General features: G+C 45.1%; 7 protein-coding genes across 15 annotated transcripts in view; 5 read left to right on the top strand and 2 right to left on the bottom strand.

Annotated features, from left to right (window-relative positions):
- Positions 1-46,284, top strand: part of LOC108695582 (SWI/SNF-related matrix-associated actin-dependent regulator of chromatin subfamily D member 3) — a 46,764-nt gene extending 480 nt beyond the window's left edge. The window contains exons 1-14 of one of the 5 annotated variants that reach the window (XM_041568172.1): positions 14,679-14,855; positions 17,679-17,794; positions 24,267-24,457; positions 28,258-28,300; positions 32,119-32,241; positions 34,513-34,635; positions 36,575-36,670; positions 36,797-36,898; positions 37,518-37,679; positions 38,144-38,241; positions 38,731-38,866; positions 41,845-41,967; positions 43,949-44,050; positions 44,731-46,284. In XM_041568172.1, coding sequence (XP_041424106.1) covers positions 17,717-17,794; positions 24,267-24,457; positions 28,258-28,300; positions 32,119-32,241; positions 34,513-34,635; positions 36,575-36,670; positions 36,797-36,898; positions 37,518-37,679; positions 38,144-38,241; positions 38,731-38,866; positions 41,845-41,967; positions 43,949-44,050; positions 44,731-44,784 — 1,431 coding nt within the window. In that variant the 5' untranslated portion in view covers positions 14,679-14,855; positions 17,679-17,716 and the 3' untranslated portion in view covers positions 44,785-46,284. Of the gene's footprint in view, positions 1-14,678; positions 14,961-14,982; positions 15,083-17,678; positions 17,795-24,266; positions 24,458-28,257; positions 28,301-32,118; positions 32,242-34,512; positions 34,636-36,574; positions 36,671-36,796; positions 36,899-37,517; positions 37,680-38,143; positions 38,242-38,730; positions 38,867-41,844; positions 41,968-43,948; positions 44,051-44,730 lie in introns of those variants that run through there. The other 4 variants (XM_041568171.1, XM_041568173.1, XM_041568170.1 and 1 more) reach the window with 4 other exon arrangements.
- Positions 46,285-55,353: 9,069 nt separating this feature from the next.
- On the bottom strand, positions 55,354-69,303 carry chpf2.S (chondroitin polymerizing factor 2 S homeolog). Its single transcript, XM_018224067.2, has 5 exons — positions 69,205-69,303; positions 63,606-63,890; positions 62,401-62,965; positions 59,566-59,748; positions 55,354-57,247 (listed from the first exon to the last, which is right to left on the bottom strand). Exons 1-5 carry the CDS (start codon positions 69,297-69,299, stop codon positions 55,988-55,990), a joined length of 2,388 nt encoding a protein of 795 aa, XP_018079556.1. The 5' UTR covers positions 69,300-69,303; the 3' UTR covers positions 55,354-55,987.
- Positions 69,304-69,401: 98 nt separating this feature from the next.
- On the top strand, positions 69,402-78,510 carry abcf2.S (ATP binding cassette subfamily F member 2 S homeolog). 2 transcript variants are annotated; one of them, XM_018224093.2, is made up of 14 exons: positions 69,402-69,537; positions 73,280-73,431; positions 74,146-74,358; positions 74,453-74,635; positions 74,896-75,067; positions 75,176-75,271; positions 75,610-75,712; positions 75,854-75,949; positions 76,025-76,144; positions 76,531-76,620; positions 76,702-76,812; positions 77,298-77,489; positions 77,567-77,770; positions 77,986-78,510. In XM_018224093.2, the coding sequence occupies exons 2-14, from the start codon at positions 73,293-73,295 to the stop codon at positions 78,109-78,111; spliced, it is 1,845 nt and encodes a 614-aa protein (XP_018079582.2). In that variant the 5' UTR covers positions 69,402-69,537; positions 73,280-73,292; the 3' UTR covers positions 78,112-78,510. The 2 variants fall into 2 exon arrangements, with proteins under 2 accessions (XP_018079582.2, XP_041424085.1); XM_041568151.1 differs by having other exon boundaries at positions 69,461-69,578.
- Positions 78,511-83,370: 4,860 nt separating this feature from the next.
- On the bottom strand, positions 83,371-86,321 carry ap5z1.S (adaptor related protein complex 5 subunit zeta 1 S homeolog). The gene is given in 1 exon segment (NM_001092489.1): positions 83,371-86,321. A coding segment is annotated over 1 exon segment (2,379 nt). The 5' UTR covers positions 86,262-86,321; the 3' UTR covers positions 83,371-83,882.
- A 3,363-nt stretch (positions 86,322-89,684) lies between these two features.
- Positions 89,685-103,735, top strand: LOC121395198 (protein HEG homolog 1-like). The gene is made up of 12 exons (XM_041568200.1): positions 89,685-90,147; positions 92,254-92,393; positions 95,889-95,999; positions 96,135-96,253; positions 96,435-96,493; positions 96,979-97,121; positions 97,446-97,574; positions 97,870-97,912; positions 99,144-99,181; positions 101,134-101,218; positions 102,799-102,964; positions 103,071-103,735. Exons 2-12 carry the CDS (start codon positions 92,297-92,299, stop codon positions 103,182-103,184), a joined length of 1,104 nt encoding a protein of 367 aa, XP_041424134.1. The 5' UTR covers positions 89,685-90,147; positions 92,254-92,296; the 3' UTR covers positions 103,185-103,735.
- Positions 103,736-107,326: 3,591 nt separating this feature from the next.
- On the top strand, positions 107,327-116,188 carry LOC121395197 (zinc finger protein 239-like). 4 transcript variants are annotated; one of them, XM_041568194.1, is made up of 4 exons: positions 107,336-108,164; positions 113,355-113,433; positions 114,477-114,554; positions 114,749-116,188. In XM_041568194.1, the coding sequence occupies exons 3-4, from the start codon at positions 114,494-114,496 to the stop codon at positions 115,813-115,815; spliced, it is 1,128 nt and encodes a 375-aa protein (XP_041424128.1). In that variant the 5' UTR covers positions 107,336-108,164; positions 113,355-113,433; positions 114,477-114,493; the 3' UTR covers positions 115,816-116,188. The 4 variants fall into 4 exon arrangements, with proteins under 4 accessions (XP_041424126.1, XP_041424129.1, XP_041424128.1 ...); XM_041568193.1 differs by having other exon boundaries at positions 107,336-108,175; XM_041568192.1 differs by lacking the exon at positions 114,477-114,554 and having other exon boundaries at positions 107,327-108,164.
- Positions 116,189-122,747: 6,559 nt separating this feature from the next.
- Positions 122,748-142,857, top strand: LOC108695572 (acid-sensing ion channel 1C). Its single transcript, XM_041568273.1, has 8 exons — positions 122,748-125,676; positions 126,538-126,688; positions 132,293-132,420; positions 132,562-132,712; positions 134,223-134,276; positions 139,186-139,339; positions 141,447-141,538; positions 142,721-142,857. The coding sequence occupies exons 1-8, from the start codon at positions 125,143-125,145 to the stop codon at positions 142,855-142,857; spliced, it is 1,401 nt and encodes a 466-aa protein (XP_041424207.1). The 5' UTR covers positions 122,748-125,142.
- Positions 142,858-144,179: the final 1,322 nt, after the last annotated feature.

Here is a 144,179-nt window from a genome sequence, read left to right as displayed (position 1 = left end):
CCCTGAGACTGCCAGAGTTGCCATAAAATGACGGAGAAGACTGAGGAATGACTACCAACAACAGACGACAGCCCTGAGACTGCAGGGATTGCATAAAATGACTGAGACAGACTGACAGTCCAATCTCACTAACAGCGACGATCAGCCCTGAGACTAGGGATTGATTAAATATGACTGAGGAACAGACTCGCAGAATGACACTCACTAAAAGAGACAGCCCTGAGACTGCATGGATTGCATAAAATGACTGAGACAGACTGACAGTCACACTCACTAACAGAGACAGCCCTGAGACTGTAGGGATTGCATAAAATGACTGAGACAGACTGAGAATGACACTCACTAATAGAGACAGCCCTGAGACTGCAGGGATTGCATCAAATGACTGAGACAGACTGAGAATGACACTCACTAACAGAGACAGCCCTGAGACTGCAGGGATTGCATAAAATGACGGAGACAGACTGAGAATGACACTCACTAACAGAGAGCAAGCCCTGAGACCTGCCAGGGATTTGCATACAAATGACGGAGACTCAGACTGAGAAACCAGAGTCACCCACTCACCAACAGAGCGACCAGTTGCTGAGACTGGCCCAGGAGATTGTCAATACACAATGACTTGAGAACAACTGAGAATTGACACTCGACTAATCAGAGACAGAACCTGAGACTGCATGGAATTGCATAAAGCATTGACGAGATAGACTGAGAGTCACACTCACTAACAGAGACAGTTGTGAGACTGCAGGGATTGCGATACATACTGAGACAGTACCTCGAGCAATGACCCACTCACTAACAGACGACAGCCCTGAACTGTCAGGGATTGCATAAAATGGACTGAGACATGAGCTGAGAATGACACTCGCACTAACAGCGGAGACAAGCCCTGGAGATGTAAGGGATTGCATAAAATGACTGAGACAGACTGAGAATGACACTCACTAACAGAGACAGCCCTGAGACTGCAGGGAAACTCATAATTTTCAATTGTCTAATATGTTTTAATGTTAAAGATTTTTGATGATGTTGGTATTAAAGGCATATTATCCCCTGGTGTTAAAGGCATAGTGTCCCCTGGTGTTAAAGGCATAGTACTTAAAGGCATAGTACTTAAAGGCATAGTGTCCCCTGGTGTTAAAAGCATAGTATTCCCTGGTGTTAAATGCCTAGTAGCCCAGTGTGTTAAATACATAGTAGTTAAAGGCATTGTATCCCCTTGTGTTAAAAGCATAGTACTTAAAGTCATAGTGTCCCCATGTGTTAAAGGCATAGCAGCCATTTGTGTAAAAGGCATAGTAGTTAAATGCATAGTGTCCCCTGGCGTTAAAGATATAGTGTTAATATATAGGCATAGTAACCACTGTAATATATAAAGGCATAGTATCCCCTTGTGATGTGTGTAGATGGTGTGTGTAGATGTTGTGTGTAGCTGTTGTGTATAGATGTTATGTATAGACAGTGTGTATAGATGATGTGTGCAGATGTTGTGTATAGATCATGTGTATAGATGTTGTGTATAGATATTGTGTATAGATGTTATGTATAGACAGGTTGTATAATGAATGTGCCTCGCAAGATGTTGTAGTAAGATCATCTGTGTATAGCATGTTATAGAGTCTGTGTATAGATGTCTGTGTATAGATGTATGTAGTATGATCAGTGTGTATAGATCGCTTGCTGTATATATCAATGATTGTATAACATGTGTGTCATAGATGTGTGTATAGATGTTGTGTTAAGATGTTGTCGTAATAGAATGTTATGTACTAGATAGTCGTTTATAGGATGATGTGCTGCAGATGATGTCGATGTAAGCGATTGGTATAAGTATGTTGTGCCGTTCACTGTCACACTAGTCATATCAGCAGCCTATTTGCCACATGGCTGCACATTTGTTTTGCACACAATTGCCAATAAGTGTGTAGTGACAGTGTGTAGGTTGTGGGAGTTAATTATGGTTTATGTGACAGGGTAACAATGGAGTTTATAGGGAAGTCAGAATGTGCAGAACAATCCCTTTGTTTTATAATAATATTTCCTACAATGACAAGTTGTTTATATAAATGTCAGTAGAGATTGAATGACTGGGTGCATGTCACATGACTTATGGACCATCACATGATCAGTCCCTGCCAGAGTCACCCAATAATAGTTCCGAACTCATAACACCTTGATCAACATCACTGCCAACTATATTGTAATGTGTAAGTGTGTTTAATTCGTGAGACACAGGAAACATTGATTAGACCTCTCTGGTGGCTTCAGCTCATATCTCTCTGTGTAAGAACAAAGCCCATTGTTTTCTACAGGTCCTTCCTGCTATTACCAATGTAATGACTGGCCCTTGGCTACGGTGCAGCGTATAGAGACATGATAGTAACACTCTTGTATCAAACACACAGTTGTACCAACACAGGGTAACACCACACTCTTTATTAGCACCCCTTTCCTTTGCTCCCTTTTATTTGCTCCCTTTCCTCTGCTCCCCTTTCCTCTGCTCCCTTTTATTTGCTCCCTTTCCTCTGCTCCCCTTTTCTCTGCTCCCTTTCTTCTGCCCCTTTCCTCTGCTCGCCACTTTTCTCTTCGATTCCCATCTTCTCTTCTACCCCTGTCTCGCGTCTGCTCGCGCGCGAGACAGGAATTGGGGGGCGGTCGCGTCGGTACTCCCGGCGTTTCCTCTGCTCCCCTTCCTCTGCTCCCTTTACTCTTGCTCCCCTTTACTTCGGCTTTCCTGCGTGGCGCGGGCGTGTCGTGCTGCTGTCCCCTTTTCCCTCGTGCTGCCCTGGTCCTGCTGCGCCCTTTCCTCGTGCCCCTTTCCTCTGCTCCCCTTTCCTCTGCCTTCCCCTTTCCTCTGCTCCGCTTTCCTCTGGCCCCTTTCTCTGCCCCCTTTCTCTGCTTCCTTTTCCTAAATGCCCTTTCCTCTGCTCCCCTTCCTCTGCTCCCTTTCCGCTGCCCCTTCCTATCTGCTCCCCTTTCTCTGCTCCCGCTTTCTCTAATGTCGTTCTGTGCCCCTTTTCAATCTGCTCCCCTTTCCTCTGCCCATTCCTCTGCCCCCATTCCCTCTGCCCATTCCTCTGCCCATTTCCTCTGTCCCCTTTTCCTGTCTGCTCCTTTCCTTGCGCCCTTTCTCTCTGCTCCCCTTTCCTCTGCTTCCCTTTCCTCTGCTTCCTTTCCTCTGCCCCCTTTCCTCTGCTCCCCTTTCCTCTGCCCCCTTTCCTCTGCCCCCTTTCCTCTGCCCCCTTTCCTCTGCTTCCTTTCCTCTGCCCCATTCCTCTGCTCCCCTTTCCTCTGCTTCCCTTTCATCTGCTCCCTTTCCTCTGCTCCCCTTTCCTCTGCCCCTTTCTTTTGCTCCCCTTTTCTCTTCTCCTTTTCCTCTGCCCCTTTCCTCTGCCCCTTTCCTCTGCTCCCTTTCTACTACCCCTTTACTTTGCTCCCTTTCCTCTGCCCCTTTCCCATGCTTCCTTTCCTCTGCTCGCTTTCCTTTGCTCCCTTTCCTCTGCCCCTTTCCTCTGCTCCCTTTCCTCTGCTTCCTTTCCTCTGCTCCCCTTTCCTCTGCTCCCTCTAGTCTCCCCTGAAGCTCCGCTTCTCTCTCGCCTCCCCTCTTTTCCCTGCTTCCTCATCTCTGACCCCGCTTCTCCTCTGCTCACTTTCCTCTGCTCCCTTCTTCTGCTCCCTTCCTCTGCCACCCTTTCTTTTGCTTCTCTTTCCCTCTTGGCCCTTTCTTTCCTGCTCCCTTCCTCCTCGCCTTTATCCCATGTTTCCGTTTCGCTCTTCCCTATTGCCTCTACTTCCCGGCTATTCTCTGCTATCTCTTTCCTCTGCCCTCCCCTTTCATCAACAATCTGCATTCCTTTCCTCTGCTCCTTTCCTCTGCTTTCCTTCCTCTTGCACCCCTTTCCTCTGCCCCCCCTGCTCCCCTTTTGTCCTGCGCTTCCTTTGCCTCTTCTCCCTTTTCCTCTGCTACCCCTTTCCTCTGTTTCTTTCCATACAACCATTTGCCTCGCTCCGCTCTGTACCTTTCTCCCGCGCGCTTCCCTGACTCTCTATTCTGTCTCTCTCTCTCCTGCCCCTTTTTCTCTGCTCCCTTTCCTCTGCCCCATTCCTCTGCCCCATTCATCTGCCCCATTCCTCTGCCCATCTACTCATTGAGCCGCCCTATTTCCTCTGCTCCCCTTACCTCTCGCTCCTTTCCTCCTGCCCTCTTTCCTCTGCTCCCCTTCCTCTGCTTCCCTTCTCATCTGCCTTCCTTTCCCCCCCTTTCCTCTGCCCCTCTTTCCTCATCCGCCCTTCCCTCTGAGCTGCCTTTCCTCTGCCCCTTCTTCTTCGGCTCCCTTTCCTTCTGCCCCCATTCCTCTTGCCTCCCTTTCCTCTGCTTCCCTTTCATCTGCTCGCCTCTTCCTCCTGCTCCCCTTTTCCTCTGCCCCTTATCGTTTTGTCACATCCTCCTATTTTCTACTTCCTCCTTCCCTGCCCCTTCTCCTCGTGCGTCGCGCGTGCGTCTACCTACCCCTTTACATCTGCGTCCCTTCTCCTATCGTGCCCCTTATCCTCACTGCTCCTGTCCTTTCCTCTGCTCGGCCTTTCCTCGTCTTGCTCCTTCCTCTACCCCTTTCCTCTGCTCCCCTTATCTCTAGCCTCCTTTCTCCTGCTCCCCCTATTTTATCTGCCTCCCCTTTATCTGCGTCCCCTCCCCTCTGCTCCCCTTTCCTCTGCTCCCTTTCCTCTGCTCCCCTTTCCCCTGCTCCCTTTCCTCTGCCCCCTTTCCTCTGCTCACTTTCCTCTGCTCCCTTTCTTCTGCTCCCTTTCCTCTGCCCCTTTCTTTTGCTCTCTTTCCTCTGGCCCTTTCTTCTGCTCCCTTTCCTCTGCCCCTTTCCCATGTTTCCTTTCCTCTGCCCCCTTACCTCTGCTCCCCTTTCATCTGCTTCCTTTCCTCTGCTCCCCTTTCATCTGCTTCCTTTCCTCTGCTGCCTTTCCTCTGCTTCCTTTCCTCTGCCCCCTTTCCTCTGCTCCCCTTTCCTCTGCTTCCTTTCCTCTTCTCCCCTTTCCTCTGCTCCCCTTTCCTCTGTTTTACCCGTTCCCTACTGCCTTCCTTTATTCCTCTACCCTTCCTCTTCTCCCTTTCCTTTGTTCCTTGCGCTACTGCTCTCCCCTTCCTCCCTTTCCCTCTGTCCTCCCCTTATCCTAACTGCTCCCTTTCCTCTGTCGTTCCTTTCCTCTTCTCCCCTTGTGCCTCTGCTCCCCTTTCACCTACATAATTTCCTTTCACTCTGCTTCCTTTCCGGATGCTACCCTTTCCTCTGTGCGTGCCCCTTTGACCTCTCCCCCTTTCCTTTGCTTCCTTTCCTCTGCTCCCTTTCCTCTGCTCCCTTTCCTCTGCTTCCTTTCCTCTGCCCCCTTTCCTCTTCTCCCTTTTCTCTGCCCCTTTCCTCTGCTTTCTATCCTCTACTCACTAACCCAGGCTCCAATTTACCCATTGCTATGCCTCTGTAACCTATTCATTCATTTCACATTTTCATGTTGTCTCTTTATGCTGTGTCCTCATAGCCCCCCAAAATCATCTTAATTACCTCTCAGCCCTTACATTCAGCTGGGGCATTGTATGAGAGCAGGAAGCCCCCTGTACAGAACACAGGCCATATGAAGACCACTGCAGTAAGGACTAGGGTCCATTAACTGCCTGTAGCCCAGGATGGAAACCCGGAAATCACATTTTATTGATGAAAACATTTAATTTTAAGCAACTTCGCAAGTAGCAATGGATTTGAATGTTTTTTGACTGCCCCTTTGTGCCCTGCTGGTTCAGACTAGTGAAATAAAGTAGTTTGTTAGCTCTCCTCTAGCCATCATTTCCCACAATGCTGCTATGCAACACTTCCATCTCACTGGTCTAAACAAAGAGTCTTCAGTTAGTTCGGGTACTGCATGCACAATCCAGTTGACCGGGCCAGCAATGCTGCCTTTCACCAGTTCGCAATTGACATTTCATACTGCTTATAGCTATTGAGAGCATAGGCCAATTACAGGATCTACTAATCAATGGATTAGAGGTAGGATCTCCCTAGATGAGTTGTGACTTGCTCTTATTGGTCAGAGCATCATCTAGATCACATGGATATTGGGAGGATCGTCTACAGCCTTGGACTATGGCAGAGGAATCTCTAGATTGATATTAGGACGAGGCAGTCCTCCTAATCAATGGAATATGGGAGGATTCTCTAATGCTGGATATTGGGAGAGTCCTAATGATTGCTGATAGTGGGGAAGGGATCTCAGTGATGATTGGAGTATTGGGAGGTATCTCTCACAATGAATTGGATAATTGGGAGGCATGCTCTACATGCTTGCATATTGAGCCCATCTCGACGCGCGCATCTCTAATATTGGATCCTATTTGGGAGGATCTCCGGAATTGCGACTATTCTCTAACTCAATGGATATTGGGAGAATTCTCTAATGTATCGGATATGGGTATGAAGGATCTCTAATCTCCAATGTATATTGGGACGGATCTTCTAATTCAGCATGGAATATTGGAAGAGGATCTCTAAATGACTTGCACTGTATTCGGAGGATAACCTGCTAATGACTTGCGATATTGGAGGATCCTCTACATCAATGATATTGGTAAGGATCTGTAATGATTGGATATTGGGAGGATCTCTAATCAATGGATATTGGGAGGATCTCTAATCAATGGATTATTGGCGAAGACAGATCTCTAGATGAATTGGATGTTGCCGAGGGATCATGTAATCATGAGATATTGGCCGCAAGACTCTCTAACTAAATGATCGGGAGCATTCTGTAATAATTGGAATGGGAGGATTCTGTAATGATTGGATATTGGGCAGGATCTCTAGATGATGGATATCCGGCAGAGGGATGCTCATAATATGAATGAGGCTGTGTGGAGGATCTCTAATGATTGGATAATTGGAGCGATCTACTAATCAATGGATATTGGAGGATCTATGCCTTAAAATCTTCATATGGCTATTGGCGGAGGATCTCTAATAGAATGGATAATTGGGTAGGATCTCTAATGATTGATGATGTTGGAGAAATGATTCTACTGCATATTGGATATTGTGAGGATCGATCTAAGATTTAAGTCAGATATATGAAGGATCTCTAATCGACTTGGACACTATCTTGTGAGGCATCTCTAATCACCATGGATATCTGGAGCGATCCTTCTACAATGATTGGCGATTATATGGGCAGGATCTCTAGTGAGTTGGATTACTTGGAGGACATCTCTAAAATCGCCAGAGAACACCAGACCACGTGAACTTGGATATATTGGGAGGATCTCTAATGATTGGATGTTGGGAGGATCTCTAATGATTGGATATGTATGTATATTTTTATTTTTATAGCGCTCCTTGAGGGCAAAGCACTGTACAGCAAAACAATAAATTCATAGTAACAAACAAGGGTCATTGTGAATAAAAAGTAATAATAAGTGGATTATTAGACAATACAGTTTCACATAAATATAAAACAGTATAATGACACTACACGATTAGTGCTCAGGTCAAGCGAAACAAAGGCTAGAGACCCTAACACCATGAGAGCTCCGAGTGAACATACGACACAATCTCAAGGGTATTAAAGGTACTGTGGGTAGACACCACCTTTGAATCCACCCTACACCAGCGTGCCACCGCTTCACCTGGTATACATCCTCCGGTGCTCCCAGAGGAGTCTTTTGAGTTTTGTTTATAAAAAACACTGAAGAGGATTCTGCTCCTGAGAGCAAGCATTCTAAGGAATGACATTTACCACAAATAATAAGAGTCCAAAGCAGATAAGCGGTTTTGATGGCGTGAACTAGCAGTAGTCAGTGGGGGAACGCGGTCACTGGTATCGTCGGCGGCAGGAACATATAGAAGTAAACAAGAATAGAGATGTAGTGGGTATCTGCAGTGGAACATGAAGGCGATGATTGCAGCTAAGCAATCTCTAAATGAAGGATAATTAGGGGGTTCCATGGTCGTCGGAGTAACCACTATTCTGCCTTATAGCGAACAGTTAGCTTTGCCTTTACACCTGCCGTTGAACAATTCATCAGATCCTGTGTCTAGAACCAATGCGACCGAAGTCCATTATCTCTATAGTGGCCTAGCTGCGGTGGGCTCTCAGAACTGTCACCTGGGGGTTAGAGGACAAATGGCAAACCCGGAAGCTGCGGTAAGCCGACGTAAGTCAGAAGAAAATTATTGTTATTGGGGAAGTGTAAGTACATCCAGACCAACGTTCACCTATTTTATGTAGGGGCGTTTCTTTTGAAGAGTTTCGGTGCTATAATACAGAGGAACTATCTATGGTGTGCTATGCTAGTAAACTAGTTTAGGACTGCAGTCCTTGCGGGTGTAGACCTGAACTAACTGCTGATCTGTAGCTATGGGTTTACTGGCGCCTTCTCACCAGTACTTCTCACTGTAACTCCTCAGTTGCAGCTGTACGCGGTGTACTTACTGGTTACTTCTCACCACATACTGTGTGTACTGGTACTTCAGCTGACTTCTCACTGGTACTTCTTGTACTGTGACTTCGAACAGTTACTGTACTTCTCATTGTGTATTCTCCACATGACTTGTTCAACTATAATTCACTGTAGCTGTCTCACGTTACTTCTCACGTGTAACCTGCCCTGTACTTCGTTACTGTACTTATCTCACTGTACTTCTCAGTGTACTTCATACATCCGTAAACTTCTTACTGTATTTCTATACTGTACTTCTCACTGTACTTCTCACTGACTTCATTACATGTTACTCTCACTGTACTTCGCAGATGTAACTTCACACTCTTGGACTTCTTACTTGGTATTTCTAACTGTAACTTCTCATGTACTGTGCATACCTGTACTTCCTCACTGTACGTCTCAGTGTACTCCCACTGACTTCTTATCCCTGTATTTGCTAACTGTATTCTTTCTCATTGTCACTTTACTGTCACAGTACCTTCATACATAACGATCTCTCCACTTACTTCTACAGATGTACTGGCGCCACACCACGTACTCTCGCGTAGGTGTATTTCAACATGTACTTCTGCCACCGAATTTAGTCCACTTGCAATACTCGTAACTTCTCACTGTACTTCTCAGTCGTACTTCACCACGCAATGTACTTCTTACTGGATTTCTAACTTGCTACTTCTCACGGTCCGCTACTTTCCTTACCAGTACATTCACTGTACGTGCCTCCTACCCCTCTCGTACCTTCTTCACCAACCCCCGTCAGCTTACTTTTTACATGTACTTCGAGTGACGGTGTAACTTCTCACTTGTCACTTCTCACGTTATACTAAATCACGTACTTCTCACTTACTCACCTCGTGACTTCAAACGGTACTTACTCACGTGACATTCCTCAGTGTAACTTCGACCACGGCGGATGTCTTGCCTGTACTGTATTTCTAAACGGTTTACTTCTCACATGATACTACACTGCTACTTCATATGGCACTATTATTACCTTGTGTTACTTCACACCTCGTTTATCTCACTGGCGTACTCCACTGTGACTTTCTTCAGCTGTACTTTATACTGTTACTTGCTCACTAACCTTTGCCATACTCTTTCCACCATAACCTAGATTCAATCTCGGCCACTTTCTTCACTCGTCACAGCCCTCACGTATCATATATACTTCCATTACTGCACATCCATATATAATTAACTTCTTAACACTTGTCATTCTCACTGTACCCCACTGTACTTTCTCCCTTGTACTTCTCTATACTGTACTTCCTCACCTAGTACTTTGCCATACTCCATTTACTGCTTAAATTCTCAACTTTCTTCAGCTGGTACGTCTCACTGTACTGCACCACTGTAGATTCCTTATCCTGACCCTTCAGCTGTACGTTTCAACGCCGTATAGCTTCGCCAACCCTGTAACAATCTCAGCTTGTACTTTCTTTTTAACTGATTCTTCGAGCCTGCTACTTCCACTGACTCCTTACTGATTTCTCAACCACTGCTATCTTCCTGCACCCCCTTGGTACTCTCGTTCTCAGAATATTCTACGTGACTTGCACTGTACTTTTTACTGTTACTTCATTAGGTACTTCTCATTGTACTTCTCACGGTACTTCACCTGTACTTCTCGACTATTACGTCAACTGTACTTCTCACTTTGACTTCGCAAGTGTGACATTCACTGGTCACCTTCTCACGCATGTACTTCACACCTGTTACTCTTACATCTGTGTAGTTTACTCAGACGTACTCTCATCGTAGCGTTCACGTGTACTTCATTACGTGCAATCTATTATTGTACGTGTGCGACACTGGTATTCATACACTGTACTCACTCGTAGCTTCTCACTTACTTCTACTGTACTTCTCGAACCCCTATACCCGGCCTGTAGCTGCATCGGCCCACTGACTTGCCATCTGGGTAATTCTCACGCTTCTACACGTGTATCTTCTGTCACTGACGTTCAACACTGTAACATTCTGTTGACTGTATCTTGGCCACGTGGGTACTTCACGTATACTTCCCTCACGTACATCTCACGTGACTTTTTTACTGTTCTTCACTGTACTTCTCAGCTTACTTCTTACTGTACTTACTCCACTGTAACTTCCTTTACAAGCTAATTTTCTGCTACCCTTTCCTCTACTAGTACTCACTGTGTTTCATTTACGGTACATTCCACTTTACTTTCACTGTACTTCCCTCTAATTCTTCTACTGTACTTCACTGTACTTCGTCACTCGGACTTCGGCTTGCACTTGCGGCTACTGTACTTTGCTCACTGCTACTTTCGCCATACTTCTATTACTGTAATTCTCAGATGTACATTCACGCTTGATCTTCTCACGATATACTGTCACCTCTGTATTCTCTTACTGTACTCTCACGTGGTAAATTTGTTCCCTTACTACCGCGTAATTCTTTCTTTACTTCTTACTGTACTTCACTGTATTTCTTACTGTACATTTCAATGTACTTCCCTGTACTTCTCACTCTAATTCTCACTGTACTCACTGGACTTCATACTGTACTTCTCACTGTACTTCGCTATACTTCATACTATAATTCTCACTGTACTTCACTGTACTTCTCACTGTACTTCTTACTGTATTTCTCACTGTACTTCACTTTATTTCATTGTGCTTCTTATTGTACTTCACTGTACTCACTGTACTTTATTGTACTTCTCACTGTACTTCATTGTACTTCTCATTGTACTTCACTGTACTTCTCACTGTACTTCTTGCTGTACTTTTCACTGTACTTCACTATATTTCCTACTGTAATTCTTACTGTACTTCACTGTACATCTCACTGTCCTGCTCACTGTACTTCTTACTGTAATTCTTAGTGTATTTCTTATTGTACTTCACTGTACTTTAGTATATTTCTTACTGTTAATTTCACTGTACTTCTTACTGTACTTCTCACTGTACTTCTCATTGTACTTCATATTATACTTCACTGTACTTCTCACTGTTCTACTCACTACATTGTGCACTGTACCTACTGTACTTCTCACTGTACTTCTCACTGTACTTCATTGTACTTCTCACTGTACTTCTTGCTGTACTTCTCACTGTACTTCACTATATTTCTCACTGTAATTCTTACTGTACTTCACTGTATGTCTCACTGTCCTGCTCACTGTACTTCTTACTGTAATTCTTAGTGTACTTCTTACTGTACTTCACTGTACTTTAGTGTACTTCTTACTGTAAATCTCACTGTACTTCTTACTGTACTTCTCACTATACTTCACTGTACTTCTCACTGTACTTTTTACTGTACTTCTCACTGTATTTCTCACTGTTCTCACTTCATTGTGCACTGTACTTACTGTACTTCTCACTGTTCTTCTCACTACATTGTGCACTGTACTTACTATGCTTCTCATTGTACTTTGCTGTACGTCTCACTGTATTTCTTACTGTACTTCTCGCTGTACTTTTTACTTTACTTTTCAATGTACTTCTCACTGTACTTTTCACTGTACTTCTCATTGAACTTTTCACTGTTATTCTCACTGTAAGTGACAGACAGAGGCAAAAGTGACTGTGCTGTTAGACATACAAAAGGCAAAGTGACAGACAGAGCTGTGAGACAGGCAGAGCTTTGAGACAAACAGAGCTGTGAGACAGTCAGGGAAAGTGACAGTCAGAGGGAAAAATGGCAGAATTATGAGACAAAGGGGAAAGTGACAGCCAGAACTTTGAGAAAGCCAGAAATATGAGAAAGAGAGAGGGGCAAGTGACAGCCAGAGATGTAAAACAACCAGACGAGAAGGTGACAGATAATGCTGTGAGACAGACAGAACTGTGAGAAAGATGGGGAAAGTGACAAAGGGGAACGTCGGACAACTGTGAGACAGATGGAGGAAAGTGACAGAAAGAGCTGTGAGACAGATAGAGGTTATAGTGATAGGCAAAGCTGTGAGACAGACAGAGGGGAAAGTGACAGACAGAGCTGTGAGACAGACAGAAGGAAAGTGACAGACAGAGTTGGGAGACAGACAGAGGGGATAGTGACATATAGAGCTGTTAGACAGACAGAGGGTTAAATGACAGACATGCAGAGCTATGAGAAAGACAGAGGAGTTAGTGACAAACAGAGCTGTGAGACAGACAGACAGAGGGAAAAGTGACAGACAGAGCTGTGAGACAGACAGAGGGGAGAGTGATATACAGAGCTGTGAGACAGACAGAGGGAAAGTGACAGACAGAGTTTTGAGACAGGCAGGGGGAGAGTGAGAAAGTGACAGACAGAGGGAAAGTGACAGACAGCTGTGAGACAGATAGAGGAAAAGGGACAGACAGAGGACAGACAGAGCTGCGAGACAGACAGAGGGGAGAGTGATAGACAGTTGTGAGACAGACAGAGGGGAAAGTGACATACAGAGCTGTGAGACAGACTCAGGGGAGAGTGACATACAGAGCTGTGAGACAGACAGAGGGAGAGGGGAGAGTGACATACAGATCTGTGAGACAGACTCAGGGGAGAGTGACACACAGAGCTGTGAGACAGACAGAGGGGAGAATGACATACAGAGCTTTGAGACAGGCAGGGGGAGTGTGACATACAGAGCTGTGAAACAGACTCGGGAGAGTGACATACAAAGCTGTGAGACAGACAGAGGGGAGAGTGACATACAGAGCTTTGAGACAGGCAGGGGGAGAGTGACATATAGAGCTGTGAGACAGACAGAGGTGAGAGTGACATACAGAGCTGTGAGACAGACAGGGGGGGACTGACATACAGAACTGAGACAGACAGGGGGGGACTGACATACTGAGCTGTGAGACAGACTGAGGTGAGAGTGACATACAGAGCTGTGAGACAGACAGAGGGGAGAGTGACATACAGAGCTTTGAGACAGGCAGGGGGAGTGTGACATACAGAGCTGTGAAACAGACTCGGGAGAGTGACATACAAAGCTGTGAGACAGACAGAGGGGAGAGTGACATACAGAGCTTTGAGACAGGCAGGGGGAGAGTGACATATAGAGCTGTGAGACAGACAGAGGTGAGAGTGACATACAGAGCTGTGAGACAGACAGGGGGGGACTGACATACAGGACTGTGAGACAGACAGGGGGGGACTGACATACAGAACTGAGACAGACATGGGGGGACTGACATACTGAGCTGTGAGACAGACTGAGGTGAGAGTGACATACAGAGCTGTGAGACAGACAGGGGGGGACTGACATACAGAGCTGTGAGACAGACAGGGGGGGACTGACATACAGGACTGTGAGACAGACAGGGGGGGACTGACATACAGAACTGAGACAGACAGGGGGGGACTGACATACTGAGCTGTGAGACAGACTGAGGTGAGAGTGACATACAGAGCTGTGAGACAGACTGAGGGGAGAGTGACATACAGAGCTGTGAGACAGACAGAGGGGAGAGTGACATACAGAGCTTTGAGACAGGCAGGGGGAGAGTGACATATAGAGCTGTGAGACAGACAGAGGTGAGAGTGACATACAGAGCTGTGAGACAGACAGGGGGGACTGACATACAGGACTGTGAGACAGACAGGGGGGGACTGACATACAGAACTGAGACAGACAGGGGGGGACTGACATACAGAACTGAGACAGACAGGGGGGGAACTGGCTGTGAGACTGACATACTGAGCTGTGAGACAGACTGAGGTGAGAGTGACATACAGAGCTGTGAGACAGACTGAGGGGAGAGTGACATACAGAGCTGTGAGACAGACAGAGGGGAGAGTGACATACAGAGCTTTGAGACAGGCAGGGGGACAGTGACATATAGAGCTGTGAGACAGACTGAGGGGAGAGTGACATACAGAGCTGTGAGACAGACTGAGGGGAGAGTGACATACAGAGCTGTGAGACAGACAGGGGGGGACTGACATACAGGACTGTGAGACAGACAGGGGGGGACTGACATACAGAACTGAGACAGACGGGGGGGGGGACTGACATACTGAGCTGTGAGACAGACTGAGGGGAGAGTGACATACAGAGCTGTGAGACAGACAGAGATTGGGGAAAGAGAGCCATGTAGTGCCTGCGATGAGCCAGACCCAGAGAAGGAGACAGAGGGGTTTGGTTTCTAATAGAATGTGAGACAGACAGAGACAGCTGCAGGACAGCTGGACAAGCACACAGACATTCCCAGTTATAGACAGGCAGAGACAGCTGTGAGAGACAGAGAAAGAGAGACTGTGTTACAGTTCTGTGCTGGATCTATTCCTGGCTTATCAGTGGAAGGAATGCGGCTCATGTAGGGGGGAGAGTGGGCCCTCATCACAGCCCTGAGAGACCCCCAGCCTGACCGCCAGAGAGAGGCATCGACAGACCCTCCACTTTCACAGATCTGAGTGAGTCCTCCAGGGAAGAAAGCCAGGACTTACGGACAGAAAGAGACACTTACAGGGACCTGTGTGAGATCTACAAAGAAGGGAGACCCAGGACTTACAGACAGGGTGAGAGACTTCCAGGGACCTTTGTGAGACCTACAGAGGAGAGAGACGGAGACAATACAGACAGCCTGAACTTAGTGCGGGAGGGGGAAGTACAGTCTCTCAGTCCAGAGAGTTCTCTGATGGTACTTGCAGTCCTGTGTATAAGGAGGGGGGGTGCAGTCTCACAGTGACAGTCCTGTGTATAAGGAGGGGGGGTTCAGTCTCACAGTGACAGTCCTGTGTATAAGGAGGGGGGGTGCAGTCTCACAGTGACAGTCCTGTGTATAAGGAGGGGGGGGTGCAGTCTCACAGTGACAGTCCTGTGTATAAGGAGGGGGGGTTCAGTCTCACAGTGACAGTCCTGTGTATAAGGAGGGGGGGTGCAGTCTCACAGTGACAGTCCTGTGTATAAGGAGGGGGGGTTCAGTCTCACAGTGACAGTCCTGTGTATAAGGAGGGGGGGTTCAGTCTCACAGTGACAGTCCTGTGTATAAGGAGGGGGGGTTCAGTCTCACAGTGACAGTCCTGTGTATAAGGAGGGGGGGTGCAGTCTCACAGTGACAGTCCTGTGTATAAGGAGGGGGGGTGCAGTCTCACAGTGACAGTCCTGTGTATAAGGAGGGAGGGTGCAGTCTCGCCTGAATTTAGGGGGGGGCATAATATAAGGGATTGGAGAGCTCTCACTTTCCTTACTCACCTGTGTCAGGTACTGAGGAACTGGTACTGAAAGAGCCTCCAATTTGGGTCACATACACTGCACTACAGTCCTGCTATACACTGTATATATGTACCCTGTATATACTCCATACCCTACAGATACTATGTAACCTGTATATACTCCATACCCTACAGATACTGTGTACCCTGTATATACTCCATACCCTACATATACTATGTACCGTGCATATACTCCATTCCCTACATATACTATGTACCCTGTATATACTCCATTCCCTACATATACTATGTACCCTGTATATACTCCATGCCCTACATATACTATGTACCGTGCATATACTCCATACCGTACATATACTATGTACCCTGTATATACTCCATACCATACATATACTATGTACCCTGTATATACTCTATTCCCTACATATACTATGTACCCTGTATATACTCCATACCCTACATATACTATGTACCCTGTATATACTCCATTCCCTACATATACTATGTACCCTGTATATACTCCATACCGTACATATACTATGTACCCTGTATATACTCCATACCGTACATATACTATGTGCCGTGCATATACTCCATTCCCTACATATACTATGTACCCTGTATATACTCCATTCCCTACATATACTATGTACCCTGTATATACTCCATACCCTACATATACTATGTACCGTGCATATACTCCATACCGTACATATACTATGTACCCTGTATATACTCCATACCATACATATACTATGTACCCTGTATATACTCTATTCCCTACATATACTATGTACCCTGTATATACTCCATACCCTACATATACTATGTACCCTGTATATACTCCATACCCTACAGATAATATGTACCCTGTATATACTCCATACCCTACAGATACTATGTACCCTGTATATACTCCATACCGTACATATACTATGTACACTGTATATACTCCATACCCTACATATACTATGTACCCTGTATATACTCCATACCCTACATATACTATGTACCGTGCATATACTCCATTCCCTACATATACTATGTAACCTGTATATACTCCATACCCTACATATACTATGTACCCTGTATATACTCCATACCCTACATATACTATGTACCGTGCATATACTCCATACCCTACAGATAATATGTACCCTGTATATACTCCATACCCTACAGATACTATGTACCCTGTATATACTCTATTCCCTACATATACTATGTACCCTGTATATACTCCATACCCTACATATACTATGTACCCTGTATATACTCCATACCCTACATATACTATGTACCCTGTATATACTCCATACCCTACATATACTATGTACCCTGTATATACTCCATACCCTACATATACTATGTACCGTGCATATACTCCATACCCTACAGATAATATGTACCCTGTATATACTCCATACCCTACAGATACTATGTACCCTGTATATACTCCATGCCCTACATATACTATGTACCGTGCATATACTCCATACCCTACAGATACTATGTACCCTGTATATACTCCATACACGTGGTACTCTGGGGGCAGTATATAGTACAGGAATGGATTTACATGATACATGTGTTCTGGGGGCAGTATATAGTACAGGAATGGATGTATATGATGCATGTGGAGCTCTGGGGGCAGTATATAGTACAGGAATGGATGTACATGATACATATGGAGCTCTGGGGGCAGTATATAGTACAGGAATGGATGTATATGATACATATGGAGCTCTGGGGGCAGTATACAGTACAGGAATGGATATATATGATGCAGGTGGAGCTCTGGGGGCAGTATACAGGCCAGGATTGGATGTACATGATGCATATGGAGCATATGGAGCTCTGGGGGCAGTATACATACATATGGATGATTTACACTGCATGATGAATAGGTCCAGAGTAGTGTATTGGGGGAACTTACACACAGTCTCTAGGGTACAGGGGGGAATGTAGGCTGGGCATTCTGACAGTACCCCATGATGCTTGCTGGGCTGTAGGGACTGTTTGGTGACAGTTACCTGACATACTCACAGTCACTTCTTACAGGGCGGCACCTAGTACCTGAGTACTCAGAGGGGGGACACATGGCAACTGATGACTCGGCAGGAGGAGCTCGCAGGGCAACTAAGAGCAAATTGTTTGAGTTCCTGGTACATGGAGTGGTGAGTGAGGGGCAATTCAAAGTGGGAGGGGCACTTTTGGGAGGGCAAGAAGGGAAGTATAGTTTATACAAAAAATTATCCAGAGTATTCATATATCACATATAATTACCCATATTGCCCATTTCCCATATAGGCATCGGTTTTACCCCATCTATAACCTCTAGGTATCTGTACAGTCTCTCTGTGTAACCTACACCTACCATTTGTAACCAAAGTAACCCATTCTGACCATTTCTATAACCTAAAGATAAATGTACTTTTCTGTCTATAACCTATAGATACTCACTACCCTGTGTATTACCTATAGATACCCACATTGCCCTGTCTTTATCATATCTATCGATACTAACCTGTTCATAGCCAATACTTATCTATATTTTCCTTTACCTACAGATACACACTGCCCCATCTATAACCTATAGATACCAACAATGCCCATATATAACCTTTATATACCCACACTGCCTCGTGTATTACCTATAGATACCCACACTGCCCTGTGTATAACCTATAGATACCCACACTGCCCTTGTGTATAACCTATAGATACCCACACTGCCCTTGTGTATAACCTATTGGTAACCTCACTGCCCCGTGTATTACCTATAGATACCCACATTGCCCTGTGTATAACCTATAGATACCCACATTGCCCTGTGTATAACCTATAGATACCCACATTGCCCTGTGTATAACATATAAATATCCACACTGCCCTATGTATTACCTATAGATACCCACACTGCCCCGTGTATAACCTATAGATACCCACACTGCCCTTGTGTATAACCTATTGGTAACCTCACTGCCCCGTGTATTCCCTATAGATACCCACATTGCCCTCTGTATAACCTATAGATACCCACACTGCCCTGTGTATAACCTATAGATACCCACACTGCCCTATGTATTACCTATAGATACCCACACTTCCCCGTGTATAACCTATAGATACCCACACTGCCCTGTGTATAACCTATAGATACCCACACTGCCCTTGTGTATAACCTATTGGTAACCTCACTGCCCCGTGTATTACCTATAGATACCCACATTGCCCTCTGTATAACCTATAGATACCCACACTGCCTCGTGTATTACCTATAGATACCCACACTGCCCTGTGTATAACCTATAGATACCCACACTGCCCTATGTATTACCTATAGATACCCACACTGCCCCGTGTATAACCTATAGATACCCACACTGCCCTTGTGTATAACCTATTGGTAACCTCACTGCCCCGTGTATTACCTATAGATACCCACATTGCCCTCTGTATAACCTATCGATACCCACATTGCCCTGTGTATAACCTATAGATACCCACATTGCCCTGTGTATAACCTATAAATATCCACACTGCCCTGTGTATTCCCTATAGATACCCACATTGCCCTCTGTATAACCTATAGATACCCACACTGCCCTGTGTATAACCTATAGATACCCACACTGCCCTATGTATTACCTATAGGTACCCACACTGCCCCGTGTATAACCTATAGATACCCACACTTCCCTTGTGTATAACCTATTGGTAACCTCACTGCCCTGTGTATTACCTATAGATACCCAGATTGCCCTCTGTATAACCTATAGATACCCACATTGCCCTGTGTATTCCCTATAGATACCCACACTGCCCTGTGTATAACCTATAAATATCCACATTGCCCTGTGTATAACCTATAGATACCCACATTGCCCTGTGTATAACCTATAAATATCCACACTGCCCTGTGTATAACCTATAGATACCCACACTGCCCTGTGTGTACCTTATAGATACCCACACTGCCCCGTGTATAACCTATAGATACCCACACTGCCCTTGTGTATAACCTATTGATAACTTCGCTGCCCCCTGTATTACCTATAGATACCCACACTGCCTCTTGTTTAACCTATAGATACCCACACTGTCCTGTATATTACCTATAGATACCCACACTGCCCTGTGTATTATCTATAGAAACCAACACTGCCATGTGTACTACCTATAGATACCCACACTGTCCTGTATATTACCTAAAGATACCCACACTGCCCTGTGTACTACCTATAGAAACCAACACTGGCCTGTGTATTATCTATAGAAACCAACACTGCCCTGTGTACTACCTATAGATACCCACACTGCCCTGTGTATTATCTATAGATACCCACACTGCCCTACGTATTACCTATAGAAACCCACACTGCCCTGTGTATTATCTATAGATACCCACACTGCCCTACGTATTACCTATAGAAACCCACACTGCCCTGTGTATTATCTATAGATAGCCACACTGCCCAATGTGTAACCTATAGATAGATAGTACATTGGTTTGAAAAAAGACACTCGTCCATCAAGTTCAACCTTTTAACTTTTTTTAACCTGCCTAACTGTCAGTAGATCCAGAGTAAGGCAAAAAAAACCATCCAAAGCCTCTCAATTTGTATGTATAAGTTTATTTGTAAAGTGCTGTACAGAGCATTAAAGTACAATATATATATAAAGGTATACATGGGGAGACAAATCACATTATAAATATATACAGAATCATAGGACAAAGAGCTTAAGTGCTATGTGGTGAGAGACATAGTGGGAAGGAGGTCCCTGCCCCGTAGAGCTTACAGTCTAAGTGGATGGGAGGATAACATACAGGTACAAATTAGAGATGAAAAAGTGCACAAGGTAAGGCACAGTCAGTAGGGACAGGACTAGGCTAATGTTAGTTTTTTCTTGAAGAGATTAAGAGAGGATTCCTTATGGAGGAATTCAGGGATGGAATTCCAGAGAGAAGGAACAGCAGGATAGAAGGGTTTGAGATGAGAGGTGGCAGTGAATGTGGATGGTGTGAAGAGAAGGGACTCTGAGAAGAGCGGAGAACATGACCAGGAACGTATAGTGAGACAAGAGAAGAAATGTAGTGAGGAGCAGAGGAGTGAATGGCTTTGAATGTTAGTAGAAGGGGTTTATATACTATCCTTTGCTTAACAGGCAGCCATGCTAAGGATTTCAGAGGGGGAAGATGCAATGGGACCAGTCCCTGGATCAACTTGTACTATGAGCTCTCTCCCATATCCCTGTATTCCCTCACTTGCTAAACACCATCCAACCCCTTCTTATACCTATCTAATGTATCAGCCTGTACCCCTGATTCACTTCCCAGCTCTCCCTGTAACACCCCTTTCCCTCCTCTAATCTCATTGGCTCCCTCCTGTCTGCTGGGAGGAGCTACTGGTGAATAAAGCATCCGACCCTTCCTTGTACCTATCTAATGTATCAGCCTGTACCCCTGATTCACTTCCCAGCTCTCCCTGTAACACCCCTTTCCCTCCTCTAATCTCATTGGCTCCCTCCTGTCTGCTGGGAGGAGCTACTGGTGAATAAAGCATCCGACCCTTCCTTGTACCTATCTAATGTATCAGCCTGTACCACTGATTCACTTCCCAGCTCTCCCTGTAACACCCCTTTCCCTCCTCTAATCTCATTGGCTCCCTCCTGTCTGCTGGGAGGAGCTACTGGTGAATAAATCATCCGACCCTTCCTTGTACCTATCTAATGTATCAGCCTGTACCCCTGATTCACTTCCCAGCTCTCCCTGTAACACCCCTTTCCCTCCTCTAATCTCATTGGCTCCCTCCTGTCTACTGGGAGGAGCTACTGGTGAATAAAGCATCCGACCCTTCCTTGTACCTATCTAATGTATCAGCCTGTACCCCTGATTCACTTCCCAGCTCTCCCTGTAACACCCCTTTCCCTCCTCTAATCTCATTGGATCCCTCCTGTCTGCTGGGAGGAGCTACTGGTGAATAAAGCATCCGACCCTTCCTTGTACCTATCTAATGTATCAGCCTGTACCACTGATTCGGGGAGACAATTCCACATCTTCACAGCTCTCACTGTAACAAACCCCTTCCCAATATTTAGCTGGAACCTCTTTTCTTCTAATAGGAATGGGTGACCTTGTGTCAGCTGGAAGGAGCTACTGGTAAATAAATCATTAGAGAGATTATTATATGATCCCCTTATATATTTATACATAGTTATCATATCTCCCCTTAAGCGCCTCTTCTCCAGAGTGAACATCCCCAATTTGGCCAGTCTTTCCTCATAGCTAACATTTGCTCTTTACCAGCTTAGTTGCCCTTCTCTGTCCCCTCTCTAATACAATAATGTCCTGTTTGAGTGATGGAGACCAAAACTGTAGGGCATATTCTAGATGGGGCCTTACCAGTGCTCTATACAGTGGGACCCCCTCCTCCCGTGACTCTCTGCCCCATTTAATACAAGTCAAGACCTTATTTGCCCTTGATGCTGCTGACTGGCATTGCTTGCTACAGACAAGTTTATTATCTACAAGGACTCCAAGCTCCGTCTCCATTATGGATTTGCCTAGTGCAGTCCCATTAAGGGTATAAGTGGATATTGTTACATCCCAGGTGCAGGACTTTACATTTATCAACATTGAATCTCATTTGCCACTTAGCTGCCCAGATTGCCAGTTAGTCAAGATCCTGTTGCAAGTGCCACATCCTGGATGGAATTAATTGGGCTGATAGTTTTCTCTCATCTGCAAACACTGATACATTACTTACAATACCCTCCCCTAAGTCATTAATGAACAAGTTAAATAAAAGTGGCCCCAATACTGAGCCCTGGGGGACCCCACTAAGAACCTTACTCCAAGTAGAGAATGTCCCATTAACAACCACCCTCTGTACCCGATCCTGTAGCCAGTTTCCTATCCATGTGCAAACGACTTCATTAAGCCCAACAGACCTTAGTTTAGAAAGCAGTTGTTTGTGGGGCACAGTATCAAACGCTTTGGCAAAATCCAAATAGATCTACTGCCCCCCCACTGTCCAGCATCTTACTTACCTCATCATAAAAAGCAATCAAATTCGTCTGACATGACCTATCCTTCATAAAGCCATGCTGATTGCTGCTCATAATGACATTCATTAGGACAAAATTTTGATGTCAGTCTTACTGGCCTATAATTGCCAGGTTGAGATAATCCCCTTTAAATATTGGAATAACATCAGCTTTTCTCCAACCCATAGGCACCATACCAGATGAAAGTGAATCTGAGAAAATCAGAAACAGGGGCTGGTCTAAAACTGAACTAAGCTCTTTTAGATACCCACACTGCCCTGTCTATAATCTATAGATACCCATAGAGCCACCTCCCCCTTTTTTTGTGAACAATTAGCTCTTTTGCTAAGGAGTTTAATGCCACTGGCTCAGTTAATAGTCTGATCACAGCTGATAGGGGAGGGCTGGGAGTCTGTGGGTGGGGCAAGAATATTCTAATGGCAGTTTGCTTTGCAGCATTTGTGTATCTCCAGTGATGGCTATGTGCGTGGGACTAGAACACTTTCATTGCAATCTGGGGGTGGCAGAGAGTAGCAATTAAGGGGGAGGAGCAGAAAGTATCTAACTCAGGCAGTGGGTGGGACTAAAACACTTTGATGGAACTTACAGGGGGAGGAGCAGAGATTCTGTAACTCAGGCAGTGGGTGGGACTAAAAGACTCTGATGGACACTTACCTGGGAAGGGGCAGAAAGTCTGTAACTCAGGCAGTGGGTGGGACTAAAACACTCTGATGGAACTTACAAGGGGAGGAGCATAGAGTCTGTAACTCAGGCAGTGGGTGGGACTAAAACACTTTGATGGAACTTACAGGGGGAGGAGCAGAGATTCTGTAACTCAGGCAGTGGGTGGGACTAAAACACTTTGATGGAACTTACAGGGGGAGGAGCAGAGATTCTGTAACTCAGGCAGTGGGTGGGACTAAAACACTCTGATGGACACTTACCTGGGAAGGGGCAGAAAGTCTGTAACTCAGGCAGTGGGTGGGACTAAAACACTCTGATGGAACTTACAGGGGGAGGAGCAGAAAGTCTGTAACTCAGGCAGTGGGTGGGACTAAAACACTCTGATGGACACTTACCTAGGGAGGGGCAAGGAGTCTGTAACTTAGGCAGTGGGTGAGACTAAAACAGTCTGATGGACACTTACCTAGGGAGGGGCAAGGAGTCTGTAACTCAGGCAGTGGGTGGAATTAGAACACCAGCATCTCACAGGTAAGGGCCAAAAGTTCCAATCAAGCAAACTGTGATTGCAGCTAATGGGAGGAGGAGCTTTGGTCTGGTGGCAGCCAATGTGTATGTACATGTGTATAATATAACGTGGCACTAACGTGACTGTCATACAGGCATACAATACATGAGTAACTACTTTAGGTCTCCTCTCTCTTGCTCATAACCCCAAAGGAGCTCTCCTCTCAGCTTTACTTGTGTAGCCACTGGGGGCAGTGTTGTTCTCAGATCCTGCACCAAGTTGGGGAGCAGTGCTTCAGGGGTGTCTCTTGTCATGTCTCCAGGCTTTTGCTGTACATGGAAGTGGTGGGGTCATGATCAGCTCTTGTGCCATTACTTTACTCATTTAATTGGACCTCTCTTTCTTGGCAGCGTCCTGGGATGCCATCTGGGGCACGGATGCCTCATCAAGGAGCTCCTATGGGCCCTCCAGGGCCACCATTTGGTGGAAGCCCCTCAGTTCGGCCTGGAATACCACCAGCAGTGATGGAGCCAACAAGGAAGCGTTCAGCTCCACCTCAGGTCCAGCAGCAATCCAATCCCACGCAGGGGCGGAGCCGTAGGTAAATTACAGTGCTGCTGACCAATGGAGTCATTTTCATTGGTCCCACTGTATGATCAAGTTGGAACCTAACTCTAAACTTATGTGATGGGTCTAAACTGTGACACTGCCATTAGGTATCTTTCTTTGACTACAAGTAAAAATAAGTCCTGACATAGAGCCTCTTTGTGAGTATCAGTCTGTGAATAAAGCTTTAGTTTGTGAGTCGGAGTTACTCCTCTGTGTAAGAATAAGCCACTATATAAAACCTTCTGTGAGTATCAGTCTGTGAGTAAAGCTTTAGTTTGTGAGTCGGAGTTACTCCTCTGTGTAAGAATGAGCCACTATATAAAACCTTCTGTGAGTATCAGTCTGTGAGTAAAGCTTTAGTTTGTGAGTCAGAGTTACTCCTCTGTGTAAGAATAAGCCGCTATATAAAACCTTCTGTGAGTATCAGTCTGTGAGTAAAGCTGTAGTTTGTGAGTCGGAGTTACTCCTCTGTGTAAGAATGAGCCACTATATAAAACCTTCTGTGAGTATCAGTCTGTGAGTAAAGCTTTAGTTTGTGAGTCAGAGTTACTCCTCTGTGTAAGAATAAGCCGCTATATAAAACCTTCTGTGAGTACCAGTCTGTGAGTAAAGCTTTAGTTTGTGAGTCTAAATTATTCCTCTTTGTAAGAATGAGCCGCTATATCAGTCAGTGAGTAAAGCTTTAGATTGTGAGTCTGAGTTACTCCTCTGTGTAAGATTGAGCCTCTATATAAAACCTTCTGTGAGTATCAGTCTGTAAGTAAATCTTTAGTTTGTGAGTCTGAGTTACTCCTCTGTGTAAGAATTAGCCCCTATATAAAAACTCCTGTGAGTATCAGTCTGTAAGTAAATCTTTAGTTTGTGAGTCTGAGTTACTCCTCTGTGTAAGAATGAGCCCCTATATAAAAACTCCTGTGAGTATCAGTCTGTAAGTAAATCTTTAGTTTGTGAGTCTGAGTTACTCCTCTGTGTAAGAATGAGCCCTTATATAAAAACTCCTGTGAGTATCAGTCTGTAAGTAAATCTTTAGTTTGTGAGTCTGAGTTACTCCTCTGTGTAAGAATGAGCCCCTATATAAAAACTCCTGTGAGTATCAGTCTGTAAGTAAATCTTTAGTTTGTGAGTCTGAGTTACTCCTCTGTGTAAGAATAAGCCGCTATATAAAACCTTCTGTGAGTATCAGTCTGTGAGTAAAGCTTTAGTTTGTGAGTCTGAGTTACTCCTCTGTGTAAGAATGAGCCGCTATATAAAACCTCCTGTGAGTTTCAGGCTTTGAGCAAAGCTTTTGTCAGACTTTTTGAGTGTGACTTTGAGCAACTCCTCTGTGTGAGTCTACGAGTATGTCCTCTTTGTACCTGTGTGTCTTGCAAATATGAACCCATGAATAAATCTGCACACAAGTCCACAAGTAACACCATTGTGTGACTGTGAACCCATGAGTGTTTGTAGGAGTGTATATCAGTGAGTAAAGCTGTTGTGTGATCCTGAGTCCATGAATAAATCTGCCTTGTGAGTCTGAGCCTAGGAGTAAAGCCTTTGTGTATGTAAACACACAAGTCTTTGGGTGAGTTTAAATCCATTAGTCATTGTAGAGGTCCAGGATTAAAGCCTTTTGTGAGGATGAGTCCTTAAATGTTTGTACAAAGTAAACCAGTAAAGTCTTTGGGGTATATTTATCAAAGAGTGAAGTTAGAGATCACCACAGTCCACTAGAGGGAAATTCCACCACTCTCCATTCATTTCTATGGGATTTTTAAATGATTATTTATCAAAGGGTGAACTTTCATTGTTTGATAAATACGCCTTTAAAAATCCCATAGAAATGAATGGAGAGTGGTGGAATTTCCCTCTAGTGGACTGTGGTGATCTCTAACTTCACTCTTTGATAAATATACCCTCATGAGTAAAGTCTTTGGGTGAGTATGAAGGCATTAACCTTTGTATGAGTAAAGCCATTTTGTAAATGTGAGTTCCTGAGTAAATTATTTTCCCTAGTCTGGGTTTATAAGTAAATCCAATGTATGATTTTGGGTCCATGAGTAAATCATCCTTATATGTGTAAATTAGTGAGTAAAGCCTTTGGTCAGGGTGTACTCATGAGTACCTTTTGTTTGTGTGAGCCCATGAGTAAGGCCCTCGAGTATCAGTTTAAGCCTAAGCCTATAGGTACAATACAGTATATCACCTTGGTGAATTGGCACCCACGATTAAATCATCTATGTGAGAGTGAGTCCATGAGTTAATACTCATTCTGAGTGTGTGTTTTCATGAGTAGATGTGCATGTGTGACTCCACAAGTGACTCCATGAGTAACGTTCCTTTGAGAGTTTAAATCCATAAGTAAAGTTATTGGCTGAGTCCATGAGTAAATCCCATGTGTGAGTGTTTGTCTACAAGTAAAGCCCTTGTGGGAGTCCACAAGCAAATCCATATGTTAGTGTGAGTCCTGGAGTAAATCCCTTGAGTGAGTGTAAGTCCACATGCAAAACCATACGAGAGTGTGAGTCCTGGAGTAAATATCTCGAGTGAGTGTGAGTCCTGGAGTAAATCCCTTGAGTAAGTGTGAGTCCACATGCAAATCCATACTGCGAGTGTGAGTCCTGGAGTAAATCCCTTGTGTGAGTCCACAAGCAAATCCATACATGAGTGTGAGTCCTGGAGTAAATCCCTTGTGTGAGTCCACAAGCAAATCCATACATGAGTGTGAGTCCTGGAGTAAATCCCTTGAGTGAGTGTTTGTCTACATGTAAATCCCTTGTGTGAGTCCACAAGCAAATCCATACATGAGTGTGAGTCCTGGAGTAAATCCCTTGAGTGAGTGTTTGTCTACATGTAAATCCCTTGTGTGAGTCCACAAGCAAATCCATACTGCGAGTGTGAGTCCTGGAGTAAATCCCTTGTGTGAGTGTGAGTCGATTTGCAAATCCATACTGCGAGTTTGAGTCAGGAGTAAATCTCTTGTGTGAGTGTGAGTCCACATGCAAATCCATACTGCGAGTGTGAGTCCTGGAGTAAATCCCTTGTGTGAGTGTGAGTCGATTTGCAAATCCATGCTGCGAGTTTAGGTCAGGAGTAAATCCCTTGTGTGAGTGTGAGTCCACATGCAAATCCATACTGCGAGTGTGAGTCCTGGAGTAAATCCCTTGTGTGAGTGTGAGTCGATTTGCAAATCCATGCTGCGAGTTTAGGTCAGGAGTAAATCCCTTGTGTGAGTGTGAGTCCACATGCAAATCCATACTGCGAGTGTGAGTCCAGGAGTAAATCCCTTGTGTGAGTCCACATGCAAATCCATACTGCTAGTCTGAGTCCAGAAATAAATCCCTTGTGTGAGTGTTTGTCTATAAGTAAATCCCTTGCGTGAGTCCACAAGCAAATCCATACTGCGAGTGTGAGTCCAGGAGTAAATCCCTTGTGTGAGTCCACAAGCAAATCCATACATGAGTGTGAGTCCTGGAGTAAATCCCTTCTTTGAGTCTACAAGTAAATCCCTTGTGTGAGTCCATGAGTAAACCCCTTCTGTGAGTGTTAGTCCAGGAGTAAATCCCTTGTGTGAGTGTGAGTCATGGAGTAAATCCCATCTGTGAGTGTTAGTCCACATGTGAACAGGGGTCAATCCTAAATATTTGCTGTGATTCTATTGGAGCCCTTGATAAAGGATTGTGTGAGTATATGGGGCTGTTGGTAGATCCTCTGTGTGAGTGTATTGTGTGGGAATATTTAGTGGAGGTATGTAGGTTTGTTATGGGTAATATGTAAACTTACTAACAAAATGTGTCTTATTTCATTATCCAGTGCCAAGAGAAGGAAGATGGCAGATAAGATCCTTCCTCAGAGGGTAGGTATCAGCTCATGACAGGGGTCGGTGACCTCTTCCTGTTCTGCATATTACACTGAGCGTAACAGTCCAACAGTCCTTATGGTGAATATTGGCCAGGACATGTACAGTATCTGACATCACTACTGCCTCACTTCACTCATCTTCTGCTTCCACTTTTGGTCTTCATAGGCCAAGTCCATGGGAGGTTGTTCTTCTTCTCCCACCCAACTTCCACTACCCAAATTCTACCAGATTTATCCCTTAACCAAGTTCCAAGTCATTTCTCCCATTTCTCATCTTGAGTTCTTCCATACGGCAATATCCTGGGTTCTACCATTACCTTCAGCCATTGTTCTTAAGGGGAGTTGCTTGTAGAACTGCTCTCATTGTATAATTCTCCAGTAATTCTATTACATAATGTTTTGGGAATACTGTTACCCACTGCTCTCATTGTATAATTCTCCAGTAATTCTATTACATAATGTTTTGGGAATACTGTTACCCACTGCTCTCATTGTATTATTCTCCAGTAATTCTATTACATAATGTTTTGGGAATACTGTTACGCACTGCTCTCATTGTATAATGCTCCAGTAATTCTATTACATAATGTTTTGGGAATACTGTTACGCACTGCTCTCATTGTATAATTCTCCAGTAATTCTATTACATAATGTTTTGGGAATACTGTTACGCACTGCTCTCATTGTATAATGCTCCAGTAATTCTATTACATAATGTTTTGGGAATACTGTTACCCGTTGCTCTCATTGTATAATTCTCCAGTAATTCTATTAATAATGTTTTGGGAATACTGTTACCCACTGCTCTCATTGTATAATGCTCCAGTAATTATATTACATAATGTTTTGGGAATACTGTTACCCACTGCTCTCATTGTATAATTCTCCAGTAATTCTATTAATAATTTTTTGGGAATACTGTTACCCACTGCTCTCATTGTATAATTCTCCAGTAATTCTATTACATAATGTTTTGGGAATACTGTTACCCACTGCTCTCATTGTATAATGCTCCAGTAATTCTATTAATAATGTTTTGGGATACTGTTACCCCACTGCTCCCTCATTGTACTAATGCTCCAAGTAATTCCTATTACATAATGTTTTGCGGAATACTGTTACCCACTGCTCTCATTGTATAATGCTCCATGGTAAATTCTATTAATAAATGTTTTGGGAATACTGTTACCCCACTGCTCTCATTGTATAATCCGCTCCAGCAATTCCTATAACATAATGTTTTTGGGAATACTTGGTACCCACTGCTTCTCATTGTATAGTATGCTACCCAGTATATCTATTTAACATAATGTTTTGGGAATACTGTTACCCACCTGCTCTCAATTGTATAAGTGCCGCAGCAATTCTAATTAAATAATCGATTTTGGGAATACTGGTTACCCACGTGCTCTCATTGTACTAGATGCCTCCAGTAACCTTTATAATAATGGGAATACTTTTCCCACTGCTCTCATTGTATATGCTTCCAGTAATTCTATTAATTAATGTTTTGGGAATACTGTTACCCCACTGCCTCTCATTGTATAATGGCCTCCAGTAATTCTAGTTACATAATGTTTTTGGGAATACTGTTAACCCACTGGCCTCTCATTGTTATAATGCTCCAGCTAAATTCCTATTAATAATGTTTTGGGAATACTGTTACCCACTGCTCTCATTGTATAATGCTCCAGTAATTCTATTACATAATTTTTGGGAATACTGTTTACCCACTGCTCTCATTGTATTCATTTCTCCAGTAATTCTTATTTACATAATGTTTTGGGAAATACTGTTACGGCAGCTGGCTCTTCATTGTATAATGCTCCAGTAAATTCTATTCACATAATGGTGTTTGGGTAATACTGGTTACCCGTTGCTCTCATTGTATAATTTCTCCCAGTAATTCTTATTAATATGTTTTGGGGGAATACTGTTACCCACTGCTCTAATTGTATAATGCTCCAGTAGTTATATTACATATGTTTGGGAATTACTGTTACCACTGCTCTCAATTGTATAATCTCCAGTATTTTCTATTAATTAATTTTCTTGGGAAACTGTTACCCAACTGCTCTCATTGTATAATTCTCCAGTAAGTTCTATTACAAACTTGTTTCTGGGAAATACTGTTACCCACTGCTCTCATTGTTATAATGCTCCAGTTAATTTGTCTATTAATATGTTTTTGGGAATACTGTTACCCCCACTGACTTCTCATTGTAAATGCTCCAGTAATTCTATTACATAACTGTTTTGGGAATACTGTACCCACTGCTCTCATTGGAGTCAGCTTCATTGTATAATGCTCCAGCAATTCTATACATAATGTTTTGGGAATACTGTTACCCACTGCTCTCATTTGTATAATGCTCCAGTAATTCTATTAATAATGTTTTGGGAATACTGTTACCCACTGCTCTCATTGTATTAATTGCTCCAGCAATTCTATTACATAATGTTTTGGGAATACTGTTACCCACTGCTCTCATTGTATAATGCTCCAGTAATTCTATTAATAATGTTTTGGGAATACTGTTACCCACTGCTCTCATTGTATAATGCTCCAGTAATTCTATTACATAATGTTTTGGGAATACTGTTACCCACTGCTCTCATTGTATAATGCTCCAGTAATTTCTATTACATATGTTTTTGGAAATACTGTTACCACTGCTCTCATTGTATAATGCTCCAGTATATTCTATTAATAATGTTTTGGGAATACTGTTACCCATGCTCTCATTGGTAATGCTCCAGTAATTCTATTACATAATGTTTTGGGAATACTGTTACCCACTGCTCTCATTGTATAATGCTCCAGTAATTCTATTACATAATGTTTTGGGAATACTGTTACGCACTGCTCTCATTGTATAATTCTCCAGTAATTCTATTAATAATGTTTTGGGAATACTGTTACCCACTGCTCTCATTGTATAATGCTCCAGTAATTCTATTACATAATGTTTTGGGAATACTGTTACGCACTGCTCTCATTGTATAATGCTCCAGTAATTCTATTAATAATGTTTTGGGAATACTGTTACCCACTGCTCTCATTGTATAATGCTCCAGTAATTCTATTAATAATGTTTTGGGAATACTGTTACCCACTGCTCTCATTGTATAATGCTCCAGCAATTCTATTACATAATGTTTTGGGAATACTGTTACCCACTGCTCTCATTGTATAATGCTCCAGCAATTCTATTACATAATGTTTTGGGAATACTGTTACCCACTGCTCTCATTGTATTATGCTCCAGTAATTCTATTACATAATGTCAGTACAAATTTCCATAGCAATACAAATGTTCTGAAATGAGAGTGGAATCTACATTAGGAGTTGACTGTGAGAACTCCTTTAGACTCATAGAGTTGTGCATAGTCTCCTTTGGTTTTGATGAAGTTTATCCCGGGGGACTTTGGGTCCAATACCTTGTACTTTGGTTATGAATTTAATGTGTCATTTCTTCCACTTCATTTCCTCTGCATTATGTAACCTTTCTTTGAATGTTTAAATCTTCCCATTTCTACTAAGAGATGATTTTATATCCATATTTACACTGTGGTGAGAAATGTGTTCAAACCCATGAATCTGATTGGCCAAAAGTGATGTCTGCTCCTCTAAATGTAGATCTGTGCAGCAGGATTGGTGGAATTCCTCTATGACAATAAGAGAGGCTCGTGCATCTGTAGGGTCCACAGCCCTGACACTCTACACATGGAGAGTCTTGACCCTACATTAGCAAGAGCCCCTCTTATTGTCCTAGAGGAATTCTCATATTTATGTCCCTGTTGGTCCCATAGATCCGGGAACTTGTTCCTGAGTCCCAGGCCTACATGGATCTTCTGGCCTTTGAAAGAAAACTGGACCAAACCATCATGAGGAAGCGCATTGACATCCAAGAGGCATTAAAGAGGCCCATGAAGGTGAGTGGTTTGGGGAAGGTGAGATACAAAGTCCTTGCCATTTGGGCTCTATGAGAGAGACTGAAGAACATTTCTAACATTGAGTTTTCCTTGCTCGGCCTTCATTAAATGCAAATTCATGGAAGAACTGATTCCAAACACTTAAAGGAAACGTAAAGGTAAAATCACTAAGTGGTGGCAATTTGTCATGCAGCGATCAAAATCACATTAGCCCCAGGCCAGTGTATCTGCTCAAATAATTCACTTACCTGGGGCGCAGAGCATCCATCTTGCTTTATTTCCCAGGTAGTCCTTGCATGGACTTGGGTGGGTGTCCTATAGCATTCGCTGGATCTCCTAGAGACAACAGTTCCTATTGGACTTGCTCAACTGCTCTAACCTGTTTCTACCCCAAGAGTGACTGTCTATATCATCTTACATCCCCCAATAAATAGTGACTGTCTATATCATCTTACATCCCCCCAATAAATAGTGACTGTCTATATCATCTTACATCCCCCAATAAATAGTGACTGTCTATATCATCTTACATCCCCCAATAAATAGTGACTGTCTATATCATCTTATATCCCCCCAATAAATAGTGACTGTCTATATCATCTTACATCCCCCCAATAAATAGTGACTGTCTATATCATCTTACATCCCCCCAATAAATAGTGACTTGTCCTAGGCAAGTTTCATCTTACATCCCCCCAATAAATAGTGACTGTCTATATCATCTTAACATTCCCCCAATAAATAGTGAGTGTCTATATCATCTTACATCCCCCAATAAATAGTGAGTGTCTATATCATCTTACATCCCCCCAATAAATAGTGACTGTCTATATCATCTTACATCTCCCCAATAAATAGTGACTGTCTATATCATCTTACATTCCCCCAATAAATAGTGACTGTCTATATCATCTTACATCCCCCCAATAAATATGACACATCCCCCCAATAATAGTGTGTCTATATCATCTTACATCCCCCAATAAATAGTGACTGTCTATATCTATAACATCCCCCAATAAATAGTGAGTGGTCCTATTCATCCTTACAATCCCCCCAATAAATAGTTGAACCCCTGTCTATATCATCTTACATCCCCCCAATAAATAGTGACTGTCTATATCATCTTACATCCCCCCCAATAAATAGTGACTGTCCTATATCATCTTACATCCCCCAATAAATAGTGACTGTCTATATCATCTTACATCCCCCCAATAAATAGTGACTGTCTATATCATCTTACTATCCCCCAATAAATAGTGACTGTCTATATCATCTTACATCCCCCCAATAAATAGTGAGTGTCTATATCATCTTACATCCCCCCAATAAATAGTGACTGTCTATATCATCTTACATCCCCCCAATAAATAGTGACTGTCTATATCATCTTACATCTCCCCCAATAATAGTGACTGTCCTATATCATCTTACATCCCCCCAATAAATAGTGACTGTCTATATCATCTTACATCCCCCCCCAATAAATAGTGACTGTCTATATATCTTACATCCCCCCAATAAAATAGTGAGTGTCTATATCATCTTATATCCCCGCCAATAAATAGTGACTGTCTATATCACTTACATCCCCCCCAATAAATAGTGACTGTCTATATCATCTTACATCCCCCAATAAATAGTGACTGTCTATATCATCTTACATCCCCCAATAAATAGTGACTGTCTATATCATCTTACATCCCCCCCAATAAATAGTGACTGTCTATATCATCTTACATCCCCCCAATAAATAGTGACTGTCTATATCATCTTACATCCCCCCCAATAAATAGTGACTGTCTATATCATCTTACATCCCCCCAATAAATAGTGACTGTCTATATCATCTTACATCCCCCCAATAAATAGTGACTGTCTATATCATCTTACATCCCCCCAATAAATAGTGACTGTCTATATCATCTTACATCTCCCCAATAAATAGTGACTGTCTATATCCTCTTACATCCCCCAATAAATAGTGACTGTCTATATCATCTTACATCCCCCCAATAAATAGTGACTGTCTATATCATCTTACATCCCCCCAATAAATAGTGAGTGTCTATATCATCTTACATCCCCCCCAATAAATAGTGACTGTCTATATCATCTTACATCCCCCCAATAAATAGTGACTGTCTATATCATCTTACAACAGCCCCTCTGCCATTTGCCTGTGGGGGGGGGCAGCCATTACTGTTAGGAAGCAGTGCATCATGGGGGACAGGGACCAACTGCACATCTGTTGTTCTTCTCTTGCAGCAAAAGAGGAAGCTCCGCCTTTACATCTCCAATACATTTAATCCAGCTAAAGCAGATGCTGATGACTCTGATGGGAGCATTGCCTCCTGGGAACTGCGTGTGGAAGGAAAGTTACTGGATGATGTAAGTGAGGGGCCGCAAGGAGACATTGGCCCCTATTTATTGGGCCCCTGACTCATGTCCTTTATTCTTTTCTATGTGCAACTTGTGTTTCCACCGCTGCTGCAGAGATGTGTGGCAGCTCCCACTAGAGTAAGTCAGGCAGCAACTCAGAGTGGTCTCTCCAACCAGTTATAGATCAGCTTCTCAACATGTTTATATGGTCACGGCTTTGCTCTTCCCATAGTAACCGTTTCCCATATTCTGCTCTTCCCATAGTAACCGTTTCCCATATTCTGCTCTTCCCATAGTAACTGTTTCCCATACTCTGCTGTTTCCATAGTAACCATTTCCCATATTCTGCTCTTCCCATAGTAACGGTTTCCCATATTCTGCTCTTCCCATAGTAAAGGTTTCCCATATTCTGCTCTTCCCATAGTAACTGTTTCCCATACTCTGCTGTTCCCATAGTAACCGTTTCCCATATTCTGCTCTTCCCATAGTAACTGTTTCCCATATTCTGCTCTTCCCATAGTAACGGTTTCCCATATTCTGCTCTTCCCATAGTAACCATTTCCCATATTCTGCTCTTCCCATAGTTACCATTTCCCATATTCTGCTCTTCCCATAGTAACTGTTTCCCATATTCTGTTGTTCCCATAGTAACCGTTTCCCATATTCTGCTCTTCCCATAGTAACCGTTTCCCATATTCTGCTCTTCCCATAGTAACTGTTTCCCATATTCTGTTGGTCCCATAGTAACCGTTTCCCATATTCTGCTCTTCCCATAGTAACCGTTTCCCATATTCTGCTCTTCCCATAGTAACTGTTTCCCATATTCTGCTCTTCCCATAGTAACTGTTTCCCATATTCTGCTCTTCCCATAGTAACCGTTTCCCATATTCTGCTCTTCCCATAGTAACCGTTTCCCATATTCTGCTCTTCCCATAGTAACTGTTTCCCATATTCTGCTCTTCCCATAGTAACTGTTTCCCATATTCTGCTCTTCCCATAGTAACTGTTTCCCATACTCTGCTCTTCCGATAGTAACTGTTTCCCATATTCTGCTCTTCTCTTAGTAACTGTTTCCCATATTCTGCTCTTCCCATAGTAACTGTTTCCCATACTCTGCTCTTCCGATAGTAACTGTTTCCCATATTCTGCTCTTCTCTTAGTAACCATTTCCCATATTCTGCTCTTCCCATAGTTACCATTTCCCATATTCTGCTCTTCCCATAGTAACTATTCCCATATTCTGCTCTTCCCATAGTAACTGTTTCCCATATTCTGTTGTTCCCATAGTAACCGTTTCCCATATTCTGCTCTTCCCATAGTAACCGTTTCCCATATTCTGCTCTTCCCATAGTAACTGTTTCCCATATTCTGTTGTTCCCATAGTAACCGTTTCCCATATTCTGCTCTTCCCATAGTAACTGTTTCCCATATTCTGCTCTTCCCATAGTAACTGTTTCCCATATTCTGCTCTTCTCTTAGTAACTGTTTCCCATATTCTGCTCTTCCCATAGTAACTGTTTCCCATACTCTGCTCTTCCGATAGTAACTGTTTCCCATATTCTGCTCTTCCCATAGTAACCGTTTCCCATATTCTGCTCTTCCCATAGTAACCGTTTCCCATACTCTGCTGTTCCCATAGTAACTGTTTCCTATTCCGGTTCCTCAATGTTCCTCTTTGTGTAACAGACCCTTTATGAAGTCGCCCCTTTATCCAGTCAAACTGCCATATTGCCTATTCCGTGTGTTTGTTGGTTCTTGAGGACCAGAGTCATAGGAGGGGCCCTTAGCAGCGCAGGAACACTTTGGCCCCCAATTGCAGTGGAAGAAACATAAAAGTTTCATTTCTTGGTGGAACACTGGGAGCTCTGGCTGAAAACACCAGTTGGGGGCTTTATACTGTACCCCCTTTCTCACTAGTTACTCACCCACTGTCTCCTTTTTCTCTCAGCCCAGTAAGATGAAGAGAAAATTCTCCTCCTTCTTCAAGAGTTTGGTCATCGAGTTGGATAAAGACTTGTATGGACCGGACAATCACTTGGTGGAGGTCTGTGGGGCAGAATGTGGGTGGGGGGCACAATGGCAAAGGGCAGGTTTGTGTATGTGAGGAGGGCAGATTAGAGTGTGAGCGATGGGGCAAAACATGTTATTGAGTTTTCTATCTTGTATTTAGTGGCACAGGACCCCGAGTACCCAGGAGACCGATGGGTTTCAGGTGAAAAGACCAGGAGATGTGAGTGTGCGATGCACCCTGCTACTAATGCTGGACTACCAGGTACTTACTACAATGTTACTCCTATTTACCCCTAATACTCTGTGCCCCCTGCTTCTAAAGCTGGACTACCAGGTACTTACTACAATATTACCCCTATTTACCCCTAATACTCTGTGCCCCCTGCTACTAATGCTGGACTACCAGGTACTTACTACAGTGTTACCCCTATTTACCCCTAATACTCTGTGCCCCCTGCTACTAATGTTAGACTACCAGGTACTTCCTACAATATTACCCCTATTTACCCCAATACTCTGTGCCCCCTGCTACTAATGTTGGACTACCAGGTACTTACTACAATGTTACCCCTATTTACCCCTAATACCCTGTACCTTCTGCTACTAATGCTGGACTACCAGGTACTTACTACAGTGTTACCCCTGCTATTAATGCTGGACTACCAGGTACTTCCTACAATGTTACCGCTATTTACCCCAATACCCTGTGCCCCCTGCTACTAATGCTGGACTATGATGCTGAATATCACTGCACTAACACTGATACAGTCAGTTAATCAGACAGTTGATTCCTCATTTAGGTCTATCCCAGAGATCCCACCAGTGTGAGTATTATTACTGTCACATCAGGAATTGTATTAATCACCCCACTTTTCCTTTAGCCCCCACAGTTCAAGCTGGACCCCCGCCTGGCACGTCTCCTGGGCCTTCACACCCAGACCAGAGCAGTCATCATCCAGGCTCTATGGCAGTATATAAAGAGCAACAAACTGCAAGACTGTCATGATAAGGAATATATAACTGGGGACAAGTACTTCCAGCAGGTACCCCCATCTGTCAGCAGCCAACTGTCACCTGGTCTGACACCCCTACCCCTCATTGTACTGATATAGTCTCTCTGTCTGACACCCCTACCCCTCACTCTACTGATACAGTCTCTCTGTCTGACACCCCTACCCCTCACTGTACCAATAGAATCACCTGGTCTGGCACCCTACAGCCAGTCCCCTACTTCATGAAAACTGTACCCCTACTTAGAACATTTCGGTAATACTGTGATCCCCTGTTGTTGACTAAAGAGCAGCCATGTGTAACTCGCACAGCTTCACTCATCATTTAAACCCCATGAACAACTACACACTCTGTGTAAGTCACTAGTACCTACCTGTGCACTCTTCACTGTCTCCTCCTCCAGCCACTGTGTCCTGCACTCACCTGTGCTCTCTACTTCTCTCCAACACTCTCTTTCTGATTTGCTTTCTCTCTCTCTCACTGTCATGACCCTCAGATATTTGACTGTCCCAGAGTAAAGTTCTCGGAGATACCGCAGAGACTGACAAACCTGCTTCTGCCCCCCGACCCGATTGTCATCAACCACATCATCAGGTACAAAATATACAACTAAACTCTACTTACTGCACTTATCCCTAGTAACTGTGACTGTGAGCTTATCCCTAGTAACTGTGACTATGAGCTTATCCCTAGTAACTGTCCTCTGACTGTCAGCTTATCCCTAGTAACTGTGACTATGTGCTTATCTCTAGTAACTATGCTCTGACTTTGCATTTATCCCTAGTAACTGTGCTCTGACTGTGAGCTTGTCTCTGCTAACTGTGACTGTGAGCTTTTCCCTAGTAACTGTGACTATGTGCTTATCTCTAGTAACTGTGCTCTGACAGTTAGTTTATCCCTAATGGTAGAATGACGTTTTTGTTACATGTGCTGTACAAGCAGTAGAAGTTGTAGTGTTGGTGCAATTCAGTGCAATTTATGTTACTCAGTGTTCTGACTAGACGTTTAACCCATTTAAAAAAACAGTTTATTCTTCTTGGTGAACCTCTATATTGATCACCCCTGTCTGTTTTACTTGGCCAGCGTTGACCCCACAGACCAGAAGAAAACTGCCTGTTATGATATTGATGTGGAGGTTGAAGATCCTCTGAAGAGTCAGATGAGCAGCTTCTTGCTCTCTACAGCCAATCAGCAAGAGATTTCTTCCCTTGATAACAAGGTACCTCTTGGGCCCAAACCCCCAAAAGCTGTAACCCCTGTAGCATTTATTTACCACTGCTCATGTGTAGTAGGGCTAATCCCAGAGAGAAAGGTAGACAGGCCCTGAGTAAGTCATACCCTATGCAGGCGTTATATGGAGTGGGATTATGGGTAGTGGTAGTTTGGGTTTAAGGTTAGATTTGGCAGTCTGGACTGTTACTTATTTCATTCTTTTCTCTTTCATCAATGAAATACATATAAAAGGCTACTCTCTCCATTATACACACTGTAGTTAGGTATCTAGGGACATGTAAGGACACATAGGGCTTTACCAACACTTAACTTATTCATATGTTATGTCTGTAACTCCCTGCAACTCTCTCTGACTCTCCCTGCAACTCTCTGTGACTCCCTGCAACTCTCTGGAACTCCCTGCACCTCTCTGTAACTCCCTGCAACTGTCTGTGACTCCCTGCATGTGATCTTGTAGTTCTCTGCACACAAACATAATGAAATTAGATACTGGCAGTTACAGGCAAACTAAATCCACAGCCATTGTGGCTGAATTGGAGAATTAGTGATGTGCAGGAGAGCAGGGAGGCAGTGATATGGGTGTGGGCTAGTTGGGAGGCTGATAGCCACATTGGAGGCAGACATGCAGCAGTGGAGGCAGGGCGGAGCTGCAGGGAAAGACTATGCGTGACATCATTGACAGCTCCTCAAGCCCCTCCCACAGGTGCCCGCCAACTCCTCCCTCGTTAGAAGCAATACTATTCCCTCGAGATATTCAGGAGATTCTGGAGCCGGCAGTGTCGGACTGGCCCACAGGGATACCAGGAAAACTCCCCGCGGCCCTGGGGTCAGTGGCCTCTTTGTTTCTAACCATTTGGCCTATTTTATGGTCATTCCCTATTTCTTTAAGGGGAAAAAATGTGTAATAATGGAAGAATATAGTAAGTAGATATAAAAGACTTGGAGAATAAAAAGGTTTAGTGAGTAGAGGAGAAATAATATTTGGAAAGTGGGCCCACGCTCTAAGGCTTTCTGGTGGGCCCCTCACATCCCAGTCTCAAGTTCACCTTTACTAACTGGTCTTAAACCCAAAGGAACTGAAATAAAACCGAGGCTTCAGTTTAACATTCGTTTCCAAGTGCATTCCTAAAATGTGTGGGGCAATGTCCCCTTTAATACTGGAGCTTTGCTCAGTTCTGTACAAGAGAGAATGGGGGCTCCATGAAACCCAATACTTACAGGAATATTCCATTGGCAAATCCCGGCATTTATGTTCCGATAAGGTAAAATGAACTGATCAATGTCGTGTTGTACAAAAGGACCAGCCGCCTTCTCCCACCAAATGAGCCAACAGTTGGCCTTTCTGTACGGCACAAAAAAGGTGTAAAGTTATCATAAAATTATCCTTTTCTTTCATTCCGTTTCATTAGTAACATTTTCTAAGAAATGGTCGTGTCCTTGTATAGAGGGCTCTGCTTTATTTCTTGGACTCTGGGGACTTGCTGGACTTCTAATATATCTCTATGTATCTCTATGTAACCCGGCCACATGTGCATAATGCTGCCAGATTCCCATATACTTCCCATATACTTCCCATATACGTCCCATATACTTCCCATATACTTCCCATATACGTCCCATATACTTCCCATATACTTCCCATATACGTCCCATATACGTCCCATATACTTCCCATATACTTCCCATATACATCCCATATACTTCCCATATACTTCCCATATACGTCCCATATACTTCTCATATACTTCCCATATACTTCCCATATACTTCCAATATACTTCCCATATACGTCCCATATACGTCTCATATACTTCCCATATACTTCCCATATACTTCCCATATACGTCCCATATACTTCTCATATACTTCCCATATACTTCCCATATACTTCCCATATACTTCCATATACGTCCCATATACGTCCCATATACGTCCCATATACGTCCCATATACTTCCCATATACTTCCCATATACTTCCCATATTCTTCCCATATACTTCCCATATACTTCCCATATACTTCCCATATACTTATATTGAAGGTTCTGTGGCATCTCCCACCCCAAACATTGCGGGTGCCCCCTCCAGCTCGTCCCTCTTTTATGGTCTCTAGCTGGGACACCTGCCTATGAGGTTGCACCATTTAGAGCATAAAGATCCTATATTAGAGCATCATTTCAACTGTAAATCTGGGCCAAATCAGAAGGAAAAATAATACCCAGGTATAGTTCCCAATTCATCAGCAAATCCCCTGCAAATCCAGAAAGTTGTATCTTTGCCATGAATTGTAACATCCCGATGTGTTTGGGATTCTACAGTTACTCATTATTCATCATTCACTTCTGGATTTATTCATCATTCATTATCAGGGATGCAACGAATCCAGAATCCTTCTGCCAAACCAAACCTCAATCCTCATTTGCATATGCAAATTAGGGGTGGGAGGAGGATGGAGGTCTGTGAATGACCCTCATACAGAGAGAGAATGGACAATCTGAAGGACAGGAACCCCAAAAGAGTTGAATTTGAAGGCTGACAGAATAGGTTTGAACTGACAGTGAGAGGAGAAATCCGACTCCCCCACCTCGTCCAGTGATTGGGGGGGAGTGAGAGAAAGAGAGACCCCCAAGTGCAGCCTCAATGTTGGTATCATTGTAGGAAAGTCGGGTGTCAGTAGAAGAAGATTAATTTTATGTGGATTTGTTCCAGTTTCATTGCACAGAGCTGATACCAGAGGGGTATTTATTCAAGGGCAGAACATAAGGGGCAGCCTCGGCTTTTATCTGCTCCTCACATAGACTTATAGCAGAACATGCTCCAATGCTGTACCAGGGTGTGTGTCTGCCTCTGCCTCTGCTTTACTCACCCACAAACTTAACCAGAGCTAATTGGCAGCACATTCTCAGCTTGAGTCTCTGCACCTCCATTTCTGGTGTAACCCCAAGTTCTCCCTCTCTTTCTGCAGATCCACGAAACCATTGAATCAATTAATCAGCTGAAAATTCAAAGAGATTTCATGCTGAGCTTCTCCCGAGACCCGAAGGGCTATATACAGGACTGGCTACTGTCCCAGAGCAGGGACCTGAAGGTAAAGCCTGACCGCAGGACTTCAGGAGCAGCGCACCTCTCCCTGTACACAGTGTGGCGACCCCTCGGGGCAGTTACATAGGGGCATTGTCCTGCCTGTGCTAAATAGGCATTAAGGCCTGGAGCAATGGTAAACACGGGGTTGTCCCCCACATTTCCACTGAGATCAGTGTGCCAGACAATGCAGTCATGTGGCCTGACTCTCCAGTGTATTCTCATGGGATTAGGGAATTTCACTCATCTCCACGCTGGGGCACTGATGTGTGTGTGACCTTCCTAATCTCTATTACCTTCCTTTGTAATCTCTTTCCTCCCCTTCCTTCCAAATCTCTCTCTCTCACTCCTCCCCTTCCTTCCTAATCTCTCTCTCCTCCCATTCCTTCCTAATCTCTCTCTCATTCCTCCATAATCTCTCTCTTTCCTTCCTAATCTCTCTCCTCTCCTTCTCTTTAATCTCTCTCTCCTCCCATTCCTTCCTAATCTCTCTCCCCCCCTCCTTCTTAATCTCTCTCTCTCTCTCTCTCTTACCCTTCCTTCCTAATCTCTCTCTCCTTCCTTCCTAATCTCTCTCATTCCTTCCTAATCTCTCTCTCCTCTTTCCTTCCTAATCTCTCTCCTCTCCTTCTCTTTAATCTCTCTCTCCTCCCATTCCTTCCTAATCTCTCTCCCCCCTCCTTCTCTCTCTCTCTCTCTCTCTCTCTCTCTCTCTCTCTCTCTCTCTCTCTCTCTCTCTCTCTTACCCTTCCTTCCTAATCTCTCTCTCCTTCCTTCCTAATCTCTCTCTCCTCTCCTTCCTTCTTAATCTCTCTCTCCTCCCTTCTTTACAAATCTCTCTCTCTCTTACCCTTCCTTCCCAATCTCTCTCTCCTCCCCTTCCTTCCTAATCTCTCTCTCCTTCCTTCCTAATCTCTCTCTCCTCTCCTTCCTTCTTAATCTCTCTCTCCTCCCTTCTTTACAAATCTCTCTCTCTCTTACCCTTCCTTCCCAATCTCTCTCTCCTCCCCTTCCTTCCTAATCTCTCTCTCCTTCCTTCCTAATCTCTCTCTCCTTCCTTCTTAATCTCTCTCTCCTCCCTTCTTTACAAATCTCTCTCTCTCTTACCCTTCCTTCCCAATCTCTCTCTCCTCCCCTTCCTTCCTAATCTCTCTCTCCTCTCCTTACTTCTTAATCTCTCTCTCCTCCCTTCTTTACAAATCTCTCTCTCTCTCTCTCTTACCCTTCCTTCCTAATCTCTCTCTCCTCCCCTTCCTTCCTCTAATCTCTCTCTCCTTCCTTCTTAATATCTCTCTCTCTCTCCTCCCCTTCCTTCCTAATCTCTCTCTCTTTCCTCCCCTTCCTTCCTAATTTCTCTCTCCTCTCCTTCCTTCCTAATCTGTCTCTCCTCTCCTCCCTTCTTAATCTCTCTCTCCTCCCCTTCCTTCCTTCCTAATATCTCTCTCTTCCCCTTCCTTCCTAATCTCTCTCTTTCTCTCTCTCTCTCTCTCTCCTCCCCTTCCTTCCTAATCTCTCTCTCCTCCCCTTCCTTCCTAATTTCTCTTACCTCGCTTCCTTCCTTTCTAATGTCTCTCTCTCCTCCCCTTCTTTCCTAATCTCTCTCCTCCCCTTCCTTCCTAATGTCTCTCTCTCCTCCTCTTTGTTAGTAATATGTGCTGCATTCTCTGTTGGTTCTGCTCCTCTCTGTTTATCTGCTTTCCTTTCTCCATACGTTTCCCGTGTGGTCCTTTGGACAATCCATTGAGCTCACAGTTGAACACATGAGCCAAGTGGTAGAACAAGTCTAATGTCTTTATTGGCCCATGATGCTCTGCTTCTCTGCAGTAATATCCTCCGGACTCCTTCACTTATTCCACTTCCCTTTTTGTTTCTATCTCCTCTTCCTCATACTTTAAGTTCTTCAAGGCAGGGACCTCATTGCAACTGTGTATTGATACAACTAGAACTTACACATTTACACAGTCCCCCACTCCTTTTTCCTCTTTCAGATCATGACTGATGTGGTGGGAAATCCGGAGCAGGAGAGGAGAGCCGACTTCTATCAGGAGCCCTGGTCCCAGGAGGCCGTGAGCCGTTACTTTTATTGCAAGGTGAGGAGGAATGAGTGAGCGCTGATAGACATGTAGTGTGAGTGAGGGCAGTGAGTGTGTAATGCTGGGGATTTACATGGAAAACATTGCAGGATCAGTCCTTCAGCCTTAGTAGCAGGAATATCTAGCTAGACAATCAGTTGTATGAAAAGAACAAATCTATCTGAAATATCACCCTAACTAACCTTCACATTAGGCCCCTACCCTACGGGTGCCATCAGCAGTGTTGTAGCTGATCCAGAGGAACCTGACGCTACTTTGTTATCGCTATACTCAAATCCTCTGCTACAGCTCAGGGCACATCAGATGGATGCCAAAGACCTAATAGCCATTGAAGTGCAGGGAACATCGTATCAATTGCCCTACAGGCTGCTGGGGGAGAATCACCCTGAAACTGGAAGCAAAAAGGGAACACAAAGGGATTTGCTGGGATTTTTCCTAAAAATGAGTTCTCAGGAGTCTGAAAGACAAGCCTCCCTGGGGAGCAGAATGAATGTTTTGCCCATTTCCCACATGACTCGTGGAGACTACAGCCCCTTTACCCCATATCCTGCATGTTGACTGGCCCCAAACCCCAGGGGAGGCTCTAGGCACAGCACAGTATGGCAGCCCTGGATTAGAAGGATAACTTTAGTCTCAGGATTTAAGTCTTGGTATTTCACCCCTTGTCTTGGTTGTAGATCCAGCAGCGCAGACAGGAGTTGGAGCAATCCCTGGGAGTGAGGAACACGTAGAGGCTCCTCTGGTCTCTTCTTCATGACAAGTCCGTTACGTGGGCCCCGCGCAGCTTCTCATTGTCCCGGATCTTTCATGTCATTTGTTTTTTCCTTCAGTCACATTTGGGAACAGTTGGCTCCTCTCTTCCCTCCTCTCACACCCCACAGTGGGGCTTTAACAAGGTCACATGACTTTTATACACATGGACTGTGCCATTCCTACAACCTGTAAGTGGCCCATGTAGAAAGGGGAACCCAACCCCTCTGTGATTTCCGCTATGTCCCTGATAGTCAGCATTGTGCCCCACATCATGCCTCTTCTACTGCGCCGTGCCTTGGGGTCATGTGATGCCAACGCTCTCATAAATGGATCAGTATTATGTATTCATGAACTGGGCCTCATTGTAGCCTCCAGCCTATTGTATTGCATTGTGCCATGATGCTATTACTGTATCACTACCCAGGGGGCTGGGTCCCTCTGCACTGCTAGCCACCATCACTGCTTGTGCCATGGACTACTGGTCCCTCTGCACTGCTAGCCCCCATCACTGCTTGTGCCATGGACTACTGGTCCCTCTGCACTGCTAGCCACCATCACTGCTTGTGCCATGGACTACTGGTCCCTCTGCACTGCTAGCCACCATCACTGCTTGTGCCATGGACTACTGGTCCCTCTGCACTGCTAGCCACCATCACTGCTTGTGCCATGGACTACTGGTCCCTCTGCACTGCTAGCCCCCATCACTGCTTGTGCCATGGACTACTGGTCCCTCTGCACTGCTAGCCACCATCACTGCTTGTGCCATGGACTACTGGTCTCCACACCAGGTGGCACAGCCATCACCACAATGTTGCCTGGTCTTTTCTCACTGATTAATTTCTACCACTGGCTATTTACATACACAGGCTGGGCAGGAACAAGGGGTTGGTATGGGGGGCTCCTCATATTTAGGTGATTCAGTTAGACCATGTAACATTGGGATGGGAAAGTGGGTGGGGCAGGAACAAGGGGTTGGTATGGGGGGCTCCTCATACCTCCCTTTATCTTCTCTGACACATTAATGGGGGGAGATACAAAGGGCAGAAGGAATCTCCACGCTTTTATCTAGTGATTCATTACGTCTTTGGGGCAAATCTCGGGGGAAGTGCCAGGGGCTCCTTTAGAGGAAATATGAGGGGCAATTTGAGTTGTGACCTAATCACTGTATTATGATGTAATAGGGCAGCTGGGAATTGGGGACCATGTGTTCCAAGAGTCTCTGGGGCTTTGGTAATGTGTCGGGGGGTGGGTGGGTTAGTGTTATGGGATTGGGTAGAGAAGAGTCTAAGGGTGGGTGGGTGGGTGGGGGTTTAGCAGGAGACCTCATGGTGTTCAGGTGATAAACTTGTCAGTATTAATGATCAGTGGTAGGTGAGTATTAGTAACAATATTATTGTGTTTCTTACTGTATCTTCTGCTGTTGCTTCTGTATGTGTAACGTCACCCAGTGACACCCCAATAAATCTCATTTCTACTAGCGTTTTGCCTCATTTAATCCCTACATACGGGGGTGTCTGTATAGTGATGTCTAATTCCCCCGTCACCCCATGTAAAGCTGTGAATATGGGGCCCTACTGTGTTACTATCAAATGATATGTTATATCCCCACAGAGGAGGCACGGCCATTGGCGACCCCCCAACTCATCTGTATAGAATACTGGGGGGGGCACATTCATTCAAGGGATCTGCGTTTCCATCTCTTTATGAATGAAAGCAAATTCCAAGTAGTGATAAATTATTTCCCGGGGGGGGGGCACCTTATATTTAAATTGTTATTCTGTATTTAGTGCAGGAAAAACATTCACAATATTTCAGCACATTCATTAGATGAAGTCGTTTGTGCCGGAACTTGTTCTCTTTGTTTTTCCTGCAATAAATACAGAAGAACAATTTAGATGTAACAGACTCTCCGGGTTATTGTGAGACAAAGACAAACACAGGGAGAACTCACAGACCTTATGGATCATCCACTTGTTGTGCCGCCACGTGAAAAACGCGCCCGATACGTACAGCCGCCACGTACAATTATTAGACACGAGGCACCAGCAGTCGTTAAATTCCATATTTTATTGATTCTTCAGTAGAAGGTTGAGCAGGACATGTATCCCAAAATCACGCTTGACGCGTTTCGTGGACTAAGCCACTTTCTCAAAAGCTCTCCCGGTAATACTGTTTTATATATATATATATATATATATATATATATATATATATATATATATATATATACAGTAGTAATGGATCAGCACACTCATTTTAGAAGTGATTAAAGTGTCTTTATTGGTAACACAGCATTGTTATCCGAAGTTTCGGTCCTACCTGGGGACCTTTCTCAAGGGTGGGACCGAAACGTCGGATAACAATACTGTGTTACCAATAAAGACACTTTAATCACTTCTAAAATGAGTGTGCTGATCCATTACTACTGCATATTATGAACATTGATCGTGCACCTCTACTCTATTGGAGATCGAGTGCGGACACCCAAAGCAACTCTATATATATATATATATATATATATCCATTCCGAAAGGAATTTGTAGAACAGCATAGGACTTACGTTTTGGCTCCATCAGAAGTCTTTCTCAAAGTGGCGTCTGATGGAGCCGAAACATTAACCCTATATTGTTCTACAAATAAACTTCACATTCTTCACTTCAAGTCCTGCGACTGCTGATCCTTTTGGAATGGATGGAAATGGTTCAGTGATTGTGCACTCAGATATACGAACACTTTATACCAGAGTAGAAACGCCTTCCAACTGGTATATTTATATTTATATATATATTTCGGTAGGTTTATATATATATATATATATGTTGCTGGTATGTTTAAATATTTATATATATTATATATATATATATATGTTGCTGGTATGTATATATATATATATATATATACGTATATGTTGCTGGTATGTTTATATATATATATATATATATGATTTGCTGTATGTATATATATATATATATATACGTATATGTTGCTGGTATGTTTATATATATATATATATGTTGCTGGTATGTTTATATTTATATATATATACGTATATGTTGCTGGTATGTTTATATATATATATATATATATATATATGTTGCTGGTATGTTTATATTTATATATATATATATATGTTGCTGGTATGTTTATATTTATATATTGCTACTTGGAAGTTTCACTTCCTGACACGGGGGCTGTAACCTGTTGAGGGGCACTGGGATTATATTTATATAATATTAACAAAAGCAAATTGCCACCCTAGGGGCAACAGAAAATACCTCCCCACCTGAACCAATGGAATCGCTTTCATAATGTTTATTCTAATGAGTCAGGAGGGGAAGGTATTTTTGGACACTTTGGGGCACATTTACTTAGTTCGAGTGAAGGAATAGAATTAAAAAAAACGTCAGATTCCGAATGATTTTTTTGGCTACTTCGACCATCGAATTGGCTACTTTGACCTTCAACTTAGAAACTAAAAATCATTCGACTATTCGACCATTCGATAGTCGAAGTACTGTCTCTTTAAAAAAAACTTTTAAATACTACCGTCCCCCTAGGCTTTCTAACAAATTTTTGGTCGAAGGAAAAATCGTTCGATCGATGGATTAAAATCCTTTGAATCGTTCGATTCGAAGGATTTAACGATTTAACGATTTTTCCTTCGATCATTTGACCGAACGAATTGCGGTAAATCCTTTGACTTTGATATTCGAAGTCGAAGGATTTAACTTCGACAGTCGAATATCGAGGGTTAATTAACCTTCGATATTCGACCCTAAGTAAATGTGCCCTGGAGTCTCTCGCAGGAAATTGCCCCCGGGAACTGGAGAGAAAGAAGTTAAAGTGGACCTGTCACCCAGACACAAAAATCTGTATAATAAAAGTCCTTTTCAAATTAAACATGAAATCCAATTTCTATTTTTTATTAAAGCATTCATAGCTGTTGTAATCTCATTTAAACATCTCAGCTGTCAATCAAATATTGTCTGCCCCTCCTCTATGCCAGTGACATAGAGGAGGGGCAGACAATTACTTTCACTTTCCATTCAGCACTTCCTACATGTCACTGCTCTCCCCACATTCCCCCAGTTCTCTTCACCATTTAATTGTGTAGTCAGGACATGGGGATGGACATCAGGTCCCCCATTCTGGTGCACAAACAAGATTCTGAGATGATACAAGTCTTGTCTTAATAACAGTGTCCACAAAATGGATGCTGCCTTCTTGCTATAATTTTGAAATCCCAGACTGAAGGAAGCAAGATTCAAATAATTTATATAGTGTAATTAAAGTTCATTTTGCTTGACTAATGTGATAAAATAGGATTTTGAATAATTTTTTTGGGTGACGGGTCCCCTTTAATGGGAAAGAAGAGAAAGGCATTTAATAACTACAAATCTGTAGGGACGAAGCTGCATTTAATGAATATAAACACTGTAATAAATGTTGTAAATCAGCAATCCGGAAGGCTAAGAAAAGAAATGAAGAGTTAATTGCGATGGAGGAGAAAACTAACCCTAAAAAGTTTTTTTAAATATATTAATAGTAAAAAGATGCAGGTTGAGAGTGTTGCTCCATTAAATAATGGTACCAGTCTGGTTGTAACAGATACAGAAAAGACAAATGTGTTAAATCAGTTCTTTTCTTCAGTGTATACAATAGAGGAGTGTGAGTTCCCAGGCTCACTTTATAGCTGCACTAATGGCTCAGCTCAATCTAGTCAGTGGCTGACTCAGGATATGATTCATAAAGCTTTAATACAAATTAATGTAAACAAGTCTCCAGGGCCTGATGGCATACACCCCCGGGTTCTAAGAGAGCTTAGTTCAGTTTTAGACCAGCCCCTATTTCTGATTTTCTCAGATTCACAGGAGGGAGCCAATGAGATTAGAGGAGGGAAAGGGGTGTTACAAGGAGAGCTGGGAAGTGAATCAGTGGTACAGGCTGATACATTAGATAGGTACAAGGAAGGGTCGGATGCTTTATTCACCAGTAGCTCCTCCCAGCAGACAGGAGGGAGCCAATGAGATTAGAGGAGGGAAAGGGGTGTTACAGGGAGAGCTGGGAAGTGAATCAGTGGTACAGGCTGATACATTAGATAGGTACAAGGAAGGGTCGGATGCTTTATTCACCAGTAGCTCCTCCCAGCAGACAGGAGGGAGCCAATGAGATTAGAGGAGGGAAAGGGGTGTTACAGGGAGAGCTGGGAAGTGAATCAGGGGTACAGGCTGATACATTAGATAGGTACAAGGAAGGGTCGGATGCTTTATTCACCAGTAGCTCCTCCCAGCAGACAGGAGGGGGCCAATGAGATTAGAGGAGGGAAAGGGGTGTTACAGGGAGAGCTGGGAAGTGAATCAGTGGTACAGGCTGATACATTAGATAGGTATAAGAAGGGGTTGGATGGTGTTTAGCAAGTGAGGGAATACAGGGATATGGGAGAGAGCTCATAGTACAAGTTGATCCAGGGACTGGTCCCATTGCATCTTGGGAGTCAGGAAGGAATTTTTCCCCCTCTGAGGCAAATTGGAGAGGCTTCAGATGGGTTTTTTGATTTCTCTGGATCAACTGACAGTTAGGCAGGTTAAAAAAAAGTTAAAAGGTTGAACTTGATGGACGTGTGTCTTTCTTCAACCTAACTTACTATGTTACTGATAAATGTTCAAGTCAATTTCTCTCAGATTTATCCTGCGACGCTAACATTTTTCTTGCCCTCTGGCACGAGAATCTTCAATGATCCCAAAGAGGCATCAACTTTTGTTAACCATTTGTTAAATAAGGAGATTGGAAATCTTACTTCTGAAGACACTACGGTTTTTAAAAACTCCTCCTCCTCTAAAGTTCAATTACTAGGAAGATTAACCCCCCTCATTCCAGTGAAGAGGATATGATTTAGGACACTTGATTTCTGATATTAAAAGGGTTATGTTCATATGTTAGTAAGTAAGTAGTAAGTGTTGCATTCTCTGTTTATTTTGTTCTCTATGGGCACATCTGCACTTTATCATGTTCTTTATCATGTTCTTACTACTATAATGTAACAATGATACACCATCATGTGTGACGTTTAGTATTATTTACTGAACATATTACATCTGCTGAGTGTGTCTTGTCCTGTCCTGCACCACTTGCACATTTTTGCACTTTTTGTCTGTTGTCCGGTACATCTATGTTGTGTTGTGTAGCCCCAGGGTCCTAGAGGAACGTTGTTTCATTTCACTGTGTACTGTACAAACGTATCTGGATGAAATGACAATAAACTCACCCTTGACTTGACTCTTGAAAATTCTAATTTTGAGCTAATTTTTGTGTACTTCGACTAGGGAATAGTCCAAATTTAATTCAAATTTGAAAAAAATTAGAATATTGAAATTTATCATGTACTGTCTCTTTAAAAATTCGACTTCGACTATTCGCCATCTAAAACCTGCCGAATTGCTGTTTTAGCCTATAGGGGCCTTCTAGAACCTATTTGGAGTAAATTATTGGACTTTGATTCGAATTCGATCGAATGCGATATTACTTTGATTTGTACGATTCGAATTCAGACGAATTCAACGAATACAGACTATTTACCTGCAAAAAAAAAAATAGATATTTTTTTTTTAAATACATTTTGGTTGGTCTTTTTTCATTTGAATTTCAAAGTTTTTTTTACATTTGAAATTTCGACCCTTGATAAACCTGCCCCTAAATGTCCATTCTAGGGAATCTAAACTTTTACATGATTTCTTTAAGGTCACAAATCTAAATGGTGTTTGGAGACTTTTCCATCCAACTGAGAAGGATTTTATATCTATAGGATACTATAGGAAATAGAATAGACTATATTTTAACTTCCAACAATATAATAAATAAAATGATAAAATCTGACATAGGTAACACTGATATTTCGGACCATGCACCAGTATTACTTATGGTTTATGTCTGGAAACATTCATTTTTATGCCACGGATTTGTTATTCACAAACTCTTTTTATGTCAGCTAAACTCTTATTGAAAACCTCAGACTTGGGACATTTTTCCTCCTTTTTCATTTTTACCAAGGGAAAGGCTGACATATTAATGAAGGATTTAACTGACCACATTGATAAGATTAATTCCCTGGCCAGAGTTTACAGAAAAACTTGAGTTACTGGAATCTGATAGATATAATTGTCTAGCTTGCCAATGTGGCCTTTAACTCACTAATAAACTCTGGGATGTATATGGGAAAGATAAACATCTATTATTAGACATCTCATCTAAATGGTCCAATTTTGAACAAAATGTGCCTCCTTCTCATCTCATTTAGGGGCTGATTCACTAATTTCGAGTGAAGGATTCGAAGTTAAAAAACGTTGAATTTCGAAGTTTTTTTTGGGCTACTTCGACCATCGAATGGGCTACTTCGACCTTCGACTACGAATCGAAGGATTCGAACTAAAAATCGTTCGACTATTCGATAGTCGAAGTACTGTCTCTTTAAAAAAAACTTCGACCGCCTAGTTCGCCATCTAAAAGCTACCGAACTCAATGTTAGTCTATGGGGAAGGTCCTCATAGGCTTGGCTAACTTTTTTTGATCGAAGGATATTCCTTCGATCGTTGGATTTAAATCCTTCGAATCGTTTGATTCAAAGGATTTTATCGTTCGATCGAAGGAATAATCCATCGATCGTACTATCTGCGCTAAATCCTTCGACTTCGATATTCGAAGGATTTCAATTCCCGGTCGAATATCGAGGGTTAATTAACCCTCGATATTCGACCCTTAGTGAATCGGCCCCTAAGTCTATTTATGATTATAACAAAATGATCCTCTCTGGGAGTTGGACGGTTCAGCAGTTTAAACGGCTCCATTTTGGTTATGGAAAAATATATTGAAAGACAAGTCCTGTAGATCTTATTGATATTGCCCTAAATGTGGAGAACTGGATGTAATCTTATTTCACTGTTTTGGGTCTTGTCCCAAGATAAGTATTTATTGGAGTGAAGTTGCCAGATCTTCAAGTTAAAAACAAATATAAAGTTACCCCCCCCAGCTTTGCTTTTCTTGAACCCTGTTTGATCCATTATCCCAAGGAACTCAGAGATTGGTGGCTTTATTTATGGCTACTTCCAAGACAGTTTTATTCAGTCATTGGCTAAAGAAAGACTCTCCCCAATAGCAGATATTATTCCAAACCTTAATCAAGTGAGTTGTCAGCAATAAAAGCAAAAGCAGAGAAAGTTACGTTTGAGCCGTCATTCAAGGCTACACGTTCACTTTCATTTCAGACTTTTCATTCTAAAAACAAGGATCACATGTTTAAGATCCATATCTACTTTTAAGTAAACAATTGTGTTTTTCTGCCTTTTTCCTTTTCTTTATTGTTTTTGTTTACATCCAAAGTGTATACTTATATTTACAGTTATTGTTAGTTGTTTAATTCATTTGTTGAATTTATTGTATAATTTGTCTTTTCTATCTCCCTATTTATGGAGGACTAGATATTTGTAGTCAGTGTTGAGGATACATATTCTCGTTTCTGCATTGTGTTGAGATGCGTCTCAGAATTCTGCTTGTTTTCTTGCAAAACTTCAATAAAAAATGTTGAAAAGTTAAAAAAAAAAGGGAGCAGTCCAGTTCATACATCATGGTATTGGGTTTGTGAGGTTTCTTTATAGGAGTTTTGGGACATGTGCAGACACAATTCTTTTAAGTCCACTACCAAGAGACGTAACTGCCACAACCAACCCAGGCTGATATTTCCAGTTGGGTAACATACTAAACCAGGCGTTTTGGGGGCCGACTATACAGCCCCTGATTTGCAGAGGAAAAGGCCAGGGAGAGGGAACCACAGAGCCGACCCTGTGGCTGTCCTGGTTCCCCTACATTCATGGCCTCTGCTGTATGGTAGATACACCACTGATCTGTTGAAAGAGATGTACAGTCACCCCATTAAGTTAAGGGGTTCTGTTAGAAAGCAGAAGTACATTTCCTCAGCCCATACCTAAGCTGTTCCAGAAATGTAGCCGCCAGCCCTTTTGTTCTCTCAGAAAACACAGCTCAACCCCATTGGAAGGGAGAATACACATCCATACTCTCTTCTGATTGGCTCCTACTGCACACAGGACTGTAAAGGAGACCAGTCAGATTACTTTATAATCTGAGCAGGGACTGAAACCTGACCATGTATCTATAAAACAATAAGAAATAATGAATATTGGAAAAGTACTTGTTTTATGGGATGCTGACAGAACCCCTGAACTTCATGGGGTCACTATCCATCCCCTTTAATACAGAGATCATGGAGACCCATAGCAGCCTAAAGGGTTTATGCAACATCAGAGCCAGGATGGTGACCCCAGGATGACAGGTACCCCATGTTAGTTACAAAGCCCATTGGGGAATATATGATCATGTCATTCCAGTGACTGCTCATGGCTGGGCAGTTATTTGTGACTCATGAATCTCTGCTTTGGGTTTCATCCCATGGAAGTAACACAATGGATACAGGCTGGGGGCAAGAGGCTTGAGGAGCCTGTGGCCAAGATCATCTTTACAAGTACATTAGAGGACATTATAGACAAATAGCAGGGGACCTTTTTACCCATAAAGAGAATCACGTACCAGAGGCCTCCCCTTCAGACTAGAGGAAAAGAAGTTTCATTTGAAGGAACAGAGTAGGGGGTTCATCACAGTGAGGACAGTGAGGTTGGGGAATGCACTGCCGGGTGATGATTCAGTTAATGACTATAAGAGGGACTTGGATGATTTTTTGGACAGACATAATATCAAAGGCTATTGTGATACTAAACTCTATAGTTAGTATAGATATGGGTATATATCATTTATGTGACAGTAGGGAGGGGTGTGTGTATGGGGCTGGGTTTTCATTTGGAGGGGTTGGACTTGATGGACTTTGTCTTTTTTCAACCCAATTTAACTATGTAACTATCTTGGGTTCAGGTGCAGGATACATCTTGTTGCAATAAAGGACAACTTTCCTGTAAAAAAAAACATATGGTGCAGAATCACCAAGGACACATTATGGGTCAACAGGCACAGTAACATATGTGAACGTGATGTCTCAGCACTGTGACACCCATCTATTCAATGGTAATGTTTAGAGTGGAAACCTTCATCATGATGGTAAGAAGATTGCATTACGGGAAGTTCCATCTTTTATGGACCTTGGCATTGGGTGTGGACTGCAAGAAACCCCTGACGTTTTGCATTTATAGAGCGTGAGGATTCTTGTGGTGCAGGTAATTTAATGACAAATCAAACCCTAAGTTCTCCATGAAGAGGAGAAGCCACTCACCTTCCTACATCCAAATTCTGCCCAAAGCCAAGTGCTGGACCTTTTCTGTGTATCATAAAAGAATGAATGAAGGATCTTATTCAGCTCCTTCTCTGTGTTCTGCTTTTGCTGAGCAATTGCTCTTTCACCTTTACTTCTATATCATTATTTATTGGCAATAACAAGGGCACGAGGAGCTCTCTCTCCCGTAGCCACAACTAGAAGCCATGCAGCACTGAGGGTATAAAGCACTGAAAGATTGTTTTGGCAAAGCCTAAAATGCATTCAAATATATTAGGAAACACTTGTTTCTATGACAACATTCCTGTACATTTCTAATTTTCCAGTAGCAAGAACCACATTTCCATCAGTGCAATTGGCATTTTTTTTAGACAATGTGCATTAACGGTTCCTTAGTATTGTGCCACTCACAGCTCATATAACAACATATGTACAGTATACACTGATCTCTTGGAGTTATAGCCCCTGGCATATTGCTCTCATGGAGTTATAGCCCTGGGTCCGTTGCTCTCATGGAGTTATAGCCCTGGGTCCGTTGCTCTCATGGAGTTATAGCCCTGGGTCCGTTGCTCTCATGGAGTTATAGCCCTGGGTCCGTTGCTCTCATGGAGTTATAGCCCTGGGTCCGTTGCTCTCATGGAGTTATAGCCCCTGGTCCGTTGCTCTCATGGAGTTATAGCCCTGGGTCCGTTGCTCTCATGGAGTTATAGCCCTGGGTCCATTGCTCTTATGAAGGTTTTGGCCTGTGTACATACTGGTCTTATTGCGTTGGCCTACATTATTGCTTTGGTCTTCCCCAGTATGAAAGCTTTTGGAAGAAACCTGGCATGACCTACTGGTATTGGTCCAGGTCTGGTCATTTCTCCTGGCTTACAGTTGGCCAGTTTGTCCTATTACGTACTGTTTGTCTGTTCTTGCTCAAACAGAGCCATTGCAAGGTGACTCCTTGAGCCTAAAGACTCCAGGTTGCTAAGCACACAGCGGTGATATCCATCCCCAGACAAGTGAGAACTGCAAGGCCTCAGAGAGAACCTTTGGACAAGTGCTGGTTCCAGAGCCCGGAACACATGAAGTTCTGAGAAATGCAAGAACAGCTCTAGAAGTTCAGTGTAACCACCTTCTTCATCCTCTTCCTCCTCTCGTTCAACCCTTTCAGATAACATCTTTTGCCTGGCAGCCATGAAGTCTGAATTATAGAAGCAGAATTCGGATGAGGAGAAGTGGTCAAAATGGCCATTTTTCAGGGGATCTGGGGATGATGGAGGATCAAAGCTGTGGCGCACAATATCTGGGCTGAACTCCTGATAGTGGACAGGAGAGAAAACCTGCCAGGCTTTTATGGCATTCATCCGGCAGCGATTCACTGCCTCTGTGGTGACTTCACTCCATGCGCTCACCAGGAAAAAGAGCGTTTCCCTCGGATGTTTCTTGGAAACCACCTCCATGATCCCCACCTGGGATGGGCTCTCGCTTCGGACCTTGACTTGTTCTATATGTAAGTGGGAGAATCTTCTCTCCAGCTCTGAAAAAACTGCACGCACTTCTTCAAAGGCATCTGTTGTGTGCCCAGCAGAGCCCAAGTCATAAACCAGCACCACCGTGAGGGCCACATTTTCCTGTGTATCCAACATATTAGTGGCGAAGGCATCTAGGAATCCTGTAACATACGCAGTGTCTGTAGGTACCAGTGGTAGGATAAAGTGAGCACGGGTGGCTTCAGTAACATAGGGCATTGGAAGGATTTCAACCCGACCCAGTGGACGTAAGAGACTGAGACGCTTGTTCAGGACACCAACATGGCCTCTCTCTGTGGTTACTTGGAGCAGCAAATCCAAAGTGTACTCCATGCCACGAGTGGGATCAAAACGTCGGTAGCCATTGAGAAGATGCTGCAGGTGGAACCGAAGGAACGGGTTATACTGGCCATTAAGTTGTTCCACAGCCTCCTCCAGTATTTGCCGCACATCCAGCAGCCACACTCCCTGCAACAGGCACTTGGGGGCTCCATCATGGCAAGAGTACGTGTGGGTCTCTGTGAAGTACTCCCATGTCAGAAGGTCAAAACGAGATGTTGGGCTGAAGGGAGGGTTTATCCCCACTGGCCAAAACACATCGTCCCTCTGAGTCCAAGAGGAAAGGTTTCGGATCTCTGCCTGTGGGAGATGAGAAAATTGGGGGAACACAATGGAAAGCAAATTTGAATGCAGCCCAGAGGGAGCAATGATTGGACAAGAACACACAGAGAGGGACTTTAACAAAAGAGGAGAGCAAATGAGAGAGGACATGAGGGATGAGAAATGAGTGGAAAGTAATGGCCATCAAAAGAAAATTTCCCACCAGACATAAACATAGGAACAAAGTAAGTTAGGTTGAAGAACCATCAAGTTCAACCTTTTAACTCTTTTTTTTAACCTGCCTAACTGTCAGTTGATCCAGAGGAAGGCAAAAAGCCCATCTGAAGTCTCTCCAATTTGCCTCAGAGGGGGAAAAATTCCTTCCTGACTCCAAAATGCAATGGGACCAGTCCCTGGATCAACTTGTACTATGAGCTCTCTCCCATATCCCTGTATTCCCTTACTTGCTAAACACCATCCAACCCCTTCTTATACCTATCTAATGTATCAGCCTGTACCCCTGATTCACTTCCCAGCTCTCCCTGTAACACCCCTTTCCCTCCTCTAATCTCATTGGCTCCCTCCTGTCTGCTGGGAGGAGCTACTGGTGAATAAAGCATCCGACCCTTCCTTGTACCTATCTAATGTATCAGCCTGTACCCCTGATTCACTTCCCAGCTCTCCCTGTAACACCCCTTTCCCTCCTCTAATCTCATTGGATCCCTCCTGTCTGCTGGGAGGAGCTACTGGTGAATAAAGCATCCGACCCTTCCTTGTACCTATCTAATGTATCAGCCTGTACCCCTGATTCACTTCCCAGCTCTCCCTGTAACACCCCTTTCCCTCCTCTAATCTCATTGGCTCCCTCCTGTCTGCTGGAGGAGCTACTGGTGAATAAAGCATCCGACCCTTCCTTGTACCTATCTAATGTATCAGCCTGTACAACTGATTCACTTCCCAGCTCTCCCTGTAACACCCCTTTCCCTCCTCTAATCTCATTGGCTCCCTCCTGTCTGCTGGGAGGAGCAACTGGTGAATAAAGCATCCGACCCTTCCTTGTACCTATCTAATGTATCAGCCTGTACCACTGATTCACTTCCCAGCTCTCCCTGTAACACCCCTTTCCCTCCTCTAATCTCATTGGCTCCCTCCTGTCTGCTGGGAGGAGCTACTGGTGAATAAAGCATCCGACCCTTCCTTATACCTATCTAATGTATCAGCCTGTACCACTGATTCACTTCCCAGCTCTCCCTGTAACACCCCTTTCCCTCCTCTAATCTCATTGGCTCCCTCCTGTCTGCTGAGAGGAGCTACTGGTGAATAAAGCATCCGACCCTTCCTTATACCTATCTAATGCATCTGCCAGTACCTCTAAATCAGGGAAAGAATCCAACAGAATAAGGATTAGGAAGGTTAGGCTAATTGGTTTTAAGGTATAAGAATTAGGGTAGAAGGGTTAGGATAATAGGGTTAGGGTATAAGGTTTACAATATTAGGGTTATGGTATAAGGATTAGGAAATTAAAGTTAGGGTATTAGGGTAAAGGTATTAGGGTTAGGGTATATGAATTAAGGTATAAGGATTAGGATATTAGGGTTAGGGTATAAGATTTAGGGTATTAGAGTTAGGGTATTAGGGTTAGGATATTAGGGTTAAGATATTAGAGTTAGGGTATAAGGATTAGGGTATAGGATTATGGTATTGGGGTTAGGTTAATGGGGTTAGGTTATTACCAAGGCACTTAGCCAAGCATACATCAGATCAGAGAATAACACAGCAGGGGCAATCATGTAGAGGGGCTTTTGCAAAAATGACACCAGTGGGGTTAGAAGGGTTTAACAGGACCCCCTGCTGAGGAGCTTCATAAGCCCCCATGTATATTCACAGGAGCACGTTTAGTTGGGTTAGAGTTACACTGCTGTGCACCCTACTAACCTCTATTTGTTTCATGCCCTCTTATTTCCCCTTTATTTCCTTCACTGTCTGTTTGTTGCCTGTTTCATGTCTCCTGTGTCCCCTCCTGCCCCAAACAATTATCCAACAACTGGACAGACTGAAGCTCCATCAAACACAGCGGGTGCTGAGGGTTCCTGGGGTTCATGGGGTCTGGTCCCAGCGGCCTTGTGTTACATGCGGCCCAATAGGGACAGGTCTTTCTCCTGAAATGTAACTTCAGTCAAAGCATCTTTGTAACACGGGTGAGCTGGGGGCAAGTTTATAGGCGCCAGGTTCAGACCTGCGGGGTCTTATGTGAAGTGACACTAGGAGAGGGCAAAAGGTTTGACAAGAAAATGGCACTGATGGGAGGAGAAATAAGAATGAGGGAGGAGCTATATCATCCAGCAGCCAATCAGTACCTGTAGTTGCTGAATTCTGCTGTATGTTCTGTGCAGTCTAATCTGGCTGAGCCGCCGCTGCAGTTGGTACATTACGACTGGGTCCCTCACTGGATAAACAGAGACCGCCTCCCGCACGGACTCCTCTGCCAAGTTCTCCACATTCGTGTTTCTGGCGAGGTCCAGACTAGTGAAGTGCAGGTTCTGGAGAAACAAAAATGTGACCACAGGGCCAAGGTTCAGACTCGCTGTAAAGTCCATGTGATTCTTGGCTCTCAGCACTTTCTGTAGTACATAGAATTAGTAGAGCTACACAGGACTAAACTATAAGCTACAGATGATTACGTTCATTACATTGCCTTCTGGCCCTTTAGCATCAGACACATTGGAAAATGTTTCTCAAAATATGTACAGGAGATTGGGGGACTTTGGGCTGAAGTACAGGAGATTGGGGGATTTTGGGCTGAAGTACAGAAGATTGGGGGACTTTGGGCTGAAGTACAGAAGATTGGGGGACTTTGGGCTGAAGTACAGGAGATTGGGGGACTTTGGGCTGAAGTACAGGAGATTATGGGACTTTTGTCTGAAGTACAGGAGATTGGGGGGCTTTGGGCTGAAGTACAGAAAATTGGGGGACTTTGGGCTGAAGTACAGGAGATTAGGGGAGTTTTGGCTGAAGTACAGGAGATTGGGGGGCTTTGGGCTGAAGTACAAAAGATTGGGGGACTTTGGGCTGAAGTACAGAAGATTGAGGGACTTTGGGCTGAAGTACAGAAGATTGGGGGATTTTGGGCTGAAGTACAGGAGATTGGGGGACTTTGGGCTGAAGTACAGAAGATTGGGGGACTTTGGTCTGAAGTACAGGAGATTGGGGGACTTTGGGCTGAAGTACAGGAGATTGGGGGACTTTGGGCTGAAGTACAGGAGATTATGGGACTTTTGTCTGAAGTACAGGAGATTGGGGGGCTTTGGGCTGAAGTACAGAAAATTGGGGGACTTTGGGCTGAAGTACAGGAGATTAGGGGAGTTTTGGCTGCAGTACAGGAGATTGGGGGGCTTTGGGCTGAAGTACAGGAGATTGGGGAACTTTGGTCTGAAGTACAGGAGATTGGGGGGCTTTGGGCTGAAGTACAGAATATTGGGGGACTTTGGGCTGAAGTACAGAAGATTGGGGAATTTTGGGCTGAAGTACAGGAGATTAGGGGAGTTTTGGCTGAAGTACAGGAGGTTGGGGGGCTTTGGGCTGAAGTACAGAAGATTGGGGGACTTTGGGCTGAAGTACAGAAGATTGGGGGACTTTGGGCTGAAGTACAGGAGATTGGGGGACTTTGGTCTGAAGTACAGGAGATTAGGGGAGTTTTGTCTGAAGTACAGGAGATTGGGGGACTTTGGGCTGAAGTACAGGAGATTAGGGGACTTTGGGCTGAAGTACAGGAGATTGGGGGACTTTGGGCTGAAGTACAGGAGATTGGGGAATTTTGGGCTGAAGTACAGGAGATTGGGGGACTTTTGGCTGAAGTACAGGAGATTAGGGGAGTTTTGGCTGAAGTACAGGAGATTGGGGGACTTTGGTCTGAAGTACAGGAGATTAGGGGACTTTGGGCTGAAGTACAGGAGATTGGGGGACTTTGGGCTGAAGTACAGGAGATTGGGGAACTTTGGGCTGAAGTACAGGAGATTGGGGGACTTTGGTCTGAAGTACAGGAGATTAGGGGAGTTTTGTCTGAAGTACTGGAGATTGGGGGAGTTTGGGCTGAAGTACAGGAGATTGGGGGAGTTTGGGGTTAAGTACAGGAAAGAACAGGTGAAGAACAGGTGATTGGTGAAGTTTGGGCTGAAGTACAAGAGATTGGTGAAGTTTGGGCTGAATACAGGCTATTGGGAAAATTTGGGCTGAAGTACAGGAGATTGGGAACAAAGCTGAAGCAAAATGAAAGTTGTCCTTTACATCCAAAGCAAGAGAACTGAGGGTGTGAGGTGGAACCATTTGCTATATAGTTAGAGGGACCAGGAGTCATCAGTTATTTCAGTCCTGTCTCCTGTGGGGAGGGAAGACATACACAGAGAGGCCCCTAGAGAAAAGTCCTTGCACTTCCTTGTACTTGCGCTTTCCTTGTGTCTCCTCTTTCAAATGAAGCACTGCTGCTCCTACTGATCCTACTGACCACCACCTCCAAACCACGAGAGAGCTCTAAGATTCCCTTGGTGGCCTGATTTAATAAGCACCTAAAAATGGGGTGTTAAACTGAGATGTACAGACACATCTCCATTGTAATTCTGTATGATTCACAGCCATGTGAGAACACAACTGTGTCAGTCTTGATGCATCACACAGAATTCAGTCAGTAGCAACTCCCTCCTAATTGTGTGTGTTTCAATCTATAGGGTTCCCAATCTCATGTGCTGCTTCTAATCCCATAAAACTGACTTTGACATAGCCTTTGCCCATCATACAGGACACTGGCCAACGGACAGGAGATTGGGGAGCCTTTGGCCAATGTATGAGAAATTTGGAAGGAGATAGTGAAGCCTTTGGCCAACAAACAGGAGATTCACATTTTGGCTTTGGCCCAGGTGCAGACACACGGGGGAGGATTTAGGCACCAAAAAGCATATTCACCTGTTTTGGCATGAAATTGGCTTTGTGCGTGTGAACCTGGCCCGAGGCTCGAGGTGCAGACACAGAAGAGTTTTGAATCAAGCGTAGGGACTGATTCATAAGCCCATTTTGCCTTACAGTGTGCGAGACAGAGGCAAAAGTCTGGCATCTAACAGCAGCCCCTTTAGCATTCGCAAAAGTCTATACTACAGGTGGACATGTAAAGACCATTTGCAATAAAGGTACCTTCCATTTACCTGGTATTTGGGCATACAGGCCAGTCCTAAACAGTCTTGTAAGCATCGCCCCAGCCACTCGTCAGACCTCGGGCTCAGGATATCAGAACGGCAAAAATCCAAATGGGGCACCAGACTCAGGAGCAGCGAACGGGACAACAGAAAACCGGAGCCTCCATGACAATATTGCCAGCCATCTTGCCCCCCGATGAACTCCATTGGCCGACCCAAATAGGTGGGGGGAGCAGGACTGAGGTGGGCAACCAAGTCCTGAAGTCGATAGCCGTTAGTGTAAGAGTCATCCTGAGTGATAAAGAACCAGTCGTAGCCAGAGAGCAGATGAGTTTGCATATAGCGCAGGGTGTGATACATCAGCCAAGCAGGGCGCTCATCTCCCAGGGTAATTACTTCCATTCCTGCTGGGGCTTTAGATGCACGAGCCGCAGTGAAGAACAGTAAGCGGGAGACATGGGGGGACAGGGTCCGGTTTACACCAACTGCCAGAGTGTTCATAGTGGAGCGAGATGACAGCACAATTACTGAGAGGCGCTCTCTGAATCCAAGTTCTGATTGGATGTAACGAGTCCTACAGGGGGACACACAAGACAAGAGCACCCGTGAGACATCTGCTTGGCACTGGCAGCTGATGAAAAGCTATTGGGGGGTAGCAACGAATGGTGAGGGACAAGATAAGTGATTTACTGTATAAGATCTGTTATACAGATAGCTAGAATCTCAGCTGCCATAAAGCAGGACAGGACTGCTGCTTACAATGGGATCAGATAGGATCTGTGCAGCCACTGGGACAGAATGTTCTGTTATACAGATAGCTAGAATCTCAGCTGCCATAAAGCAGGACAGGACTGCTGCTTACAATGGGATCAGATAGGATCTGTGCAGCCACTGGGACAGAATGTTCTGTTATACAGATAGCTAGAATCTCAGCTGCCATAAAGCAGGACAGGACTGCTGCTTACAATGGGGATCAGATAGGATCTGTGCAGCCACTGGGACAGAATGTTCTGTTATACAGATAGCTAGAATCTCAGCTGCCATAAAGCAGGACAGGACTGCTGCTTACAATGGGGATCAGATAGGATCTGTGCAGCCACTGGGACAGAATGTTCTGTTATACAGATAGAATCTCAGCTGCCATAAAGCAGGACAGGACTGCTGCTTACAATGGGGATCAGATAGGATCTGTGCAGCTACTGGGATACACTTACCTCAGTACTTTGCTGGGAAGGACATGGGGGGGCCGGCTGTAAGGAATAATCTTGGGTTTCAGGTTATCTGTGTATTTCTTTGGATACTTTTCCTGCACTTCCAGGAATCTCCCAGCTTTTCCTAAACACTGTTCCCCAGAGTCTCCCTGGATCAAGGAAACATGCAGGAGACTGAGGCTGCAGCCCAATGACAGTCCCAGAATGAGAGGAAGAGCCGGACGCAGGAGGCCAAGAAGGGAGGCCGAAGTCACAGAGTGGAACGGGGGCCACATTCTGGCACATAACCTGGAACACAGGCACAAACTCACTGATACAGACATGAAACACATGAAACATAGTAGCAAAGACTGGGAATCAATTCTTCTAAATGAAACTTGACAACCCTTATATATTTATATATAGTGATCATATCCCCCTTATATATTTATATATAGTGATCATATCCCCCTTATATATTTATATATAGTGATCATATCCCCCTTATATATTTATATATAGTGATCATATCCCCCTTATATATTTATATATAGTGATCATATCCCCTTATATATTTATATATAGTGATCATATCCCTTTATATATTTATATATAGTGATCATATCCCCTTATATATTTATATATAGTGAACATATCCCCTTATACATTTATATATAGTGATCATATCCCCCTTATATATTTATATATAGTGATCATATCCCCTTATATATTTATATATAGTGATCATATCCCCCCTTATATATTTATATATAGTGATCATATCCCCTTATATATTTATATATAGTGATCATATCCCCCTTATATATTTATATATAGTGATCATATCCCCTTATATATTTATATATGGTGATCATATCCCCTTATATATTTATATATAGTGATCATATCCCCTTATATATTTATATATAGTGATCATATCCCCTTATACATTTATATATAGTGATCATATCCCCTTATACATTTATATATAGTGATCATATCCTCCTTATATATTTTATATAGTGATCATATCCCCTTATATATTTATATATAGTGATCATATCCCCTTATATATTTATATATAGTGATCATACCCCCTTATATATTTATATATAGTGATCATATCCCCTTATATATTTATATATAGTGATCATATCCCCTTATATATTTATATATAGTGATCATATCCCCTTATATATTTAAACAGGGGGGTTGTGGGAGCACTCTAAAGGCTTTAAAGTATATATATAAGTATAATAAATGCTATTGCATATGTACCCAAAACAGGGGTTATTTTGTTACAAAGTTATGATCATAAAATTGATAAGCCACCATACCACATCAAGGTAAACCCCGAATGGCGGTCCCTAACTTATTTTATATTTTATGTGCATTTTAGCATTACCTGTAATCAATGTCCGTTGAACGCTTTTTTTTCACTGGGGCAAAAATCCTCCCCAGCCAGAATCGGGCTTTTAAAGGAGAGATATTCCCCCAAAACAAACGCCCAATTTTAAATATATATATTTATAATAGTGATCATACCCCCCTTTTATATATTTAATATAGTATCAACCCCCTTATATTTTTATAAAAGTGATCATATCCCCTTATATATTTATATATAGTATCATACCCCCCTTATAATTTAATATAGTGATCATACCCCCTTTATATATTTATATATAGTGTTTATATCCCCTATATTTTTAAAATATAGGATCATACCCCCCTTATATATTTATAATAGTATATACCCCCTTATATATTTTTTATATAGTGACAACCCCCCTTAATATTTATAAAAGTGATCATATCCCCTTATATATTTATATATAGTGATCATTTTCCCCTTATATTTTTATATTAGTGACATACCCCCTTATATATTTATATATGGGATCATACCCCCCCTTATATTTTTTAATATAGTGATATACCCCCTTATATATATATATAAGTATCATACCCCTTATTTTTTTTTTATATATATGCATATCCCCCTTATATTTTTATATATAGTGATCATATCCCCTTTATATTTATATATAGTGACATACCCTTTATATATTTATTTTATTGATCATATCCCCTTATATATTTATATATAGTGATCATATCACCCTTTTTTATATTTAATATAGTGATCTTTTTCCCCTTATATATTTAAATAGTGATCATACCCCCTTTATATATTTATATATAGTGATCAACCCTTATGTATTTAATATAGTGATCATATCCCCTTAGATTTTATATAGTGATCTATCCCCTTTATATATTTATATTTAATGATCATTCCCATATTTTTATATATAGTGATCATATCCCCTTATATATTTTAAATAGGATCATATCCCCTTATGTTTTTATATATAGTGTCATACCCCCTTATATTTTTATATATAGTGTTTCATTTTCCCCTTATATATTTATATATAGTGATCTTTATCCCCTTATATATTTTATATAGTGATCATATCCCCTTAAATTTTATATATAGTATCATACCCCCCTTATATATTTATATATATGATCATATTCCCTTTTATTTATATATAGTGATCATATCCCCTTATATATTTATATATAGTGATCATATCCCTTATACTATTTATATATAGTGATCATATCCCCTTATATATTTATATTATTAGTGATCATATCCCCCTTATATATTTATATATAGTTATCATATCCCCTTATATATTTATATATAGTGATCATCCCCTTATATATTTATATATAGTGATCATATCCCCCTTATATATTTATATATAGTGATCATATCCCCTTATATATTTATATATAGTGATCATATCCCCTTTATATATTTAAACATTGTGAGCATAGCCCTTAAATATATATATATTATATAATGATTGCATATGTCCCCCTTATTTTATTTATATATAAATTGATAATCCCCATATCAAATAAGGGTGAATCCCAATCCCCCTATATATTTATATTTAGTGATTTTAGATCCCACTTAATGTTTATTTATGTGCTCAATCCCCCTAATATTTTATAAAGGAGAGATATTCCCCAAACTCCAATTGTAAATACCTTATATATTTATATATAGTGATCATATCCCCTTATATATTTATATATAGTTGATCATATCCCCTTATATATTATATATAGTGATCATATCCCCTTATATATTTATATATAGTGATCATATCCCCCTTATATATTTATATATAGTGATCATATCCCCTTATATATTTATATATAGTGATCATATCCCCTTATATATTTATATAAGTGATCATATCCCCTTATATATTATATATAGTGATCATATCCCCTTATTATTTATATATAGTGATCATATCCCCCTTATATATTTATATATAGTGATCATATCCCTTAATATTTATATATAGTGATCATATCCCCTTATGTATTTATATATAGTGATCATATCCCCTTATGTATTTATATATAGTGATCATATCCCCCCTTATATATTTATATATAGTGATCATATCCCCTTATATATTTATATATAGTGATCATATCCCCTTATATATTTATATATAGTGATCATATCCCCTTATATATTTATATATAGTGATCATATCCCCTTATATATTTATATATAGTGATCATATCCCCTTATATATTTATATATAGTGATCATATCCCCTTATATATTTATATATAGTGATCATATCCCCTTATATATTATATTATAGTGATCATATCCCCTTATATATTTATATATTATAGTGATCATATCCCCTTATTATTTATATATAGTGATCATATCCCCCTTATATATTTATATATAGTGATCATATCCCCTTATGTATTTATATATAGTGATCATATCCCCTTATATATTTATATATAGTGATCATATCCCCTTATGTATTTATATATAGTGATCATATCCCCCTTATATATTTATATATAGTGATCATATCCCCTTATATATTTATATATAGTGATCATATCCCCTTATATATTTATATATAGTGATCATATCCCCTTATATATTTATATATAGTGATCATATCCCCTTATATATTTATATATAGTGATCATATCCCCTTATATATTTATATATAGTGATCATATCCCCCTTATATATTTTATATATAGTGATCATATCCCCTTATATATTTATATATAGTGATCATACCCCCCTTATGTATTTATATATAGTGATCATATTCCCCTTATATATTTATATATAGTGATCATATCCCCTTATATATTTATATATAGTGATCATATCCCCTTATATATTTATATATAGTGATCATATCCCCTTATATATTTATAATATAGTGATCATATCCCCTTATGTATTTTATATATAGTGATCATATCCCCCTTATATATTTATATATAGTGATCATATCCCCTTATGTATTTATATATAGTGATCATATCCCCTTATGTATTTATATATAGTGATCATATCCCCTTATGTATTTATATATAGTGATCATATCCCCCTTATATATTATATATAGTGATCATATCCCTTATATATTTATATATAGTGATCATATCCCCTTATATATTTATATATAGTGATCATATCCCCTTATATATTTATATATAGTGATCATATCCCCTTATATATTTATATATAGTGATCATATCCCCTTATGTATTATATATAGTGATCATATCCCCTTATGTATTTATATATGGGTGATCATATTCCCCTTATATATTTATATATAGTGATCATATTCCCCTTATATATTTATATATAGTGATCATATCCCCTTATGTATTTATATATAGTGATCATATCCCCTTATATATTTATATATAGTGATCATATCCCCCTTATATATTTATATATAGTGATCATATCCCCTTATATATTATATTAGTGATCATACCCCTTATGTATTTATATATAGTGATCATATCCCCTTATATATTTATATATAGTGATCATATCCCCTTATATATTTATATATAGTGATCATATCTCCTTATATATTTAATATAGTTGATCATATCCCCTTATGTATTTATATATATTGGTCATATCCCCCTTATATATTTATATATAGTGATCATATCCCCTATATATATTTATATTATAGTGATCATATCCCCTTATGTATTTATATATAGTGATCATATCCCCTTATATATTTATATATAGTGATCATATCCCCTTATATATTTATATATAGTGATCATATCCCCCTTATATATTTATATATAGTGATCATATCCCCCTTATATAGTTATAAATAGTGATCATATCCCATTAAGTGTCTCATCTCCAGTGTAACAATCAGAAGTTGATGTTGGTAAATCAGTGTCTGTAGTTGGAGTGGGCGGTTCCATTAGGCAGTGGGGGGGAGGGCAGGTACCACTGAGGGTGAGAGGGAGGGGTGAGTAGACAGAGGGAAGGGAGGGGTAAGTAGAGGGGTAAGTAGTAGAGTGAGACGGGAGTTGTATGTCTGTATATTACACTTGGGGTTGGTCCCTGGGCTCCTGTGTGTGACTGACAGTGAGGGAAGAGAGTGGGTGAGTGAGTGGGTGAGGGGAGGGCAGCGCTAGGCAGAGGCAATTACAGAACAAGATAAACAAGAAAATCATTGAATAGGAGAAGTAAAATATGGGAAACACTTACCGTTGTCTTCTGGGCGGGGCGTAGTCGCACAAATGGGCGGGGTCGAGGTTGTAGTCATTTGCCCGGTACCATTTCCTGTCAGTATGTGATCTCATCACTGACGTACATTAAGCTCCGCCCTCTGTCTTTTTTACGCGGTGCATCCTGGAATACTGAGTCTAAGCTGTCTTCTTGTGCTAATGTGGGAAGGCGTTGGGAACTACAAGTCCCATAAGGCAGTGCGTCTAAATCGCCTGGCTCCCTAGTAAAAAGGAATGTGATTGGATCCCGAGCCGGCGGCACGTGGATCCGAGTGTGAGACAGAGAGACCGGCAGGGACAGTAAAAGGCTGAGGTGAGGGCTCCGTGTGCGCAGTCTTGTGGGACAGTCTGTGTGTAAGTGACGGGGCCGCGGGGGATGAGGAGTCAGTGAGTCTGGGGGAGAGCGAGTGGCACTGCTTATTCACTCTCTGATGTCAGGGGTCGGAGGGGGCGTTGAGGGGTCGGGAGTGAGTTGAGGGGTCGGAGGGAGAGTTGAGGGGGTGCAGAGTAGAGACAGTGAGTACATGGGGGGGGGACTATAAGGTCCCACAGCGAGTGACTAATTGGGGGGCTGTTGGGCCTGTGAGGTGAAATGTCGGGGCCTCTATTCATTCTCAGTCCAGACCTGGTCGGTTTGTGGGACATTGGAAATGAGACAGGGGGTCGTGTAGTCTGGGGGCCCCATTACTAATTGTCAGTGTGTGGGGGGGATACTAGGGACACATTGGCCCCATTACTAATTATCAGTCAGTGGGGGGGGGGATACTAGGGAACACATTGGCCCCCATTACTAATTGTCAGTCAGTGGGGGGGGGATACTAGGGACACATTGGCCCCATTACTAATTGTCAGTCAGTGGGGGGGGATATTAGGGACACATTGGCCCCATTACTAATTGTCAGTCAGTGGGGGGGGGATACTAGGGACACATTGGCCCCATTACTAATTGTTCAGTCAGTGGGGGGGGGATACTAGGGACAACATTGGCCCCCCTTACTAATTGTCAGTCAGTGGGGGGGATTACTAGGGACACATTGGGCCCCATTACTAATTGTCAGTCAGGGGGGGGGGGGATACTGGGGACACATTGGCCCCTTTACTAATTGTCAGTCAGGGGGGGGGGATATGGGGACACTTTGGGCCCCCATTACTAATTTGTCAGTCAGTGGGGGGGGGTACTAGGGACACTTGGGCCCCATTACTAATTTTCAGTAGGGGGGGGGGATTTTAGGGACACTTTGGGCCCCATTACTAATTGTCAGTAGGGGGGGGGGATACTAGGGAAAAACATTGGCCCCATTACAATTGTCGTCGGGGGGGGGATACTAGGGACACTTTGGGCCCCCTTTACTAATTGTCAGTCAGGGGGGGGGGGTTTATTAGGACCATTGGCCCCATTACAATTGTCATCAGGGGGGGGGGGATATTGGGGGACACATTGGGCCCCCATTACTAATTGTCAGTCAGTGGGGGGGGGATACTGGGACACATTGGCCCATTACAAATTGTCAGTCAGTGGGGGGGGGATTTTAGGGACACATTGGCCCCTTACTAATTGTCAGTCATGGGGGGGGGATACTGGGGACACATTGGCCCATTACTAATTGTCAGTCATGGGGGGGATACTAGGGAACTTTGGCCCCATTACTAATTTAGTGTGTGGGGGGGATTACTAGGGCCCCACTTTTGGCCCCTTTACAAATTTATCAGTCAGTGGGGGGGGATACTAGGGACACTTTGGGCCCCATTACTAATTGCAGTCAGGGGGGGGGGGGAACTGGGGACACATTGGCCCCATTACAATTTGTCAGTCATGGGGGGGGGATACTAGGGACACATTGGCCCCATTACTAATTTCAGTCGGGGGGGGGATACAGGACACATTGGCCCCCATACTAATTGTCGCCCAGGGGGGGGGGATATTAGGGACACTTGGGCCCCCATTACAAATTTTGTCAGCAGGGGGGGGGGGATATTAGGGACACTTTGGGCCCCCCATTACTAATTGTCAGTCAGGGGGGGGGGATCGGGGACACTTTGGGCCCCATTACTAATTGTCGTCAGGGGGGGGGGGGATATTGGGACACATTGGCCCCTTACTAATGTCAGTCAGTGGGGGGGGGATACTAGGGACACTTGGCCCCATTACTAATTGTCAGTCAGGGGGGGGGGGATACTAGGGACACTTTGGGCCCCCTTTTCAAAATTGTCAGTCAGTGGGGGGGGTTTACTAGGGACACATTTGGCCCCATTACTAATTGTCAGTCAGTGGGGGGGGGGATACTAGGGACACATTGGCCCCATTACTAATTGTCAGTCAGTGGGGGGGGATACTAGGGACACATTGGCCCCCATTACTAATTGTCAGTCAGTGGGGGGGGATACTAGGGACACATTGGCCCCATTACTAATTGTCAGTCCAGTGGGGGGGGGATACTAGGGACACATTGGCCCCATTACTAATTGTCAGTCAGTGGGGGGGAATACTAGGGGCACATTGGCCCCATTACTAATTGTCAGTCAGTGGGGGGGATACTAGGGACACATTGGCCCCAATTACTAATTGTCAGTCAGTGGGGGGGGATACTAGGGACACATTGGCCCCATTACTAATTGTCAGTCAGTGGGGGGGGGGATACTAGGGACACATTGGCCCCATTACTAATTGTCAGTCAGTGGGGGGGGATACTTAGGGACACATTGGCCCCATTACTAATTGTCAGTCAGTGGGGGGGGGATACTAGGGACACATTGGCCCCATTACTAATTGTCAGTCAGTGGGGGGGGATAACTAGGGACACATTGGCCCCATTACTAATTGTCAGTCCAGTGGGGGGGGGGATACTAGGGACACATTGGCCCCATTACTAATTGTCAGTCAGTGGGGGGGGATACTAGGACACATTGGCCCCATTACCTAATTGTCAGTTCAGTGGGGGGGGATATTAGGGACACATTGGCCCCATTACTAATTGTCAGTCAGTGGGGGGGATACTAGGGACACATTGGCCCCATTACTAATTGTCAGTCAGTGGGGGGGGATATTAGGGACACATTGGCCCCATTACTAATTGTCAGTCAGTGGGGGGGGGATATTAGGGACACATTGGCCCCATTACTAATTGTCAGTCAGTGGGGGGGGGATACTAGGGACACATTGGCCCCATTACGAATTGTCAGTCAGTGGGGGGGATACTAGGGACACATTGGCCCCATTACTAATTGTTCAGTCAGTGGGGGGGGGATATTAGGGACACATTGGCCCATTACTAATTATCAGTCAGTGGGGGGCGGGGGATACTAGGGACACATTGGCCCCATTACTAATTGTCAGTCAGTGGGGGGGGGATACTAGGACACATTGGCCCCATTACTAATTGTCAGTCAGTGGGGGGGATATTAGGGACACATTGGCCCCATACTAATTGTCAGTCAGTGGGGGGGGGATACTAGGGACACATTGGCCCCATTACTAACTGTCAGTCAGTGGGGGGGGATACTAGGGACACATTGGCCCCATTACTAATTGTCAGTCAGTGGGGGGGGGGATATTAGGGACACATTGGCCCCATTACTAATTGTCAGTCAGTGGGGGGATACTAGGGACACATTGGCCCCATTACTAATTGTCAGTCAGTGGGGGGAGGATACTAGGGACACATTGGCCCCATTACTAATTGTCAGTCAGTGGGGGGGATACTAGGGACACATTGGCCCCATTACTAATTGTCAGTCAGTGGGGGGGGGATATTAGGGACACCATTGGCCCCATTACTAATTGTCAGTCAGGGAAGTGGGGGATACTAGGGACACATTGGCCCCATTACTAATTGTCAGTCAGTGGGGGGGGGATACTAGGGACACATTGGCCCCATTACTAATTGTCAGTCAGTGGGGGGGGATACTAGGGACACATTGGCCCCATTACTAATTGTCAGTCAGTGGGGGGAGGATACTAGGGACACATTGGCCCCATTACTAATTGTCAGTCAGTGGGGGGGGGGGGGTAATGAGACAAATCTAATGGGTTTTCTGTGTGTCCCTGGGGGGGGCAGCTGACAGAACAAAATGCCCTCTGATCTGGCCAAGAAGAAAGCGGCGAAGAAGAAGGAGGCGGCTAAAGCTCGTCAGAGACCCAAGAAAGACAATGAGGACGCCGCCCCCGAGGAACTTGAGCAGCAGTCGACCAATGGCTCCTCACTCGCTGGTACGTGACACGAGGGAGGGGCTTGCACTTTATCTTGGGGTTCAAGGGGAAGTAAGTGTGAGCTGTGCCACTGGGATTTATTGGGGCTGCAGGGAGGAGGAGCTTCAGGGCTCCAGTCTGAGTGGGAGGAGCCTTGGGGCTTCCATAGAAATTAAGGATGCACCAAATCCAGGATACAGTTTAGTATTCGGCCGTTTCCAGCAGAATTCAAATTCATCCGAATCCTTGTGCCTGGCCGAACCGAATTCTTAAAATCACATCACTTTTTGTCACAAAACAAGGAAGTAAAAAATGTTTTAGACGCGCACTTCCTGCACAGCTTTATTTTCCCTCCCCCTCACTCATTTCCATATGCAAATTAGGGTTCAGGTTCAGTACTCACCAGAATCTTTCACGAAGGACTCGTGGGTTCAGCCAAATCCAAAAAAGTGGATTCAGTGCATCCCTAATACAAACAAGGAGGAGCCTCAACACTATACAGTGTGTTTGGCCAATAGCCAGTGGCTTTTACAGGGAACGGAGGAGGATTGGTCACCATGTTATTAGGGCTGCACAGAGGAGGCGGAGCATTAGGGGTTTCAGTACTAACCAATAACATCCCAGCACAGAGGAAGGAGAGAGATGTATGTGAGTGCTAGCCAATAACAGCAGGGAGGAGGAGCCGTATAATTGTGGTTATAGGGTGGTACTTGATACTGTTGTTACTTGGTGCAGAGGTGGATGAAGTGACGAGGCAGATGGAGGAGTTTGAGCTGAGGAAGGCTGAAGCCCGTGCTGTTACTGGAGTCCTGGCGTCTCACCCAAACAGTACGGACGTTCATATCATTAACATGTCGCTGACCTTCCATGGGCAGGAGCTGCTGAGCGACACCACCATCGAGCTGAACTCTGGCAGGAGATACGGTCTGATTGGTCTCAATGGCACCGGTGAGCCCCTCGGGGGTGGGGTTAGTGTGACACACACACAGGGGAGGGGCTTATTTGGTGGGGAAATGCTCAGCCATTAATCCTCTTTCCTCAGGGAAATCCATGCTGCTGTCGGCAGTGGGGGGGCGGGAGGTGCCAATCCCGGATCACATCGATATTTATCACCTGACGCGGGAGATGCCCCCCAGTGATAAGAGCGCCCTGCAGTGCGTCATGGAGGTGGATACGGAGAGGAACATGCTGGAGAAGGAGGCCGAGAGACTGGCGCATGAGGATGGTGAGAGTTCATTCTGGGTGGGACCCCTCTAAACAGAGCGCAAGGCTAAACCCCCAAACACCAACTGTTCCCCCAGTGGTGGCTCTCATGGGTGACAGTGTCATTAGCCTCGGCACGGCTTCTTTCCGCTGACCCCTTATAGTCCAAGTGTGAGGGGACACTGCAGATAGTGGGGTGCAGTCCCTGTCCCTTTAATTGCACCCCCAGTTAGTGGGACTGGTCAGTGTTTCCTGATCACTGTTTAACCCTTCCCTCCCCAGCGGAATGTGAGAAGCTGATGGAGTTGTATGAGCGTCTGGAGGAGTTGGACGCAGCAAAGGCCGAGGTTCGGGCATCCCGGATCCTACACGGACTGGGGTTCACTCCCGCCATGCAGCGCAAAAAGCTGAAGGATTTCAGTGGGGGCTGGAGGATGCGTGTGGCCCTTGCCAGGTCAGTGATTGGGTGGAGCCTCCTGTATGTCCCAGACTGCTCCTGGGGGGCACATATATTGCATTGTGGGGGTTGAATTCTGCATTAACCAACTCTTGTGACCTACAGAGCCCTCTTCATTCGCCCATTCATGCTGCTCCTGGATGAGCCGACCAATCACCTTGATCTGGAGGCCTGTGTGTGGCTGGAGGAGGAGCTAAAATCGTGAGTATCAGTGGTTTCTTGTTGGGCCCTATTCTCTGCCTGCGCCAGAAATGATGGAGTTAAGCCCCTCCCACTGCTGTAAATAGGGGAGCTTTCTGCAAAGTATGGGGGGGCAGTGTATCAGGGATGGTTGGTACGGGGGTGTGGGCATTGTATGTGGGAATACTATTGGTCGGATACATTGTGCCACGTAGTTTCTCTTCCAATTGGCTGTGTGCCTTTACAGCTTTACTGGCACATCTCCCTCTTAATCATCTCCCTTCCTTTAGGCAGCCCCCCACAAGCCTGACATTGCATTTCAGTTGCCCCCCTCACTCTCCGTCCCTTCTCCCCTAAAGCTTCCGGCGGATCCTGGTGCTGATCTCTCACTCGCAGGATTTCCTCAATGGCGTCTGCACCAACATCATTCACCTGCACAACCGCAAGCTCAAGTACTACACGGTCAGTCCCTCCCCACAGGGTTAATTATCTGTTTTATTGCCCCAGCCCTATATATACTGCACAAGACTTAACCCCAACACTCCCCTCTATTATACCTTCCTCCTATACATGGTGTTTTATGTGTATTATCTGCCCCCTCAGGGTAATTATGATCAGTATGTGAAGACTCGCCTGGAGCTGGAGGAGAATCAGATGAAGAGGTTCAATTGGGAGCAGGACCAGATTGCGCACATGAAGGTGAGTGGAGGGGCCACACGCACGGCATTCTGGGAGCTGTGTCCTCCGTTACTGATTGGTCGTTGTTATTCACAGAATTACATTGCTCGGTTTGGGCACGGCAGCGCCAAGTTGGCCCGTCAGGCGCAAAGTAAAGAGAAAACGTTGCAGAAAATGATGTCGTCCGGCCTAACCGAGCGAGTGGTCTCTGACAAGGTGAGTCTCATGCCCCTATTGCTGTGCCGCCTGTGTGAGGGCTAGTAAAGTGGGCTAGTAAATTGCTCCTCCTGTGGTTTCATGGGGCATAAGGACTGAATTGCCCTCTGTAGTGCCATGGGGGATTGGGGGTGTCCCTCCCATTGTTTGGGGCTGGTGTCGGAGCCTTGTTTGTACCCACTGACTGCGCTAGAGACCTGGTTAGAAAGTCACGGTGAAATATTCCGTTTATCTGGGGGTGCCAGTAATAATGGGAATAACCTGCCCCACCCCCAATGAAAACTCCTCCTCCATAGCCCCAAATCTTGTCTACGCAAGGCTGGAGCCCCATATTAGGTTAACCAGGAATATGGGGAGCACTAATGACGCTTCTCTGTGTGTTCCAGACTTTGTCCTTCTGTTTCCCGTCCTGTGGGAAGATTCCGCCTCCGGTCATTATGGTGCAGCACGTCAGCTTCCGCTACTCCCCCGAGGGGGTAAGAATGGGGCAAAGGGGGGGGGCTGGGGGTAATTAAATAGTGGGAAGTTGGGTGTCACGTCTTCTGTTCTCTCTTTAGCCTCTGATCTACAAGAACCTGGAGTTTGGGATTGACCTTGACACGCGAGTGGCCCTCGTGGGCCCCAATGGAGCTGGGAAATCTACTCTGCTCAAGCTTCTGGCTGGGGAGGTAAGGGGTGTCTTCAGCACTAGCCATGGGGCTAGTAAAGAGCTGTAACTTGCCTCCCATTGAGCACTAGCCACGGGGCTTGTAAAAAGCTGTAACTTGCCTCCCATTCAGCATTAGCCACAGGGCTTGTAAAGAGCTGTAACTTGCCTCCCATTGAGCACTAGCCACGGTGCTTGTAAAGAGCTGTAACTTGCCTCCCATTCAGCATTAGCCACAGGGCTTGTAAAGAGCTGTAACTTGCCTCCCATTGAGCACTAGCCACGGTGCTTGTAAAGAGCTGTAACTTGCCTCCCATTCAGCATTAGCCACAGGGCTTGTAAAGAGCTGTAACTTGCCTCCCATTGAGCACTAGCCACGGTGCTTGTAAAGAGCTGTAACTTGCCTCCCATTCAGCATTAGCCACAGGGCTTTTAAAGAGCTGTAACTTGCCTCCCATTGAGCACTAGCCATGGGGCTTGTAAAGAGCTGTAACTTCTTGCCCACAGCTACTGCCATCAGACGGAATGATCCGGAAGAATTCTCATGTAAAGATTGGTCGCTATCATCAGCACCTGACGGAGCAGCTGGAGCTGGAACTGTCGCCCCTGGAATACATGATGAAGTGTTACCCCGATATCAAGGAGAAGGAGGAGATGAGGAAGATCATTGGAAGATACGGGCTGACTGGGAAACAACAGGTAAGTGGCACTGGCTAATGTTCCTCCCACGGGCCCCGGGCCCCACACACTTTCTCACAGGATCTTCTTTCCTACAGGTCAGTCCAATCCGTAACCTGTCTGATGGGCAGAAGTGCCGTGTGTGCTTTGCATGGCTTGCCTGGCAGAACCCCCACATGCTCTTCTTGGATGAACCCACAAATCACTTGGACATTGAGACCATAGATGCCCTGGCAGACGCCATCAATGAATTTGAGGGGGGGATGATGCTCGTCAGCCACGACTTCCGGCTCATCCAGCAGGTATGCAGGGATTATTGCTGGGTTTGGGGGCAGGGATTATTGCTGGTTGTGGGGGCAGGGATTGTTGCTGGGTGTGGGGGCAGGGATTGTTGCTGGGTGTGGGGGCAGGGATTGTTGCTGGGTGTGGGGCAGGGGAAGAGGCCAGGCAGCAGGGATTCCTTGGGTGTTGGGACAGGGGAAGAGCAGCTTCAGTCTAACGTCCCTTTGTTCCTCAGGTTGCCCAGGAGATTTGGGTCTGTGAGAAACAGGCAGTGACTAAGTGGTCCGGGGGTATCCTGTCCTACAAGCACCACCTCAAATCCCGGCTTGGAGATGATGAACCCAAGAGCAGGGGCAACTGAGAGACCAGGATCTTGCAATGCAGGGGCAACTGAAAGCAAAGATCTCCCAGTGCCGGGGTGACTAAGACGCAACCAGTTTGGGGTTAATTCCACTTTGTAACAGACCCAAGTGCAGTCCAGGTTCATTCTCTGACCCCTTGTTGGGCCCCAAGCTCAGTGCCCACAAGTTATGGGCCTCCCTTTTACCCCTGGTGATTCTGAGAAGAAACTGCAGCTCAGGACTGTAACGCAATGAAAGGAATGGGCTGTCGGTAGGAATTGGGGGGGACTCTCCTGCTGCCATTCACTTTGAGACTCATGCTCACTCACACGGTCACTCACACTCACTCCTTTTCTTTTGTAAGCCAATTATTTATCTGTAACTCACCCTGAGACAATAAAGAGAAACCCTTCCCAAGATTCCACTCCTTCACTAGTTCTGTCTGTTGTGCAATGGGCTGGTATAGGGGGGCAGGAACTGCTCACTAGTAACCTCCCCGGGTTAAACGTAGTAGTGTTAGTAGTTGTTCTGTAGTAAGGGGGGCCCAGGCAGACCGCCAGGCTCCTCCCACCCTTCCCAGCTATAGTCAGGTGATCCCACTGGTGTCTAATAAAAGGGCAGCCAAGTTTGGGAGTTTTACTTTGAAAGCAGCAAGTAAGTTGCAGGTAAAACTTAGTCCCTGTGTAAAATGTATAATGAAGCAATAGAATTCTTAATGAATCAGATAAAATTGAGCATAGGACTGGCCAGATATGGGATGAGTTTATTATTAAATATATTGCAATATATGGACAAACAATCCCTGTGTTGTTTAAAGGGTAAGTCATATTCAGTAGCAGTAGCACAAAATGTCTCTGTCTTAAATATATTGATAATGGGTTGAGTGCAGAGGACTCTTGTATGTGTCTATATGTATTTTGTGGTCACACCCTCATTGCACCCCCACCTAATGGTTTAATAATGAGTAGTGAGTACAACTTTCCCTTGTATGATCTAGGGAGAGCCCCATTTAGTACCATTAGTACCTTTACCAGTTATTGATGAACCTTTCATGGGCAGCTATGGACCCCCTCTAATAGTGATAGACTGTGTTGCCAGATACCCAGAAGCACTAGCCGTATCCTCAATGTGGGCAGACAAAGTTGCTGATGCCTCCAGTATATTTTCAAGGGTTGGGTTTCCACTGATCACAGGACTCCATTCATGTCCAACCTGATGTGGTGTCTGTGTAAGTAAATACAAGTGAAGCAGCTGATTGGCAGCGCCTGTGGGAATGTTTAATGGCACCCTAAAGCAGAGGCTAAAGACCTTTGTGGAATCCCAAGGGAAGGACTGGGAGCGTTATCTCTGCATACAGAGAGGTACCACTGGCTTATCCCCATTTCAACTGTTATATGGGCGGAGGGTACGTGGCCCCTTGGATCAGGTTAGGGAGATGTGGGGAGGCAAGCGAGTCACCCCCTGAAGTGTCAGTACTTGAATATGTCATTCAGTTTGGGGAAAAGATGGAGGCACTGACAGGACTGGCACATAATGTCGCCCGGGCACAATCCATGGTATAATCTCCATGCCTGGGAAAGTGTATGAAAAGGGGCAGAAGGTGTGGGGTCCTACAGGCGCCTGGGACGCTCCATACACTATTGTAGATCAGGCGAATGATGTTAATTGTGTAATTGCCTTTGATGATAATGGGAAAAGGTCTATCATGTAAACGTGACCCATTATGAGCGGGAGGTCTCTGTTATGCCTGTTTGTGGTCTGGCACAAGAGTCCGCTTCTGATCCTTCACTAGATTGAGTTGCAATGGCCCAGGGAATGGAGGGTCACAGGTCAGCTACAGGCTCTCTATGGAACAAACAACTCAGGGGATGAGGTTAATTAACTCTTCTCTCACTACTTTCTCTGCTAAGCCTGACAGAACCTCACTAGCCACACACCATGTACACACCGGGGATCTCCCCCCTCTCAGATGGTTCTACCGGGAATCCCTGGAAGTAAAGGGAAATAGAGGAGATGATGGGGCCGGTCATGTTATTGTGCCCTCCCACAGCCCATGGGCTTTAATTCCAAACAAGGTTGGTACTACTAGAGTTTGTGTGGACTACAGGCATTTAGTCACCGCCTTTAACATTTATCCTATGCCCCAAAATAGATGAACTATTGGATCAGCTGGCTGGTGCCCAGTACCTTATTAGAATTGGGCTTCTTCAGCAGGGGCTACTGGCAAATCCCAATGAGGCACAGGAACGTCCGCATTTAGAACACCTTTTGGGCTGTATTAGTTCCAGGTCATGTCCTTTAGCATGAAAAACAACCCTGCCACGTTTTAAATATTAGTAAATTAACTACTGAGTGGACTGGAAGGCTTTGCCGTGGCATCTCTGGATATAATATCACCATCTTTACTAACTCTTGGGAGGAGCATGTGGATCACCTGTGACCAGTACTAGATGGGTTAACTATTAAACCTGACGAATGAGAGAAGTGCAGTACTTGGGACACAGAGTGACTTAGCCCTGAGCCTGGGAAAGTAAAGGCCATTACAGACTGGCCCACCCCTAAGAAAAAGAAGTAGGTAATATCCTTTTTGGGCACCGCTGGGTCCTATAAGAAATCTGTCCCAAATTACAGTACCTTGGCCAAACCCCTTACAGACAGGCCCGGACTGGCAATCTGTGGGTTCTGGCAAATGCCAGAGGGGCTGCCATAAGATGTCATAGAAAGTCACTATTTAGTGGGCTGTTTGGGCCTCTGTGTGGGCTGATTGGGTCTCTGTGTACCTGAAATGCCAGGGCCTGTTTTATTAATCAGTCCAGACCTGCTTACAGACCTGACCAATAGGAAGCTACTCCATCTAGTGGGATGGACAGCTGAATGTGACCAGGATTTTAAGGTCCTGACAACTAGTCTGGACACTGACCCTGTTTTACCAGCTCCTGACTTTACCCGCAGATTTGTGGCACAGACTGATGCTTCTAACTATGGCCTGGGAGCTGTCCTATGGGAGCTGTCCTATGGGAGCTGTCCAATGGGAGCTGTCCTATGGGAGCTGTCCAATGGGAGCTGTCCTATGGGAGCTGTCCTATGGGAGCTGTCCAATGGGAGCTGTCCTAAGCCAGGTTATCAGTAAGGGGGAGGAGCATGATGTACCTGAGCAGGTAAGTGGCCTGTGTTCCAGAAGGAATGTTTCACTGTTGTTTGGGTCTTGCAGGAATCACAATTGTATGTGTATGGGTGAAATGTGACAGTTATGACAGAGCACAACCCATTAAGCTGGTTAAACAAAGAGGAATAGTTCAGCAATGACTTCACTATACAGCACAGGGCAGTGGGGATGTCGCAGTGCTGAGCCAATAGGGAATGGAGAAGGACAATAGAGCAGCCCCAGTGGCCACTCTTCATGGGGGAGGTGTGATGTAAGAGAAGTATTGCGCTGGCATTGTAAAGGGTTAACACCGGAGACATGTGGTTTTGGACCCACAAGGAGACATTACCACAGGGGGTCGGTGCAGAGGTCACATGATCCAGATCTGCTTCTGAGACAATTCCCAGTCACACCATTGGGGGAATGAAGCCGGGCCAGTGACGCCTTTCATCACTTCATCAAAAACAAAGTAGCCCCCGACACACAAGCGGATCTTCCCCGCGCAGTTTTTATAAATAGGCGACCGCCACGTCAATACGATTATTGGTTTGAAGCCTAATCAGTGGGACATGTCGCTTGTGTATTACGTGAGAAAATACACCAAACCCATATGAGTGTCTGGCCATACGCTGCAGGGCGGAAAGTTTAATAAAAAATATAGATGATATGAAAGGATCCGTAAGTCTGTATCATAATGATCACTTCTTCGTTACTCGGTGGGACTGAAACGTGACACCCCCTCATATTTATTATAATACACACAAGCCATGAATATCTTCTACATGATATCCCTATAAATGGTGAGTTCTGATGTCATTTCTGTCACATGACTCACTAACACTTGTGTATTATTATAAATAAAGTTCCCCCAGTTGTAAAATATAAGGATATTAGAAGTCACCTCGGAGTTCCATTGCCTCCTACTTTTATATGGTCACAAAACTCCTTTTATAATATCCTTATATTTTACAAGAGGGGGTACTTTATTCAATATATATATATATATATAATAATATGAAATATAAGTTAATACATATTGTCCTTGTGCTCTAACAAACTCATGGCCCACATAAAAGCTTGTGCCTAATTCTATTAACTCTTTGTGTGTGTGTGAGGGAAGGGAAAGTTGCCTATTTACATGTTGAATAACTAGTACGGCTAGCAGGAGAGTGTGTTTGACTGTGAGTTAACCCTTTGGCTGCTGGAGTGCTTGTTGAACTGATCTTACCCTGATAATAACCCCCTAATCACCATGTTCATTTTACAAAATTTGGCAGGTTATGAAAGTTTGAACATATTTACGTGTTTTTTTTTTTCAGTTGTTAAACAGTTTTGCTAATGAAGGTGAATTGCCCTTTAAGCTGTAAATTTAACTTCTCCCAAGAGAACTGTTATCTTATATTGTTACAAATGCTTATTTGATTATCTCAAAATTGTTACAAAACTATCTTATCTGCAGCTGTGGCTGTTCTGGGCTCTCTGCCAAAAGCCAATTAGGTTAAAAGCCAATTAAGTTAAAAGCTTTGTATCTTTTTCTGGCTGTTCAGTGCAGGAGTTGAAAGAGAAAATCGGGACATTTCAGTACAAATGCAGGACTGCGGGTCAAAATCAGGCTCAGGGTGACTGTTACCCCATCTACATTTCTGGGCTCCTTCTCTTGCATTTCACCCAACCCCTCCATGGGCCACAAGCTTTTGGTACATTCTGATGTTTAATTGCACCCCAAACCCTTTCATGGGAAACCCCCTATTTCCAACAAATCTTGACTGAGCCCATGAGACACACACCTGGGCCCAATTCCCAATGAAGCCAATCATGGAAGGCGGAGCTAACCTGTAAGTGTAGGATGCTAATGGGATAAGAAACCCCTATGGATGGTTTATTGCTGGGGACAGGGCAACTCCATGGGGCAGATGTCTGTTTTAGAGCTACAGAATAGGATCAGTGTAAGTTGGGTTAAAAAACAAGTGACAAATTGACCCAGAAAAAATGGCTACAAAGCCCCGTTCTGCCAACTGCCAGTTCAGCCTCACAGACAAAAGGCCACCCCAACACCAATATGAGGCTACTTCCCGGATCAAATCCGCACTCTGACCCCCCACTGGCTCCTAAGGACTGTTGTGGGAGACTGGTGTTTCGTTGGATGAAAATAGATTTATTTTGTGATCATCAGACAAAACAAATAAAATGAATGCAGAAAATCTCGGCACAATCATTCTATAAGGGGGAAGTTTGCCTTGAACTGAACATTTCTATGATGCACAGAGTGGCACAGTCAATTTGCACTTCATATTTGTATTTGTTGTACACTGTAAAGACTAGAATAGGAAGTGGTTGCTAGAGTATCATTTACCCTAGCAACCAGGCAGTGGCTTGAAACAGAACAGAGGGGATAGTAATTGCTACACATATGGTTATCTGCCTGGATGGTGTCTGAGAGCAGTTCCATCGAGATGTGAGAGGACACCACAAGGTGACATACAGTAGGTGCTTGAGGTGGGGACCCATTGTACACTGAGTAACCATGTGATCAGCACAGCTTCAGAGGAAGGGAATGTCTGATTGGCATGACTCATGAGGGCATCCTAGAAGTGGCACAAAGGTCCCCCATGGCATCTAAGAGAGAGAACCCTGAGTGAGTGCTCCTCATCCAGGCACAGAGGTGCCCTCCTTCTGTAACAGGCGGCTGGAGGCACGTATTGCAAGGGGCAAGGAAGAGGCCACAGCACGGTGATAGGCCGGACTCCTAACATCAGGAGAAGGTGTAAGTGCAAACTGAGCCACGCTGGGCACTTTGAGGAGGTTCATGAGTTCAGTGGCTCTGATGAGAATCTGCTCACTCTCCTCCTCCCCATACATGGAGATCATGGCTGAACTCTGCACACAGGACCTCATTTTGGAAAGGTACAGAGACACTTTTGGGATCAAGTCCTGGCTACGGGAGGCCAGTTTGGTTAGGGTTGTCATGAGTGTGGTGATTACACGTGGTGAAGACCTGGGGACTCCCGACGAGCCCCGCGTTTGTGTGATCTCAAACAGCAGAGTCTCCATAACATCAAAGAACCTGTTAACCTGCTCCACGGTGCACCTCTTGTCATAGGAAATAGACACGTATTCACCAACAGCCCACACCACATATGTGAATAGGGGCTCCTTGCTCTGGATGTTGCTCACGGTACCCACAAAGTCCAACAGTTGACGAGAAAGCTCCACTACAAGGGCAGGGTGCAGGTGGCACAAGTGGGGAAGCTGAGAGCTCAGGACTTTGTGCACCTTGTCTTTATAGTCCTGTGATTGAAAGAGGAGCCCACTGCGCTCAAGCAACACCACAACCAGCCGACTGATCAAAGGACCATCTGCAACCTTGGCAATAATACTGAAATACTGCTGAAGCACACACGGGACTATATCTGCACATTGCAACACGCGGGGGCAGCTGCTCAGCTCTGCCAGGACTCGGTGGAGCAATGAGAGTTGTTGTGGGTCTGGGACAGGACACGTCTCACTACGCAGAATATACTGAAACACGTCCCTGCACAGCGGGTGCCTGAAGGCCTCTGTAGCGCTGGATGGGACCACAGAACTGTCCACAACAGTCTTGTCTGAGACTAAAGAGCATGAACGTTGGATCTCCAGCGCCGCTGTCAGGCAGGGCAGGTCAAGCAGAGAATGAAGTATCTCAAGAGCAGAATCTGGGCTAAGAAGAGCTGGAAGCAGGGCCACAAATTCTGACACCAACATTGGGCTGTTCCATGCCAGAAACTTCAGCAGACTGGGAAAGCTCCCTCTGAAGGCCTCCACGTTCTCTTCCAGGAACGAGCTGTTTGTCCTACAGAACCTCACAAACTGGAAAGCAAAGAGTGGCTTATGGTACAGGTCAGTGGGCACCTTGGTGAATAAATGTCTGTACACGGCTTCCGAGTCCACGGCGGCTACTTCACTGTGGTTGAGGAAGAACTGGGCGAGGGGCAGGAGAGCAGGGGCCAGTGAGAGGTCGGTGCAGAGCCTCCCGTGCAGGTTCTTGAGGAGGGGAAGCGCCCGATAGAGATAGGACACGTCTTGTTTGCACACAATGTCCAGCAGTGCCACCGCCTCGGCCAGACAAGCCCTTTGCATCTCCGAGTCGGACTTTCTCAGCGCTTTCCTGTTGCTCTGCTCCACCAGCCGCAGGCAATACTCGAAGGCCTTCTCCCGTAGCCGTTCCCGCGGGGGCAGCAGGCGGCTTGAGGCAGAGGAGGCAGATACCATGGAAACAACTGAGCCCTCGACCTCTGACTTGTCATCACACGTGGCCCCCCCAAAGCCGTGGCACAGGAGCCAGGGGCGCAGCATGGAGAAGCCCAGCACATTCAGCCACTGCTCCTCGGAGTAATGAGTCCCGTGGCTGAGCACAGTAAAGAAGTCCGTGGCAGTGGCACCATCCACCTCAGACACTGGGCCGGGCTGCTTGGCACGAGGGCTGGGGAAGAAGCCGCTGGCCAGTGGTGGCCCCTGATGAATACTGCTGGCATAACGCAGCCAATCACAAAGCTTCTTATTCACCACATTCTCCTGCTCCTCTTCCAACTCCAACCTGAGCAGCAGCGGCAGGAGGGGCCTCAGATTGTGGCCCTCAGGGGCCCGACTCTCCAGACTCCGGCACAGCAGCTGCCCAATAGCGAGCAGGTCTTTTCCCCGGGCCTGAGCTACAAGTACCGGGCACTGCAGCCCCCCCAAGTCCGGTCTGAGGTTAATCAGGGGGGAGGGGCACAAGTGACACAAAATGGCGGCCCCCAGTGCCCGAATCTGCCCGGAGCCCCCGTCTGAGCCCACGAGCTCTTGTAACTTCCCCACAAAGGCCGGATCCAAGTCTCGGTGGCCCCCGGCCGCCACTACCAGGTGCAGCCGCCTCAGACTATCCATTATATCCGCATTGTGCCCAGTCCTGTCCAGCAGCGCCCCCGTCCGAACGCAGAATTTCTGCAGCTCCTCCTGCCCCAACTCCCGGGCCTGGCGCAATAAACTCTCCGTGCCTGCGCTCAGCATATCGGCCTGGCAGCACCGATAATCCCCCGTATGTGATTTCCCAGCACTTCCGCCTTCCGGAGAACAATCCGCAAAGCAATTTTCGGCTTCCGGACTGACTCAGTGAGATACTTCCGGCTTCTGTGCTCTCCTGTGCGCATCCCTGAAATGAAGAGAGAAAGGGGGCGTGTCCGTAACGGGCGGAGAGCATGGCGGGAAATATAGCTCAGCTGTTCATTTAGTGGCACCCGGTTTCTTATCTGCTCAGACTGGTTATTCTGTGGAACACGACAAGTTGGCGGAACTGATTCCCATTTCGGCACAGGAACCCTCTTGTCACGTGACCTGAGAGGAAGAAGGAGGAGACCGTCCCAGCTCCGCCCACCACTTCCTACTCGAGTAAAGGGCAAGTGTTGTGGAAAGAGAAACTGTTGGGCACTTCCTGTTCATGTTTTGTTGGAGGAGACAAATCCCTCGTCTCATTAAAGGGACACTGTCATGGGAAACGTGTTTTATTCATACACATCAGTTAATAGTGCTGCTCCAGCAGAATTCTGCTCTGAAATCAGTTTCTCTAAAGAGCAAACAGATTTTTTTATATTTAATTTTGAAATCTGACATGGGGCTAGACATATTGTCAATTTCCCAGCTGCCCCATGTCATGTGACTTGTGCTCTGATAAACTTTAGTCTCTCTTTACTGCTGTACTGCAAGTTGGACTGATATCACCCCCTCCCTTTCCCCCCAGCAGCCAAACAACAGAACAATGGGAAGGTAACCAGATAGCAGCTCCCTAACACAAGATAACAGCTGCCTGGTAGATCTAAGAACAACACTCAATAGTAAAATCCAGGTCCCACTGAGACACATTCAGTTACATTGAGTAGGAGAAACAACAGGCTGCCAGAAAGCAGTTCCATCCTAAAGTGCTGGCTCTTTCTGAAATCACATGACCAGGCAAAATGAGCTGAGATGCAGCTACACACCAATATTACAACTAAATACACTTGCTGCTTCAGGAATGACATTTTATATTGTACAGTGAATTATTTGCAGTGTAATATAGAAATAAAAACGACATGATAAAAATCATGGCACAATCCATTCAATTATTCCCAATCAGTTGCAACAGCAGGTAGAAAACAATACAGGATAATTGTACCTGTACCTTGTAACCCCCAATCCCAACACTGGAGCAACTGGATTTGGCCGTATACAGCACACAAATGTTAAAGGGCCAGTGCCGCCTTTCAGTGGAAATCTATAGACAAATGTTTGATGAGCCAAGTACCTGTCAGGGAGAATGTGACCGGTGCAGAAAGGCCAAGCTAAGCCTCGATAATGTCCAAATACTCAATCCTGTGTGTTGTACTGTGCCCCTGTACCCATAAACCCCTACTGAGCTGTGTATATGTTACACTGTATATATGAGCACTATATATATATGTTACACTGTATATATGAGCTGTATATATGTATATAATACACAAAAGCCATGAATATCCTGTAAATTATATCCTTATAAACGGTGAGTAGTGATGTTATCAGTTATAAACGGTGAGTAGTGATGTCATTTTTGTCACATGACTTACTAAAACTTGTGTATTATAATAAATAAAGTACCCCCTGTTGTAAAATATGAGGATATTAGAAGTTACCTCGGAGTTCCGTGACCTGTATAAAAACACTCGGCCTTCGGCCTCGTACTTTTATATGGTCATGAAACTCCTCTGTGACTTATAATATCCTTATATTTTACAAGAGGGGGTACTTTATTCACTATATATTGTATATATGAGCTGTATATATATGTATACACTGTATATATGAGCTGTATATATGTTACACTTTATATATGAGCTGTATATATGTATATATTGTATATATGAGCTGTATATATATGTTACACTGTATATATGAGCTGTATATATGTTACACTGTATATATGAGTTGTATATATGTTACACTGTATATATGAGCTGTATATATATGTTACACTGTATATATGAGCTGTATATATGTATATATTGTATATATGAGCTGTATATATATGTTACACTGTATATATGAGCTGTATATATGTTACACTGTATATATGAGCTGTATATATATGTTACACTGTATATATGAGCTGTATATATATGTTACACTGTATATATGAGCTGTATATATATGTTACACTGTATATATGAGCTGTATATATATGTTACACTGTATATATGAGCTGTATATATGTTACACTGTATATATGAGCTGTATATATATGTTACACTGTATATATGAGCTGTATATATATGTTACACTGTATATATGAGCTGTATATATGTTACACTGTATATATGAGCTGTTATATATGTATATATGAGCTGTATATATATGTTACACTGTATATATGAGCTGTATATATGTTACACTGTATATATGAGTTGTATATATGTTACACTGTATATATGAGCTGTATATATATGTTACACTGTATATATGAGCTGTATATATGTATATATTGTATATATGAGCTGTATATATATGTTACACTGTATATATGAGCTGTATATATGTATACACTGTATATATGAGCTGTATATATGTTACACTGTATATATGAGCTGTATATATATGTTACACTGTATATATGAGCTGTATATATATGTTACACTGTATATATGAGCTGTATATATGTTACACTGTATATATGAGCTGTATATATGTATATATTGTATATATGAGCTGTATATATATGTTACACTGTATATATGAGCTGTATATATGTTACACTGTATATATGAGCTGTATATATATGTTACACTGTATATATGAGCTGTATATATGTATATATTGTATATATGAGCTGTATATATATGTTACACTGTATATATGAGCTGTATATATGTTACACTGTATATATGAGTTGTATATATGTTACACTGTATATATGAGCTGTATATATGTATATATTGTATATATGAGCTGTATATATATGTTACACTGTATATATGAGCTGTATATATGTTACACTGTATATATGAGCTGTATATATATGTTACACTGTATATATGAGCTGTATATATGTATATATTGTATATATGAGCTGTATATATATGTTACACTGTATATATGAGCTGTATATATATGTATACACTGTATATATGAGCTGTATATATGTTACACTGTATATATGAGCTGTATATATATGTTACACTGTATATATGAGCTGTATATATATGTTACACTGTATATATGAGCTGTATATATGTTACACTGTATATATGAGCTGTATATATGTATATATTGTATATATGAGCTGTATATATATGTTACACTGTATATATGAGCTGTATATATGTTACACTGTATATATGAGCTGTATATATGTTACACTGTATATATGAGCTGTATATATGTATATATTGTATATATGAGCTGTATATATATGTTACACTGTATATATGAGCTGTATATATGTTACACTGTATATATGAGCTGTATATATGTTGCACTGTATATATGAGCTGTAACATACAGTCCAGAGCTGGGAAGCACACCGTTTGTTTGGTTTTGTTGGTCCTTTAATGTGAATCCCATTCCTTATAGAATTATATTGGGGCCCCTGTTTTCATACAAAAGGATCGGAGAAGGTTCAGAGTTGTTGGTAAATGATCTTTCTGACAATGTGCTGGGGGTCTCCCTTATCTGTGATTGGTCACTGTCTCCCCTTGGCTCAGTGAGGTCACTGAACTATTGGCTCCTCCTGGATCAATACACACTGGACTCTGTTCCACCTGCTGGAGTAAAAGCCACTCTCCTTTCTGCCCCAACCACTGACTGGGGGGACATTCAGCATCTACACGAGGAGCACGATTCCCAGGGACCCCAGACTTGGGCCCCAAATCCTCCTGATCCAGTCAAGGTGCGTCACTCTACCTGTACTACCCTGTATATAGCACTCAGTGTCAACTTACCCTTTACTCTTACCTGCTACTTACCTACTACTGATACAACTGCTCTGTATACACATTCTTCCCACAACACCCCAAACTGGACTTCTGCCACCCCATAATGAGCCTCCATGGCAGTGAGTGTTTATTTGTACCCCCGAATTCATTCTGACTGTTACCCCAATGTTTCTATATATCTGTAACCTTTTTATGAGCTAAGGGGGCCTAGTCTGAAGGTCAGTTAGGGGGAGATTTGGGGTGAGTTTATTTGTACCCTGGGTACCCCTGTAACTATAGCAGGGTGACTGTTACCCCAATGTTTCTATATATCTGTAACCTTGTTATGAGCTAAGGGGGCCCAGTCTGAAGGTCAGTTAGGGGGAGATTTGGGGTGAGTGCTTATTTATACCCTGGGTACCCCTGGAACTATATCAGGGTGACACCCCAATGTTTCTATATATCTGTAACCTTGTTATGAGCTAAGGGGGCCCAGTCTGAAGGCCAGTTAGGGGGAGATTTGGGGTGAGTGCTTATTTGTACCCTGGGTACCCCTGGAACTATAGCAGGGTGACACCCCAATGTTTCTATATATCTGTAACCTTGTTATGAGCTAAGGGGGTCCAGTCTGAAGGTCAATTAGGGGGAGATTTGGGGTGAGTGTTTATTTGTACCCTGGGTACCCCTGTAACTATAGCAGGGTGACACCCCAATGTTTCTATATATCTGTAACCTTGTTATGAGCTAAGGGGGCCCAGTCTGAAGGTCAGTTAGGGGGAGATTTGGGGTGAGTGTTTATTTGTACCCTGGGTACCCCTGGAACTATAGCAGGGTGACACCCCAATGTTTCTATATATCTGTAACCTTGTTATGAGCTAAGGGGGCCCAGTCTGAAGGTCAGTTAGGGGGAGATTTGGGGTGAGTGTTTATTTGTACCCTGGGTACCCCTGGAACTATAGCAGGGTGACTGTTACCCCAATGTTTCTATATACCTGTAACCTTGTTATGAGCTAAGGGGGTCCAGTCTGAAGTTCAGTTAGGGGGAGATTTGGGGTGAGTGATTATTTGTACCCTGGGTACCCCTGGAACTATAGCAGGGTGACACCCCAATGTTTCTATATATCTGTAACCTTGTTATGAGCTAAGGGGGCCCAGCCTGAAGGCCAGTTAGGGGGAGATTTGGGGTGAGTGATTATTTGTACCCTGGGTACCCCTGGAACTATAGCAGGGTGACACCCCAATGTTTCTATATATCTGTAACCTTGTTATGAGCTAAGGGGGCCCAGTCTGAAGGTCAGTTAGGGGGAGATTTGGGGTGAGTGTTTATTTGTATCCTGGGTACCCCTGGAACCGTAGCAGGGTGACTGTTACCCCAATGTTTCTATATATCTGTAACCTTGTTATGAGCTAAGGGGGCCCAGTCTGAAGGTCAGTTAGGGGGAGATTTGGGGTGAGTGTTTATTTGTACCCTGGGTACCCCTGGAACTATAGCAGGGTGACTGAGCTCAGGGGCTTGTGTCTATGTAAAGAGTAGAAAGTGTCTGTAGATGTGGGTCGGAATAATTCTCAGAAAGGCCGTATGTACATACAACACACGAACAGCCACAATCACTTTTTTGGAAAATTGTTGGTAGAGGTGGAGAAAGAAGAGAATGTTGTGAATTTTTGTACAACATTTAACTTTTTAACAAAGATTTTGGTGAATCCCTGTTTATGTTCAGCATGATATGAAAGTATAAAAGAAGTAAAATAAAGTCCCGTGATACCGGGCACTACTGTGCGTATTTACAGACTTGAGCTCAATATTGGGGAGTCTATTTTCCACCAACACTGCAGCCAAGAACATTGAGCCCTTTTTCTATGGTTAATGTATATGAACAAGCGAGAGATGAACTGTGTGTAATGTTTTTATTAGTAGGCAAAGACTTGGGCAACTGTATTGAAATAAACGGATGCCACAAAAGGCAACAAATCATTGTGTGGTAATTACATGGGGGTATGTGTGGCCCGGGGAGGTCGGGCAAAGATTAAACAAATTCAGTTAGTTTGTGGTGTGACCCCCACTTCTTACTTTTGTGCAGCGCCCCCACTGGTGGAACTGAGAGAGAAGAAGGACGTCGCCCCATGGGTGTGAATGGAAGAGGTGCCGCATTGTGCTGGCATCTTATATTTCTCTTTCTATTGGTCCAACCAGTAAACACAGAGGTGCAAGTGCAGTCAGGTATGTTACTGGTTATCTTCCATTGCTTTACTCTATCCTATATATACGTCTAGTAGAGCAACAGACATTCTCCCAAATCTTACTCTGCCCAGCCCCTGGAACTGCTTCAAGCACCCCCAAACCAATGCCAACGGATTTCTACCAACTTGTTTGTACCAACGTATTTGTACCAACATATTTGTGCACAGAAGGCAAAACAAAGATGCCTCTGTATAACTGGGGAGCAAGGAATCCTTTTTAGCAGAACACTTCTAGAACCTCATGGTGCCCCTTCTCTCTCTGATATTAACTGGTGCCCTGTCTCTCTCTGATATTAACTGGTGCCCCTTCTCTCTCTGATATTAACTGGTGCCCCGTCTCTCTCTGATATTAACTGGTGCCCTGTCTCTCTTCTCTGATATTAACTGGTGCCCCGTCTCTCTCTGATATTAACTGGTGCCCCTTCTCTCTCTGATATTAACTGGTGCCCTGTCTCTCTCTCTGATATTAACTGGTGCCCCGTCTCTCTCTCTGATATTAACTGGTGCCCCTTCTCTCTCTGATATTAACTGGTGCCCTGTCTCTCTCTCTGATATTAACTGGTGCCCCTTCTCTCTCTGATATTAACTGGTGCCCCATCTCTCTCTGATATTAACTGGTGCCCTGTCTCTCTCTGATATTAACTGGTGCCCCATCTCTCTCTGATATTAACTGGTGCCCTGTCTCTCTCTGATATTAACTGGTGCCCTGTCTCTCTTCTCTGATATTAACTGGTGCCCCGTCTCTCTCTGATATTAACTGGTGCCCTGTCTCTCTCTCTGATATTAACTGGTGCCCCTTCTCTCTCTGATATTAACTGGTGCCCCTTCTCTCTCTGATATTAACTGGTGCCCCTTCTCTCTCTGATATTAACTGGTGCCCCTTCTCTCTCTGATATTAACTGGTGCCCTGTCTCTCTCTCTGATATTAACTGGTGCCCCGTCTCTCTCTCTGATATTAACTGGTGCCCCTTCTCTCTCTGATATTAACTGGTGCCCTGTCTCTCTCTCTGATATTAACTGGTGCCCCTTCTCTCTCTGATATTAACTGGTGCCCCATCTCTCTCTGATATTAACTGGTGCCCTGTCTCTCTCTGATATTAACTGGTGCCCTGTCTCTCTTCTCTGATATTAACTGGTGCCCCGTCTCTCTCTGATATTAACTGGTGCCCTGTCTCTCTTCTCTGATATTAACTGGTGCCCCGTCTCTCTCTGATATTAACTGGTGCCCCTTCTCTCTCTGATATTAAACTGGTGCCCTGTCTCTCTCTCTGATATTAACTGGTGCCCCGTCTCTCTCTCTGATATTAACTGGTGCCCCTTCTCTCTCTGATATTAACTGGTGCCCTGTCTCTCTCTCTGATATTAACTGGTGCCCCTTCTCTCTCTGATATTAACTGGTGCCCCATCTCTCTCTGATATTAACTGGTGCCCTGTCTCTCTCTGATATTAACTGGTGCCCTGTCTCTCTTCTCTGATATTAACTGGTGCCCCGTCTCTCTCTGATATTAACTGGTGCCCTGTCTCTCTCTCTGATATTAACTGGTGCCCCTTCTCTCTCTGATATTAACTGGTGCCCCTTCTCTCTCTGATATTAACTGGTGCCCTGTCTCTCTCTCTGATATTAACTGGTGCCCCTTCTCTCTCTGATATTAACTGGTGCCCCTTCTCTCTCTGATATTAACTGGTGCCCTGTCTCTCTCTCTGATATTAACTGGTGCCCCGTCTCTCTCTCTGATATTAACTGGTGCCCCGTCTCTCTCTCTGATATTAACTGGTGCCCCTTCTCTCTCTGATATTAACTGGTGCCCCGTCTCTCTCTGATATTAACTGGTGCCCCTTCTCTCTCTGATATTAACTGGTGCCCTGTCTCTCTCTCTGATATTAACTGGTGCCCCGTCTCTCTCTCTGATATTAACTGGTGCCCCGTCTCTCTCTGATATTAACTGGTGCCCTGTCTCTCTCTCTGATATTAACTGGTGCCCCTTCTCTCTCTGATATTAACTGGTGCCCCATCTCTCTCTGATATTAACTGGTGCCCTGTCTCTCTCTGATATTAACTGGTGCCCTGTCTCTCTTCTCTGATATTAACTGGTGCCCCGTCTCTCTCTGATATTAACTGGTGCCCTGTCTCTCTCTCTGATATTAACTGGTGCCCCTTCTCTCTCTGATATTAACTGGTGCCCCTTCTCTCTCTGATATTAACTGGTGCCCTGTCTCTCTCTCTGATATTAACTGGTGCCCCTTCTCTCTCTGATATTAACTGGTGCCCCTTCTCTCTCTGATATTAACTGGTGCCCTGTCTCTCTCTCTGATATTAACTGGTGCCCCGTCTCTCTCTCTGATATTAACTGGTGCCCCGTCTCTCTCTGATATTAACTGGTGCCCTGTCTCTCTCTCTGATATTAACTGGTGCCCCTTCTCTCTCTGATATTAACTGGTGCCCCGTCTCTCTCTGATATTAACTGGTGCCCCTTCTCTCTCTGATATTAACTGGTGCCCCTTCTCTCTCTGATATTAACTGGTGCCCTGTCTCTCTCTCTGATATTAACTGGTGCCCCGTCTCTCTCTGATATTAACTGGTGCCCTGTCTCTCTCTGATATTAACTGGTGCCCTGTCTCTCTCTGATATTAACTGGTGCCCTGTCTCTCTCTGATATTAACTGGTGCCCCTTCTCTCTCTGATATTAACTGGTGCCCTGTCTCTCTCTCTGATATTAACTGGTGCCCCTTCTCTCTCTGATATTAACTGGTGCCCCGTCTCTCTCTGATATTAACTGGTGCCCTGTCTCTCTCTGATATTAACTGGTGCCCCGTCTCTCTCTGATATTAACTGGTGCCCTGTCTCTCTCTGATATTAACTGGTGCCCTGTCTCTCTCTCTGATATTAACTGGTGCCCCTTCTCTCTCTGATATTAACTGGTGCCCCGTCTCTCTCTGATATTAACTGGTGCCCTGTCTCTCTCTGATATTAACTGGTGCCCCGTCTCTCTCTGATATTAACTGGTGCCCTGTCTCTCTCTGATATTAACTGGTGCCCCGTCTCTCTCTGATATTAACTGGTGCCCTGTCTCTCTCTGGTAACAAATGGCATGGTGTCTAGTCTGTTTGCAGAGAGATATTGGGTACCAATACAGCACAGTACATATGTGGATGAAAAGCTGGTATGTCAGCACCACTCTGTGGCTAGAACTTCTGCTGTCAAAGTGACCTTTCTTCTTCTCCCCCAGACTGCCCACCCTCCATTCAGCCCCATCTCCCACTGATAACCTTTCTTCTTCTCCCCCCAGACTGCCCACCCGCCTGCCTCCCATTCAGCCCCATCTCCCACTGATAACCTTTCTTCTTCTCCCCCCAGACTACCCACCCTCAATTCAGCCCCATCTCCCACTGATAACCTTTCTTCTTCTCCCCCCAGACTGCCCACCCTCAATTCAGCCCCATCTCCCACTGATAACCTTTCTTCTTCTACCCCCAGACTGCCCACCCGCCTGCCTCCCATTCAGCCACTGCCCAGGGCCCAATGGGAACCTCACGTGCCGCTGTGATCTGGGATTTTATTTCCATCCAGAGCTCGGCTGTGTAACAGGTAATCATGTGACTGGGAGACTCGGGAATAAAGGACCCTGGTTGGTCAGAGCATACAAAGAAATGTGAATGTGGGGTAGAAGTCGGGGGCACATACATTAAGGTTTCTACGTTTTGGTTTTGTTTCAATGGAAAGTCAGAACATTCCCAGCTGGAATCTCCGTCTCGGCACTGATGTGGAATGAGACCAACCTCTCGCTGGAGACAAACACTGCTGCCCTCTGGGTGGAGCTGTCTGGGAATGTGAGCACCTTGGTGAGAATGGGACCCCCCAATCTGTGTGATGTATGGGACATGAACTGGGAAATGGGGATAATAGAAGGGGAGATGGGGTTTATTCCCGCTGGATCCTCCTGCTTTGGTCAGGACCCTGAAAGTGATTTGGGAATGTTCATATGAAAGTGGAAGTAACAGGCTCCTCTCCTGTGTCCGACAGTTTCAGGAAGTTCTGGGAACCATAGATGGGTATCTCTCTACGTCTGTGTTCAACTTGGGGTGAGTATGAGATGGACTTATGAGGGGGGGGGTATAACAGACTGACACTTGTCCCTCAGTATAAGGAGAAACATACAAACTGCAGGAATACTGGCCCCTGAGTTTGCCAAATTAAACCATTAGCAGCTTGGCCACTGCTTTCCCTATAGCCCAGGGCGCCATTGCACAGGGTGCTATCGAATTTACACACCTGTTCTTGGCTTTGCCCCATATGCCCCCCATATAACAAATAAATTGCAGTGCTGTGGGGAGGGACAGTAAATACACTGGATGCAACTACTCAGCAATATCTCATGTTGGTGCAACTCCTGGGTAAGGTGTAGTGGAGTATCTGCCACACGGGGCTCCATTGCCAGGTGGAAGATCTCCCCTCATGTGGGTGATGAAGCACCCCACTGTCCTTTTGCATTAGTTGCAACTGCCACATGGAAGGAGGGGCATTAGTGCTCTGGGGTCTCATTAACGACTGACTCTGTGTCCTGTAGGCGGAGTCATGTGACAATCCTACATCAGTTTTCCACCTTGTCTCCAGTCACTGAGCAGCTCCTGAAAGATACAATAGCACCACAGCCGTGCCAGGGGCAGGACCAGGGCTGTGTTTTGTCCCTCAGAGAAGACTCCTACCAGGGTAAGATGGAGGCTGCCTCCAATAAGCACTTACACACCCGGGCAAATGCCAGTCACAACGGTGTCACGTGCTGCTCCATGTCTCTTGGGGGCAAATTGGTTTGATTTCAATGCCACACACTTTGGCACAGATCAGATCCTACAGGATTTGACCCATTCCATCTATGTTTTGTTGTTTGCAGCATTTGGGGGTGTAGTTGGTGTGGAAGCCCCCAATTTCCTGCACTGCACTAGGTTTTGGGGTTTGGTGGAGTAATGTCCCCCCTCCAGGTTCCCAGTCCAAGGTTCTTTCTGGTGGTTCCATCACTTGTGTCTCTCTCCTCAGCCCTGAGCCTCTGTGACTTTGCCCTGTGTGACCCATTCTCTAGTGACCCTCAGTGCCACCGTGGTTTGGTGACCTGCTCCTGCCGACAGGGTTACTTTAAGTTCAGCTCAGGTGACCGCTCGTGTACAGGTAGGTGCTGAGTGGGACATGACCCATACCTCAACTGTTTCCCTTCATTCTGTGTTCGCCCCAATTCTGAGCTTGGTTTTCCAAATAAAACTCTTCTTTATATAGGGTCCGTCATCCATGTCTCAGACCTTGCATGTGTGGCTCCTCTCCAATCTCCATGGCAGAGTCTGGTTCATTTTGGGACTCAGTGGGTTCCCTTCTCTCCCATGTGTGATTGTACCCCATGTGGGCCTTAAATGTTCCATCCATGTTGGTCTTGACTTTGCTCTGTTTCCCATGTTCCTCTTCTCCTCAGCATGTGCCAGTGGGTTTCATTGGAAAGATGACAGTTGCCAGAGGTTGGTAGGTCCAAGCACCGTCGCACACACACTTCCTTCTTTGCATCAAAAAGAATAAAAATTCACTTTTCACCCCATGTGCTAACCATAGCTCCACCTTAACTACTGATATATCTCCATGTGCTAACCATAGCTCCACCTTAACTACTGATATATCTCCATGTGCTAACCATAGCTCCACCTTAACTACTGATATATCTCCATGTGCTAATCATAGCTCCACCTTAACTACTAATATATCTCCATGTGCTAACCATAGCTCCACCTTAACTACTGATATATCTCCATGTGCTAACCAAAGCTCCACCTTAACTACTGATATATCTCCATGTGCTAACCATAGCTCCACCTTAACTACTGATATATCTCCATGTGCTAACCATAGCTCCACCTTAACTACTGATATATCTCCATGTGCTAACCATAGCTCTGCCTTAACTACTGATGATATATATCCATGTGCTAACCATAGCTCCGCCTTAACTACTGATGATATATATCCATGTGCTAATCATAGCTCCGCCTTAACTACTGATGATATATATCCATGTGCTAACCATAGCTCCGCCTTAACTACTGATATATCTCCATGTGCTAACCATAGCTCCACCTTAACTACTGATGATATATCTCCATGTGCTAACCATAGCTCCGCCTTAACTACTGATATATCTCCATGTGCTAATCATAGCTCCGCCTTAACTACTGATGATATATCTCCATGTGCTAACCATAGCTCCGCCTTAACTTCTGATGATATATATCCATGTGCTAATCATAGCTCCGCCTTAACTACTGATGATATATATCCATGTGCTAACCATAGCTCCACCTTAACTACTGATATATCTCCATGTGCTAACCATAGCTCCGCCTTAACTACTGATGATATATCTCCATGTGCTAACTAACCATAGCTCCGCCTTAACTACTGATGGAATATCGCCATGTGCTAATCATAGCTCCACCTGAGCTCATAATAGATCCCCAGTGCTAATGATATACGATATGTATTATGATTATAATTGATGCCCTTGAGCTAATGATGGGTCCCCCTGTTATAAAGCAGATCCACCTGTACTAATGATAGATCCATATGAGCGCCCTCCTTTCTCCTATCCCTAATCTGTGGGGGAGGAGCTGTTCTTTAGGAAACTGTGATTGGCCCTTTAATTAGGGAATGAGTTCCATTGCATGTAGTGAGTAACATGGTGGATCTGTGTGTTCCCAGGTGTCCTTTTGGGTTTACGGGATTTAACTGTGATGAAGGTGAGTATATGTGGCTGTGGGAACTAAGGCTTATATTTATGGTAGTGACAAATGGGAAACATGAGAAGTAGGACTTATATTAATGGTGAATGTAATAAGAATTTGGTACCAAGGATACAAATAGCCACCCTCACTAAATGCCATGCCAGGATTACAAAACCCCATGAGGGAAGGGGGTGGACTACACTGGCTCATTATTGTGGCTCTCATCCCAATTGCATGTCCAGTGCTGGGATCTGCCCAGTAATGCTCTGCTCAAGTACCTTGGAGGTAGAGCCACTCAGCAGTTCTTTTAGTGTATGGCCACCTGCATAATGCAATTTCTTTCAGACCTTTCTCCTCCTAGTGGAATTGAGTGGTGGTTGGACCTGGATTTTTACTATTGAGTGCTAGTCTCATATCTACCACTAGCTAGCTAGCAATGCAGCTGTAAGGGAGCTGTTATATGGTCACTTTCCCATTGTTCTGTTGGGTGGGAAAAAGGTTAGGGTGATACCACTCCAACTTGCAGCACAGCAGGAAAGAGAGACAGAAGTTTATCAGTTTTAGATTTATTAGCTTTATCAGAACACGTCACATGGCCGAGGGCACCTGAGAAACGAACATGTCTAGCACCATGCCAGATTTCAGAATGAAATATCCATAAAATGGATTTCAGGGCAGAGCTCTTACCTGATCTGTTTTGTAAAAACAAACACATTGAGTTACAGAGGGGTCAGGCTTTTGTTTGCCCTCACAGTAGGGGCAATTACCTGGGGAGGAACAGGGAATGCAGATTGGTACAGTTGCACAGATCCTTGGTTTTGGACAAAGGGCGCCCAGATGGGTTTCCCAGGGTGGTTGTTCCCGGTGCCTGGGGTCCTGGATAACATAATGCCATTGGCTCTGTATAATCTTATTCTATGGCAAGAAGTCATTGGCTAGCAGCTCAGCACCATCCACTGGAGCTTCATCTCCTAAATCATACACTCACCTATCAAACTGCCACTTCCTGATTGGCTCTGGGAGCTGGATCTAGCATCCAATGAGAGTGCCCCAATCTACCCTTATCTCTCATTATGCACTTAAAGGGCTTGTCCAACTTCCAAACACTTTTCATTCAGTTGGTTTCACACAGTTCCCCAGAAATAACGACTTTTCCGCATTACTTTCCATCTTTTATTTATGACCATTGAAGTGTAATGTTGGTGTGAGTATGAGTGTGCGTGGGGCAGCTGAGTGATCCATTTCTCAGTAGGATCTATGGGGAATATAAATGCAACTATTGTATCAAGTCGAACAGTTGCCTTTAATGACACGCAGGGATTCTGCTCAGCAGGGAAAAACACATGGATCAACTCATGGATCAGGGTCGCCGACCCCCCTCCCACAGCTGCTTCACAAACACATTAGAAGGGGAAAACTTCAATATTATAAAAACAAATGGAAAATAGAAAGTAATTGGAAAAGTCTTTATTTCTGGGGAAGTGAAACCAACTGAACTAGAGGAAGTGCTGGAAGGGGAACAATCCCTTTAATACACTGTCCTGGCACCTCCGGGCTTCCTCTTACCTCTTGTACTGTTAGCCTTGCTGTGGCCCTACTGCCAATACATATACAAGGGCTGACTTGCCCTTTAAAGGGGTGAGTTATCTGTTCTCCCCCCCCCCCCAGAGGAACCCTGGCCCCTCCTCTTACATCCGCCCCATGCAGGGTTATTAAAAGGGGTTAGCGCCACCCAATCACCCATTTCCAGTAACGAGGCCTTGCGACTGGCCCTGGAGACTGGATACTGAAAGCACCGGATCACATGGATTTCTCCCTTATTCTGAGAGTGGATCAGGCTTCACTGGTTGCTACGTCTGATGAAGGGCGACCCCCAAAACATCACACCCTTTCCCCAAATAAACACACTGGCTGCTGTGCCACTTCCAACTGCCACATTGTGCTGAGTTTTCTTATCTCTCCCCCAGCCTTTCTGCTGACTGTCATACTGCAAAGTGGCCTGTTGTTCCTCCTACTGGCAGCCTGTGTATCCCTCCTCATTCTCTACTCCAGGTAAGTGTCACCCCAAACTGACTGTGCCTCCTACTGGCAGCCTGTGTGTCCCTCCTCATTCTCTACTCCAGGTAAGTGTCACCCCCAAACTGACTGTTCCTCCTACTGGCAGCCTGTGTAACCCTCCTCATTCTCTACTCCAGGTAAGTGTCACCCCAAACTGACTGTGCCTCCTACTGGCAGCCTGTGTGTCCCTCCTCATTCTCTACTCCAGGTAAGTGTCACCCCCAAACTGACTGTTCCTCCTACTGGCAGCCTGTGTGTCCCTCCTCATTCTCTACTCCAGGTAAGTGTCACCCCCAAACTGACTGTTCCTCCTACTGGCAGCCTGTGTATCCCTCCTCATTCTCTACTCCAGGTAAGTGTCACCCCCAAACTGACTGTTCCTCCTACTTGCAGCCTGTGTATCCCTCCTCATTCTCTACTCCAGGTAAGTGTCACCCCCAAACTGACTGTTCCTCCTACTGGCAGCCTGTGTATCCCTCCTCATTCTCTACTCCAGGTAAGTGTCACCCCAAACTGACTGTGCCTCCTACTGGCAGCCTGTGTGTCCCTCCTCATTCTCTACTCCAGGTAAGTGTCACCCCCAAACTGACTGTTCCTCCTACTGGCAGCCTGTGTGTCCCTCCTCATTCTCTACTCCAGGTAAGTGTCACCCCCAAACTGACTGTTCCTCCTACTGGCAGCCTGTGTATCCCTCCTCATTCTCTACTCCAGGTAAGTGTCACCCCCAAACTGACTGTTCCTCCTACTTGCAGCCTGTGTATCCCTCCTCATTCTCTACTCCAGGTAAGTGTCACCCCCAAACTGACTGTTCCTCCTACTGGCAGCCTGTGTATCCCTCCTCATTCTCTACTCCAGGTAAGTGTCACCCCAAACTGACTGTGCCTCCTACTGGCAGCCTGTGTGTCCCTCCTCATTCTCTACTCCAGGTAAGTGTCACCCCCAAACTGACTGTTCCTCCTACTGGCAGCCTGTGTGTCCCTCCTCATTCTCTACTCCAGGTAAGTGTCACCCCCAAACTGACTGTTCCTCCTACTGGCAGCCTGTGTATCCCTCCTCATTCTCTACTCCAGGTAAGTGTCACCCCCAAACTGACTGTTCCTCCTACTTGCAGCCTGTGTATCCCTCCTCATTCTCTACTCCAGGTAAGTGTCACCCCCAAACTGACTGTTCCTCCTACTGGCAGCCTGTGTATCCCTCCTCATTCTCTACTCCAGGTAAGTGTCACCCCCAAACTGACTGTTCCTCCTACTGGCAGCCTGTGTGTCCCTCCTCATTCTCTACTCCAGGTAAGTGTCACCCCCAAACTGACTGTTCCTTCTACTGGCAGCCTGTGTATCCCTCCTCATTCTCTACTCCAGGTAAGTGTCACCCCCAAACTGACTGTGCCTCCTACTGGTGGCCTGTGTAGCTCTGTTTGGATATGTGGGAAGGACTAACCCCTAGAGGTATCAGCTGGACTGGCTACTACATTGGGGGTCTGTCCAGCCACTGGCAAATGGTTAAGGGAATCTGCCGCTTGAGTCAGTTTGCTGTTGGTCAGTCGAGGCCCCATTAATCCCTATGTTTTCCCCTAGAAAGAAGAGGTCCCAGAAGCCCAAATTGATTGACAGCCTGGTGCTGGGGGTGCCCTCCGACGTCCTGTCATTGCCCAGAGCCCAGTTCTCCTGGAGAAGAGACTGGAACTGGGAGGAACCAGTGGGCACAGGTTTGGGTAATGCCCACGGAGAGACAGGACAGATGGTGAGAGACGGGCCTGTCCATATGGAAGAGAGAAAGGGGCAACATTTTTGGCAGAGCTATGGGCACATAATCAACACCAATGTCCATTGTTTCTCTTTCTTTACAGGACCATGTTCCACAGTCTTCAGAAATTCAGCTAAAATCATTTGGGGAGACCCCAAGATCCACTGTGTCCAACACACGTCTGGGCAGCCACAACCCGGGGTTCATCAGTGACTGACCTTTAAGCTCCAGGAACAGAATGAAGCCCAACCCCCATCCTGGTGCATTTGATTCTGCTGAACAGAGGAACCTCCAAACCTTCTTTCTTCTGATGAACAGTTGGGACACGTAACCCAATGCACATCTGCTGAGACCCACTGGGTCCTGGGGGAGTTAGACTGGGAATCACCCAATGGCAATTCCAATTCTCAACATTAGCATCTCATTTACATCTGCCCCAAACGCCCACCTACATTCATTGCTCACGTGGCTCTTGGGTTTTACTTATGGGACCATTACACCACTGGGGCCACACACACCTCTGGGGGCCACACACAACTCTGGGGGCCACACATACTGAGGGGCAGAGACACTGCAGTGGGACATGGCTTGTGAAGATACCCCAGAGGGGCAGTATATAGGCTTATATGAGGGTATCCAGAGCTGCTATGTTGGTGGGAGAGTTTCTGTTTAGGAAAACAATTAGAAACCTTTCTCACATCTTTCCTAAGCAGAAGAACATCAGCCTCTTTCTTTCTCCTGACAACTTCCTTGACTACTTGCTGGTCAGACTGGTGGGGAACTGACCAGCAGGTGGTGCTGTTGTAACAAAATGTATTTATATTAACAGTACATGTATCCCTTAATATCTTGCAATAAAAAATAAACAATGAATGTACACTGCAAAAGTGCTTAGAATAGCCCCCTCATCAATTTTATATTCACTTATTTTAAAGGTTTACTTATCCTTTAATATCAGTAGAGCAGATGCCTGTGGTCTCTGGGGGATCTATATGATGAGAAAGTGGGTGCCCCATGTGAGAGGAGGCTCAGCGGGAGTCGTGGGCCAGTCATGGGTGACAAAGAGAAGTCCATAGAAAGAGCTCAGACTTGCCCCCTGCTGCTCACACCCCAGAGCCTCTTACTCATTCTCCACCAGTCATTCGGACTTTGATTGTTGGGGCTCCAGGTTCCCCTAATACAGAGAGGCCTGTACAGGAATTGCACAGCTGGGGGTGGGGTTTTAGTAGCAAATAGCAGGTCCGATGGGTTAATATCAACATTAGTGAGACGTCAGCTACTGTACATGATTAAAGGAGAACTAAAGCTTAAGTGAAGGACTAGGGCAGAAATACTGTACGTGCTCTGTGCTACTGAATATACATCACATCTCACAATACAAGGCTGAGACTGATTAGCAAATAATTATTGGAACATGGCAGCTCAGAAACCAGCGCTTTTATCCAAATATAATCATCGACCCTGTAGCATCAGCTTCATTCTCTGCTTCATCATTTGCAATTACCCCTAAACTGGGCTTCTCAAACCTCACTGAGCATGTGCAGTGCCACTCCTTGTCCTTGGAGGGGACAACCTTGTGTATGGAAGGGATGACCTTGTTTATTGTGCTTTATAATCTTCCGTGTCCATGTTACATGTGTACAGTTGCCCCACACTAACCCAGACCAGTAACCAGTCATCTCGCTACCAACATAGCGAACTATTGTATAGTAACATACTAACATAGTAACATAGTAACACTGTATGCAGGAGATCACTGTGGAACTCACCATAGGGAGGAAAGAGGAGTCTCCTGCAAGCTCCAACCAACAACCAACACCAGATCCATGATCCCCGTATAAGATCTTGTTCTTGTACATTAACCTGTATATGGAGGGGACAACCCTGAAGCTGTATATGGAGGGGACAAACCTGAAGCTGTATATGGAGGGGACAAACCTGAAGCTGTATATGGAGGGGACAAACCTGAAGCTGTATATGGAGGGGACAACCCTGAAGCTGTATATGGAGGGGACAACCCTAAAGCTGTATATGGAGGGGACAAACCTGAAGCTGTATATGATGGGGAAGACCAGAGCAAAGCCCTTGGAATTCAAAATGAAATCTAACAGCTTATGGGAAACAAAACAATTGTGCTCCTGGTAAAACAACAAAAGACATGGTAGAACAGTCAGTCCAGAACAATCAGTAAAATATTCCTGTGACCAACTGCAAAGCAGACCTATTAGTAAGAGCCTGGCAGGTAGGTAGCCACCCTATAGCACTAGTCCCAGGCCAAGGAAAGGTTTAGGTGACTGGCCTGACTAACGGCTCCATGGCTTTGCCACAGGTGAAACCACCATCATTGCCAGAGCCGCTGGATTCCTGCCCACAGCCGCTACTATCAACATCACTACGAGTGCCCGGTGCCTCTGTCTTACAGTCTGTGTTGTAGGCACCTGCTTGTGGGGATGTGGTGCCAGTTGGCTCATACTTGGTATAGTTCTCAGTGTTCTCATCTGAGATATTCTCATACAAATACCCATTTTCTTTCATGAGTTTCCTGGCACAGGAAACCACACAGGTTCCATGATCCGGAGATGGAGAAGACACCCCAATGTCACTGCTCAATAAACACGTATCTGAGACATTAGTAGGGTCCTGAAGTTTCTCCTTCCACAGGAACCTGCCCCAGTGGGACTGCATTCTGAATTGCCCCTCAGAACTCATTTCTACAACAGGGCACTTTTCCAGAGTGATTCTTATGGGGTTGTAGAAGCTTTTCTTTGCCCCCTTATACAGTTTCTGGGGGTTCCTCCTCTGACTTTCCTTGTGATTCTTAGATTTCACTACCACCAGCTGCTCGGAGGGTGAGGAGCCTTCCTGCACTTCTCTCTTGCTGGTCAATGCCCCCCCAGGTACCAGAAGATTCGTCCAGAGCTGCAGCTGAAACTGTTGCAACACTCGATACAGATATAGGGTTTCTCCCCATTGTGGATACAAAGGTGTAGAGCCAAGTGTGAGAGTTGCACAAAGCTCTTGGGGCAAACGTTGCACTTGTAGGGTTTCTATTCGGTGTGGGTTCTAGAATGGGTCAGTAAGTAGATGCTACGGTTGAAGCTCTTGCCTCATTCAATGCAGGAATACGGCTTCTCCCCTGTGTGAATCCTCTGGTGTCAGATATAGGCGGAATGGAAGGGGTAACGCAGTCTTAATACTATTATCCCTAATAACCCCTAATACTACTATTATACCTATTAACCCTTAATACTATTATCCCTATTAACCCCAATACTTTTATGCCAATTATCCCTAATACTATTATCATCCCTATGAACCATAATAATCATATTTTTAATTCTGCTCCAGCGGGTAAATGAGTCACAGGCCTCTTATATAAAGGGCAAGTAATCCTGCAGAGTGCCTTGTGAGGCTGCTTATTGACAGAAAGCATGTAGAAAGGCAGGAGGACCCTATGTTAAATGGCAGATACAAAGAATGTGCCTTTAACTCATTGTCCTGATCTCCACCCGGAACTTGGTTGTTACGAGGGATTGCCCCTTTTTTTTTAAAAAAAAAACCCAAAACATTTATTTTTATTGTTTTTTCAAGTTGAAGAGGGGGGGGGGGAGTCCTGCCTGGGGGTTCCCTATTGTTACAGTTATCAATAACAGTTGGGTGTCCCTTGCGTGCGCTACATTTGCACAATTGATTTAGTCCTCAAACAAAGACAACCCTTCAGATTCAATCCATGGGGCATTGCCCCTTTAACCCTCTAATCCCATTATTGGGGGTAAGAGAGAGGGAAGGAGTCAAGTAGATGGAGCCGCTATGAGACACATATATATATATATATATATATATATATATATATATATATATATATACAAAAATGCGTATAGTCTGCACATCAATAGATAGAAATAACCTGTGTGCTAGTCCAAGAGATGAATGGATACAAATGTAAAGTGACAGCACTCCAAGGATTTAAAAGACGAGATAAAGTGTTAAAAAATAGGTAGGTTTATTGAATCCGACGTTTCAGTTCCTCACAGGAACTTTCTTCCGCCGAGGATGCACGTATACATCAGTGGGAGCTGCCATACTATTCTTTAGCAACTTCATGAAACACTCCTGTCTGGACTGACATCAGACTTTTGCATTTGAGGAACACAAAGGACCAAACAACCCCAACCCCAATATAAAGTGATGGTTTTCCATGTGATTCTCAGACTCTCCATCAGTTGCCACCAGCAGAGGACAGCGCTGCAGCCAATAGGAGGGCAGAGCCAATAGGAGGGCAGAGCCAATAGGAGGGCAGCGTTTACATGAATCTGCCCAATCAGATGAATGTACAGTTGGGGCCCAACAGATGCTCATCCATTAGTGAGGGAACAGAGAGACACAAGAGAACTGAGCAAAGAAGAAAAGATGCAGATGATCATCATTGAGGTCTGAGCTCCATTGAGATACACTGGGGGTCCCTGAATGTGTCTCATGTCTGTCACCTCAGTAACAACAACACAAAGTACAGAGAGCAGCAATGAAGCTGATAAAGGGAATAGGAAGGGGTGGGACAAACACATTGAGGCTCAGGGTACAAGGGGTGGAGACATTTCAGGCAGCAGTAGAGATGAGGGAATAGAAGCAGAAGAGAAGGGGTTAAAGAGATTCGAGATCCACAGCCCCTCCCCCACTATCCCGAGGAAGACCCAAGAGCTCACTCGCCCGCTACTCCCAGCGATCACTTCTACAGGGGAGACTTTAAAGCCCTGCGGACACCTGGGAGTTGTATTTCTTTTTCCTGAGCCGCCCGATAAACAACATTCAAATAGAAACTACATTTCCCAGAACTACCCGCGGCAGCTTATGCGTGACGTCAATAAAACACAGTAGCGCGTTGCACCTCGGGCATTATAGTATCTAAACGCTTAGATCCTCAGTTTTCGGCACATTTAAACTACAAGTCCCAGTGACATATGCGGCAGTGGCGACGCTCGTAGGGAGAGACGGGAAATATAGTTGCACAGCTCGTGGGCTCCTTGGAACAAAAAGGCGGGCCGCTGGGATAAAACTACAATTCCCGATGGCCCGTGGGACTTAAACTGCACAGAGACACTCGTTTCGTTTCGGGCCCGGGACAATTATGGGGCCGGAAGGGGAGGGCTGACGAGAATACTTCCGGTGAATGGAGCCTCCCTGTGTAAATCCCATCAAGGTAAAACTCAGGTGAGATCTAGTGACAGCGTTTTACTTTGTATTATAATAAATATTTGTGTGTGACACTTACCCCTCTGTGTGTGACACTTACCCCTCTGTGTGTGACACTTACCCCTCTGTGTGTGACACTTACCCCTCTGTGTGTCTGACACTTACCCCTCTGTGTGTGACACTTACCCCTCTGTGTGTGACACTTACCCCTCTGTGTCTGACACTTACCCCTCTGTGTGTCTGACACTTACCCCTCTGTGTGTCTGACACTTACCCCTCTGTGTGTCTGACACTTACCCCTCTGTGTGTGTGACACTTACCCCTCTGTGTGTCTGACACTTACCCCTCTGTGTGTCTGACACTTACCCCTCTGTGTGTCTGACACTTACCCCTCTGTGTGTCTGACACTTACCCCTCTGTGTGTGTGACACTTACCCCTCTGTGTGTGACACTTACCCCTCTGTGTGTCTGACACTTACCCCTCTGTGTGTCTGACACTTACCCCTCTGTGTGTCTGACACTTACCCCTCTGTGTGTCTGACACTTACCCCTCTGTGTGACACTTACCCCTCTGTGTGACACTTACCCCTCTGTGTGACACTTACCCCTCTGTGTGTCTGACACTTACCCCTCTGTGTGTCTGACACTTACCCCTCTGTGTCTGACACTTACCACTCTGTGTGTGACACTTACCCCTCTGTGTGTCTGACACTTACCCCTCTGTGTCTGACACTTACCCCTCTGTGTCTGACACTTACCCCTCTGTGTCTGACACTTACCCCTCTGTGTGTGACACTTACCCCTCTGTGTGTCTGACACTTACCCCTCTGTGTGTCTGACACTTACCCCTCTGTGTGTCTGACACTTACCCCTCTGTGTGTCTGACACTTACCCCTCTGTGTGTCTGACACTTACCCCTCTGTGTCTGACACTTACCCCTCTGTGTGTCTGACACTTACCCCTCTGTGTGTCTGACACTTACCCCTCTGTGTGTCTGACACTTACCCCTCTGTGTGTCTGACACTTACCCCTCTGTGTCTGACACTTACCCCTCTGTGTGTCTGACACTTACCCCTCTGTGTGTGACACTTACCCCTCTGTGTGTCTGACACTTACCCCTGTGTGTCTGACACTTACCCCTCTGTGTGTCTGACACTTACCCCTCTGTGTGTGACACTTACCCCTCTGTGTGTCTGACACTTACCCCTCTGTGTGTGACACTTACCCCTCTGTGTGTCTGACACTTACCCTCTGTGTGTGACACTTACCCCTCTGTGTGTCTGACACTTACCCCTCTGTGTCTGACACTTACCCCTCTGTGTCTGACACTTACCCCTTTGTGTGTGACACTTACCCCTCTGTGTGTGACACTTACCCCTCTGTGTGTGACACTTACCCCTCTGTGTGTGACACTTACCCCTCTGTGTGTGACACTTACCCCTCTGTGTGTGACACTTACACCTCTGTGTGTGACACTTACCCCTCTGTGTGTCTGACACTTACCCCTCTGTGTGTGTGACACTTACCCCTCTGTGTGTGACACTTACCCCTCTGTGTGTCTGACACTTACCCCTCTGTGTGTCTGACACTTACCCCTCTGTGTGTGACACTTACCCCTCTGTGTGTGTGACACTTACCCCTCTGTGTGTGTGACACTTACCCCTCTGTGTGTGTGACACTTACCCCTCTGTGTGTGTGACACTTACCCCTCTGTGTGTGTGACACTTACCCCTCTGTGTGTGTGACACTTACCCCTCTGTGTGTGTGACACTTACCCCTCTGTGTGTGTGACACTTACCCCTCTGTGTCTGACACTTACCCCTCTGTGTGTCTGACACTTACCCCTCTGTGTGTGACACTTACCCCTCTGTGTGTCTGACACTTACCCCTGTGTGTCTGACACTTACCCCTCTGTGTGTCTGACACTTACCCCTCTGTGTGTGACACTTACCCCTCTGTGTGTCTGACACTTACCCCTCTGTGTGTGACACTTACCCCTCTGTGTGTCTGACACTTACCCCTCTGTGTGTGACACTTACCCCTCTGTGTGTCTGACACTTACCCCTCTGTGTCTGACACTTACCCCTCTGTGTCTGACACTTACCCCTCTGTGTGTGACACTTACCCCTCTGTGTGTGACACTTACCCCTCTGTGTGTGACACTTACCCCTCTGTGTGTGACACTTACCCCTCTGTGTGTGACACTTACCCCTCTGTGTGTGACACTTACCCCTCTGTGTGTCTGACACTTACCCCTCTGTGTGTGTGACACTTACCCCTCTGTGTGTGACACTTACCCCTCTGTGTGTCTGACACTTACCCCTCTGTGTGTCTGACACTTACCCCTCTGTGTGTGACACTTACCCCTCTGTGTGTGTGACACTTACCCCTCTGTGTGTGTGACACTTACCCCTCTGTGTGTGTGACACTTACCCTCTGTGTGTGTGACACTTACCCCTCTGTGTGTGTGACACTTACCCCTCTGTGTGTGTGACACTTACCCCTCTGTGTGTGTGACACTTACCCCTCTGTGTGTGTGACACTTACCCCTCTGTGTGTGTGACACTTACCCCTCGTGTGTGTGACACTTACCCCTCTGTGTGTGACACTTACCCCTCTGTGTGTGACACTTACCCCTCTGTGTGTGACACTTACCCCTCTGTGTGTGACACTTACCCCTCTGTGTGTGACACTTACCCCTGTGTGTCTGACACTTACCCCTCTGTGTCTGACACTTACCCCTCTGTGTCTGACACTTACCCCTCTGTGTCTGACACTTACCCCTCTGTGTCTGACACTTACCCCTCTGTGTCTGACACTTACCCCTCTGTGTCTGACACTTACCCCTCTGTGTCTGACACTTACCCCTCTGTGTCTGACACTTACCCCTCTGTGTGTCTGATACTTACCCCTCTGTGTGTGTGACACTTACCCCTCTGTGTGTGTGACACTTACCCCTCTGTGTGTGACACTTACCCCTCTGTGTGTGTGACACTTACCCCTCTGTGTGTGACACTTACCCCTCTGTGTGTGACACTTACCCCTCTGTGTGTGACACTTACCCCTGTGTGTCTGACACTTACCCCTCTGTGTCTGACACTTACCCCTCTGTGTCTGACACTTACCCCTCTGTGTCTGACACTTACCCCTGTGTGTCTGACACTTACCCCTCTGTGTCTGACACTTACCCCTCTGTGTGTCTGATACTTACCCCTCTGTGTGTCTGACACTTACCCCTCTGTGTGTCTGACACTTACCCCTCTGTGTCTGACACTTACCCCTCTGTGTGTCTGACACTTACCCCTCTGTGTGTGACACTTACCCCTCTGTGTGTCTGACACTTACCCCTCTGTGTGTGACACTTACCCCTCTGTGTGTGACACTTACCCCTCTGTGTGTGACACTTACCCCTCTGTGTGTGACACTTACCCCTCTGTGTGTGACACTTACCCCTCTGTGTGTGACACTTACCCCTGTGTGTGTGACACTTACCCCTCTGTGTGTCTGACACTTACCCCTCTGTGTGTCTGACACTTACCCCTGTGTGTGTGTCCCAGGAGGGAGGGTTTAGTCCTGAGAGGGGTCGTGTTAATCCTTTTACTGTTAGTCCAGGGTTGGCAGCCAAAGGTCCAGTTATGGTTTGTCTTATGTTAAAACAGGTTGGTGGGCAGGGCCCAGAATAAAAGGTGGGGTTAAAGGGGTTGTTCACCTTCAAACAACTAGTTGTTTTCAGATAGATCACCAGATATAACGACTTTTTCCAATGACATTCTATTTTCTGTGTCACTGTTTTTCTGGGAGTGGGGGTCGCCGACCCTGTACACTGTTCTGAATTGATACATTTAGTTGATACATTTCTTATCTTTGTCCCTGCTGAGCAGAGTCCCTGAGTTTCATTACAGGCAGCTGTTAGACTTGATACAATAGTTACTGATATTCCACAGATACTGCTGAGAAATGGATCAACTAATTGTAACAACGAAATGTATCAACTAAATGTATCAACTAAACGTAACAGCTAATTGTATCAACTAATTATATCAACAAATTGTATCAACTAATTGTAATAACTAAATGTATCAATGAGTTGTATCAACTAATTGTATCAACTAAATGTATCAACTAAATGTATCAACTAAATGTATCAACTAAATGTATCAACTAAATGTATCAACTAAATGTATCAACTAATTGTAACAACTAAATGTGTCAACTAAACGTATCAACTAAATGTAGCAACTAAATGTAGCAACTAAATGTAGCAACTAAGTGTAGCAACTAAGTGTAGCAACTAAGTGTAGCAACTAAGTGTAGCAACTAAGTGTAGCAACTAAGTGTAGCAACTAAAGGTGGCCATACACGGATAGATCCGCTCGTTTGGCGATGTCGCCAAACGAGCGGATCTCCCTCCGATATGCCCACCTTGAGGTGGGCAATATCGGGCTGATCCGATCGTGGGCCCTAGGGCCCAACGATCGGATCCTAGCGTTCGCCAAACGGGCGGTCGGATCGCGGGACCGCATCAACGAACAGATGCGGCCGCGATCCGACGGGATTTTTAATCCCATCCGATCGAGATCTGGCCGACTTTCGGCCAGATCTCGATCGGGGAAGCCCGTCGGGGGCCCCCATACACGGGCCAATAAGCTGCCGACTCGGTCTGTCTCCAGCTTTTATCGGCCCGTGTATGGCCACCTTAAGTGTAGCAACTAAATGTAGCAACTAAATGTAGCAACTATATGTAGCAACTAAATGTAGCAACTATATGTACCAACTAAGTGTAGCAACTAAGTGTAGCAACTATATGTACCAACTAAGTGTAGCAACTAAATGTAGCAACTATATGTACCAACTAAGTGTAGCAACTAAATGTAGCAACTAAATGTACCAACTAAGTGTAGCAACTAAATGTAGCAACTAAATGTAACAACTAAGTGTAGCAACTTAGTGTAAAATTGTAACAGATCAGAGTCTGAATTACCTGAATTACTGAGCTGCCAGACTCAAACACCAGAGACACAAACATTCAACTTTACACTTGGATTTTGTCTTTATTTCTGTATTTCTGGGGAACAATCTGAAAAAACTGAAAAAAGTGTTTGTAAGGTGAACTTCCCCTTTAACAAGTCACAGTATTGGTTCTCATTGTTTGTCATTGGAAAATAAAGTTTCCTCCTTCTGTTTGTGTCCTCCCCAGAGATTATTGGAGCGACCCATTTCCCTGATTGTGATTGGCTCATCGGCATTTCCTCTGGCCCCGCCAACTTCTCTCCCAGGTGATTGTGCTGTACATGCTGATTTGCTATTGCTGCTGCCCTCGTACTGGACTGAACCCTCAACAGCCAATAACACTCCTCTCTGACTTTGCATAATCAGTGCTAATTGCTTGCTGTGGGTTTTCAGCACTTTTACTACTTTCCCTTTGTGAGTCCTACCTCACAGTTACCTTCTGTATCACCCCGCAGTGGGAGGGTCTTACCCCACAGTTACCTTCTGTATCACCCCGCAGTGGGAGGGTCTTACCCCACAGTTCCCTTCTGTATCACCCCGCAGTGGGAGGGTCTTATCCCACAGTTCCCTTCTGTATCACCCCACAGTGGGAGGGTCTTACCCCACAGTTACCTTCTGTATCACCCCGCAGTGGGAGGGTCTTACCCCACAGTTCCCTTCTGTATCACCCCGCAGTGGGAGGGTCTTATCCCACAGTTCCCTTCTGTATCACCCCGCAGTGGGAGGGTCTTACCCCACAGTTACCTTCTGTATCACCCCGCAGTGGGAGGGTCTTATCCCACAGTTCCCTTCTGTATCACCCCGCAGTGGGAGGGTCTTATCCCACAGTTCCCTTCTGTATCACCCCGCAGTGGGAGGGTCTTATCCCACAGTTCCCTTCTGTATCACCCCGCAGTGGGAGGGTCTTATCCCACAGTTCCCTTCTGTATCACCCCGCAGTGGGAGGGTCTTATCCCACAGTTCCCTTCTGTATCACCCCGCAGTGCGAGGGTCTTGCCCCACAGTTCCCTTCTGTATCACCCCACAGTGGGAGGGTCTTACCCCACAGTTACCTTCTGTATCACCCCGCAGTGGGAGGGTCTTACCCCACAGTTCCCTTCTGTATCACCCCACAGTGGGAGGGTCTTACCCCACAGTTCCCCTCTGTCTTTCTCTTTATTTCACCCTGCATTGTGTGTGTGTGTGTGTGTGGGGTGGGGGGAGTTGCCATTATTCCCTTCTGTTGTGGCTTCACCCTGCAGTGGGAGGGGCATTATCATTTCCTCTCAGCCAGATGGGGCGGAGTTATGTGAGTGTTGTGTTCTTGCAGGTTGAGAGTGTGACACAATGAGTGGGGAGCAGGGGTACATGTGGCCCCCAGGATCAGATGATGAAGAGAGTCACTCGGGTAGGTACCATATGAGGTGGGGGTATATTATTTGGCAAAGTCACCCCATTTCTCTGTATGCATTTAGCTGCTCTCGTTCTGCCTCTCTGCCCCACCCCAATCTTCTTTCCTTCACCTTCTCATCCGCCCTCCGTCCCATCTGCCCGACACCCCCTCTGTTTGTCTCTTCCTGATCTTGTTCTTCCTCCCAACAGGTTTCTATGGTGCAATGAATGGGAATAACGATGAAGAGGACGGTCCCACCTATTTACATCACGCGGGGGTTCTGTTGGACTGTCAGGACGAGGAGTCGCCCCCCGGGGAGGAGGAGGAGAGTGAGGAGAGCCTGCTGGGGTCAGACAAGAAGGACAGCCCAACTAGCGGTGCCCCAATAAGGCCGTCAATGAGCGGCTCCCGCAAACTCACCAACATCATCGCCCACCTGCAGAGTCTGGCCAGCGAGCGGGAGTCGTCCAAGCAGGAGCCCCCCGAGGAGCCAGACTTCCATATGGGGGAGAACTCATTTGCCTTTGTGCACCACGACATTCACTTTGACCATGATGAGGGGGCTCTGGCCTCCCCCCAAGGCCGCTCACACTCGGCCGAGCAAAGGTTAAAGGCCTTTAAAGCCATAAAGATATTACAGGAGCCCGACGGCAAGGAGAAAAAGTACATTTGTGTGGAGTGCGGCAAAACCAGCCGCTACAAGTCGGCCTACCTGCGACACAAGAGAACCCACACCGGGGAGAAACCCTTCAGCTGCAACGACTGCGGCAAATGCTTCCGACGCAGCTCCCAGCTGGTCACGCACCAGCGCATCCACACCGGAGAGAAACCCTATGCCTGCCTCCGCTGCGGCAAGAGCTTCAGCTGCAACTCCACCCTGGTCACCCACCAGAGAACTCACACCGGGGAGAAACCCTACATCTGCATGGAGTGCGGCAAAGGCTTCATCCACAGCTCTGACTACAACCGGCACCACCGCGTGCACCGAGGGGAGAAGCGCTACACCTGCAAGGAATGCGGCAAGAGCTTTAGCCAGAGTTCTTACCTGGTCATCCACCAGCGAATCCACACCGGAGAGAAACCCTTTGTGTGCAACGAATGCGGCAAGTGTTTCAGCCGCAACTCATCCCTTGTGACGCACCAGAGGGTACACACGGGCGAGAGGCCCTATACATGCGCCGAATGCGGCAAAAGCTTCCGACAGAGCTCCCACCTTCTCATCCACCAGCGCACCCACACGCCTGACAGTCACCTGGCATTGCGCGCCATGATGTGAAACCTTTGCCCAGTGTTATTGCCAAAGATAGTGAGTAGGAAGCCTCCTCCAACTCTCCATCCAGCCTGGAAGCAACTCACTGACTGCTTATGGACTTCTTGCTGCTAATGGAGACACAGGGAGGCCACATACTTTGCCCCTAGTAGTGACCCAACCTTACAGGTCAATTGTGGCCCAGTTAGCTGGACCCTCATGTGCCCCTTCCCCCAATCTATTTATACGCAGACATGGGCTACTAGAGACAGACGAGTGGCTGGTAGTGGCGACTGCATGCTTCTCTGTCCAATCAGCAGCTCCTTACTGGATCCCCATGTCCTATTATCTCTAGAATTTTGGTTCAGTTTCTTTTAAAGTTTGTAACATGAGAAATGTGCTGCGGTTGTGTCTGTGTTTCTTTCTGCTCAATGAGATACTCCAGTGTCGTGAGTGCATGCTTGTGATTGGCTCACTGGCTTGTATTTCTCATGCAGGGGCGGAATCATATCTATAGAATAAAGCCGAGGGGCCCCTGTGATTGGCTGCAATACGGCGGCCTAGAACCCAATATTGGTACCACTCCAAAACCATAGAAAATCTGTGTGTGAATTTGTTTGTGCTGATTTGTACAAGAATCAAATTCAGCATTTCCCTCTCTGGTGGTATTTACCTGATATGAAACTGCACCATAGCAGTGCCCACCCCAGACTCCGTTTTATCTGTAAAATCTTATAAAAATCACTGCAGCACTAGAATTCACTGGGAAATCTGTGCTTGGGGTTTCTATGGTTCTGGACACACAGAATGGTGTTACACTATGTCGCTTCTCACTGAGCTGCGGGAGGAGACTCAGAAGGGATAAGTGGGAGAGATACTAGTGAGTAAGGGAGAGACTCAGAAGGCATAAGTGAGAGAGATACTAGTGAGTAAGGGAGGGGCTCAGAAGGGATAAGAGGGAGAGATACTAGTGAGTATGGGAGGGGCTCAGAAGGCATAAGTGGGAGAGATACTGGTGAGTATGGTATCTTGTGAGTATGGGAGGGGCTCAGCAGGGATAAGTGGGAGAGATGCTAGTGAGTAATGGAGGGGCTCAGAAGGGATAAGTGGGAGAGATACTAGTGAGTACGGTTGTGTCTGTGTTTCTTTCTGCTCAATGAGATACTCCAGTGTCGTGAGTGCATGCTTGTGATTGGCTCACTGGCTTGTATTTCTCATGCAGGGGCGGAATCATATCTATAGAATAAAACCGAGGGGCCCCTGTGATTGGCTGCAATACGGCGGCCTAGAACCCAATATTGGTTCCACTCCAAAACCATAGAAAATCTGTGTGTGAATTTGTTTGTGCTGATTTGTACAAGAATCAAATTCAGCATTTCCCTCTCTGGTGGTATTTACCTGATATGAAACTGCACCATAGCAGTGCCCACCCCAGACTCTCCGTTTTATCTGTAAAATATTATAAAAATCACTGCAGCACTAGAATTCACTGGGCTCAGCAGGGATAAGTGGGAGAGATACTTGTGAGTATGGGAGGGGCTCAGAAGGGATAAGTGGGAGAGATACTTGTGAGTATGGGAGGGGCTCAGAAGGGATAAGTGGGAGAGATACTTGTGAGTATGGGAGGGGCTCAGAAGGGATAAGTGGGAGAGATACTAGTGAGTATGGGAGGGGCTCAGAAGGGATAAGTGGGAGAGATACTAGTGAGTATGGGAGGGGCTCAGCAGGGATAAGTGGGAGAGATACTTGTGAGTATGGGAGGGGCTCAGAAGGGATAAGTGGGAGAGATACTTGTGAGTATGGGAGGGGCTCAGAAGGGATAAGTGGGAGAGATACTAGTGAGTATGGGAGGGGCTCAGAAGGGATAAGTGGGAGAGATACTAGTGAGTATGGGAGGGGCGCAGCAGGGATAAGTTGGAGATATACTCGTGAGTAAGGGAGGGGCTAAGTAGGGATAAATGGGAGAGATACTAGTGAGTAAGGGAGGTGACTCACACAAAGACGATGCGGCTAATGGCGGAGCTCACCCGTGGTACGTCGGCTCCTGCTGAGTCGCAGCTCTCGCGATACATCTGGCTCCTTCTAGCCGGCTTAACACATACTCCAATAGTATCGCTACGGAGAGCGCCGATCAAAGCAGTCACGGAGTCAGGCGTTTCAATATCAAATTGTTGGCTTTATTAAGCGCATTAAAAGTACAGTGGAGGGGGATTACAACTAACGCGTTTCGTGTCAGCAAACCTGACACTTCATCAGAGGGAGGTGACTCAGAAGGGATAAGTGGGAGAGATACTAGTGAGTATGGGAGGGGCTCAGAAGGGATAAGTGGGAGAGATACTAGTGAGTATGGGAGGGGCTCAGAAGGGATAAGTGGGAGAGATACTAGTGAGTATGGGAGGGGCTCAGAAGGGATAAGTGGGAGAGATACTAGTGAGTAAGGGAGGGGCTCAGCAGGGATAAGTGGGAGAGATACTCGTGAGTATGGGAGGGGCTCAGCAGGGATAAGTTGGAGATATACTCGTGAGTAAGGGAGGGGCTAAGTAGGGATAAGTGGGAGAGATACTAGTGAGTAAGGGAGGGGCTCAGAAGGGATAAGTGGGAGAGATACTAGTGAGTATGGGAGGGGCTCAGCAGGGATAAGTTGGAGATATACTCGTGAGTAAGGGAGGGGCTAAGTAGGGATAAGTGGGAGAGATACTAGTGAGTAAGGGAGGTGACTCAGAAGGGATAAGTGGGAGAGATACTAGTGAGTATGGGAGGGGCTCAGAAGGGATAAGTGGGAGAGATACTAGTGAGTATGGGAGGGGCTCAGAAGGGATAAGTGGGAGAGATACTAGTGAGTATGGGAGGGGCTCAGAAGGGATAAGTGGGAGAGATACTAGTGAGTATGGTATCTCGTGAGTATGGGAGGGGCTCAGCAGGGATAAGTGGGAGATATACTCGTGAGTATGGGAAGGGCTCAGCAGGGATAAGTGGGAGAGATACTAGTGAGTAAGGGAGGGGCTCAGCAGGGATAAGTGGGAGAGATACTCATGAGTATGGGAGGGGCTCAGCAGGGATAAGTTGGAGATATACTCGTGAGTAAGGGAGGGGCTAAGTAGGGATAAGTGGGAGAGATACTAGTGAGTAAGGGAGGGGCTCAGAAGGGATAAGTGGGAGAGATACTAGTGAGTAAGGGAGGTGACTCAGAAGGGATAAGTGGGAGAGATACTAGTGAGTATGGGAGGGGCTCAGAAGGGATAAGTTGGAGAGATACTAGTGAGTAAGGGATGGGGCTCAGAAGGGATAAGTGGGAGAGATACTAGTGAATAAGGGAGGGGCTCAGAAGGGATAAGTGGGAGAGATACTAGTGAGTATGGGAGGGGCTCAGAAGGGATAAGTGGGAGATATACTAGTGAGTATGGTATCTCGTGAGTATGGGAGGGGCTCAGCCGCGATAAGTGAGAGAGATACTAGTGAGTATGGGAGGGGCTCAGAAGGGATAAGTGGGAGAGATACTCATGAGTCAGGGAGGGGCTCAGAAGGGATAAGTGGGAGAGATACTAGTGAGTAAGGGAGGAGACTCAGAAGGGATAAGTGAGAGAGATACTAGTGAGTATGGGAGGGGCTCAGAAGGGATAAGTGAGAGAGATACTAGTGAGTATTGGAGGGGCTCAGAAGGGATAAGTGAGAGAGATACTAGTGAGCAAGGGAGGGGGCTCAGCAGGGATAAGAGGGAGAGATACTAGTGAGTATGGGAGGGGGCTCAGCAGGGATAAGTGGGAGAGATACTAGTGAGTATGGGAGAGGCCCAGCAGGGATAAGTGGGAGAGATACTCGTGAGTATGGGAGGGGCTCAGAAGGGATAAGTGGGAGAGATACTAGTGAGTATGGGAGGGGCTCAGCAGGGATAAGTGGGAGAGATACTCGTGAGTATGGTATCTCGTGAGTATGGGAGGGGCTCAGCAGAGATAAATGGGAGAGATACTAGTGAGTATTGGAGGTGCTCAGCAGGGATAAGTGGGAGAGATACTCGTGAGTATGGTATCTCGTGAGTATGGGAGGGGCTCTATAAGTGGGAGAGATACTCGTGAGTATGGTATCTCGTGAGTATGGGAGGGGCTCAGCAGGGATAAGTGGGAGATATACTCGTGAGTATGGGAGGGGCTCAGCAGGGATAAGTTGGAGAGATACTAGTGAGTAAGGGAGGGGCTCAGAAGGGTTAAGTGGGAGAGGTACTAGTGAGTATGGGAGGGGCTCAGAAGGGATAAGTGGGAGAGGTACTATTGAGTAAGGGAGGGGCTCAGAAGGGATAAGTGGGAGAGGTACTATTGAGTAAGGGAGGGGCTCAGAAGGGATAAGTGGGAGAGATACTAGTGAGTAAGGGAGGGGCTCAGAAGGGATAAGTGAGAGAGATACTAGTGAGTATGGGAGGGGCTCAGCAGGGATAAGTGAGAGAGATACTAGTGAGTATGGGAGGGGCTCAGAAGGGATAAGTGGGAGAGGTACTAGTGAGTATGGGAGGGGCTCAGAAGGGATAAGTGGGAGAGGTACTAGTGAGTATGGGAGGGGCTCAGCAGGGATAAGTGAGAGAGATACTAGTGAGTATGGGAGGGGCTCAGAAGGGATAAGTGGGAGAGATACTAGTGAGTAATGGAGGGGCTCAGAAGGGATAAGAGGGAGAGATAGTAGTGAGTATGGGAGGGGCTCAGAAGGGAGGGGGAGACCGATATTATGGAAGAGAGTGGAATCCGTGGAGAAATTGAGAAGATGAAATGAGGAAAGGACAGGGATTTATAAGAGTAACTTGTTTAGATTTCATGTTGGGGGACGGTGTTACCAGTAAAGAGGGGAGGGGGCTAAGAGACATTTGGGGGGCACTATTACTGATAGGAGGCAGTACAGATGGGGAGGTGAGTGATTGTTCTGGGGAATTAAGGGGGGCACTAAGTGGAAGAAGTGTTTTTTAAATGAATCTAATACAGGACATTATGTTTCCTTGGCAAATGCCCAAAATTTCACATTAACGTCTGACCGCAACTTCCAGCTGAATAAATCAATAGAGTAAAGTGCTGGTCAGTGCCCCTATTGTCCTGATTTATACATTCTGGTGGGAAGAAGGGATGTGGTTTTTAATGGGCAGATAAATGGCATTAGGAGGGGGCTTGGTAATTGTATCCCCACTGACTTCATCCCACTCGCTGTTCCTTCCCCCCTTTCAACTCACTGATCCTTCCCACTTCCCACCCACTGATACTTCTCCTGTCCCATCTACTGATCCTTCAACTGTCCCACTCACTGGGGCAAATTCACTACGCGCCGAACGCTAGCGTTAATTCGCTAGCGTTTGGCATTTTCGTTACTGCGCAATTTCAATAACGAACGCTAGCGTGGTTTCGCTAGTGTTACTTCGCACCCTTACGCCTAGCTAATTTTCGCTAGCGAAGTAACTACGCAAATTCACTAACGTGTGCAGTGTACTGAACGCTACCTTTTACGCCAGACTTCCGTCGCCACCTCAGACCTGGCGAAGCGCAATAGAGTAGATAGGGATTGCTTCAAAAAAAGTCAAAATTTTTTCTAAGTCCCAAAAAAACGCTGGCGTGTTTTCTACATTATGGGTGATAGGCTGAAAAAGATCGAAATGTTTTTTTGGGGCTTCCCTCCTTCCCCCCTACATTTCCTAACTCATGGCAACTTACCTAGACAGTGGGCACATGTGTAGGTCAAAATAAACATTTTTATTTGATGTTTTGAAGCTTTTCTAGCCATTTGTAGTGCTGATACGTATTCCTCCATTGAAATTTGAATTTGGCGCCGTATGCAAATTAGCCTTCGCTAGCGTAACTTCGCTTTACTTAGCGAATCAACGCTAGCACAACTTCGCAAACTTACGCTACCCCTGTGTGCAACTTCAGATTTTAGTGAATTTGCGGAGCGCTGGAAAATACGCCTGGCCAAGTGCGGCGAAGTGCCTGGCGCAACTTCGAATCTTAGTGAATTTGCCCCAATGATCCTTCCCAGCTGAATAAGTGCCCGCAAAATAGTACTCTGTAAGCCTCCTCCCTCTTTCGGTCACCACCGTCCCCCAAGCATGAATCTAAACAAGTTGCTCTTATAATCCTGTCCTTTACACCCATTTCATGCTTTTCTCATTATGTGATCCTAACGCGATTTCCACATACCTCTTCCTATAACTATGGGTCTCCCCGTCACTTCTGAGTCCGTCCATACTCACTACTATTTGTAGTCACTCTTATCCCTTCTGGAGCCCCGTCAATACTCACTAGGTAATCTCATCCACTTATCCCCATTCTGAGCCCCTCCATACCTCCATGCCCCATCACTAGAATATCTGCTTCCCCCTGTCACCTACTCATCTTAGAATCCTTCCCCTTCCGTCACCACTCACTCGATCGTCCACTGAGTCCTCCCATTCCACACTATCACTGATCTTTCCTCCCTCGCACCACACTCACTCATGTAATCCCTTCTCCAGTCTCTCTATCCTCTCTCACTGATCGTCCCACTCACTGATCCTTCCCCCGTCCCATCACTGATCTACCCCCGCTCCCACTCACTGATCCTTCCCCCGTCCCACTCACTGATCCTTCCCCTCTGCCCCACTCACTGATCCTTCCCCGTCACATCACTGATCTTCCCCATCCCACTCACTGATCCTTCCCCTCGCCCACTCACTGATCCTTCCCCCGTCCACTCTGCCATCCTCGTCCACTCACTGATCCTTCCCCTCTTCCACCACTGATCTTCCCCCCACTCTGATCTTCCCCTCCCTAGTCACTGATCTTCTCCTTCCCACTCACTGATCCTTCCCCGTCCCATCTACTGATCCTTCCGTTCCCACTCACTGATCCCTCCTTGCTCCACTCACTGATCCTTTCTCGTCCCACTCACGGATCCTTTCCGTCCACTCACTGATCTTTTGGTCTCTTTCGTCCCACTCACGGATCCCTCTTTGCGTCCCACTCACTGATCCCTCTTTGGGTCTCACTCACTGATCCTTCTTTGCGTCCCACTCACTGATCCCTCTTTCCGTACCACTCACTGATCCCTCTTTGCGTCCCACTCACTGATCCTTCTTTGCGTCCCACTCACTGATCCCTCTTTGCGTCCCACTCACTGATCCCTCTTTGGGTCTCACTCACTGATCCCTCTTTGCGTCCCAATCACTGATCCCTCTTTGCGTCCCACTCACTGATCCCTCTTTGCGTCCCACTCACCGATCCTGTTTTGTGTCTCAATCACTGATCCCTCTTTGCGTCCCACTCACTGATCCCTCTTTGGGTCCCACTCACTGATCCCTCTTTGTGTCTCACTCACTGATCCCTCTTTGCGTCCCACTCACTGATCCCTCTTTACGTCCCACTCACTGATCCCTCTTTACGTCCCACTCATTTATCCCTCTTTGCGACCCACTAACTGATCCTTCCCCCACCCCTCTCATTGATTCTTTCCTAGTCCCACTCACTGATCCCTCTTTGCGTCCCACTCACTGATCCCTCTTTGCGTCCCACTCACTGATCCCTCTTTGCATCCCACTCACCAATCCCGTTTTGTGTCTCAATCACTGATCCCTCTTTGCGTCCCACTCACTGATCCCTCTTTGGGTCCCACTCACTGATCCCTCTTTGTGTCTCACTCACTGATCCCTCTTTGCGTCCCACTCACTGATCCCTCTTTACGTCCCACTCATTGATCCCTCTTTGCGACCCACTAACTGATCCTTCCCCCACCCCTCTCATTGATTCTTTCCTAGTCCCACTCACTGATCCCTCTTTGCGTCCCACTCACTGATCCCTCTTTGCGTCCCACTCATTGATCCCTCTTTGCTTCCCACTCACTGATCCCTCTTTGCGTCCCACTCACCGATCCCTCTTTGCGTCCCACTCACCGATCCCTCTTTGCGTCCCACTCACCGATCCCTCTTTGCGTCCCACTCACTGATTCCTCTTTGCGTCCCACTCACTGATCCCTCTTTGCGTCCCACTCACTGATCCCTCTTTGCGTTCCACTCACTGATCCCTCTTTGCGTTCCACTCACTGATCCCTCTTTGCGTCTCACTCACTGATCCCTCTTTGCGTCCCAATCACTGATCCCTCTTTGCGTCCCACTCACTGATCCCTCTTTGCATCCCACTCACCAATCCCGTTTTGTGTCTCAATCACTGATCCCTCTTTGCGTCCCACTCACTGATCCCTCTTTGGGTCCCACTCACTGATCCCTCTTTGTGTCTCACTCACTGATCCCTCTTTGCGTCCCACTCACTGATCCCTCTTTGCTTCCCACTCACTGATCCCTCTTTACGTCCCACTCACTGATCCCACTTTACGTCCCACTCATTGATCCCTCTTTGCGACCCACTAACTGATCCTTCCCCCACCCCTCTCATTGATTCTTTCCTAGTCCCACTCACTGATCCCTCTTTGCGTCCCACTCACTGATCCCTCTTTGCATCCCACTCATTCATCCCTCTTTGCTTCCCACTCACTGATCCCTCTTTGCGTCCCACTCACTGATGCCTCTTTGCGTCCCACTCACTGATGCCTCTTTGCGTCCCACTCACTGATCCCTCTTTACGTCCCACTCACTGATCCCTCTTTACGTCCCACTCACTGATCCCTCTTTACGTCCCACTCATTGATCCCTCTTTGCGACCCACTCATTGATCCCTCTTTGCGACCCACTCATTGATCCCTCTTTGCGACCCACTAACTGATCCTTCCCCCACCCCCCTCATTGATTCTTTCCTAGTCCCACTCACTGATCCCTCTTTGCGTCCCACTCACTGATCCCTCTTTGCGTCCCACTCATTCATCCCTCTTTGCTTCCCACTCACTGATCCCTCTTTGCGTCCCACTCACTGATCCCTCTTTGCGTCCCACTCACTGATCCCTCTTTGCTTCCCACTCACTGATCCCTCTTTGCGTCCCACTCACTGAGTGTGAATGTGGATTGAGGCTTGTGCATATTGTTGTAGCTGCTCAGGTCCCAGAAGAACATCTCCCTCCTTCTCACTCTCTCATTAAGAGACCACAGAGCATCAGTCTAAAGACTTTGCTGATGTTGGTGGACGTCATTGCATTATTCCCCTTGGCTTCTCTCCATCCCATCTCTCCATCTCTTCTGGCAGCACCACCGGCCGGTTAGAGAGACAGAGGAAGAAGTTGAAGAGACACAACTTGTTATTCTGCCCTGAAATCTAAAGCCACAGGGACAGAAGTAGAGCAGCAGTAGGTGCAGTTACAACGGTGCCCAACCAACAAGTGAGTTTTTATTTGTTATTTGCAAATAAGGGACCCACAATATTCTTCTACTTTTCCTTCCCACCACCAGTCTGCTTGTAGATCTTCCTGATGGACATTCTGAAGCCCCCACAGGACGAGGAAGGAGACGATGAGAAGAAACCTTCTGACCTGACGGTGTTTGCAGGCAACTCCACACTCCATGGGATCAGCCATGTCTTCCTGCCTGGTGGGGTGACCCCTCGACGTGTTTTCTGGGCATGTTCCTTCCTGGCCTCTCTCAGCTGCTTCCTCTTCCAAGTGGCCGACCGCATCATCTACTACAGTGCGTACCACCATGTCACCACCCTGGATGAGATGGAGAGCAGCCACATGAAATTCCCAGCCATCACCATCTGCAACTTCAACAGATTCCGTCGCTCCAAACTCACCCCGAGGTACATGTGCTCCGCTCAATATCTGCTTGGGACACAAAATGTCAGCAGAGAGGAACTGGCCAAGTGCGAGCTTCCTGTATGTTCTGATGATGCCAATAAGAGTAACGACACCATGGATTTCTTTGACCAAACAGGACATTCCATGAAGGACATGTTGCTGGAGTGTCGCTACCGAAATGAGACGTGTGGCCCAGAGAACTTCACCACGGTGAGTGCCACTTATTCTTTCCTCTTGCCTTATCCACCAAGCAAGTCTTTAGCCAGACTGGGGCATTGGTTAGATTCACTCAGTGGTCCAATGGCTTCTCCTACGACTGGTACCTCTCCCACTAGGAACATCACTCACTCATTTACATCAGTAGATTAAGCAGCATGGCAGCACCCTCTCAGATTGCTACATAGACTTATGAAGAGAACTGGGACTTTCTGTGCAAATAGTCCATTGAGCCTATGTTTAAAAGGGTTGTTTACCTTCAGGTTAATGTGTAATATGTTATATTAGCAACTTTTCAATTGGTCTTCATTATAATATTTCATAGTTTCTGCATTATTTGTCTTCATCTTCTGCCTCTTCCCAGCTCTCACTGACCCCAGCAGCCAAATACCTAATGCTCTGTGGCGCTACAATTCCATTATTATTGCGCCTCTTTGTTACTTATCTATATATTTAGTTCCCCTACTTTTCATATTTCAGTCTCTCATTCAAGCCTTTACCTTGTTACTAGGGTATATTGGACCCTAGCAACCAGATAGCTGCTTAAATTCCAAACTGGAGAGTTTCTGAATGAAAAAAAACGTAATAATTCAAAAAAGAAGACCAGCTGCAAATTGTCGCAGATGATCACTGTCTATATCATGGTAACACATAAGTTAGAGTTCAACTACCCCATTAACTGAATGAATAGAACATGCCCCTCGAGCTTGACTTGTTAGCAAGTGCTGTGTAATTAAGGCGCAGGGATTAAATGAATTCACCAAGGGGGAAGGATACAGACGGGGGGTCTTGCTTGAGATGTGACTCCATTGAGGGGTCTTAATGTGAAGGATGAATATGTTTCCCCTGTGCCAGGTATTCACACGCTATGGCAAGTGCTACACCTTTAACTCCGGGAAGAAGGGACATCGCTTGCTCAACACTTTGAAGGGCGGCACAGGGAACGGCCTGGAGCTCATGTTGGACATTCAGCAGAATGAGTACCTACCTGTGTTTAGTGAGACAGGTGAGAAGCAATGTTCCTACCTGTAGAGCTATAGTGTACCTACCTGTGCCAGGGATATAGGTGAGCTGTAGTGTACGTACCTGTGCCAGGGATATAGGTGAGCTGTAGTGTACGTACCTGTGTCAGGGATATAGGTGAGCTGTAGTGTACGTACCTGTGCCAGGGATATAGGTGAGCTGTAGTGTACGTACCTGTGTCAGGGATATAGGTGAGCTGTAGTGTACGTACCTGTGCCAGGGATATAGGTGAGCTGCAGTGTACTTACCTGTGTCGGGGATAATGGTGAGCTGTAGTGTACCTACCTGTGTGATATAGGTGAGCTGTAGTGCACCTACCTGTGTGAGGGATATAGGTGAGCTGTAGTGTACCTACCTGTGTGAGGGATATAGGTGAGCTGTAGTGTACCAACCTGTGTCAGGGATATAGGTGAGCTGTAGTGTACTTACCAGTGTCCGGGATATAGGTGAGCTGTAGTGTTCCTACCTGTGTGAGGGATATAGGTGAGCTGTAGTATACCTACCTGTGTCAGGGATATAGGTGAGCTGTAGTGTACTTACCTGTGTCCGGGATATAGGTGAGCTGTAGTGTACGTACCTGTGCCAGGGATATAGGTGAGCTGTAGTGTACTTACCTGTGTCAGGGATATAGGTGAGCTGTAGTGTACTTACCTGTGTCGGGGATAATGGTGAGCTGTAGTGTACCTACCTGTGTCAGGGATATAGGTGAGCTGTAGTGTACGTACCTGTGCCAGGGATATAGGTGAGCTGTAGTGTACCTACCTGTGTGAGGGATATAGGTGAGCTGTAGTGTACCTACCTGTGTCAGGGATATAGGTGAGCTGTAGTGTACGTACCTGTGCCAGGGATATAGGTGAGCTGTAGTGTACTTACCTGTGTCGGGGATAATGGTGAGCTGTAGTGTACCTACCTGTGTCAGGGATATAGGTGAGCTGTAGTGTACGTACCTGTGCCAGGGATATAGGTGAGCTGTAGTGTACCTACCTGTGTGAGGGATATAGGTGAGATGTAGTGTACCTACCTGTGTCAGGGATATAGGTGAGCTGTAGTGTACTTACCTGTGTCCGGGATATAGGTGAGCTGTAGTGTACCTACCTGTGTGAGGGATATAGGTGAGCTGTAGTGCACCTACCTGTGTGAGGAATATAGGTGAGCTGTAGTGTACGTACCTGTGTCAGGGATATAGGTGAGCTGTAGTGTACGTACCTGTGTCAGGGATATAGGTGAGCTGTAGTGTACGTACCTGTGCCAGGGATATAGGTGAGCTGCAGTGTACTTACCTGTGTCGGGGATAATGGTGAGCTGTAGTGTACCTACCTGTGTGATATAGGTGAGCTGTAGTGCACCTACCTGTGTGAGGGATATAGGTGAGCTGTAGTGTACCTACCTGTGTGAGGGATATAGGTGAGCTGTAGTGTACCAACCTGTGTCAGGGATAGGTGAGCTGTAGTGTACTTACCAGTGTCCGGGATATAGGTGAGCTGTAGTGTTCCTACCTGTGTGAGGGATATAGGTGAGCTGTAGTATACCTACCTGTGTCAGGGATATAGGTGAGCTGTAGTGTACTTACCTGTGTCCGGGATATAGGTGAGCTGTAGTGTACGTACCTGTGCCAGGGATATAGGTGAGCTGTAGTGTACTTACCTGTGTCAGGGATATAGGTGAGCTGTAGTGTACTTACCTGTGTCGGGGATAATGGTGAGCTGTAGTGTACCTACCTGTGTCAGGGATATAGGTGAGCTGTAGTGTACGTACCTGTGCCAGGGATATAGGTGAGCTGTAGTGTACCTACCTGTGTGAGGGATATAGGTGAGCTGTAGTGTACCTACCTGTGTCAGGGATATAGGTGAGCTGTAGTGTACGTACCTGTGCCAGGGATATAGGTGAGCTGTAGTGTACTTACCTGTGTCGGGGATAATGGTGAGCTGTAGTGTACCTACCTGTGTCAGGGATATAGGTGAGCTGTAGTGTACGTACCTGTGCCAGGGATATAGGTGAGCTGTAGTGTACCTACCTGTGTGAGGGATATAGGTGAGATGTAGTGTACCTACCTGTGTCAGGGATATAGGTGAGCTGTAGTGTACTTACCTGTGTCCGGGATATAGGTGAGCTGTAGTGTACCTACCTGTGTGAGGGATATAGGTGAGCTGTAGTGCACCTACCTGTGTGAGGAATATAGGTGAGCTGTAGTGTACTTACCTGTGTCAGGGATATAGGTGAGCTGTAGTGCACCTACCTGTGTGAGGGATATAGGTGAGCTGTAGTGTACCTACCTGTGTCAGGGATATAGGTGAGCTGTAGTATACTTACCTGTGTCCGGGATATAGGTGAGCTGTAGTGTACGTACCTGTGCCAGGGATATAGGTGAGCTGTAGTGTACTTACCTGTGTCCGGGATATAGGTGAGCTGTAGTGTACGTACCTGTGCCAGGGATATAGGTGAGCTGTAGTGTACTTACCTGTGTCAGGGATATACTTGAGCTGTAGTGTACGTACCTGTGGCAGGGATATAGGTGAGCTGTAGTGTACTTACCTGTGTCGGGGATAACGGTGAGCTGTAGTGTACCTACCTGTGTCCAGGATATAGGTGAGCTGTAGTGTACGTACCTGTGCCAGGGATATAGGTGAGCTGTAGTGTACCTACCTGTGTCAGGGATATAGGTGAGCTGTAGTGTACCTACCTGTGTCAGGGATATAGGTGAGCTGTAGTGTACTTACCTGGGTCGGGGATAATGGTGAGCTGTAGTGTACCTACCTGTGCCAGGGATATAGGTGAGCTGTAGTGTACGTACCTGTGCCAGATATGAGCTGTAATGTACTTACCTGTGTCAGGGATAATGGTGAACTTTAGTGTACCTACCTGTGTCAGGGATATAGGGGAGCTGTAGTGTACCTACTTGTGTCAGGGATATAGGTGAGCTGTAGGGTACTAACCTATGTCGGGGATAATGGTGAACTGTAGTTTACTTAACTGTGTCAGAATAATGGTGAGCTGTAGTGTACTTACCTGTGTCAAGGATATAGGTGAGCTGTAGTGTACATAACTGTGCCAGGGATGTAGGTGATCTGTAGTGTACTTACCTGTGCCAGGGATGTAGGTGATCTGTAGTGTACTTACCTGTGCCAGGGATGTAGGTGATCTGTAGTGTACTTACCTGTGTCAGGATATAGGTGAGCTGTAGTATACTTACCTGTACCATGGATATAGGTGATCTGTGGTGGACTTACCTGAACCAGGGATATAGGTTAGCTGTAGTGTACTTACCTGTACCAGGGAAATAGGTGAGCTGTAGTGGACTTACCTGTACCAGGGATATAGGTGAGCTGTAGTGTACTTACCTTTGTTGGGTATATAGGTGAGCTATCGTGTACCTACCTGTGCCATGGATATAGGTGAGCTGTAGTGTACTTACCTGTGTCAGGGATATAGGTGAGCTGTAGTGTACATACCTGTGCCAGGGATATAGGTGACCTGTAGTATACTTACCTGTACCAGGGATATATGTGAACTGTAGTGTACTTACCTGTGTCGGTATATAGTTGAGCTGTAGTGTACCTACCTGTGCCAGGGATATAGATGAGCTGTGGTATACTTACCTGTACCAGGGATATAGGTGAGCTGTAGTGGACTTACCTGTGCCAGATATATAGGTGAGCTGTAGTGTACTTACCTGTCCAAGGGATATATGTGAGCTGTAGTGTACTTACCTTTGTCAGGGATATAGGTTAGCTGTAGTGTACCTACCTGTGCCAGGGATATAGGTTAGCTGTAGTGTACTTACCTGTACCAGGCAAATAGGTGAGCTGTAGTGGACTTACCTGTACCAGGGATATAGGTGAGCTGTAGTGTACTTACCTGTGTTGGTTATATAGGTGATCTGTCTTGGACCTACCTGTGCCAGGGATATAGGTGAGCTGTAGTGTACTTACCTGTGTCAGGGATATAGGTGAGCTGTAGTGTACATACCTGTGCCAGGGATATAGGTGAACTGTAGTGTACTTACCTGTGTCGGTATGTAGTTGAGCTGTAGTGTACCTACCTGTGCCAGGGATATAGGTGAGCTGTAGTGTACTTACCTGTCCAAGGGATATATGTGAGCTGTAGTGTACTTACCTTTGTCAGGGATATAGGTTAGCTGTGGTGTGCTTACCTGTGCCAGGGACATAGGTGAGCTGTAGTCTACTTACCTGTGTTTGGGGAGACAGGTATAGAGATATACCCACCTGTGTTTGGGAATTAAAGTTCATATGACTGTTCTTATATAAGATTAACACACTTTACATGTTGGGGGGAGGCCATTCCCTGTACGTTGTGGGAAGGCAGGTGCCCATGCACAGAGGGTAAGGGGGTTCCCTGTTTGTAGGTGGTAGGTAGGTGGTAGGTATGTCCACACTAGACATCTCTGTTCTGTCTTCTTTTCCCCTGCAGGGATAGAAGAGACGTCCATTGAGGCTGGGGTGAATGTCCAGATACACAGTCTGGGATGAACCCCCATATAAGAAAGGCAGAAGAAGAGAAAGGCATTTAAAAACTACAAGTCTGTAGGGACAGAAGCTGCATTTAATGAATATAAACACTGTAATAAATGTTGTAAATGAACAATCTGAAAGGCAAAGATAGAAAATAGGAGCGCATTGTGGCTGAGGATAAGACTAAACCCAAAAAGTTATATAAATATATTAATAGTAAAAAGATGCAGGTTGAGAGTGTTGCTCCATTAAATAATGGTACCAGTATGGTTGTAACAGATACAGATAAGGCAAATGTGTTAAATCAGTTCTTTTCTTCAGTGTATACAATAGAGGAGTCTGAGTTCCCAGGCTCACTTTATAGCTGCACTAATGGCTCAGCTCAATCTGATCAATAAAGCTTTAATAAAAATGAATGTAAACAAGGCTCCAGGGCCTGATGGCATACACCACTGGGTTCTAAGAGAGCTTAGTTCAGTTTTAGACCAGCCCCTATTTCTGATTTTCTCAGATTCACTTTCATCTGGTATGGTGCCTACGGATTGGAGAAAAGCTGATGTTATTGCTATATATAAAGGGGATTATGATCTTAGCCTGGCAATTATAGGCCAGTAAGTCTGACAACAAAATTTTGTCCTAGTGAATGGCATTATCAGCAGCAATCAGCATGGCTTTATGAAGGATAGGTCATGTCAGACAAATGTGATTGCTTTTTATGATGAGGTAAGTAAGATGCTGGACAGTGGGGGGGGGCAGTAGATCTATTTGGATTTTGCCAAAGCGTTTGATACTGTGCCCCACAAACGACTGCTTTCTAAACTAAGGTCTGTTGGGCTTAATGAAGTTGTTTGCACATGGATAGGAAACTGGCTACAGGATCGGGTACAGAGGGTGGTTGTTAATGGGACATTCTCTACTTGGAGTAAGGTTCTTAGTGGGGTCCCTCAGGGCTCAGTATTGGGGCCACTTTTATTTAACTTGTTCATTAATGACTTAATGGGACTGCACTACTGTAAATCTCCTGCCTACGTGTCCTGCCTGGGCATCTGTATATAATATATAATATATATTGTAGCACTGTGAGTTGTGTGACCTCTAGTCCATACGTTCCCCTGCAGATGAAACATCCTATGAGGCTGGAATCAAGGTGCAAATTCACAGCCAGATTGAGCCCCCCTACATCCATGAGCTTGGCTTTGGGGTTCCCCCAGGATTTCAGACCTTTGTGGCTACACAGGAACAGCAGGTAGGGCTCCAGGTCTCCCAAAAGAAATCAGGGGGTTATGTCCCATTTATTGACACATTGGGCTTATCTTGTGTGAAGCACATGGGGGTTACTGCCTGTCTATTTGAATCTCTTGTCAGACCTAAATTACTCTCCCTCCAGCTGGTGTTCCTGCCCCCACCATGGGGTAACTGCAAAGACACCCCCCTGGACTCCTTTGACTTCAAGAATTACAGTATCACAGCGTGTCGGATCATCTGTCAAACTGAGCACATCATTGATAAGCACGGCTGTCGCATGGTGCACATGCCCGGTGAGTTCTAGGGGCGCCCACACACAAATAACACACATTGGGCACATTGGGGAGACACTGGAGTATCTAGCAGCAAGACACAGTGAGAGATTGTTACATTGGGAGCATATGGGAGACAGCCTGGGGTACATGGAGGAGAGAGATTGGGGTACACTGAGGAGACAGTCTGGGGTACTATCAGGAGAGATGGGGAGAAAACCTGAGGGACTTGGAGGAGATTGGGGTACACTGAGGAGACATTCTGAGGTACTATCAGGAGAGATGGGGAGACAGCCTGACATACATGGAGGAGAGAGATTGGGGTAAACTGAGGAAACAGTCTAGGGTACTATCAGGAGAGATAAAGAAACAACCTGGGGTATATGGAGGAGAGAGTTTGGGGTACACTGAGGAGACAGTCTGGGGTACTATCAGGAAAGATGGGAAGACAGCCTGGGGTATATGGAGGAGAGAGATTTGGGGTGCACTGAGAAGACATTCTGGAGTACTATCAGGAGAAATGGGGAGACAGCATGGGGTATATGGAGGAGAGAAATTGGGGTAAACTGAGGAGACATTCTGGGATACTTTCAGGAGAGATGGGGAGACAGCCTGAAGTACATAGGGGAGAGAAATTGGGGTACACTGAGGAGACAGTCTGGGGTACTATCAAGAGAGAAGGGGAGACAGCCTGGGGTATATGGAGGAGAGAGATTGGGGTACACTGAGGAGACGTTCTGGGGTACTATTAGGAGAGATGGGGAGACAGCCTGGGGTACATGAAGGAGAGAGATAGGGGTACACTGAGGAGAAGTTCTGGGGTACTGTCAGGAGAGAAGGGGAGTCAGTCTGGGGTACATTTAGGGGAAGGAATGGTATATGTAGGGGAGAAATTGAGCCTGCAGTGTGTGAGTGGGCCATTATTATTAATAATATAGCACCAACATATTACACAGCGTAGTACAGAACGTATACATCATTCCCATCAGGCCCTGCTCCAGTTGGGTTCTGACTCCAGTTCCCATGACTTGTGCAGTCCTAGTGGATTACTGGGCCCTGGGCACCTCTTCTCCTCCTGCCGTTCCAAGTGAAGAGAAGATGCGCGGGGCCTTGTGTCTCCATGTGGATCGGTACCATTCATTGTTGGGAAGGTGGGACAGGCAGTCAGGAGCAGCAGTGCAGGCTACAGCAAGGGACAGCTATTGACATTCCTGTAGGGGACATGGTGCAGTTTAGGTTTTGGAAATAATATGTTTAAAGCCCCCACAGCTGATCCCATGAACTTGGCAGGTGCGTGGGGAGGGGGGCAGATTCTTATAGGGGTTTTGGTTTGTGTTGAGGACCATGGGCCCCTTAGCTCTGGGGATGAGTTGTATTTTACATTCAGTATATTCCCTCTCTATTCTGTGCACCAATCAGCTGTACTGTGATAACCCCACCCCCGGGGGCCCCCTCACCTCATATGGCTACATAGATGGGGTGTTGGTGGCCCGGGGGAAGTCTCCTAAGTGTCTCCTATTTGCCCCTGCAGGTAATGCCACCGTGTGCCCCCTCGACCAGTATGAAAAAGCCGACAAATTTCTGGGTGAGCAGCATGCCGGGGTATTATTGGGGTAAAATAAGTCAATTAGGGATAAAAGGCAAGGGGGTGTCCCAGTGACTAGGAATCCCCTCCCCCAGTGACTCTAATGACTAAACTGGCACCCTGGGCCCGGGGATCTTGTATACTGACAGTAATCCCCCCCGTGCCAGTGCATGGGAGAGACTTGCCCCAGGGGTGGAGCAAGAAAACAAGATGGCAGCACCGTGCCCTAGTGAAAAAAGTTCTTGTGGCCAGAGGATTAGAGGGGGGAGAGGTGGGCAACAGTCCCAGTTTACAGATTACACTTACTGAGGGGTGTCTAACAAAGTGGGTTTCTTTGCCCTTTAATTCAAAGTCTCTGACCTAGACTGGTGTATGAACTTTAGCCCCAATAAAAGGCAACCAAAGGGTTGGGTGGCTCAGGAATTATTTAGGACATTAGTTGTAGTTTCTGTGGCCGCCATGAAGAGGCGCTGCTGGCTGTGAAACACGTGGAGGCTGCAGGGTGCACGTCCAGTCTGTCCCTGTAGGGGCCCCACAAACCAACTTGCCTAATCCAAATATCTATGGAAATGATTATTGGCACCTTGTAGGGGTTCAGTCCCCTGTGGTCTCCCAGTCAATAAACAAACAACATGAGACCAGTAATAAACACAATTCATTTCTTGCTCTTTACACTCACTAACACTTTGTAGGACATACAAAACTGCCGGATAGTCCATAATAACTGTCAGATTTCCATCAATGGCAAAACTCATGGACACATCAAATTCATAGAGGAACACTGGAGCCCCCAATTCATCCTCAATCATTTCCCAAATAAATAGAATAAATACAAATATCTGCCCCAATCAATGTTTACAGAAAATAATCTTCTAACTTTTCCCCAATTCCACTGTGACCCACTTCATCCTCACAGACCTGCCCCCTTATACCCCCCAATCACTGCAGCACCGCGATGATCACTTCATTACAATAAAGAATTGTATTCACAATATCTCGACAATAAATACACAAGCTGAAGGACAAAGGTGCTGCTTAGAACTTCACAAAAGTGGGTGACAGTTAGGGGCAGATTTATCAAGGGTCGAGGTGAATTTTGGAATGAAAAAAATGTGCATTTTGAGCTATTTTTTGTGCAGTTCGACTAGGGAATAGTCCAAATTAGATTCCAATTTGAAAAAAAAAAACGAAAATTCGAATATCGAAATTTATCATGTACTGTCTCTTTAAAATTTCGACTTCGCCCATTCGCCATCTGAAACTTGCCGAATTGCTGTTTTAGAGAAACTTGAAAAGAGACTGGCGCACAAAGTAGTAAAGCCGGAGTCAAGTTCAGGTAAAAAAGTTTTATTTTCTAGAATCAAGAAAACAGGCCTCAAGCGTTTTTCTTAATTAGGGTTAAATAAAACGGAAGTTTTTTTACCTTAACTTGACTTTGTGGGTCCAGGCTTGCGCCAGTCTCTCTAGAAGTTTCTCTGGTGTCTGACTGTGGGGCATGTGCAGCCGGGCCCAGGTTACTCAGCACATTCCATACTGGTTAAACAATTTGTTTGAATTGTTGGTTTAGCCTATGGGGGACCTCCTAAAACCTGGAGTCAATTGGTGGACTTTGAAAAATCGAACTCGATCGTAATTCGTATCGAACTCGAATGCGCTATTTCTTCGATTCAAACGATTTGGCGAATATGGACCTATTCAACCCAAAAAAAACTTTGACTCAAATTTGGTTGGTCTTTTTCAATTCGTTTTTTCAATTCAAAATTCGACCGTTGATAAATATGGACTTTAGTGATGAAGCCTCGGTTCCCATTGAATGAAAGAAAGAAATTCAGAAGTAGAATTCAAGCCCTTCGCACATGATGGCTCTAAAGCCAACATCCATCTTTGTTCTACTGTCTCCTCCCCTTTTATTAACAGGAAACCAATCAGTGGCCATAGATTTGAGATCATTTACATTTTTATTCTGTACTGAGATTACAAGAAGGCTGAACCTTGTTTTCTCTCCACAGAACCCCACTTTATGCCGCTAACATGTCCCCCCACCCCAGTCCTGACTGGGCGAATGGATTTACCAGTGAATTGTCACTCGCAGGGACATTGGAGCAATGGAGATGACTGGGGTGAATGGAGTCCCCCCGAGATGTGACCCTTATCCCTTGTCTCACACTCTGAGCAATGGCCACCAGGGAACTTACGACTTTCCTTTCTTTCTCTAACTGTCATGATGAGCCAGTCTGTCCCATTTCATTCCGCTGACAAATCTGCAAAACTGCTGAAAAATTCACAAAACAGTAAAAAAAATTGCAAAAAACATTAAAATTAATAGGCGACAAATCCATTTTATGTGCAACTATTTTTTCTTACACATGCAACCTTTTTTCTCCAAAAGCATTAAAGTCAATGGACTTTTTTGTGTCTGTGACTTTTTGTCTCTTGGGACTTTTTGGGCAAATGCGTTAAAGTCAATGGACTTTTTTGTGTCTGTGACTTTTTGTCTCTTGGGAGTCGGGACTTTTTGGGCAAATGCGTTAAAGTCAATGGACTTTTTTGTATCTGTGACTTTTTGTCTCTTGGGACTTTTTGGGCAAATGCGTTAAAGTCAATGGACTTTTTTGTGTCTGTGACTTTTTGTATCTCGGGACTTTTTGGGCAAATGTGTTAAAGTCAATGGACTTTTTTGTCTTGGGCATAAAACAGGAAGATGGTGCAGTGTGAAATCTTAGCACTATAATACAGTGAAAAAGTCAGCGACAGTAAGAGAGAAAGTGTATATGAAACCAAACAAAAAACATTTATTAGGACATGAAAGACAAAAGCTTAATGCGTTTTGTGCCCACTGAGGCACTTAATTATAGGCTAATGGACACGCCCCTGCACACTCCTTATATGGGGCTGTGACCAATCAGAAGCACACATACATTAACCAATCACAATTGTGAAAACAAAACAACACCCTTGGCAACAAGCTTTCTCTGTGCTGAAATACAATAATTGTGATGCAAAACAAGTGAAAACATTGAATAAAATAAAACAGGAAAAAACCTCAATAGTCACTTTAAAGTCACGTGTGTATTTAAGTAACAAGCCATAATAATAATCATAATAATTCCTAAAAATTCCTAATAATGTCTGTTTGTCCTGTGCATCAAATGTCCAAGATTATTGTACAACAGTAGGACAATACCAGATCCACTAATATCTTCTAACTATTAAGAAACCTCTGAGTTTCTCCCATTTTTATGCTCCCTGAGAACCTCTCCTATAAAAGCTTCTTTGGGGTGTGGGGTCCCTACTATTCATTTATTTATTTTCTTCATGTTTTTATTTTATTTTCTCATTGTTTTGGAAAACATCACAATTATTGTAATTCGCCACATAAAAAGCTTTTACCCAGTGATGTTGTTTTTTCACAAAAACTTGCAGTTTTACTATATATATATATATATTTTTTTTTTAATAAAAAAGCGCTAAAAATGTAAGATTTTTCAAGTTTAAAAACCACAAAAAAAATCCTAATTTACAACAAAATTCTGTATTTCACCATCTGAGAATTTTTTTTTGTGAAACTGCTGCCAAAATTTGTTGAGGAAACAGCAAGGAAAAAAAGTCCATTGACTTGAATGCATTTGAAAAAAAAGTTGATGCATGAAAAAGGGACATTGACTTTAATGCAGTTGGACAAAAAGTTGCAGCAAGAGAAAAGTCCATTGACTTGAATGCATTTAAACAAAATGTTGCTGCAAGAAAAAGGTCAGTTGACTTAAATGCAGTTGGACAAAAAGTTGCTGCAAGGGAAAAGTCCATTGACTTTAATGCATTTAGAGAAAAAAAGTTGCATGTGTAAGAAAAAATAGTTGCACATAAAATGGATTTGTCGCCTATTAATTTTAATGTTTTTTGCAATTTTTTTTACTGTTTTGTGAATTTTTCAGCAGTTTTGCAGATTTGTCAGCGGAATGAAATGGGACAGACTGGCTCATCATGACAGTTAGAGAAAGAAAGGAAAGTCGTAAGTTCCCTGGTGGCCATTGCTCAGAGTGTGAGACAAGGGATAAGGGTCTCATCTCGGGGGGACTCCATTCACCCCAGTCATCTCCATTGCTCCAATGTCCCTGCGAGTGACAATTCACTGGTAAACCATTCGCACTGCCTGAGAAATTCTATGAGGATTAATTACAGGTCTCTGGAAGTGGGGAAAAATTATTTGGTTTTTTTTGAGACAATGGGTTGGGTCCCACTGTGGAACTCTCGCTAGTTTTTGCCTGGGGGGGAGCGAGCAAAGTCCACTAACTGTCAGATGGCATTTGAAGGTGGCCGGAGTGGGAGGAACTGCACGTTTTGATTGGCGACTGCATCTTATTTTTGTAACCAAGTTGACATTGAGCCCTAGGGGTATTTGCAATTACATGTTGAAGGACTCTGAATTGGGGCAGATATTTGTATCTATTCTTTTTATCCATTGGAAAAGGCCGATGATTGACTTTAGGATTAATTGGGGGATTCGCTGATGTGTTTTTATTTCTATATGAATTTGAGGTATAGATGGTTTTTGTTCTAGTTGTCATTTATCATTCATTCATTTGTCATTTTGGAGATCTGGCTCTTATTATGAAGAGTCTGACAGGCCAGTTTTATATGTAGTAAAATGTATTACTGATTGTAAATGACAATATATAAAATACATTTTGTTTTCTAAGGAACTTTATTGCTGGGTGATTGGGCTCAAATTGTTTGCTAACCCAAATATCTGCTTCAATACAAACAGAATGTTTATATCTTTTCAGGATAGTTCCTCTTTAATACAGGCTTCATCCTTCCTTTCCTTTTATTCCACTTCATCTCCCTTTTTGTTCCCTTCTCTCTTTCTCTGCCCCTCCATCTCTCCCTTCCTCGTGTCTCTCGCCCCCAGATGCACTCATCATGGCAAATAACCAGTCGTGCCCATGTGGGACCCCCTGCCGCACAGAGAGATACCAGAAGGAGCTCTCCATGGTGAAGATCCCAAGCAATGCATCTGCAAAATACCTGGCCAAGAAATACAATAAGAGTGTGGAATACATACGGTGAGATATATGACTGGTTCATGACAGGTTGCTTCTTGTTGTGGGACTCTTTACTCAATAGGTAACCCGGGGGGCTCACCATGAATCCAATAGAGAGTGTGAGAGGCTGTCGTGTGACTGAATAGATCATGCACAGGTAGTTTCACCTCTTCTATCAATAGAGACACCAGGGACTCACCAAGAAACCAACATTTGAGAGGCTGCTGATAGGACCATGGAAAGGTTGATTCTTCTTGTGGGACTCTTCAACCAATAGGTGACCCTAATGCACAACATTAGAGGCTGCCGTGTGACTGAAAGGACCATCAAAAGGTGGTTTCACCTTGTGACATTTTTCAATCAATAGAGACACAAGGGATTCACCAAGAAACCAACATAGTTTGGGAGTCTGCGTGTGGTTGACAGGACCATGGAAAGGTTGACTATTCTTGTGGGACTCTTCAGTCAATAGGTGAACAAGGGCTCCCCGAGAACCTAATGCATAAAAAGGACCATGTGACTGATAAGACTTCTGCTTGTGAGAATCTTTGATCAGTAGGGGTACTAGGGTCTCATCAAGAACCTCACATACAGAGTGAGAGGCCACCATGTGACATAGTTCTTTATCCATCCTCTTGCCCAGTCCCATGTGCCAATCTGCATAGAGCACCCCCCCATTGACCACCTTTTCCTGCTTTGCCCAAAACTCACTCGAGATATTATATGAATGTTTTTCTTATCTGCCTGACTTTGTTGCTCCTGAAAATGTCCATCTCTGATATCTCCAATCTCAGGTATGTCTCGGCTCTTATGATATCAGGAAGGCTTAGCCCCTCACTATATACACGAATAGTGTCAGTCTTGTCCCTAAGGCTGAGATTGATGAACAGGACTGTTCTGTCTATAAAGCTTCTGGCCGCCATTGGGAGGGTTGTGCACTACAGTAGGGTGTCATGCAATCAATAGGCACCTGCAGATAATACAATGACTGCTTCACTACAGTAGGGTGCAACTGGTCCATACTGGAATGGGTTGCAGGAAAATATTCTCAAATATTCGTAGTCATGTTACTCAAAGCACGGTGGGACATTTCGCCATTTTCTGTAGGACTTAAAGCATTATGTGCTGTTAGAATTACACATGAGTTAATGGCAGTTGGGGGGGGGGGGTTAGGCAAAACAGTTCCACAGGTGAGACAAGAGAGAGTTCCATGTTCCATGTTGAAGCAATAAAGAATAAAACAAAGTCCCACCAGATTGGAGTTCTCAGAGAATTTAGAACGAAAGTCCTCTCTGCTGAGTTTCTGGAGTCTCAGTGACACACATAGTTTGTTTCAAAAGATAGTTTGTTTCTCCCACTTCTCAAGCTCACCCTCAATTCCCTGAACTCCCAGGCCCAGATTTACATAGTGGGTGCCCCTAGGCCCCCTACCGTTCATCGCCCCTGTCCCCTCCAGGGGCACAGGAGCAATGGAGATTGCCGCACGGGAAATTTAAAAAATGATTGTATCTCCAGCGTATCCCCATTGTTTTTGAACCAATGTGGGTGTGGTTGGGCCCCCCTAAAATCCTGCCGCCCTAGGCCGGGGCCTAGGTGGCCTTTCCACAAATCCGGGCCTGTGAACTCCCTCATCACCCCCAGGGTCCCCTTAAACAGTCCCTCCTGCCGACTAATTGGCCAGAGTACTTTCCAACCCTACTCCAGGGTACTCCTCGGCCTGGGGGCTCTATATCTGCTCTCACATTCAGAAAGCCTACTAGGAAAGCCTCTTTGTCACACAGTGTTGGCCTGGGTCTCCTAGGGCCTATCGGGGATCTTGGTATCAAGGGCCCTCTGGCACTATCACATGTGCTAAATTTTATAGGTTTAGGGTGACCTTGTCCAAGGCAGTCTTTGGTATTGTCACACTCTCTAACCAGTGATGTCTCTTTAGGGTTTAGGGTAACCCTACAAGGCAGTCTCTTATATCGCTATACTCTTCCAGCTGTGATGTCTCTTTAGATTGGACCTATGAAGGCAGTCTTTTGTACTCATATTTCCCCTTTCCTTGCACCCACCTACCCCAGGCAGATTTCATTAATCCTATGCTGAGAGCCTGTTGCTTACATTGTATTTCAATGTCTCTCAGGGAGAATATTCTGGTGTTGGACATCTTCTTTGAGGCATTAAACTATGAGATGATTGAGCAGAAGGAGGCGTATGAAGTGGCCGGACTCTTGGGTACATGAATTTAAGTCGAGCTTCTTTGTCTGTCTGACAGTTCTTTCGTCCCTTGTATGTGATCCACTTTTTGCCAACTATTGTCTGTGTTCCTTATGTTCCAAGTTAGGGACTCCCCCAAATACTCTATCCCACTGCCCAGACAGACCTTCTAGTTACACAGCTTAAGAGCTGGGCTGAGCTAAGAGGTTGGATTCCACCCCAGGAGCCTGGCTGATCTGCAATAAGAATCCGGTACAACTGGTGATATTTATTGGTATTAAGAGACCCTAAAACCCACCAGGAATTATCTGGAAATGGCACAGGTTATATCACCACTTCCAGCATTAAGTAGACACTGGCAGTGGCCAAAGGGGAATGGCTGCCATTATCTCACCAGAACTGGCCAAGTAGGTGGCCATGTTTACCTTGGACAAAGGGGATGCCCCGTGGAGCAGTTCATGAAGCTCTGGGCTTGTGTATGTCTAATGGGTGAAACCAACGTCCTGTATAATAGTAGTGGGCTTTCCCAACCAGACCCCTTTATTTACACTTTCCTCATAGAAGAAATTTCCCCCAGGGGAGCCTCAGGAACTGCCATTGGCAGGAGGCATCAGTTCAGCCCCCATATACAGTAATCAAATAAAGCAGCAGCACTACCACTGTTTACTGAGAGCCGGACATCTGGGATTTGGGGCCACAGCCTCCAGTAATACAACTTGTCTCCCACCATGAAATCACTAGTAATTGGCTTAGGAAATGGCACCCCAGCAAACTGACACCAACGAGCAACAAATCAATTTCCCTTCCCGCAGCCTCCGGAGTCTTCTCCGTGCTTGAACAGAAATGTGTTTCAGCTAATCAGCCCAGAGCTTTATGTCTGTAGCCACCACTTCTCTACTCAGGGCCACCCTTTCATGTCTTTGTCATGGGCAAATGTAGGGGGTTAGAAACAAAACCAGGGATACTCAAGAGAATAGGAATGGGACCAGAGATAGGTGAAAGGGTTAGACTGGGACCAGGGAGAGACAAGAGGGTGGGAATAGGACTAGAGATAGGTAAGAGGGTGGGCATGGGACCAGGGATAGATGAGAGGTGGGAATGAGACCAGGAATATGTATAATGTCTCACAATAGGGAATTGTACATCATATGCCTCATGTCATTCATGTTTCCAACTGTTGTTTTGCCTTTTATACCTCAGGTGATATTGGGGGCCAGATGGGTCTATTTATTGGCGCCAGTATCCTCACAATCCTGGAAATCTTTGATTATCTCTATGAGGTGAGACATCCATTCTTCCACTCACGGCCATTGGTACTGGGTGACAGTGTAGGATAGGGTGTCGCACAGCCGGTGCCTATATCATTTCCTGCCTTCCATCCAATCACTAACCACTTCTGGGATTCCAGACACATTCCGGCCAATCAGTACCACTTCCTGTATTCCAACCAATCAATACCATTACCCATATTCCAGTATAGCCTGTGTGTTCACTATAGTAGCCAGACTGGCTCAACTTCAAATATAATGTGGCTAGTTGCCCAGCTGACAGATCTGATCTTCCCATATCAATATTTGACAGTTATGGGCCATATAGACTTGCCAAATGGAATGACTTGATGGACCATATATTTAGTCTGACTTGCTCAGACATTCAATTTCACTCAATAAATAGTAGAGGCTAGCTTATTTTGGCAAGTCCCTTTGTCTATTGATCCCTGGACTGTACATTTGGCCCCTGCTGCTTCCCCCCGGGGGGTATGTGGTCACGGCACTAACCAGAACTGATTCTTCTTCTACTCAAGGTTTTTTGTGACAAAGTCCTTGGCCCTTTCCACAAGCGAAAAAATACTCAAAGCAAAGACATTCCCAACACGGTAAGTACTGCAGTGACACTGGCACGGTTCTATATAGGGTTGTAATGTAGGTAAGTAGTAGAACTGTGTATGTTGAGTGAATAAGATAATTGGGGTGTCAGTAAGTAGTAGTATTGTGTATGTTGAGTGAATAAGATAGATGGGGTGTAGGTAGGTAGTAGTATTATGTATGTTGAGTGAATAAGAGGGATGGGGTGTAGGTAAGTAGTAGAATTGTGTACCGTAGGTAGGTAGTAGTGAATAATATAATTGGGGTGTACGTAAGTAGCAGTATTGTATATGTTGAGTGAATAAGATAATTGGGGTGTACGTAAGTAGTAGTATTGTGTATGTTGAGTGAATAAGATAGATGGGGTGTAGGTAGGCAGTTGTATTGTTTATATGAGTGAATAAGAGGGATGGGGTGTAGGTAAGTAGTTGTATTGTGTATGTTGAGTGAATAAGAGGGATGGGGTCTAGGTAAGTAGTTGTATTGTGTATGTTGAGTGAATAAGAGGGATGGGGTGGAGGTAAGTAGTAGAATTGTGTATGGGAGGTAGGTATTAGTATTGTGTATGTTGAGTGAATAAGAGGGATGGGTGGAGGTAAGTAGTAGGTATGGTAGTTAGGTAGGTAGTAGAATGCCTCACCAGATTATTCTCTGTTCCAAAGTCCTACTATTTGTTTTCTGTCTTTTAGGAGAACCCAGAGGTCCTGTTTAGCCCTGGCCTGGGATCCATTCATCTCCCAAGGTGTGTGGGTGGGAGGTGCATCTAAGGGCAGACTATACCCTGTATAAAGACC

Source organism: Xenopus laevis, chromosome 6S, assembly GCF_017654675.1.
Source record: "Xenopus laevis strain J_2021 chromosome 6S, Xenopus_laevis_v10.1, whole genome shotgun sequence".
In the NCBI taxonomy this organism is placed as follows: Eukaryota; Metazoa; Chordata; class Amphibia; order Anura; family Pipidae; genus Xenopus; species Xenopus laevis.
The sequence above is the reverse complement of the archived record's forward strand: the minus strand, read 5'-3'. Positions and strand labels throughout refer to the sequence as shown.

Bases quoted from the DNA above. Each gene is read 5' to 3' on its own strand.
- chpf2.S (XM_018224067.2), bottom strand. From the start codon at position 69,299: ATGAGATCACATACTGACAGGAAATGGTACCGGGCAAATGACTACAAC. The intron at 59,749-62,400 runs GTAAATGGAAGG...TTGTTTCTCCAG, and splicing joins CCTGTATGCCCAAATACCAG to AACCTGCACTTCACTAGTCT. The intron at 57,248-59,565 runs GTACTGATTGGC...CATCTCCCACAG, and splicing joins GCAGAATTCAGCAACTACAG to GCAGAGATCCGAAACCTTTC.
- abcf2.S (XM_018224093.2), top strand. From the start codon at position 73,293: ATGCCCTCTGATCTGGCCAAGAAGAAAGCGGCGAAGAAGAAGGAGGCG. The intron at 76,813-77,297 runs GTAAGGGGTGTC...TCTTGCCCACAG, and splicing joins TCAAGCTTCTGGCTGGGGAG to CTACTGCCATCAGACGGAAT. The intron at 77,771-77,985 runs GTATGCAGGGAT...TTTGTTCCTCAG, and splicing joins ACTTCCGGCTCATCCAGCAG to GTTGCCCAGGAGATTTGGGT.
- LOC108695572 (XM_041568273.1), top strand. From the start codon at position 125,143: ATGGACATTCTGAAGCCCCCACAGGACGAGGAAGGAGACGATGAGAAG. The intron at 125,677-126,537 runs GTGAGTGCCACT...CCCCTGTGCCAG, and splicing joins GCCCAGAGAACTTCACCACG to GTATTCACACGCTATGGCAA. The intron at 126,689-132,292 runs GTGAGAAGCAAT...GTTCCCCTGCAG, and splicing joins ACCTGTGTTTAGTGAGACAG to ATGAAACATCCTATGAGGCT.
- LOC121395197 (XM_041568192.1), top strand. From the start codon at position 108,135: ATGGAGCCTCCCTGTGTAAATCCCATCAAG. The intron at 108,165-113,354 runs GTAAAACTCAGG...TGTCCTCCCCAG, and splicing joins CCTGTGTAAATCCCATCAAG to AGATTATTGGAGCGACCCAT. The intron at 113,434-114,748 runs GTGATTGTGCTG...TCCTCCCAACAG, and splicing joins CCCGCCAACTTCTCTCCCAG to GTTTCTATGGTGCAATGAAT.
- LOC121395198 (XM_041568200.1), top strand. From the start codon at position 92,297: ATGGGTGTGAATGGAAGAGGTGCCGCATTGTGCTGGCATCTTATATTT. The intron at 96,000-96,134 runs GTAATCATGTGA...TTCAATGGAAAG, and splicing joins AGAGCTCGGCTGTGTAACAG to TCAGAACATTCCCAGCTGGA. The intron at 96,254-96,434 runs GTGAGAATGGGA...TGTGTCCGACAG, and splicing joins CTGGGAATGTGAGCACCTTG to TTTCAGGAAGTTCTGGGAAC.